Source organism: Balaenoptera ricei, chromosome 8, assembly GCF_028023285.1.
Source record: "Balaenoptera ricei isolate mBalRic1 chromosome 8, mBalRic1.hap2, whole genome shotgun sequence".
Lineage (NCBI taxonomy): Eukaryota > Metazoa > Chordata > Mammalia > Artiodactyla > Balaenopteridae > Balaenoptera > Balaenoptera ricei.
In genome coordinates, this window is record NC_082646.1 from 59,972,823 (window position 1) to 60,088,702 (window position 115,880).

The 115,880-nt window shown below is 50.6% G+C and overlaps 2 protein-coding genes across 6 annotated transcripts in view; one reads left to right on the forward strand and one right to left on the reverse strand.

Moving 5' to 3' along the window:
* The first annotated feature begins 26,804 nt into the window (after nt 1-26,804).
* On the forward strand, nt 26,805-100,823 carry ARRB1 (arrestin beta 1). Of its 5 annotated transcripts, none has more exons than XM_059930795.1 (16): nt 26,805-26,950; nt 79,396-79,426; nt 81,170-81,230; nt 84,283-84,327; nt 85,078-85,274; nt 86,636-86,695; nt 87,489-87,556; nt 89,742-89,877; nt 90,744-90,828; nt 91,257-91,329; nt 92,346-92,483; nt 93,686-93,769; nt 94,999-95,022; nt 97,733-97,803; nt 98,600-98,651; nt 100,006-100,823. In XM_059930795.1, the coding sequence occupies exons 1-16, from the start codon at nt 26,931-26,933 to the stop codon at nt 100,115-100,117; spliced, it is 1,257 nt and encodes a 418-aa protein (XP_059786778.1). In that variant the 5' UTR covers nt 26,805-26,930; the 3' UTR covers nt 100,118-100,823. The 5 variants fall into 5 exon arrangements, with proteins under 5 accessions (XP_059786778.1, XP_059786774.1, XP_059786776.1 ...); XM_059930791.1 differs by lacking the exon at nt 26,805-26,950 and adding an exon at nt 47,710-47,987; XM_059930796.1 differs by lacking the exon at nt 26,805-26,950 and adding an exon at nt 64,227-64,366.
* A 14,933-nt stretch (nt 100,824-115,756) lies between these two features.
* Nucleotides 115,757-115,880, reverse strand: part of TPBGL (trophoblast glycoprotein like) — a 2,948-nt gene continuing 2,824 nt past the window's right edge. Inside the window, exon 1 of the mRNA XM_059929458.1 lies at nt 115,757-115,880. This exon is cut by the window's right edge and continues 2,824 nt beyond it. The gene's annotated coding sequence lies outside the window, so the exon portion shown is untranslated.

Consider the following 115,880-nt stretch of genomic DNA (forward strand, 5'->3'; position numbering starts at 1 on the left):
TATGGGGATATATGTATAAGTATAGCTGATTCACTTTGTTATACAGCAGAAACTAACACACCATTGTAAAGCAATTATACTCCAATAAAGATGTTTAAAAAATAAATAAACTACTATATATAAATATAGATACTATATCTATTATCTAAAATAGATAATAAGGTCCTACTGCATAGCATAGGAACTATATTCAATGTCTTGTAATAAACTAGAATGGAAAAGAATATGAAAAAGAATATAGATAGATAAAACTAAACACTTTGCTGTACACTAGAAACTAATACAACACTGTAAGTTATCTATACTTCAATTTAAAAAAGCACTTTTGTTTGTTTAAATGATAAACCATGTGATATAGCAAATAATGTCTTGAACTAGGAATTAGAAAACTTGAATAAATTCTCTCGTCTCATCAGTTTTGTGATATTAGGCAAAACGTGTAATTTTTTAGATGTCAGTTTCCTCACCTGTAAAAGTGGAAGAAAAACTGTCCTTACATGAATGTGAGGTAAAGCAAACAAGCTAATACATGAAAGTCTTCAGTAAAAAATATATATATATATTTTGGGAATTCCCCGGCGGTCCAGTGGTTGGGACTCCACGCTTTCACTGCCAAGGGCGCAGGTTCAATCCCTGGTTGGGGAATCCCACCAGCTGTACGGCATGGCCAGAAATAAAAGGTAAAAAATATGTTACAAACATGTTCTCAGGAAACATGGAGGAAAAGAAAAATGAAACAGAGAGGAAGAAACATCTCGATTGCCTAAGATAACCACTTTGACATTTTAGCCATTTTCCCTCCATTGTATTTTTTTCCTCATCGTTTACCCTTGAGCTATGTTGAGAAGGTACACAATTTTGTATTCTATTTTTCCCATAACTTTATAACTTGGCATCGGTTAACATCTGTGGCAGGTCCATGAGTCTCTCTCCACATCTCTTAATGGCCTGAGGGAAGGAAAGCATGTGGGCAGGGGGTGGAGAGTTCTGTCTGCTCTGGGTACCAGAGGGCCAGTTTCTCAGCCTTGGCACTTCTGACATTTTGGTGTGGATAATTCTGGGTTGTGAGGGACTGTCCTGTGCACTGTGGGATATTGAGCAGCACGCCAGGTCACTGCCCACTAAACGCTGGTAGGACCCTTCTCCCTGCAGCTGTGACAACCCACAATGTCTCCTGACATTACCAACTGTCACCTGGGAGTAGGGTTGCCAGGTTCAACTAAGAAGAATAGAGGACAGCCTGTTAAATTTGAATCTGCATTTCAGATAAACAACAAATAATTTTTTAGTATAAGTGTGTCCTAGAGGACATAATGAATAGGGACACACTGAAAAATTATTATCTATCCGAACCTCAAATTTACCTGGGCAGCATGTATATTATCTGGCAACCTAGGGGTGGGGTGAAGGGATGGCCTTCTGTTGAGCTCCTGCTATAGGGTATCAGACATAAAGGAACAGGCAGAGGAAATCCTTGCTCGTGAGGCTTACGATCTCATCTCAGATCTCACAGCAGGATGTGGCGTTCATATGTGCCACTAAAGCTCCTCAGGTGCTGGCTGGGCCCTTCATCTCCTGGTTCTGCTTCTCCCTCCTCCTCAGGCTCAAACCGCTCCCCCCAAGAGTCTCCATGGCCTATTCACACTCTGTCCCCCAGAAAGCAGAAGTCACTGAAACCCAAAGAACAACACTGAGTCTCCAGCTGCCAAGTGTAAAGGGCTGGTGACCTCTTGGGGTTCGAAACTGCCAATGAGGCACACCTGGGCTCTGGGATTGCTTTGAGGGCAGGCTCACGGGGACTCCCTAACTCCCAGTTTGGGGACCCTGGGAGTGGGCCCACTGGGCCTGGCAGGGGTCAGTGGGAGAGGGAGCAGGTTCAGAACCTAGAGGCAGTGGGTGAGACTGGCCGGTCATTTGATAAAGTTCATTTATTGAGTGCTCACTGTGTGCCAGGCGCTGTACTAGGTGCTGGGGAGGTGTCAGCCATCAGGTCGAGCTGGTCCCTGCCCAGGTGGGCAGGTGTGGAAGGTGCAGGCAGGGAGCATGGTCAGCATTGTCAGGAGAGGGCATCCAGAGGGCCAGCCTGACTGGTCTGGGGACAGCGAGGTGATCAGCGGGTGGTGAGTCTAGCTCTGGACATATGCAGAGTCCAAGACTCTGGAGACATTTGGGACAGATGTCCAAGGAGAAGAAGAACCATGGCTCTGGGCTTGGGAGAGAAATGTGGGCAGAAACCCTGGTGGGGTGTGGGGTAGCCAGAGTTGTAAGAGAGAGAGTCGGGTGAGGACAGAGCCTGGGAGCCTCCCTGTTTAGGGGCAGTGAGGGAGACTTAGAAGAGATGGTCAGAGAGGTAGGTAGGGGTTGACATCCTCGGGAGGGCCGGGGGAGAAGAGAGTTCCCAAGAAGGAGTGGTCGAGAGCAAGCAGCACAGCTGAGAGGGCAGGTGAGCTGGAGACATGGATGGAGGGCATTGAGCCCACTTGCCAGCACAGTTCTGGGCATCACACTTTAGGACGAACATTCACCAGCAGAGAAGATCCAGGGGTGACCAGGTGTCTTTCAGGGAAATGTTTGAATGAACTGGGGATGCCAGCATGGGAAAGGAGTCTCCCAGGCCCGAGAGTCCCCCATAGACGCAGCCCCTCAGACTCCGAGCACCTGGCGTGGCAATGCTGATTCACCCTCTGCCCCTGGCTCACTCTGCTCCAACCCAGCTGGCCTCCTTGCTGTTCCTTGGATGCCAGACCGGCTCACACCTCAGGGCCTTTGCACCTGCTGTTGCCTTTGCCTGGAACACTTCCTCAATACATCCTCATCTCCTTTAGGTTTTTTTGTTTAAATATTTATTTATTTTAATTATTTATTTGGCTGCATTGGGTCTTAGTTGCAGCATGTGGGGTTTTTTTGTTGCAGCATGTGGGCTTCTCTCTGGCTGTGGCACGTGGGCTTAGTTGCCCTGCGGCATGTGGGATCTTAGTTCCCCGACCAGGGATCGAACAGACGTCTGCTGCATTAGAAGGCAGATTCTTAACCACTGGACCACCAGGGAAGTCCCTCCTTTAGGTTTTTACTCAAATGTTATCTTCTCTGTTAGGCCTTTCCTGACAATCAATTTAAAATAGCAGCACCCCCTCCCAACATTACCTAGTCCCTTCCCTACTTAATTTTTCTCCATAACACATCTATCATCATCTCATAATACCTATATTGAAGTTTTAAAATGTTTATTTTGACTTGAGTGGATAATATATTCACATGGTTCAAGAGTCAAAGTTGTATCCAGTCTTTTGCTATTACAAATATCTCTGCCATGAATAAACTTGTGCCTGCATCATTTTATTGTATAGATGAAGCTCTAGGCTAAAGTCCCAAAAATGGGATTACTGGGTTAAGGGGTAAATGCATTTATAGCTCACTTATTATTTTTTTTTTTTTTCTGCTCTCATGGCTAGAATAAGCTCCATGACAGGACAGGAATTTTTAAACTTTTGTTCATTGCTGTATCCCCAGTGCTTCAAACAAGGCTCAGCACATAGTAGGTGCTCAATAAATACGTGTTGAGTGAGTGAATGAACCCATTCCTGGAAGCCTGAAGATACACTCCTGACAGCCGTTCTAGAGTCGGCCTCCTTCCCGACCTCAGGGCTGTGGATTCTTGGAAACGCTTGGACACGGTACAATGTCCTCGCCAGTCCCACACCCGCTCCAGAAAGTGAAAGCCTTTCCTCAGCAGATACAGCAATGCTGTACTAACGCTGGTTGTTCTCTCCTCTGCTTCCCCTGCTTTACCCAGGAAGGCTTTTAAAAATATGTCTACTAATATTTGCAAATGAATCAACGGACAAAGGATTAACCTCCAAAATATACAAACAGCACATGCAGCTCAATGTCAAAAAAACAAACAACCCAATCAAAAAATGGGCAGAAGACCTAAACAGACATTTCTCCAAAGAAGATATACAGATGGCCAAGAAGCACATGAAAAGATGCTCAATATCACTAATTATTAGTGAAATGTAAATCAAAACTACAATGAGGTATGACCTCACACCAGTCAGAATGGCCATCATCAAAAAATCTACAAACAATAAATGCTGGAGAGGGTGTGGAGAAAAGAGAACCCTCCTACACTGTTGGTGGGAATGTAAATTGATACAGCCACTATGGAGAACAGTATGGAGGTTCCTTAAAAAACTAAAAATACGATTACCATGTGACCTAGCAATCCCACTCCTGGGCATATACCCAGAGAAAACCATAATTCAAAAAGACACACGCACCCCAATGTTCATTGCAGCACTATTTATAATAGCCAGGTCATGGAAGCAACCTAAATGCCCATCGACAGATGAATGGATAAAGATGTGATACATATATACAATGGAATATTACTCATCCATAAAAAGGAAAGAAATTGGGTCATTTGTAGAGACATGGATGGACCTGGAGACTGTCATACAGAGTGAAGTAAGTCAGAAGGAGTAAAACAAATATTGTATATTAATGTATATATATGGAATCTAGAAAAATGGTACAGATGAACCAGTTTGCAAGGCAAATTAGAGACACAGACGTAGAGAACAAACATATGGACACCAACGGGGGAAAGGGGGGGGTGGGATGAACTGGGAGATTGGGATTGACATATATACAGTACCTTATATAAAATGGATAACTAATGAGAACTTGCTGTACAGTAGAAACTAACACAATGTTGTAAAACAACTATACCTCAATTAAAGAAAAATGTCGGGCTTCCCTGGTGGTGCAGTGGTTAAGAATCCGCCTGCCAATGCAGGGGACACAGGTTTGAGCCCTTGTCCGGGAAGGTCCCACATGCTGTGGAGCAACAAAGCCCATTCACCACAACTACTGAGCCCGCGTGCTACAACTACTGAGCCCGCACACCACAACTACTGAAGCCTGCTCGCCTAGAGCTGGTGCTCTGCAACAAGAGAAGCCACCGCAATGAAGAGTAGCCCCCATTCACCGCAACTAGAGAAAGCCCGTGCGCAGCAATGAACACCCAATGCAACCAAAAACAATAAATTAAAAAAAAAAAAAGAACATGGTGAAAATTGTGGCTGCCGGCAGGTCTCATCATTCCTGGGGAGAGAGCACCCAGCAAATCTCCTTGTGGGCAGGGACTCAGGTTCTGGCATGTTCAAGACATTCACTACCCCTGCCCTCCAAATTAGCAGGTTAATGTTTGAGTTCCCCAGACTTCTAGGGCAACGGTGAAGAAGTTGACTGTAATAATTCCCCGATTTCTCTCACCTGTCAAAAGGACCACTTTTGTTAGTTGGCTTCACGTTTCCAGGAGTGTCTGTTGATATTTGTCTGAGTCAACTGTTTAACTGCAGGAAACTTGGCCATTCTGATTCCCTCTGGGCCCCTTGAGGACGCCCCAGGTCCCATGAGGACATCTCCTGTTGGCTTCCAGTTTCCACGGGAGTGGGGAGAAAGAAGAGGTTAAAATATGCAGCCAGACTGACCTGGGTTCACACTCTGGCCTGGCAACTGAGTAGCTGTGAGGTCTTGGGAAACTAAGGTCAAAGCTCCCTTCATCTTGTGTTCCAGCCCTGCCTATTTTTCTTGCCCCTCCTATAACCAACCACCCTGATAAAGAGGAGGGAAAGGGTAAAGTCCAGAACCTACGACCCAGGTTTGGGCCAGAGACAGAAGATCCCATAATGGCAGTCTGTGTGCCCCAGGACAGGCCCCTCCTTCATCTTCATGGTCAAGTGGGCTGTTTATAACAAAACCTGGGATCCATGGCAGCAGCTCCAAACACCTTTTGGCTCCAAACCTGAACTTTCTGGATTTTCTGAGAAGTTCACTTATAAATTAGAGCATTGTTTGGATATCTTTAATCACATCTGGCACTCAAGTATTCACAGTGTGTGTAACCAGGGGTGCTCCTAATAAACTTTGGTAAACACAAAAGTCCAGACGATTTCTAGGCTAGACACCTGCCTCAGTGTTTATGCTGGAATGGGGGATCTCAAATTTCTATAGGGACGGGACCACCAAGAAAAGGTCCTTTAAGGCTGAAAGAAATGGGAGATTCTTTTGACTCTAAAGAAACTGAAGATTTGAGAGAGCTTGAAGTAGCCTGAACTTGAAAACTGCCCAGGAAACAATAGTGATTAAAACAAAGGATTTGGCCTTTAAAGCGGGGGCAAAACAATCCCTGCAGGTTTGAGCTGGTGACTGGATCAGTAGAGAAGAAAGTGTCAAGTCCCTAGATTGTTTCTGTCCAAAGTGGAGCATTCCCCTGCAGCCTGGGAGAGATTTAGGAGACATGGAAACTAAATGTAATAAAGAGACCTTGTCTGGATCCTGATTCAAACAAGCGAACTGTCAAAAAGGAAAAACTATGAGACATTTAGGGAAATTTGAAAACTGACTGGATATTTGAGATGAAGCCAAGCTTGATAGTTGTTGAAGGTGAGTGATGGGTACATGGTTCCTTTTGCTATTTTTTTCCACTTTTGCCTATGTTTGAATTTTTCCATAATAAAAGTAACATAAGGCCTCCAAATAGACTGTTTCATATGTTAAGCTCAAATACTTCCCTTTCCTTACATATCATCAATTGCTTAAAATCATGCCACATTTTTATTTCCTTCACATGTGAATCACAATTTTCTGATGCAGTTATGTGTTTTTCCTGGAGTTTCTTGGCACTTTTCCTGTTCGTTTGGGAGAGAAGAAACTTGTGCCTTCTTTACCATATGACTAAGAGCTTCTAGCTTCTTTTTTTTTTTATGATATTTTTATATCTTTTTTTTTTTGGCTGTGTTGAGTTTTCATTGTTGTGCGTGGGCTTTCTCTGGTTGTGTTGAGCAGGGGCTACTCTTCATTGCAGTGCATGGGCTTCTCATTGCTGTGGCTTCTCTTGTTGCAGAGCACGGGCTCTAGGTGTGTGGGCTTCAGTAGCTGTGGCTTGTGGTCTCTAAAGCACAGGCTCAGTAGTTGTGGCACACCGGCTTAGTTGCTCTGCGGCATGGGGGATCTTCCCAGACCAGGGATCGAACCCATGTCCCCTGCATTGGCAGGTGGATTCTTAACCACTGTGCCACCAGGGAAGTCCCAAGAGCTCTAGCTCCTTAACTGTATTATCTATTGACTGGAACTCAATTCTTGAAGACCTTTTTAAGACGTTGTTATCAGAACCTTCTGTTTTCCTGTTCTAATTTAAAGCAAATACTTCTAGGCAAACAGTTATCACTCTAGGATTTCCTTTCAACGTGTGTCTGGATTAGTTCTATTTTTATTGATACTAAGTGTGTTAGCTCAGGCTCCCCAGAAGCAGAGCCCGAGACAAGGATTCTGGTGAAAGGGAGACCACTCTCTCGGTTAACCATTGTCACCAGGATAAAGCAGGGGAAGAAAGCTAAGCAGGGAAGTATTCTTGGCTGGAGATGCTGGAGTTCATTCCCCCTTGAGATAAGGAGGCATTTTGTGCAGCAACTCACAGCAGGGGCAATGGGTACGCTAGGTCGGGGGGGGTGGGATTTGAGAGCACCATCCACCACTCTAGTGATTCTCAAACTTGAGTGTGCACCAGAATCACCCAGAGGACTTTTTAAAACACAGATCACTAGGCCCCACCTCCAGAATTTCTGATTCAATAGGTCAGGGGCAGGTCCTGAGAATTTGCATATTTAACAAGTTGCCAGATGCTGCTTCTGGAGCTATACTTTGAGAATCCAAAGCAGCACATGACATCTTACTTTTTTGTTTTCCTGGACTACAAGCTCAAGTAATTTTTTTCAGCATGAATGCATTGGAGGTACAAGTCTATTTTGCCCCTACACTTGTCTTTTCATTAGGCCAGTTCAAAAACATTTCCCTCAGAACTTTGCAGGCCGTTTCATAGTTTCTAGCTTCAGAGAAGCCCAATGCCAGGTTTAGCTTTATTCTCTCCCCTTACAGATAACCTGTTTGTTTTTAAGTTCCAGAAGCTGTTAGGCTTTCTGAAACCTTGTGAGCCCTTAGTTATGCATTTTCCCCCCTTTTGGCTCTGCTCAGCATTCAATGGGCACTTTTATTTATTTATTTTTTGGCTTGAGGGATCTTAGTTCCCTGATCAAGGATTGAGAACCCGGGCCCTGGCAGTGAAAGCACCTAACCAGAGTCTTAACCACTGGACCATCAGGGAATTCCCATCAGTAGGCATTTTTAATCTAAGGGTAGTTAGGAGGGTTTTTGATTTCTTTTTTGTTTGTTTGTTTTGGTTGCTCTGAGAATTTCCCTTCTATTATTTCTCTGATTATTTTCTTGCTTCTTTTTTCTGTTTTCTGTTATTCTCATTAGAAAGATATCAGGCCTCTTGAAATGATCTTTTATGATTCAATTTTCCCCCCTTATTTAAAAAGAAAATCTTTTCTGTCTCTACATTCTTTTTTTTTTTTTTTAATTTATTTTTATTTTTGGCTGTGTTGAGTCTTCGTTTCTGTGCGCAGGCTTTCTCTAGTTGCGGCGAGCGGGGGCTACTCTTTGTTGTGGTGCCCAGGCTTCTCATTGTGGTGGCTTCTGTTGTGGAGCACAGGCTTTAGGTGCACAGGCTCTAGGCGCGCAGGCTTCAGTAGTTGTGGCTTGTGGGCTTCAGTAGTTGTGGCTCGCGGACTCTAGAGCACAGGCTCAGTAGTTGTGGCGCGCGGGCTTAGTTGCTCCGTGACATGTGGGATCCTCCCGGACCAGGGCTCGAAGAGACTTTAGTTTTTTTTTTTTGTTTTTTTTTTTTTTTTTTAATTTATTTATTTATTTTTGGCTGTGTTGGGTCTTCGTTTCTGTGTGAGGGCTTTCTCTAGTTGCCGCGAGCGGGGGCCACTCTTCATCGCGGTGCGCGGGCCTCTCATTATCGTGGCCTCTCTTGTTGCGGAGCACAGGCTCCAGCCGCGCAGGCTCAGTAATTGTGGCTCACGGGCCTAGTCGCTCCGCGGCATGTGGGATCTTCCCAGACCAGGGCTCGAACCCGTGTCCCGGGCATTGGCAGACAGATTCTCAACCACTGCGCCACCAGGGAAGCCCGAGACTTTAGTTTTTTAAAGAATATATCAAGGGACTTCCCTGGTGGCACAGTGGTTAAGAATCTGCCTGCCAATGCAGGGGACACGGGTTCGAGCCCTGGTCCGGGAGGATCCCACATGCTGCGGAGCAACTAAGCACGCGCGCCACAACTACTGAGCCTGTGCTCTAGAGTCTGCGAGCCACAACTACTGAAACCCATGCGCCTAGAGCCCATGCTCCGCAACGAGAAAGGCACTGCAATAAGAAGCCTGGGCACCGCAACAAAGAGTAGCCCCTGCTCGCCGCAACTAGAGAAAGCCCATGCGCAGCAATGAAGACCCAACGCAGCTGAAAATAAATAAATTAATTAATTTAAAAAATAAAGAATATATCAAAATTAATTTATTTTCATTAACTGAAATAAAATACAATTCCAATTGCAAATCAAGTTTCTGACACCACAAATGTGTCATTGGATTAATTTACACAGGATGAAAAGTCTCAAATAATGATTAAAAACAAGAACATTCCAAGATTTCCAGGTAGGGGGAAAAGCAGCATCTTTTGCGCTTTAATAATCTAGGATACGATGTACTTAATAGTTGGAAGAAGCCTGACAAAAGACAAAATAATCCTTAGTAAAATAGAAATGTAAAACTTATGACCATGGTATTATCCTTTGCTTTAAAAAATTGTTTTCCTTCCAGTTTTATTGAAATAGAATTGACATGCAGCACTGCATAAGTTTAAGGTGTACAGCATAATGATTCGACTTACATACATCATGAAGTGATTACTGCAATGAGTTTAGTGAACACCCATCATCTCATACAGATACAAAATTAAAGAAGTGGAAAATAATTTTTTTCCTTGTGATAAGAACTCTTAGGATTTACCCTCTTAACTTTCATATAAAACATACAGCAGTGTTAACTATATTTATCGTGTTGTACATTACGTCCCTAGTTCTTATTTATCTTATAACCGAAGGTTTGTACCTTTTGACTACCTTCATCTAATTCTCCCTCCCTCAACCCTCCGCCTGTGGTAACCACAAATCTGATCTCTTTTTCTATGAGTTTGTTTGTTTGTTTTTGAAGTATAATTGGCCTACACCACTATGTTAGTTCCTGTTACACAACATAGTGATTCAGTGTTTCTATACATTTTGAAATGATCAGCATGATAAGTCTAGTTACTGTCTGGCACCATACAAAGACATTACAAAATTCTTGACTATATTCACCACACCGTACATTTGGTACCCTTGACTCATTTATTTTGCAACTGGAAGTTTGTACCCCTTAGTCTCCCTCACCTGTTTCTCTTCTCCCGTCCCCTCTGGCAACAATGTGTTTGTTTTCTGTATCTATGACTCTGTTTCTGTTTAGTTCTGTTTGTTCATTTGTTTTGCTTTTTAGATTCTGCATACAAGTGAAATCATACAGTATTTGTCTTTGTCTGTCTGACTTATTTCACTTAGCATAATACCCTCTAGGTCCATCCATGTTGTCCCAGATGGCAAGATTTCATTCATTTTTATGGCTGAGTGATATTCCATTGTGTGTGTGTGTGTGTGTGTGTGTGTGTGTGTGTGTGTGTGTGTATGACATCTTCTTTATCCATTCATCTACTGATGGACACTTGGATTGCTGCCATATCTTGGCTATTGTAAATAAAGCTGCAATGAACGTAGGGGTGTGTATATCTTTTCAAATTAGTATTGTCATTTTCTTTGGATAAATACCTAGGAGTGGAATTGCTGGATTATATGGTAATTCTATTTTTAATTTTGGGGGTAATCTCCATACTGTTTTCCATAGTGGCTGCACCAATTTACATTCCCACCAACAGTGCACGGAAGATTCCCTTTTCTCCACATCCTCACCAAGACTTGTTATCTGTGTCTTTTGGTAATAGCCATTCTGACACGTGTGAGGTGATATCTCGTTGTGGTTTTGATTTGCATTTCCCTGATGATTAGTGATGTTGAACATCCTTTCATGTGTCTGCCTGTTGGCCATCTGTGTGTCTTCTTTGGAAAAATATCTTTTCAGATCCTCTACTCATTTCTCAATTGGGTTTTTTTTTTTTTTTGATTTTGAGTTCTATGCATTCTTTGTGTATTTTGGATATTAACTCCTTATTAAGTATGTCATTTGCAGATGTCTCCTCCCATTTGGTAGGCTGGCTTTTGGCTTTGTTGATAGTTTCCTTCACTGTGCAAAACCTTTTTAGTTTAATGTAGTTCCATTTGTTTATTTTTGCCCTTGTTTCCCAAAATTTTTATTAGCTCTTATTAGAATTTCAACAGTTTTTCCACTAATATCCTTTTTCTGTTCCAGGACCCAATCCAGCATACCACATTGTATTTAGTTATCCTGTCTCCTGAGTCTCCTCTGGGGCAGTTTCTCAGTCTTTCCTTGTTTCTGTCTTTTTTCTTTTGAAAGTGGTGAAGAGTATTTGTCAGATATTTTGTAGAATGTCCCTCAATTTGGATTTTTTTCTCATGATTAGACAGGGATGAGGTGCTTGGGGGAGAATATCACAAAGGTGAGGTGCCCCTTTCATCACATGACATGAGCTGGTGATGGTACCCTTGATCACTTGATTAAAGCAGTTTGTCAGATTTGTCCAGTGTGAAATTACTATTTTTTCCCTTTCCATACTTTCTTCTTCCGCAGTGAGTCACTAAGTCCAGCACACATTTATGGGTGGAGAGCCAATTAAGCTCCATCTGGAGGGGAGAGTATCTACATATGACATTTGGAATTCTTCTGTTAGTAAGATTTGTCCCTTCTCCCCATGTATTTATTTATTCAATCACTTATTTAGATCAGCATGGACTCCTGTATATTTATGTTATACTTTGGGTTATACTCTAATACTCCATTATTTTGTTGCTAAAATTGTCCCAGCTTTGGCTATTGAGATCTCTTTCAGGTTGGCGTCTATGTCCCTTTGACACACCCCCATCCTATATATTTAAGCACTTCCTTACTTTCTGGCACTAGCTTCTAGACTTTCAAATCATATTTTTTATTTTGGCAATCATATTTTTCATTTCCCAGAACTCTTTCCCGTTTTCTTTCTTTCTTTTTTTTTTTTGTAATTTGAATTTTTGAATTTTATTTTATTTATTTTTTATACAGCAGGTTCTTATTAGTCAACCATTTTATACACATCAGTGTATATATGTCAATCCCAATAGCCCAATTCATCACACCACCACCCCCACCCCCACTTTCCCCCCTTGGTGTCCATACGTTTTTTCTCTACATCTGTGTCTCAATTTCTGCCCTGCAAACTGGTTCATCTGTACCATTTTTCTAGGTTCCACCTAGATACATTAATATACAATATTTGTTTTTCTCTTTCTGACTTACTTCACTCTGTATGACAGTCTCTAGATTCATCCACGTCTCAAAAAATGACCCAGTTTCATTCCTTTTTATGGCTGAGTAATATTCCATTGTATATATGTATCACAACTTCTTTATCCATTCGTCTGTTGTTGGGCATTTAGGTTGCTTCCATGACCTGGCTATTGTAAATAGTGCTGCAATGAACATTGGGGTGCATGTGTCTTTTTGAATTATGGTTTTTTCTGGGTATATGTCCAGTAGTCGGATTGCTGAATCATATGGTAATTCTATTTTCAGGTTTTTAAGGAACCTCCATACTGTTCTCCATAGTGGCTGTATCAATTTACATTCCCACCAACAGTGCAGGAGGGTTCCCTTTTCTCCATACCCTCTCCAGCATTTGTTGTTTGTAGATTTTCTGATGATGCCCATTCTAACTGGTGTGAGGTGATACCTCATTGTAGTTTTGATTTGCATTTCTCTAATAACTAGTGATGTTGAGCAGCTTTTCATGTGCTTCTTGGCCATCTGTATGTCTTCTTTGGAGAAATGTCTATTCAGGTCTTCTGCCCATTTTTGGATTGGGTTGCTTGTTTTTGTAATATTGAGCTGCATGAGCTGTTTATATATTTTGGAGATTAATCCTTTGTCCGTTGATTCATTTGCAAATATTTTCTCCCATTCTGAGGGTTGTCTTTTCGTCTTGTTTATGGTTTCCTTTGCTGTGCAAAAGCTTTTAAGTTTCATTAGGTCCCATTTGTTTATTTTTGTTTTTATTTCCATTACTCTAGGAGGTGGATCAAAAAAGATCTTGCTGTGATTTATGTCAAAGAGTGTTCTTCCTATGTTTTCCTCTAAGAGTTTTATAGGGTCCAGTCTTACATTTAGGTCTTTGATCCATTTTGAGTTTATTTTTGTGTATGGTGTTAGGGAGTGTTCTAATTTCATTCTTTTACATGTAGCTGTCCAATTTTCCCAGCACCACTTATTGAAGAGACTGTCTTTTCTCCATTGTATATCCTTGCCTCCCTTGTCATAGATTAGTTGACCATAGGTGCGTGGGTTTATCTCTGGGCTTTCTGTCTTGTTCCATTGATCTATATTTCTGTTTTTGTGCCAGTACCATATTGTCTTGATTACTGTAGCTTTGTAGTGTGGTCTGAAGTCAGGGAGTCTGATTCCTCCAGCTCTGCTTTTTTCCCTCAAGACTGCTTTGGCTATTCAGGGTCTTTTGTATCTCCATACAAATTTTAAGATTTTTTGTTCTAGTTCTGTAAAAAATGCCATTGGTAATTTGATAAGGATTGTATTGAATCTGTGGATTGCTTTGGGTAGTATAGTCATTTTCACAATATTGATTCTTCCGATCCAAGAACATGGTATATCTCTCCATCTGTTTGTATCATCTTTAATTACTTTCATCAGTGTCTTATAGTTTTCCTGCATACAGGTCTTTTGTCTCCCTAGGTAGGTTTATTCCTAGGTATTTTAATCTTTTTGTTGCAGTGGTAAATGGGAGTGTTTCCTTAATTTCTCTTTCAGATTTTTCCTCATTAGTGTATAGGAATGCAAGAGATTTCTGTGCATTAATTTTGTATCCTGCAACTTTACCAAATTCATTAATTAGCTCTAGTAGTTTTCTGGTGGCATCTTTAGGATTCTCTATGTATAGTATCATGTCATCTGCAAACAGTGACAGTTTTACTTCTTCTTTTCCAATTTATATTCCTTTTATTTCTTTTTCTTCTCTGATTGTCGTGGCTAGGACTTTCAAAACTATGTTGAATAATAGTGGTGAGAGTGGACATCCTTGTCTTGTTCCTGATCTTAGAGGAAATGCTTTCAGTTTTTCACCATTGAGAATGATGTTTGCTGTGGGTTTGTCATATACGGCCTTTATTATGTTAAGGTAGGTTCCCTCTATGCCCACTTTCTGGAGGGTTTTTATCATAAATAGGTGTTGAATTTTGTCAAAAGCTTTTTCTGCATCTATTGAGATGATCATATGGTTTTTATTCTTCAATTTGTTAATATGGTGTATCACATTGATTGATTTTTGTATATTGAAGAATCCCTGGGATAAATCCCACTTGATCATGGTGTATGATCCTTTTAATGTGTTGTTGGATTCTGTTTGCTCATATTTTGTTGAGGATTTTTGCATCTATATTCATCAGTGATATTGGTCTGTAATTTTCTTTTTTTCTAGTATCTTTGTCTGGTTTTGGAATCAGGGTGCTGGTGGCCTCATAGAATGAGTTTGGCAGTGTTCCTTCTGCCACAATTTTTTGGAAGAGTTTAAGAAGGATGGGTGTTAGCTCTTCTCTAAATGTTTGATAGAATTCACCTGTGAAGGCCTCTGATCCTGGACTTTTGTTTGTTGACAGATTTTTAATCACAGTTTCAATTTCATTACTCGTGATTGGTCTGTTCATATTTTCTATTTCTTCCTGGTTCAGTCTTGGAAGGTTATACCTTTCTAAGAATTTGTCCATTTCTTCCAGGTTGTCCATTTGATTGGCATAGAGTTGCTTGTAGTAGTCTCTTAGGATGCTCTGTATTTCTGCGGTGTCTGTTGTAACTTCTCCTTTTTCATTTCTAATTTTATTGATTTGAGTCCTCTCCCTCTTTTTCTTGATGAGTCTGGCTAATGGTTTATCAATTTTGTTTATCTTCTCAAAGAACCAGCTTTTAGTTTTATTGATCTTTGCTATTGTTTTCTTTGTTTCTATTTCATTTATTTCTGCTCTGATCTTTATGATTTCTTTCCTTCTGCTAACTTTGGGTTTTGTTTGTTCTTCTTTCTCTAGTTCCTTTAGGTGTAAGTTTAGATTGTTTATTTGAGATTTTTCTTGTTTCTTGAGGTAGGCTTGTATAGCTATAAACTTCCCTCTTAGAACTGCTTTTGCTGCACCCCATAGGTTTAGGATCATCCTGTTTTCATCATCATTTGTCTCTATGTATTTTTTTATTTACTCTTTGATTTCTTCAGTGATCTCTTGGTTATTTAGTAACGTATTGTTTAGCCTCCATGTGTTTGTGTATTTTACATTTTTTTCCCTGTAATTGATTTCTAATCTCATAGCGTTGTGGTCAGAAAAGATGCTTGATATGATTTCAATTTTCTTAAATTTACTGAGGCTTGATTTGTGACCTAGGATGTGATCTATCCTGGAGAATGTTCCATGCACACTTGAGAAGAAAGTGTAATCTGCTGTTTTTGGATGGAATGTCCTATAAATATCAATTAAATCTATCTGGTCTATTGTGCCATTTAAAGCTTGTGTTTCCTTATTAATTTTCTGTTTGGATGATCTGTCCATTGGTGTAAGTGAGATGTTAAAGTCCCCCACTATTATTGTGTTACTGTCGGTTTCCTCTTTTATAGCTGTTAGCAGTTACCTTATGTATTGAGGTGCTCCTATGTTGGGTGCATATATATTTTAACTGTTATCTTCTTCTTGGATTGATCCCTTGATCATTATGTAGTGTCCTTCCTTGTCTCTTGTAACATTCTTTATTTTAAAGTCTATTTTCTCTGATATGAGTATTGCTACTCCAGCTTTCTTTTGATTTCCATTTGCATGGAATATCTTTTTCCATCCCCTCACTTTCAGTCTGTATGTGGCCCTACGTCTGAAGCGGGTCTCTTGTAGACAGCATATATATGGGTCTTGTTTTTGTATCCATTCAGCAAGCCTGTGCCTTTTGGTTGGAGCATTTAATCCATTCACATTTAAGGTAATTATTGATATATATGTTCCTATGACCATTTTCTTAATTGTTCTGGGTTTGTTTTTGTAGGTCCTTTTCTTCTCTTGTGTTTCCCACTTAGAGAAGTTCCTTTAGCATTTGTTGTAGAGCTGGTTTGGTGGTGCTGAATTCTCTTAGCTTTTGCTTGTCTGTAAGCTTTTGATTTCTCCATCGAATCTGAATGAGATCCTTGCTGAGTAGAGTAATCTTGGTTGTAGGTTCTTCCCTTTCATCACTTTAAGTATATCATGCCACTCCCTTCTGGCTTGTAGAATTTCTGCTGAGAAAGCAGCTGTTAATCTTATGGGAGTTCCCCTGTATGTTATTTGTCTTTTTTCCCTTGCTGCTTTCAATAATTTTTCTTTGTCTTTAATTTTTGCCAATTTGATTACTATGTGTCTCGATGTGTTTCTCCTTGGGTTTATCCTGTATGAGACTCTCTGTGCTTCCTGGACTTGGGTGGCTATTTCCTTTCCCATACTAGGGAAGTTTTCAACTATAATCTCTTCAAATATTTTCTCTGGTCCTCTTTTTCTCTCTTCTCCTTCTGGGACCCTTATAATGTGAATGTTGTTGCATATAATGTTGTTCCAGAGGTCTCTTAGGCTGTCTTCATTTCTTTTCATTCTTTTTTCTTTATTCTGTTCCACAACAGTGAATTCCACCATTCTGTCTTCCAGGTTACTTATCCGTTCTTCTGTCTCAGTTATTCTGCTATTGATTCCTTCTAGTGTAGTTTTCATTTCAGTTATTGTACTGTTCATCTCTGTTTGTTTGTTCTGTAATTCTTCTAGGTCTTTGTTAAACATTCCTTACATCTTCTCGATCTTTGCCTCCATTCTTTTTCCGAGGTCCTGGATCATCTTCACTATCATTATTCTGAATTCTTTTTCTGGAAAGTTGCCTATCTCCACTTCATTTAGTTGTTTTTCTGGGGTTTTATCTTGTTTCTCATCTGGTACATAGTAGCCCTCTGCCTTTTCATCTTGTCTATCTTTCTGTGAATGTGGTTTTTGTTCCACAGGCTGCAGGATTGTAGTTCTCTTGCTTCTGCTGTCTGCTCTCTGGTGGATGAGGTTATCTAAGAGGCTTGTGCAAGTTTCCTGATGGGAGGGACTGGTGGTGGGTAGAGCTGGCTGTTGCTCTGGTGGGCAGAGCTCAGTAAAACTTTAATCTGCTTGACTGCTGATGGGTAGGGCTGGGTTCCCTCCCTGTTGGTTGTTTGGCCTGAGGCAACCCAACACTGGAGCCTACCGGGGCTCTTTGGTGGGGCTAATGGCAGACTCTGGGAGGACTCACGCCAAGGAGTACTTCCCAGAACTTCTGCTGCCAGTGTCCTTGTCCTCACAGTGAGACAGAGCCACCCCCCACCTCTTCAGGAGACCCTCCAACACTAGCAGGTAGGTCTGGTTCAGTCTCCCTAGGGTCACTGCTCTTTCCCCTGGGTCCCGATGCACACACTACTTTGTGTGTGCCCTCCAAGAGTGGAGTCTCTGTTTCCCCCAGTCCTGTTGAAGTCCTACAATCAAATCCCACTAGCCTTCAAAGTATGATTATCTAGCAATTCTTCCTCCCATTGCTGGACCCTCAGGTTGGGAAGCCTGAGGTGGGGCTCAGAACCTTCACTCCACTGGGTGGACTTCTGTGGTATAAGTGTTATCCAGTTTGTGAGTCACCCACCCAGCAGTTATGGGATTTGATTTTATTGTGATTGCGCTCCTCCTACCTTCTCATTGAGGCTTCTCCTTTGTCTTTGGATGTGGGGTATTTGTTTTGGTGAGTTCCAGTGTCTTCCTGTTGATGATTGTTCAGCAGTTAGTTGTGATTCTGGTGTTCTCGCAAGAGGGAGTGAGAGCACGTCCTTCTACTCCACCATCTTTGTCTTTTTCTTTCCTGTTTTCTGATTGATTCTTTTTACCAGGAGTCCTTTCTTGTTGTATGGATCCAATATAATGTCAAATTAGAATTTATTTCTAATCATAAGGTTGTAAATGCTGTTTATTGGATTTAAATGATCAGAATTACTCTCTAAATAAAGCACAAAAGACTTAATTACGGTTACAGAGTATATGTAAATATTAGAACTCTTGGCAATGTAAAAGTAACAGTATAGCTGTCAGAGTCAGAAGGTTGGGGTGGAGGAGAGATGGAACAGAGTACAGGGGCTAATTTCTTCATTTTATACAGTAGAAGTCACAAGATATTGCTAAAGCGGATGAAAGTGGAAATAAAGGTTCATTGAGCTTGAAGTAGTAATGAACAGAATAAACTAACACTATAACTACCACAATGTGGAAGAAATTGGAAGATGAGCAGTAGTGTAAGTGAGCAGATGTCTTCATTTTTTTCATGAGGGGAGTCACTAAATATTAATCCAGTTGATAAATCAAGAAATGGAGGTATATGCATATTCGCCAGATTTGATCAATCTGATGATGGTAAAAGGCATCACATCTCAAATCAGAAAAGCTTACTGGTTTCCTTTAAAGAGGGGGCCTAGAGCAGGGTGGGATGGGGTGGAGTAAGACTGACTTTTTCCTTAGTAACATTCTGTATTAAAGCATTTAAAAATATATATTATGTCTTTAAAGTAATATTTTATAAAAATAATTTAAATGTATGTAAATGTTGAACACTGGTTCAAAAGCTAGTGCTTGATAGAATGCGCAAGGTGGGAATGGCAATGACAGGGCTGGATGAGGCTGAGGGTGTGTAAGCTTGTGGCTGCAGAACACAGCCCTGCTTGGGTTAGAGGTGTTCCCAGAGGCAGGGCCCCTTCCCTCTGCTCCTTTAGCATGTTCATTCATCCAACAGCTTACCTAGCACTTGCTGAGCTTCAGATCCTGTTTTGGAGCTGGGGATAGGGAGCCATCTTTGCCCTTGAAATTGAAATCAATCCCTTACAAAAGACTGCTCACCTTAGAGCTGGCACTCCCCACCATGGGAAGGGTCTAGTCCATTTGACTTTCCTTTTCAGGACAAGGGAGGTGGAGGTAGGATTCCTGGGAGGTATGGTGATCAACCCTCCTGGTTTGCCCGCCATTATACTGGTTTTATAACTGAAAGTCCTTTATCTCAGGAAACCCCTCTGTCCTGGGCAAACCTGGGCACTTGGTCACCCTTTCCGAGGGGACAATTGCTAGCTCCATCTGTCACTTATCCTCAGTCTTTGTTCTGCTGGAGGAGATCAAGGAACCCACGGCTCGTGGGAGTCATCTCTAGAGTTGACAGCATGCTCTGCTTTCTGAATTTTGGAGGGTCTGCAGTAGTAGGGTAGTCAGGGTGAAGATCAGGGAGCTGGTGATTCTGATTTCTGGATGGCTAAGGTGAAGGGAGAGAGGACTCCAAGGAATGGAGCTAGGAGAGGTGGCGTGGGGTAGATTAAGGTAGGGTGGTTTCTTTGCCTCTAAAATTGCGTATCTGAGGGGCATACAGTTTCTTGTTTTGTTTTTTTCTTGAATTTTTGAATTTTATTTTATTTATTTTTTATACAGCAGGTTCTTATTATTTATCTATTCTATACATATTAGTGTATATATGTCAATCCCAATCTCCCAATTCATCCCATCACCTCCCACCCCCCACCCCCCCGCCACTTTCCACCCTTGGTGTCCATACGTTTGTTCTCTACATCTATGTCTCTATTTCTGCTGAGGGGCATACAGTTTGACCTTGGGAGGAGACCAGATTGTTAGGCCCACTTCATTCCTTAAAATGCACTTATTTAATAAGTATTTATTGGGCACCTACTATGTACTGCACACTTGATTATTGTTACATTACACTTCTTCATTAATTCAGCCCTGTTTAGACTCTGGGGATGCAGCAAGGGACCAAACAGATTCACATACAAAAATGGAGTTTACAATATAGAAGGGAATGTTGACAATTGACCTGTGGGCCTCTTTCCCTTCCATTAATCTATTTGTCTATTCTTAGACCAGTACTGTTCTGTCTTCTTCTTTTTTAAAAAAAAATATTTATTTATTTATTTATTTTGGGTGCCAGGTCTTAGTTGCAGCACGCAGGATCTCCGTTGAGGCATGAGGGATCTTTTAGCTGCAGCGTAAGGACTTCTTAGTTGCAGCATGCATGCGGGATCTAGTTTCCCGACCAGGGATCGAACCCGGCACCCCTGCATTGGGAATGTGGAGACTTACCCACTGGACCACCAGGGAAGTCCCTGTCTTCATTATTATAGCTTGATTTTATGTTTTTAAATCATGTAGTGTGGGTTCTCCAACTTTGTCTCTTTTTTTCCCCAAGATTGATTTAGCTTTTTCCACATAAATTTCTCATATAAAGGTCTACTAAAGAAAAAGCTTATTGGGATTTTGATTGGGATTGTATTGAATTTACAGATTGATTTTTTAAAAGTAATTAATTAATTTATTTTTGGCTGTGTTAGGTCTTTGTTGCTGTGCGAGGGCTTTCTCTAGTTGTGGTGAGCGGGGGCTACTCTTCGTTGCTGTGCACGGGCTTCTCATTGTGGTGGCTTCTCTTGTTGCGGAGCCCAGGCTCTAGGCATGCGAGCTTCAGTAGTTGTGGCACATGGGCTCAGCAGTTGTGGCTCGTGGGCTCTAGAGAGCAGGCTCTGTAGTTATGGTGCACGGGCTTAGTTGCTCCACAGCATGTGGGATCTTCCTGGACCAGGGCTCGAACCCATGTCCCCTGCATTGGCAGGCGGATTCTTAACCACTGAGCCACCAGGGAAGCCCTATAGAATGATTTTTTTGGAAAATAACAGCCTAATACTGAGTCTTCTAAACCATAAATTTGGTATATGTCTTCATTTATTTAGATCTCCTTTGATTTCTCTCAACATTTTGTAATTTTCAGTGTGTAAAGCAAAGGTCTTGCATGTCTTTCGTTAAATTTATTCCTAAGGATTTTATGTTTTTTGATGCTCTTGTAAACAGAATTTTAAATTTCATTTTCAGTTCTTTTCTGCGAGTATTATATATGGAAACGCAACTGGATTTTTATATATTGACTTCATTTATTAATTCTAGTAGTTGTTTGTACATTCCTTAGTATTTTCTGTGTTAACAATCATGTCATCTGCAAATATAGACAGCTCCACTTATTTCTTTCCAATCTTTGTGCCTTTTATTTCTTTTTATTTCTTATTGCAATGGCTAGGATCTCTTGTATCAAATTAAATATAAGTGGTGGGGCTTCCCTGGTGGCACAGTGGTTAAGAATCCACCTGCCATTGCAGGGGACATGGGTTCAAGCCCTGGTCTGGGAAGATCCCACATGCCATGGAGCAACTAAGCCCATGTGCCACAACTACTGAGCCTGCGCTCAAGAGCCCACAAGCCACAACTACTGAGCCCACGTGCCACAGCTACTGAAGCCTGCGTGCCTACAGCCCGTGCTCCGCAACAAGAGAAGCCACTGCAATGAGAAGCCCGCGCACCGCAATGAAGAGTAGCCCCCACTCACCGCAACTAGAGAAAGCCTGCACACAGCAATGATGACCCAACACAGCCAAAAAACAAAAAACAAAACAAACAAATAAATAAATTTATTTAAAAAAAAATATATAAGTGGTGAGGACTGAAAGCCTGGCCTTATTCCTGATCTTACGGGGAAATCATTCAGTACTTCAACTTTAAGTGTCATGTTAGCTGTAGGCTTTTTATAGTTTCTCTTTATTAAGTTGAGGAAGTTCCCTTCTACTGCATTTCACAGTAAAGGGGATATTTGTCTTTTTTTTTTTTGCTACTCAGCCTTTAAACTCCTTACTCATGTTTGGGGAATCCTCCACCCTTTGAGTCTTGGAGTAAGTTAAAGCCTGCCTTGCAGTATGGTAATCACAAATGCCAACCACACAGATTCTCAGTGTCCTTGCAGCACATGGACACTGAGAATCTGTGTGGTTGGCATTTGTGATTCCATACTGCAAGGGTAGGATCACATGACCTAGGGCAAGGGCACATGACTAGGCTCAGCCAATCAGATGCATAGGGGACTTTGACTCAAAGATGTAGAGCCAGCAAAGAATCCATTCTGGTGACAGAGGTGACAGTGGCCATATCTTGTTTCTGGGGTAGCAATAGGGCTAGGTTTGGTTCTGGCAATAGTGGGGGTATGAGTTGTGGTATCCATCGTTCAGCAGTAGTAGCTACATGACTATCTTGCCAATACGTTCTTTGTATGATTAAGTCAGCCAGAACTGGTTTCTGTTGATTACAAATAAGAACCTTGAATTGTCCACCTAGTTAAATACCAGTAAGCCCACCATAAAGAAATCTTGTTAGACAAACTGGAGATCTTGTTAGACAAATGTAAAGCAGCCCCTGCCATACTGGGGAGCTGACCCATCTGTGAGCCTTCTTCCTCAGGATATGGCTCTCATCCTCCTTTCCAGCTCCTCCCCTCCCCTCTCTGTGCTTTGGCCACAGATCCATCTGAATCCTTCCAAAGTGTCATGCCCTTTCCTTCCTCCCTGGCTTTGCAGCTGTTGAGTATCTTCTCCCTGGAATGCAGTTACCATCCCTCCCTAAACTGCTGACACTGCTTCCTAATTGGTCTCCCCCTCCACACCCCCTCAGGCCCATGTCCAGTCCACATTTCATACAACGGCCAGAGCTGTCTTCCCAAAATATATGTCTGAGCATGTCACCACTCTGTTTAAAATCTTTCAAAGCTTCTTTATTGATCTTTGGATAAAGACTAAATTCCTTAACACGACCCTCCAGGCTCAGCATGGTCTGGTTCCTACCTACCTCTCCAGCTTACTGGAAGACACTTAGAGGTAGAAGCAGGGGACTGGATTGAGATGGAATGAGGGGGGCAAAGGAGGAGTCAAGGATGACACCCAGATTTCTGGTTGGGGCAGAGGCAGGGAAGCTCCTTAGTTTATTCACCTTTAAGATCTCAAAGGTGTGTACTAGTCAGCCTCACATCTTTTGCTGAACAAGGAGCTGAAAACTCATCCACCCACCCACCCACTCACTCACACTTCAGTCTGACAGTCAACTACCTGAGCAGCCAAGCAGAGGCTTTAGGAGTGAGCTGCAGCTCTTTTATTTTTATGTCTTTGGCTTAGGCACTTTCCCTCCCAGTGTCTTCCTTTTCTCATCTATAAAGCAGGAATAATATCAGTACTTTCTCTCTTCCCTTCCCTTCCCTTTCCTTCTCTCTCCTTCCCTCCCTCTCTCCTTGATAAAAAATTACTGTAAGTGGTAAATTTCAGGCATGTGACTGGCCCAAGTTGGGACATAGCTGGAGATGACCATCTCCTATGGGCCTCAGTAATAGAATCTATTTGTCTTTTAGAAAAATCACTCTGGTTTTCAGGTGGAGGATGTATTGCAAATAAGTTGAGACAGGAAAGAAGGGGTCTCCAGTCTTCTCAACCCTTGGAGAAATGTGTGGGGAGGTGGGCTGCATGGAGGGTGGAACAAAGAGACCTGCCCCAAAACTCAGGGTAATCCTGGATCCTCCACTGTCCACAGTCCGTCCCTCAGCACGTGCTGTCGGCTCTACCTCCAAATATAGATGAACCCCTTTACTTCTCTTATTTTTTTTGACCATGCTACATGGCTTGTGGGATCTTAGTTCCCTGACCAGGGTTCGAACCTGGGCCTCCTGCAGTGGAAGTGTGGAATCCTAACCACTGGACCACCAGGGAAGTCCCACACCTTTACTTCTCTTCATTTCTGCTGCCATCACCTTAGTCCAACCACCATCCGTTCTCTCTGACCTACTCCAATAATGGGATGCCCCGCCTCTGCTCCTGTCTCGCTCCAAAACAACTCCATCCAACAGCCAGTGACCTTTAAAAATGTAAAGTAGGTACTGTTACTCATTTCCTAAGTCCTCCGCCGGCTCCCCAAACTCCTCAGCCTTAGCCACAAGCCTGCACGGTCCGCACCACTCCTTCCCTGTTCACCCAAACCCAGGCACCCTGTCCTTCCTTGCTCCTGTGCTTCAGGAAGGCCCAGCTTCTGTCCTCGCCGTCCCCTCTGCCTGGGTGGCCCTTCCCCTGGCTCTCCCCGCACACCGCACATCGCTGAGTCCTCCCCTGCAGGTCTCTGCCCAGAGGTCGTCTCCTTGAAGAGCCTCTTTCTAAGTACACTTGCCCCCATCACTCTTTGTTCCATCACTCTTATTTCCTTCATAACACTTATCACTGCCTGAAATTAGACTTTTTATATTTATAGAGGTCTCCTCAACATTACTACTTTTACATTTTTATTAATTTTAATTCTACTAGGAATACATAATTATGCTGCCCAAAGAGCCTGACAGGTAAACTCCTCTCCTCCCAGTGAGATCCCTCACTGAAGTGACAGCTCCATTTGTCCTATTGACCATGATTTGTAAGTTCCTAGAACCATGCATGCATGGCACATTCCACAAACAGTTAATGAATGAAGAGTGAATCAAGGGCCACACTCTCGCTCTACCACATATTAGCTTCCCTTTGGGGAGGGCTGGAGGAGGAGGAATCAGAGGCCAAAGTCCAGAGGAGGCAACGGATTTGGGCAAACTACTTAGTTTCTCCAACTATCAGTTTGCTCATTTATTTTTTAAAAAAAAGGGAAAAGAGCATTTATCTCATAGAATTGTGAGCATCAAGTAGTGCCAGGCACACCATAAACCCCCTCATGAAGTTTATAGTCTAGTGGGGGGGGGGCAGTGGGGACGTACTTGAAATGCTGCATGTTGATTCCATAGTTTACCAATCTGTTCAGTGGCCCTAGAATGTTAGAGCCTCGCTTTCCGAACTGGGCTGGAAAGAGCTATGTGGGAACAGGGGTTACCCTGAAACCATCCGATGCATCTTCCTGGACTGTTTGTTTTACTTGAAAGTAATTTACAGCATTATGTTTTATAGTAAACTAAACACAAAGACTTATTGAGTCAAATGCAGAATTTGCCTGAATTTTAAAATCCAGGTGCTTTGGGCATCATCATGAGGAGAGGCACTGGAGATCATGTGGGAGGGTTGAACCCCTGTTTTCTAGGTGGGGAAATGGATGCAGAGAGTGGCCAGATCCGGCCTCTCCATCCTGGTTAGCGTCCTCTCCATCCTGGTTAGCGTCCTCTCCATCCTGGTTAGCGTCCTCTCCGGCTCACTCGGTAAGCCTCCTGTCATCATGCAGGACGCTGGTGTGCTCCTCTCAAGTCCCTGACCTCAGCAGAAACAGCAGGTAGCTTCCTCTCCTTCCCCTGTGGGAGTGAGGGTGAAGCCCAGAGGCCAAGGCCAGGAGGAAGGTTCTGGGCCCTAATCCAACTCTCCTAATTCCTAACATTGTCCAGACCCTGGACCACCCTGCCTGCCCATCAACACTTCCTCTTCTCAACCATCCACCGATCTGGACATAATTATAGTAATTATACTGGGATATCCTTTCCCAATTATGTAAAACCAGCGTAGGTAACTGCTTCTGAGCATAATTACAGGAGATGTTTACAGACTCACAATCACATCAGAGTAAATGATAGCTTCCTTTCCTCCCATTAATACACCAATATTAGGGCCCTATCAGGGCCAATTAGTCAAATCCCAGCAGTGAGGGGGTGGGAAAGACCTCACACTCTCCCACCACCTGCAAAGCAGGAAGGGATCTCAGGGTCCCAGCCAGGATTTTACAGGACACCCAGAAGCCTGCAGAAGTATGGGCTAACATTCACTGGACACCTACTGTGTGTCAGGCACTCAGGGTAGGCCAGCAAACACCTAGGAACAATTCTGCACGCTGGTGTTAATATCCCACTTTACATGTTTGTAGACTGGTTCTGAGAGGGCTGGTGTCCAGGGTCACCCTCAACAGACCATGAAGCTAGGAGGGGGCTTTTCCATTATGCAACTCAACCGGCCAGACTCCCAGGCCACAGCGCCGCCAGCTCTATGCCCCCTTCCTTATCTCCTCTTTTCAATGCTTCCTCTTCCGTGGCAGTCATCAAAGCTACCCCTGCTCGCCTCCGGTCCCCCTCCCACCCTCATCAGTTCCCCAGCGTTGACACTGCCTTCTCTGGCCCCCTCCGCCCCTTCTTCCTGTCCCTGTGGGGTTGTAATCTCTCCAGAAGGGCGGGGAGGTGGGGTGGGGATAGGGTGGGGCATAGGGCGAAGGCCACAGCTGGCACCCAAAGTTTCCCACCGACCCCCACCAGGGGCTCCGCCCGGAGCTCTGCCCTGGGGTCGCGGGCACACCTTCGGCGTCCACGCTCCCGCACACGCAAAGGCCGCCCCCCCGGCGTGCGCAGGGGAGCGCGCCTGCCCATACGCACACCGCACAAAGACGTGCACCCCGCTCCAGCCAGGCAAACGCACCCCCAATCGGTAGAGCACGGAGCGGTGCACACGCACCCTCGCGTGCACACACGCGCACGTATACCCACCCCAGCGTGCGCCCTCACGTACACACACACGCACGCACACACAAGCCGGACAGCATCCTTGTGGACCCCTAATGCCGACCTCAGGGCCCTGACGCGTCCGGGCCCTGCCCAGCGGCTGGCTCGGCGGCGCGCACACACGCGCACACGGGCCCACGCGCGCCCTCCCAGCTCGGCTGCTCGGCTCCCCAGCTTCCCGGCTCCCCGCCCCGGCCGCGGCGGGCGCTGTGCGGCGGGCGCTGTGCGGCGGGCGCTGTGCGGCGGGCGCTGTGCGGCGGGCGCTGTGCGGCGCGGCGGGACCGGGCGGGGGCGGCGGCCGGGAGCGCGGAGGAGGCGGAGCAGGAGCCGGGAACCGGCTGGCTCGCGCCCCTCCTGCCGGCCGGGGATTTTCCAGCCTGGGCGCTGACGCCGCGGACCTCCCTGCGGCCGCCGCGGACCATGGGCGACAAAGGGACGCGGTGAGTGCGGGCGGCGGCCGGTCCGCGGCGCGTGGGGCGACCCGGGCGAGGGCGCGGGCAGGGGTTCTAGTCCGTGTCCCGGCTGTGCGTGAGCAGCCACCCCGGCACCGCCGGCGCCTGCTCCGCCGCGGCTCTCGGCTCTCCTCCACCCGAGGTCTCCCGTGTGGTCGCCAGCAGGGCCAGGGGCGCGGGGACGGAGCGATGAGGACCTGGCCGCGGAGACACACTCACACGCACTCACTCGCTGACACCCAGCACTGGCCAGCCGGCACAGGGACGCAGGGGGCACGTTGACACACAAAGGCACACGCTTATGTGGACACACGGGCACACTCATGCATGGGCGCGCTCATGCTGGCACACACACTGACATTCACTGCCACATGTCAGCACATCCAGTGACACACTGTCACACACTCACTGGTACACATTCATCAACACGTTCTTGCTGACATTCATGTTGGCATACACAGGTCACACTTCAACACATACCAGTGCTAACGCACCTTCATGCTGGCGCACACATGTTGGCCGACCCTGATACATACACTGTCACTTGCACTGACCTTAACAAACACTCTCACTGAGACACACACGTTCTTACCCTTACCAATAGGAATGCTTATGTTGGCATGTCTCTCACCAACACAGTGTTCAACAGGCTACACCAACGCTGACCCCCACAGACACACATCAGACTAATGCCCACACCGACACCCCAGGTCACATGCCAACAGCCCCTGGCCGCTGATAGACTCCAGGTCCCTGCAGGTGGAGAAGTGGAAACACACGCACCACACAGGGTGGGAGGCCCCCTGGAGCCTGGGAAAATGCCTCCCATCCACATTTCCTTTCCCTCTGACCTCCCCAAGGCCTGCGGTGGTGGCCGGGATCTGCTTGAGCTGGGGGTGGGGAGGGCCCTCCTGTCTCCTTAGGAGCCTGCCCTGCTCAGAAAGAGAGAGGGATGCCTCTGAAATGGGAAACTGGGACAGAAAGGGGAGGGGGCTGGGGCCCAAGACAAGCCCCGGTCAGGCACTCAGCTTTGTCACCCTAGTTCTACCCCGTCCCTCAGCCAACTCCCTTAAGTTCTGATACAAGCTTCTCCCTTAGCTCCTCTTACCCCTTCTGCAACCCCCTTATTCATTCTTTTCTTTCTTTACCCTCTTCTGTCCTTGTGCCCCACTTCTCCCTCCTCTCTTCCCTCTCTCCACCCTCCCTTACTCTCTCCTTGCTTCCAGTAATTATTTATTGAGTGCCTGGGGTGTACAGGGTATAGTGTGGGGATCAAAGATGTCCAAAACCTGTTCCTTCCCCAAAGGAGCTAATAGACTAGAGAGAAACGGCCCCCGTGGTCATCATGTTTCGGGACCACTGACAAAGCAACGTACCACTCACTGCCATCTGACACTGTCTCTCAACAACCTGAGAAAAGTCTTTTTTTTTTTTTTTTTAACACATTTAAAAATTTTATTTATTTATTTTTGGCTGTGTTGGGCTTTGTTGCTGCGTGCGGGCTTCCTCTAGCTGTGGCGAGCAGGGGCTACTCTTCGTTGCGGTGCGTGGGCTTCTCATGGCGGTGGCTTCTTTTGTTGCAGAGCAAGGGCTCTAGGCGCATGGCCTTCAGTAGTCGTGGCACATGGGCTCAGCAGTTGTGGCTCGCGGGCTCTAGAGCGCAGGCTCAGTAGTTGTGACGCATGGGCTTAGTTGCTCCGCGGCATGCGAGATCTTCCCGGACCAGGGCTCGAACCCGTGTCCCCTGCATTGGCAGTGGATTCTTAGCCACTGTGCCACCGGGGAAGCCCCAACCTGAGAAAAGTCTTTCAGAGATTATTTCCATTTTCCAGAAGAAGAAACTGAGGCTCAGAGATAACTTGTGCTCCTAAGTTTTAGAAACTGCTTCCCAGCCATCCTCCTGACGGCTCTGCAAGGAGGTTAGCTTTCCTCTTCCTGTTTTCCAGAGGAGGAACCAGAGCTTAGAGAGGTTACCTGACTTGCTTAAGGTCAAGAGGGGTCAGAGACAGGACAGAGGCTGGAGTTTACTTGGTCCACTTCTCTGTGGCTCACCCTTGGGCACTGTCACGCCCCTCGTGGGCCCTGGTTTGAGGCCCAAGAGGGATGGCCTGCTCTGTGTGTGGAGGCCCAGCTGGTGGTGGAGGCTGCAGAAGATCGTGAGGCATCTGCATTCACCTTGATGGCTAGTCCCCATTGCTGAACTGGTGACTCATGTCTCTGTCCTCAGCAGGAGCATGTGTGACCCTCTCCTCCACCACATCCATGTCCCCCATTGCCAAGATCCTCCTGACAGCTGAGGTCAGACTCTTCTCCCTGCAGGGAGTCAGGAGCCCTTCTTCCTCTCTCATTCCTCACGTGCTACTTCACCATCAGGGTGACTCAGCCCCTCTTGGGCCTTGGTTAGCCTCACTGTGACTTGGGGGAAAGTGTCATTGTTCTCCTGCTGGCATAGGTTGTCAGCAGGATGGGACACCATGAGCAGCCAGGCACCTGTTGGAGACCCAATCTTTGGGGCCAAGCATTTTCCAAGACTCCCCCTTCTCTCCCTCTGACTCACTGGGGCAGCTTGAGGACCTTGGACAATGGTCCTCACCTCTCTGGACCTTAGTGTTCCTGTCTGTAAACTGTAGCTATCAATACCTACCATTTTCAGGGCTCTCCCTGTGTTTTCTGAATATACTGGGCAGGGGAGGAAGCGCTGCCAGAAGGCTGGTGCCCAGGCCTGGCTATGGTCCATGTGACGGTGGCCCTGCTCTCTCTTCCGGTCTCCCCTGTAGTCCCAGGAGGCCTCCCTCTCCCTTCCAGACAGGTTTCCTGAGGAATTTGGAAGAGAAAGACAAAATCAGTAATGGGCTGTACCTTGCCTTGTTCTGTAAACCATGGGATTCTACTTTATCTCTGACTTAAAAGAAGAGGCTTGCAAGTATCCAATACTCTAAGGATCAGGAGTCGTTGCATCCATCCTGCACCTGGATTTTCAACCCCCACGTGAAAGTGACAATGAGAATTAATCAGAAACTGTCACTGCCCTCTAGGGAGTCCCAGGGTCAAGGGGGAAAGAGGGCATGAGACGAATACCTGGATAGGACTAATTACAGGTAGTGTGATGACTGCTCTAACAAGTGCTCTAGGAGCAATCATACAGCCATTCAACAAACGTTGACTGAGTGCCGGGGCTGGCGGTTCAGAGGTGAATGGCTCTACTCTGTTTCCAAAAGACTGAGAGCAGAGCAGATGATTATAATGCAGGGTGACATGTGCTGTGGGAGGCTGAAGGAGGAGTCCCCCGCCCAGTCTTGGCAGGGGGCATGGTGAGGGAAGCTTTCCTGGGAAGGAGGTGGCATTGGAGCAAGGGGGTGGGACTGGGGACGTCATTCCTGGCCAGGGGTGCAGAATGTGACAAGGCTTGGAGGCATGAAGCAGCCTGCGGGTTGGGCTGGGGTGATGGGTGCGAGTGAACACGGGCCAGTTATCAACAGGCTGGGATGTCAAGCTAAGGAGAGAAGATTTTCTCCCTAAGTCCCTGGTGACTCAGAGAGGACTGCGGGGAGGGGAGGGATGGGAGCAGATTTTTGTTTTAGAGGGATGCCTTTGGCAGTGGCAAGGAGGGGCAGGCCTGGATGCAGGGAGACCAGTGAGGAGGCTGAGGAGGAGCCTGAGAGAAGGCGAGATCCGGGCTAAGGCTTTGGCAAGGATGGAACCGAGAAAGATGAACAAGGAGCTGGAGTCCCTTAGCCTTACTGCCTGGATGCTTGGTATGTGTCAGGTTTACGTGCATGATCTCACTTGGTTCTCCCTACGATCCTATTAGCATAAGGATTGTTGTTCCCATTTTACAGACCAGGAAACAGACTAGGAGAGATTCAGTAATTTGTCCACTGCCGTTCAGCCAACGAGCTTCTGAACCCAGGCCCATCTGTCCTGCTGCTCCTTGCTTTCACTCAGAGGGACGGGGTTGTCTGGCTCATAGGTGGCCTCCCCCATCCCCCTGGCGGCCTCATTCTCAAGTTTTGCGTCCCTTCTGGTTCTTGCTGTTCCCACTAATTCAACTGGCAATATACAGGATCAAAGTTAAACAACAGGAGGGACTTCCTGAGAGGTGATGGGATGGAGTGGCATTTCGTTTCCTACAGATGTTTATGAACTCTTCTTTTTTGGCAGAGAAGGAAGATGGGTGTGATGGGGACACGTAATCACCAGCTCTCTATGAACCTTGGCTGTTGTCTCTCTTGGTGGTTAAGCTCTGTGTGATCCATCTTGGCTGGAACATGGGGGAAGTCCTGTGGCTTTGGCCAGGGGCGCTTATGGGGCTGCTGGGAGTGGAAGCATTGAGCTTGACCCATCTTCTCTGATCCTTGACTCCGGGCTGGCCTCTGGGCTTCACACGTCTCCCCAGCTCTCTTCCTTCCGAGTTTGGGCCTCCTTGCCCAGGGTTGAAACCTCCCACTGGCATGGGTTCAGGGGTCCTGAGTCATGTGTGTGCCATACCTCGGGGCTGTGGCAATGGAAGAACAATAGCCTGGGAGTCAGCACGCCCCAAGTGGCCTCCTGGCCTCTGCCAGGCCATCCTCCACAGCGACCATGCTGACCATATCTTGAGGCCTGCAGGGCGTGGCAGCTTCACAGGGAGTCAGGCTGGAAGTTGAGGAAGATGTAGGGAGGCTTCTGCATAGATAGGTCCGGATCCTGGGGCAGGGATGGACGTGGGAGGCAGGGATTTGAAAGTCTTCCGGTTAGAGATGGTGTTTGACTTGGGGATTATGGATGACATGGTACAGGGAGAGGGAGAAGATAGAGCGTATGAAGAGAGGATGGCTGGGGGCATTTGAGGCTTTGGAGAGCACCCATGCCTGGGGGTGGAGAGAGGAGGAGGGAGAGAATAGGGGAGGCTGTGTCTTGGGAGCCAAAGGTCAGGGAAGGACCAACAGAGAATGAGCTTGGGAAAGACCCCTGGGATTTAGGCAGAAGGCAGTGGCTGGTGACTTGGTGAGAGGGGTTTTGATGGAGCCATGAGGGCAAAGCTGGGCTACAGCGGGCAGAGGAGAGAAGAGAAGGACCTTGCTTTTCTCCGTGCCTGGAGCTGGGGGGGAGCCTCTCGGAAGAAGGGTATGAGGCCCTGGGCTGGGGGTGGTGGGGTTTCCGGTTGTGGGGACCTGGGGGGTGAGGCTCAGCTGGGGACTGGGGGGAACATTGCAGAGGCGTCAGCTGGTCACAGGGGGGCATGTCTGTGCTGGCTCCTGAAAGAGGGGCCGCTGACTCAGGCAGGGGGTCTTGAGAAAGGCTTCCTGGAGAAGGTGCCCCCTGAGCTGGGTCCTGGGGCACAAGGAAGGCTTAGGTGTCCTAGACAGAAGGAAGAGCCTAGGCCAACGTGCAGGTGCGCGAGTGTGAGGGGTGAGGCTGCCGAGGGAGGTGGCAGCCCTGGCGAGCAGGCTTTGGGTGCTGGGGTGGGTGGGTTTCAAGGTACTTTCTACTCAGGTATTCACACCTCAGGTGTCTTTGTTCCCCAGGTGGTGAGCTCCTTGTGATTTGGGGCTACCTCTGTTTCCTGTTTGCTGGTCCATTATCCAGCTCTGGGTCTGGTTCACAGGAGATGCCTGGCAGGGATTTGTTGACAGGACTGAACTCCTTCGTCCCTTCTTGCCTCTGCTGTCAGCCCAGGGGCTCCCTGAGTGCTGAAATTAGCTCTTTCCCATTAGGGAATCCTAAGGATGGAAGCCATGCTGCCCACATTAGACTGGCTGTTGGGGGGGGTCTCCTCCATCAGACTGGGAAGTCGTGAGGGAGAAGGTTACCACCCCTATCAGAATGGACTTCCTGCAAGTGAAGCCTGTTTCTCCCCCATCAGATAGGCTTCTGCAGGTGGGAGCCATGTCTCCTACATCAGGCGGGGGGCTCCTGGGGGTGGAGCATGTCTCCAGGACAAGCCCGGGAATTAGAACAGGGCACCCTTATGGTTCCTGGGCACCCTCCTTCCCTCCTGTGTGCAGGATGGGTCCTGCCCCAGGGGTGGCTTGAGCCCTAGTAGGGGGATATAGATCAGAGGGGGTGGGACAGGGCAGGGTGGCTGCTTTTGAGAGGGAAACAAAGGACACTGTTGTCCCAGCCCCCTCCCTCCCTCCCTCCCAAGGGGCCCTGGCAGGGTCATCACTCTGGAGACGCACCTCCTCCTTCCTGGGCCTGGCCCCATCTTTAGTCCCACTTGAGAGGAACTGCTTGTTCCTTCCCAAGAGACCCGGTGCCAGATGAGGCCCCCAGGGGGCCAGACCCCAGGGACCGGACCAGACAGGTCCCTGGAGTTCTGTGTGATTGAAGTCACCGCAACCACTGAGCTGCTTTCCCTCTGCCTGGGGCTGGGCCTGTCCTGGCTGAGACCATAGCCAGTGGGTCCTTCTGTAACTGGAGAGGGATCTGGAGCAGGTAGGGTGTTGTGGTCCATGTCAGGCCAGCGGGAGGCAGGACTCCTCACTCAAGGTCTGAGGGGTTCAGTGTCCGTGCAGGGTGCAGCCTCTCTCCAGGGTGTACTCAGAAGCCCAGAAGCTGAATGAGTATGGACCCACACAAGGCAGGGGCTCCCTCGCATCCTGGCCGTGGGCCTCTGGCCCCACAACTGGTCCTCCTGGTCCTTTTGCAGCCTCACCCCCTTCCCCCAGCCTGTGCAGTCAGTGGGCATGGATGCATTTTGGCAGAGGACCAGGGAGGGGGCGGGGAGTGGACTGCTGGGATGTGCCATCCCCGGAGGGTCCCAGAGATACGCTCTAATGCTTGCTCAGTGCTGGAGGGGAGAAATGGGGGATTGGGCAGCTCAGGCCTCTGCCCCACACTGGTGGGACTGAGACTGCTGGGTGGCTGAGGGTTGTGTTCTTTCCTGTGAGACCAGGTCCTCGCCTGGGCAGCCTTCTGCCTCCCAAAGCACCTGCAGGAACCGGCAGGCAGGCAGGTCCTGGAAAGTTTCATTTTCTCTGCCCAGGCTGTGCCCTCCTTTAGGTGCTCCCAGTGCCCTCTGTGATCTGATTAGCATGTATTAGAGGCTGATTAGTATAGTGGTTAGGCTCTAGGAAGAACCAGGTTTCCTGGTTTCAAATGCCAGCTCTGCCACTTACCAGCCTGGCAACCTCTGCTGATTATTTAACCCATTCTCTGCTGCAGCTCCCTCATCTGTAAAATGGGTTAGCAATAGTGCCTGCATGATACGTTGTTTTGAGGATTAAATGAGTTAAAATAGGTACAGCTCGGGGACAAGTCCATGGAACAAGTGCCGTGTTACATGCGGTTAGTTCACGACACCCTTCCTGTCCTTCAAGACCTGGATCACACATGGCCTCCTTCTCTGGGAAGCCCTCACTGATCTCCAAGTGCCTTGTGACTTTTTTTTTTTTTTCGCCATATATTCATTCTCTCTCTCTTCTCTTTCTGTTGGCACTCATCCCTCTGTCTCTTCGTGGGTCCTGGTTATTTGCACACTGGTGATGTCCTCTGTGTGAGGCCAAGGGCACCTGTCCTGGGTCTGTTGTCCCTTTGCACCTGTGCAGACCTGGCATGGCACTGAGCTCCATAAATATTTGTTCAGTGAAGGAAGCTAATGTAGGTGTTTCACTGGGAAACAATATACTTGGGGATGGGCAGTGTGGTGGGTGAGGACAATGGGACACCATTGCTGATTCTGAGACGTCTAAAAGTCACCCTGAGCCACAGGCATTAGATTATTCTCTGTGATCCAAAGGGCGGAGGTCACAGGATGACTTGCTTTACCTTTGTTAGGAGAATGTGTTTTCAGGCAACCAGAGCTACCTGGCGAGGGGCTTGGTGGCTCATTCCAGCCTCTGTGCCTTTGTTCTTCCTGCTCCCACCATCCAGAATGCCATCCTTTCTTCTCTCTGCTGGTCCAAATTCTACGTCCTAAATACGTGCCCAGCCATGGTGCCATCACTTCCTGGCCCCCAGAGGGTGGGCTCCATTCATCACACCCATCCTCAGACATTTACTGAGCCTTTCCTGGGTCTGGGCGGTGACATGGGAAAGTAGGGAGTTCCCCTTTGGGTTGGACATCTGGATCTGGCTATAGTATATCCAGTGTGGTTTGACCTGACCCGAGGAGGGGACCATGGCTTCCGATGATCCACCGGTGATCAGGGAGCTCTTTATGCAGCTGGAGAGCCCTCCCTTGGCCTGCTGGCAGAGCACAGAACTCCCCAGTGGCTTCCCACTGGGCAAGTACTCAGAACCCACCTAATTACTGGGGACAGAGTTCTGGGCGCTGGATCCAGCAGGCTGCGGTCCAGTAATAATCAGCTAATTAAACCACCCAAGAATTGCTCCTTGGCCCAGAGGAGTGGAGGGAAGGGGGTGGTGAGGCTCAGAAGAGTCGTGGGAAGGAGAGGGCTGCTATATGCAGGGAGGGTTCAGACGCTGGGCCTGCTGAGCAGAGCTGGGAAAGGGAAGCAGGAAATGGGGAGGGGGGGTGCAGGGCAGGGAGAGAGACAGCTGGATGAGAGAGGGTGTTATCTGGGGACAGCACTCAAGTGAGATGAATCAGGGCAAGGATCTGGTCTGGGAGGCAGGGACCCCGTTTGTTCACTGTCCCTGTGACATCATGGATGAACTGCTTTTCCTCTGTGGACCTCAGTTTCTGCACATGTCAAGCAGCACAGGGGAAAGGGGTTGGCCTGGGAGGTCCCTAGGACCCTTTGCTTTGGTTCAGCAGCTAGCAGGGGAGGGGGGCATGAACAGCAGGCTGTGTTTCCGCCCGATAGCTTGGCCTCTAGCAGCCCTGTCTTCTGGAAGCGGCAGACGGTGCTTGGGTCTGATCCAGCCTGAGATTGAGTTGCCGTAGGTTAATCAGAAGTGAAGACTGTAGGTGGCAGCAGGCACACCCTCGGCCTCTGGTGTGCCCTTAGCCCTGCCCTGTCCTCGTGACTGTCCTGTGGTTCCCAAACCAAGTGTCCTCAGCGAGTGACCGCTTAAGGCTCTGCAGTGTCTTTTCCACCAGTCTAGAAATTTCCCAAGTAGCATCCCCAGGTGTGTGGGGATGCGGTTCCCCGAAGGTAAAGCCACAAGGTTTGGAGTTTGGATTTCAGAATCACACAGACTCGGCTTTGCTGTCCAGCAATATTGCGCATTAGCTCCATTCCCTTGGCTGAGGGTCTTAAACTCTCTGGGCATCAGTTTTTGCATTTATGAACTAAGGATAATAATATCCCCTATTGCGTGTGGTTGCTATGGGCACAGAGGGTAGGGATTTGATAACAGTCATTGTTACTCTTCGGGACTGGCAGTGGACCTCAGCTTTTCTCTCCGCCCCCTCTCTCCTGCATCCCCTCCCTCCTCCCGTCCTGCCCAGGACCGTGTGCCCCGCTGGGTGTGTTGGGGTGGGAGCTGTGCTGGGCTGGAGGAGAAGGTCAGATGGTGGCTGGAAAGGGAAGTGAGATTGCCCGGGGAGGGGTGGGGCAGTTGGGGCTGGAGCAGCCGTGGCCCCTTCCCTTTGGGCCCCGCACTTATGGTGGGTTCTCTAGGAGGAAGTGAGGAGAGCGTGGGGGCAGGAAGCTGGGGACAGGGGTGGGCTTTGTGGAGGTCCCAGGCCTCTCTCCTTTAGCCCCCGCCCCCAGGTGCCGGGTGCGGAGCCCAGAGCCTGGTTTTCTGCCAGGGAAGCCAGCAGGCCGCTGTTTCACACACTCAGACAACAAACAGCCCTTCCTGGTTCTCAACCCCTAGTGGGAGGTGCCTGCTTGAAGCTGGGGCACTTGGAAGGCAGCGCCTGCCTGCCACGGAGGTCGGCCGAGGTCTGGAGGAGAGGCCGCAAAGGAGGGGACAAGAGCCGCCTCCCCCTCCCTCAGCCTCTCCCCGCAGTGCTGGGCTGTGGCATGCCAGGGTCTCTGACTCCAAGGAAGCTGATTACATAACGCAGCCGGACTCCCTGCTGGCTTCTTCCATTCCTCCCCAGAGCGGCCTCAAAGGAGGTGCTGCTGTGCTTTGATTCCCGGGCCCAAGAGGTCATTGTGACCATCCCCCTGCTTAGGGCGCTGGTATGTGCTGCCCACACCATCTCGGGAGGAGAGCTGCATGCCCTGCGCTGCCTTCGTGCAGGCACTGGGGTTGCCTCTGCGCACTGACCCCCTTCCCACGCTCCTGGGAGCAGGGCTCCAAAGGGGAGAAGCCTCATTAGAGGAAACAGGCTATGTCCTGAGATAATTTGCCTGCAAAGTGCCCCAGAGGGAAGCTGGCCTCTCTGCAGCCAGAGGGACGGATAACCAGCATCTTCCAGTTTGTTCAACTCAGTTCCACAAACGTTTCTCGAGCACCTGCTGAGTGCCAGGCCCAGACCTCCACTCAAGGCACATCGCCGAAGCCGGCTGGCTCACCCCCGTGGCGTCTCTCTCCTGGTGGGAAGCTGACTTAAGGAGCAGTTCTGCCCCCTGTCTCCCACCTAAGGCAATAGCCTTTCTCACAGGCCGGGGCCTGGCTGTTCTGTGTTCTGGGGTGGCAGGGACATCACAACAAGGAAGCATGGGGGTTCCTCTGGGCTAGGCTTTTTCAGGCTTGGCTTATACCCTTTCTATTCAGCCACCCCTGCCCTCCCAAGGAGGTTCCCGTGAACAAACCCGTGAGTGTCTGCAACATCGCAGGCCCTGGGCTGGGCACTTGAGGTATGAAGAGGAAACAGGCAAGTCTCGGCCCTCGTGCTGCTTGTATCTTCTGGGGGAGAGGAAACAGATCATCCCAACATGGCGGGTAATGGGAATTCATTTATACGGGGCACAGAGCAATCCCAGTGGATAAGTGTCACAGGCACACCCTCAGAAGCGGGGGGCAGGGGGGTCATTGCAGCAAGCTTTGGAAGGTGAGTTTGACATGAACCAGAGGTGACGCTTGTCTTGGCGGTGCCTGTGACCGATGTTCTCAGCGGGGACTGACTTCCTTCATCAGATACTTGAGAACCCACTATGTGCCAGGCACAGAGTCAGACACTCACTTCATCTGCTGTGAGTCAGGTGTGTCCTGGGACTGTTGGAGGACATAAAATCTAGGGTGAAAAGTGAAGGTTCTGCCACGTGGCATCACAGTGAGTGTTTGGGCCTGAACAGAAGTAATGGGGCAGGTGTAAGAGGAGACACCGGGCTCAGCAACCACTCCGTGGAAACCAGGGGCTGCCTGGGTCTCCCCTGGTGGAGGGCAGCGGGAGCAAAGGCTTCCCTCCAGCCAGGAAGACCTTGCGGAGGTCTGATGACTGTTCCCAGAAAAGTGATGGACATGAAAGAGCTGGGAAACCACGTCTTACGAGAAACAGCTCTAGGCTTGGGGCCGTGGGGCGGGGGTGGGATGAGGGCACACGTCTGCGGCTCCGAGGGCTGGGAACACCGAGGCCAGGCAGTGGCGTGGTAGAAAGAGGGAGCTCATCTGGGGTTCTCACCTCCCCTCTATCAGTAGTTTTGTGTCTGTGGGCTGAGTTTTTCAGCCTCTGGGCATAAAGTTTCCATCCTTTCTGTGTTGTATCTGTGCTAATGAAAGCACTCAGCACATTAGCAGGTTGATTTTATTATAGGTCTCTATAGCTCCAGGGCAGTGGAAGAAACCTGGAAGCATTTTTATACTCAGTAAGGAGAACTTCCTTTTTTCGCAACAGATTTTAATATCCTAAAAAGGACAAAGATGATCACACAGCATAATGGAGTGGTTAATATGCACATATTCATTTCTCGTATTATTTAGAGCGATCACTTCAGCAGCAGCGACTCCCTATGCATACTTGAAACAATCCAGCCATCTCTGATGTTCGCAACTTTGCAGAGTCGACTTTGCCAAAAAAATAAAAAGAAAGAAAGAAAGAAAAATTTTTTAGTAGAACTTTCAAACAAAAAACCACGACCCAGTCTTAGACTGAGCCCTGACCCCAATCAGCTTCCGTCGGATTGTAGAGCTGGGATGGGGGTGGGAGAGGTCCCAAACTCCAGGGAGAAAAGAAACCCTCACCTAACCCTCGGGGGGGCATTTAACCTGATGCTGATGGATACATGTCCCCATCACCAAAGTGCTTTTCTTCTCCCTATTCCACAGCCACCAGCTCAGTCCAGGCCCCACTTCTGGCCTGGACTTATTGCAGTAGTCTTCTGGCTGCTCAGTCTAAACCCCCCAAATCCTCCTCTTACTCTGAAATTCACATCTGACCCTGTCCTTCCGCAGCTTAAAAACTGATCAGTTTCCCCTGTTTCCTATGAGACAGTTCACATTCTTCTGGTGGCACTGGAGGCCCTTCCCTCCCACGCTCCTTTCCCAGTTCTCCCCACCACACAGCCAACATTCTGGCTCCACTGACTTTTTTGTATGTTCCTCCACAGTCTTCATACTTTCCACACATCTGTGTCTGTTCAAGCCAGTCTCTTTGTCCGGAATGCCTTCCTCCTCTGCCTGGTGAAATCTCCCTTGTATTTTAAGGTTGAACCTAAGCTCAGTGCAGTTCAATCGAACGCCATGCGGTTGAACTGCATTAGACACGTACTATGTGCTTGGGCATGACGCCTTCCCTTGACTCTGTGTTCCCTGCCCAGGCAGAGTCGATGCCCTCCTCCATGCTCCCTTGGCGCCTTGCAGGCTTCCGCGATGGCACGTTGTATCAGAATTGGCTGCTGTCATGTCAGTTTCCTGTGCTAGAGGGCAGGCGTGTGTATGGTACCTCTTGGATCCCCAGTTCCTGATAGGGGCTGGCCGAGCTGGGCGAGGTCCAGGTTTGCAGAAGTGCACTGAAGCAGGAGTACAAGCAGCGTGCACACACACACACACAGCTGTTGTACTCAAATAAGCGGGGGCCAGAATTGGGTATTGTGTTGGGGAGTAAGTCAGGGAAGGTTCTCTGGAGGAAGTGAGGCCTGAGCTGCTGACCCAAAGGAGAAGCACTCTTTCCTTCTTCTCACTTGCTTCCTGGCCCTGGCTGAAAGAAAACAGCTGAAACTGACTGTGAAAAGGGAAATGTATACGTTTTGAACTGGGGGTTGGGATCTTCTAGCCTGGAGATGATTAAATAAGGCGTATACCTCCTCCCTCCCTTCCTTCCACACACATTTTCTGGACCTCTAGGACATGCCAAACACTGGGGCTACAAAAATTGATTAAATAAAACAGGTCTTAACATATTTTTCTGTCTTAATGTTCATGCTGGAACCTGCCCTTTCCTTTATTTGTCTCATTGGAGTCTAAGTCTTGGCATGTCACTTACAGCTCTGTGACTCGGGACGGGTCATGTATACCATGGAGGTGATAATATGCTCCTCATAAGGTTGTGCTTGATAATGTGTGTGAGGTGCTGCACAGGTGCCTTTGACAGTGGGTCCCTCATGGAGTGAGAGCTCCTCTCAGACTGCAAGCTTCCTGAGGGGGGGCGGGGACCGTGTCCAATGTGTCCTCAGTGCCCAGTGCAGGGCCAGGCACACAGTACACTAGGGTGGTCAAGCGTCCCAGTTTTCCTGGTCTGTCTCAGTCCCACATTTTGGGAGAACCCTCCGTCCTGGGTGAATGGGGACAGTTAATTGGTCACCCTACACTATGTTCTCCATAAGGGTTTGTAGAATGGATATATGGATGAATGAATCATGAGGGACAGACAGCAGTGGGACTTGGACGAGCAAGAGCCAGCGCTGGGCGGCTGGCTTGTGGGGTGAGAAGTGATCTTGTGAAGGGTCTGGAAGGCCCAGCAGGTAGAAGGCGGGAGGCAGGCATGGGGCACTCTGCTCCTCGGCAGGGAAGACACGAGGCCCTGAGTCTTTAAGACTGTTGCTTTCAAGCAGGTTTCAGGCTTCCAAGGCCTATGTGCTCTTCCTCGGACTCATCCAGAGAGAAGGCAGTCATTGAGGTCCACTTTCGCTGGGAGGGCCTGTAATGAGCCCCCAGTTGCTCCTCTGCCTCGGAGGTTGGAGGCCTCTGGCCCCTCCACCTGCTATGTTCCGGCAAGCCTGCCCACTGCCTTCTGAGCTGTCCACTCCAGACGTGGTGGAGGCCTGGGCCGCGAGGTGGGAGAGCAGGGCTGCAGGCCACGCTCAGAGACTGAGTGGAGCCTCTGTTTCCCCACCTGTTCAGTGGGGATACAGCCCCTCCTGCCAGGGCGTCTGTGAGATGCCACTGGTGGAAGTCTCCTTGGCATGTCTCGCACTAGTATGTGCATAACTAGTGTCATTTGTTGTCTGCTTCTGTAAATGGGGACAATAAAACTTGCTCTGCATACCTCCAGGGGCTGTTGTGTGGGCCCAATGGGATGTGGGATGTGGGAACACATGGTCAGCCACGTCATAGCCTTCAAATATTTGGGGAGGGGGGCCTCAGAAGAGCTGCTCAGGCCGGCCCAAGGTTCCAGGCGCAGGTAGGGGTGGACCCTGCCCACCAGGCGTGAAGGATCCTGTGGGGTGGGCTCCAGCACTGCTGTCCGTGAGAGCACGCAGACCCTATGAGCAGGCCCTGTGCTCAGGTGAGCTCTGCTGCTTCTGAAACCATGGCAAGAGAGAGACGTGGGAGGGTTTAGTAGCAGCAGGACACGTGACAAGAAGAAGGAATGTTCCAGAGCCTCGTCTGTCTGTTGGGCCGGAGGCAGGGCCTTTGTGAAGGCGGGTTGTGCTCAGATCGCCTCTGGGCCCTTCCTCCAGCCCAGAGGCGGATTCACCGGGAGGCTGGTGCCGCTTCAGCTTCAGGCCTTCACACTCCAGGGCCGTTTCCAAGGCCTAGCAGTGTGTCCACGGGCTCAGGGGGATTGTGAAACGTGTAAAAGGAAGAAGATATTTTTGTACTCTTTTTTTCTTTCTTTTTTTTTTTAAAAGAGGGTTTCCAAACTACATGAGTTTCAGGCCCATCCAAGCCTGGATCTGCCCCTGCTCTAATCAGGAGTCCTTTGTGCCAGGAGGTTGGTGCCATGTCGCTGCATGTCCTCAGGGAGTTCTCATCCCATCGTGGACCTGGTCATCAGTTAGAACCCTCCCTGCTGAGGCAGGAGCTGAAAGGCATCTAGGGGAGCGAGTTCTGGGCCAGGCCAAGCCCACAGTTCCTGCTTGCTGTGTCAGTAAGAGACTGGAAAGGCCTCTTTGCCCTCAATCTTACTCATCCGTGAAAGGGACATAAAACCTACCTTAAAGGCTGTGGAAAGGTTTAAAAAATGTACCACTGCCTGGTGCTGCAGGTACCCAGTACCTGATGAAACTGCCTGGGAGAGCCCAAGGCTTGTCATGGGAGCTCAGTAAACGGTGGTGGAAGCTGGATGGACGTGGCGCAGGGACCCCACCCCTTCTTTTTTTTAAAATTAATTAATTTATTTATTTTTGGCTGTGTTGGGTCTTTGTTGCTGCGCGCGGGCTTTCTCTAGTTGCGGCGAGCGGGGGCTACTCTTCGTTGTGGTGCGCGGGCTTTTTATTGCGGTGGCTTCTCTTGTTGCGGAGCACAGGCTCTAGGCGTGCGGGCTTCAGTAGTTGTGCACGTGAGCTCAGTAGTTGTGGCTCGCGGGCTCTAGAGCGCAGGCTCAGTAGTTGTGGCGCACGGGCTTAGCTGCTCCGCGGCATGTGGGATCTTCCCAGACCAGGGCTCGAACCCGTGTCCCCTGCATTGGCAGGCGGATTCTTAACCACTGCGCCACCAGGGAAGTCCAGGGCGCACCCCTTCTGTTAGGATGGAGCCAGTTCTGCTGACTCTGATTCACCTGCACTGTGCTCTGCCTGATGCTGGGCGCTAGGGATGCGGGCTGCTGGGGTGGGGTGGTGGCAGTCAGATGAGCTAAGAGGGTGAAAGTGTTTATCAGCTGTGAAGTACAGCTCCCCGGGAAGGAGGGGCCGTTGTCAACGGAGTAGCCCTTTTGTGGGGAGGGGCAGGGTGGAAGTCTGGACTGTCCTTTCCTGCTCGTGGAGGGGAGGTGGTGGTGGTGGTGGTGAGGAGCCTGGCCGGGTTTGTGTCTGAGAAGAGCTGCCTGTGCGGGCTGGGCTGACCTTTCCTGCTCAGAAAGGAAGCCAGGCCGGCAGGGTGCGCTGCTTCCTCCTGCACCTTCGGGGAAGGGTGGCTTAGTGGTGGTTGCCTCCTGTGGCTCCCAACTTCAAACCACAGTGCCCTCTTCAGGGAGGGGAGGGAGGAGGAGACTAGGGCGGGGGCTATGAGGAAAGAACATGGGCTTTGGTGTCAGGCCACGTTTCAGATCCCACCTCTATTGCTTGCTAATGTCTATGACCTTGAGACAGTTATACATAATCTATCTTTTTTTTTTTTTGGCCTCGGCAGTGAAAGCGCGGAGTCCTAACCACTGGACCTCCAGGGAATTCCTTTTTTATATATATATACATATGCATTATATATATGTGTATATATAGTCTTTCTGAACCTCAGTTTTCTCATCTTCAAAGTGGGGGTTTATCCAGGGAATTCCCTGGAGGTCCAGTGGTTGGGACTCTGCACTTTCACTGCTGGGGGCCGGGTTCGATCCCTGATTGGCGAGCTAAGATCCCGCAAGTGGCGTGGTGCGGCCAAAAAATGAAAATGGGGGTGATAATATCTTCCCCCAACACCCCAGTGTTGTGGTAAGCTTAAATGAGATAATGTAGGGCTTAGCATAGTTCCTGGCACACAGTAGGTGCTCAGTAAATGCTGATTGTCCCTCTCTCCTGCCCCATGACCCTCATCAACCTGTCTTCCACTCCATCCTTTACCCATTTGTGAGTGCCCTCAGTTGGACTGCAAGCTCCCTGGCGGCAGGGGTTGTGTTTTGTTTGTCCATCATTATACTCCAGCCCTGGCACAGTACTTTCAATACACCTTGAATTGGTTGGCGAGAAGTTGCACTGGCCCAAAGAAAAGAGCACTAAGTTTTAGCCAGCAACTCACTGCGAACCTACTATGTGCTCCTGCCCGAGGCCTACTGTGTGGTCTCTGCCCTACAGAGCTTGAGTAGCCACTTATAACTTGCTGGGACCCTCTGCACCAGCGGCTTTGTTTTCTTTTCTTCCAAGCACTTAGCACTCATGTAATCAAATCACTCTTTGCTCAGCCTTTAAGATCTGCCTCTCCCCACTGGAACGCAAGGGCCACAGGAGCTGTGTCCCCAGGTCCCAGTGCCTGGCACAGGGCACACGCATACATTTTTGTTGGCTGTCCTTTTTTTTCCCTTCTCTGAGGTCAGGCCTGGTGTCTCTCCCAGCTCAGCCCCTTTCTAGCTGGGACGAATCACCCTGCCTCTGTCAGGTTCAGTTTCCTCATCTTTAAAGTGGGCATAATGTTGGTCCCAAATAATCAAGTGCTCAGCTGTGCCTGGAACAAGGTAAGCAGCCCATCATGTCAGCTCCTATTTTTTAAATGATCTTCAAGGGTCCTTCTGGTTCTGACCTTCAGTGACCTCACTGCCTCTGGCTGGGAGGAGACTGGGGAGAACATTCCATTCCTCGCAGACCCTCTCTGCTGGTCTCACAATGGATTTGGAGCTCTGTGCAAATTGTTTATGTTTCCCGGCAGAGTTTATTACCCAACTGGGCCTTCTGCAATTAATTACAAGCAGAGCAAATAACTTGTCCCTGGGAGGCTGGGCTTGGCATAAACATTTACATCCAGCCAGGGGCCGGCCCAGGGGCTAGGCTCTTTCCTCCAGACTTTGGAACAGAGAAGGATTAGAGGATTAGGGCTGGGAGGGGTGGGATGGGGTGGGGGCCCAAAGAGAGAACTTTGCTTCAACATCTTTTCCTGGACCCCTCCTTAGCCCCTGAGATGCTGGGCGTATCCTTTCTCTTTTACTCCTCCTCTGTACCCTGCCAGTAGAGTCCCTGTTTGCAGATGAGGAAATTGAGGCTCATCTAAATTAAGGAATTTGCCCAAGGACACACAGCTTGCAGGAGTGGCAGGATCTTAGGGTTCACATGGCAGCTGTGTAGAGCAATAGACTAGAAAAGAGAGGACAGACGTTAGGAAATCACCGAGGGAGTGTTTGTTTGATCGTTCATTCATTCATCACGTATGTGTCAGGCCCCTGTTGTGTGAAGGGATCGCGAGGAGACAGTGCTGACTGTTAGTGACTGAGCTGAGACTGTGTGTCTCCACACTGAATGCTGGGAACTCCCTCAGGATAGTCCTGTTTACAGGCTAACGTTGGCAGAAAGAGGTTTCCTGGAGGGCTAGGAAGGGGGCGGCTTTCTCTGGGTCTCTAGTGGTCATAACCATCTCATCTTACACAAAGAGGTGCCTCCAATGGAAGTAGTCTTCAACAGGAAGGGGCCTCTAAGGTCAGCCTACTCATCCCAACCTAGAATCTGGAATTCTAGGTCCTCGGGCCCCTGCCTTTGCGCTGAGAAGCCTCAGAGAAGGTTTGGCTCCAGGCTATGCAGCCGGAGGGCATAGTGGGGCCCCTGGCAAAGTGCTTCTTCTAATGCATGTATGTCTGAGAGGGAGATGACTGGCAGGGGGAACCCTCACTGCTGTCCGGATGCCCCGCCCCTGCCCCGCTGCGGGGCTGTGAGTTTTCTGAAGGCCCTTCCAGCCCAGCAGTTCCTGCTCCCCTCCACAGTCCCGCTGTGCAGATCTCTGGAGCCTCCTGCTGGGGGCCATCTTCCGTCTTTGCAGAGAGAAAAGCTGAGACCAGGGAGGAAAGGGTACATGTTTTGGACATGGTGTGCCTGGATCCTGGAACACCTGGGCGAGGCAGGAGCTCAGGCCTGAGGCTTCAGGCCTTCTGGCTTCAGGCCCCAGGAGACTGGGGCTCAGCCTGAGCTCTCCACTCTGTGTTGCCAGCTCCCAGCCCAGAGCCTGGAGTGTGATAACTGACGCCCGAGAAAAGTGTGACCTGGGGGGAGGAGTGACTGGCTGATGGGACACATAGGAAGGACACGCTAGCCTGGGAGGCAGGGGGCTTCAGTCCAAGTCACTGTCTCTACCATGAATGGACCTTAGTGTTGCCTTCTGGGAACTGAGACAGAACAATAGTCCTCACCCACAGGGTCATGGTGAGGATCAAAAGGCAGCAAGTGACTATTCACAGTGGACAAAAAGTGGAAACAAATGGCCCAAATGTCTATCAATGGATGCATGGGTAAACAAATTGTGGTCTATCTATACGGTGGAGTATTATTCAATCATAAAAAGGAATGAAGTACTAACGCATGCTATGACATGGATGAACCTTAGGAACATTGTGTTAACTGAAAGAAGCCAGACACACAGGTCATGTATTGTATGATTCCATTTATATGAAATGTCCAGAATAGATATGTCCATAGACCCAGAAAGCTGACACTGGTGGTTGCTGGGGGCTGGAAGGGAGGGGAGGGTGGGAGAAGAAACTGCTTAGGAGGAATGGATTTTATTTTATTTTATTATTTTTTTAATTTTAATTTTATTTATTTATTTATTTATTTGGTTGCGTTGGGTCTTCATTGCTACACGCGGGCTGTCTCTAGTTGCATCCAGCGGGGGCTACTCTTCGTTGTGGTGCACAGGCTTCTCATTGCAGTGGTTTCTCTTGTCGCGGAGCTCGGGCTTTAGGCACACGGGCTCAGTAGTTGTGGCTCACGGGCTCTAGAGTGCAGGCTCAGTAGTTGTGGTGCACAGGCTTAGTTGCTCCGTGGCATGTGGGATCTTCCCGGACCAGGGCTCGAACCCGTGTTCCCTGCATTGGCAGACGGATCCTTAACCACTGTGCCGCCAGGGAAGTCCCGAGGGATGGATTTTACTGTGGAGTGATGGAACTGTTTTGGATCTAGATAGATGTGGTGGTTTTGCACAACATTGTGAATGTAATAAATGCTAATTGTTCACTTTAAACTGGTAAATTTTATGTTATGTGAATTTCACCTCAATAAATTATTTTTTTAATTGCTAATAAAAGAAGGCAGCATCGTGAGGAGGAGGTACTGGAAATGAGATACAGGTGCTGGGGTGAGGCTACTGGAGAAAGAACGAGCAGAGCGAGCAGCTCTGACAGGGTAAAGGTGTCCAGTGGGTGGCACTTTGGGAGCCTGGTTAAGACCAGGGGTTCTAGAACAATAATGCCTAGGGGGCAAAGCTGTGTGGCCTTGGGTAGATTATTCAACCCCTCTTTGTTTCAGTTTCCCCATCTGTAAAATGGGAATAGTAAAGTTTTTTATTATGGGAACCTAAATCTTTTGTGATGGAAATCTTAAAAGTTTTCTTGAGGATTAAGCGAGTTAATATTTGTAAAGGGCTTAGAATAGTGCTTGGCACAAAGTAAGTACTGCGTAAGTGTTAGCTACTGTTATTATCGCTCGTTCACACCGTTATTTATTTGTTCATTTACTGAGCACCTCCTCTGAGCCAGGCCACGGGCTGCCTTCTGGGGACACAGCTGTGAGCGTGACTCAGGGCCGGCTCTCAGGAGCTCCCTCACATCCTGGTACCCCCCTCCCCTTGCCGCCCCTGCGGCTTCAGCTGTTAATGAAAATTGTTCATCGCCTTCTGCTTCTCCAGAGCTGCCTGAGCAGGCACCTTCTCCCCTGGGATCAGACAGGCCTCCTTTTGAAAACTCCCTGGGTTTGTGGGCTGGTGCCTTGGGCTTGGAGGGAGGGCATGCCTGGGTCTCAGTTTCCCTACCTGTCAAGGGAGAGGGCAGGCTGGCTGTTCCCTGGGGTCCTTCTCAGCCTTTTCTGGCCTCCAGACCTCTGAGCCACATAGTTCACTAGCCTATGTTTGGGATGGGCCTGAGGAGTCACATCTGCTGATATTTAATTTATAAAGAGCAGGCAGTTGGGCTTCCCTGGTGGCTCAGTGGTTAAGAATCGGCCTGCCAATGCAGGGGACACGGGTTCGATCCCTGGCCCGGGAAGATCCCACATGCCACGGATCAACGAAGCCTGTGCACCACAACTACTGAGCCTGCGCTCTAGAGCCCACGAGCCACAGCTACTGAGCCTGCGTGCCACAACTACTGAAGCCCGCATGCCTAGAGCCTGTGCTCCGCAACAAGAGAAGCCACCACAATGAGAAGCCTGCGCCCGGCAACGAAGAGTAGCCCCCGCTCACCTCAACTAGAGAAAGCCCGCGTGCAGCAACGAAGACCCAACACAGTGGGGGGAAAAAAAAAGTAAGCAGTCTTTTGGGGGCTGGCATTTGGGACAGTAGGGGTTGGGGGGATCCTGCCTGAGCTCCAGCCTTCAAGGACTGGGCTTCTCCCCTCTTTCGAGTACGGCCAGCCCCTGTCAGTCTCCCCGCCAACCAATAATCATTCAGGCTGAGTCTGACTGCAGCTCTCCTAGACTGAAACAATCGGATTCTAGCTGCTGCCCCTGCCCACTCTGTAACCCCCTCCATGTGAGCACCTCTTCCACTGCCATCCTCAGTCTGTCACCTCTGCAAGGTCATATGCCCCACCCTCTCACTGTGACAACCAACACACACACACATTATCACCTGGCCACTTTCACTCCTATTCACACCCCAGCGAAGTCTTGCTGAGTTCTTGTACCCTCCTCCCACCCTCCAACACCTGCATTCCCCACCTCACACTCCAGCCACCTGCCCATCTCCCTGCCCTGCTCCCCTCCCTGACCCCCGCCCTGATCCCAGCTCAGTCTCCACCTGCTGGCTTCCCTCCCAGATGCTTGTCACAGAGGTTGTCCCAGGGTGAAAGGGCAGAAAAGTCTTTCCAGGAAGGAGCTTGCTGTCTCTCGTCTCCTTTTAAAAACAAGCTTACGTCTTGAGTAGCTTGAGTCAGGCCTTCCAGACGTCCTCCCCAGTGGTGGTGGAAGGAGAGACCAAAGGGGCAGCTGAACAGGGAGGGCCTGAGGAGGCAGGGAGGGGCAGAGTCAGGCCAGGCCAGGCTCTCTGGGTTCTCAGAAAGCCCCGATATATTCACATCCCCCTTCTTTCTCGCAGACACAGGCACCTCGCTCTCACAGACACGGATCTTGGCCCTGGAGAGCTCGGCACACTGTGATCAGGGAGGCTTTCTTTGCCAGATATTCATTTATTCAGCCCTTCATTCATTCATCGGTCTTGGCTCTGTGCCAGGCCTTGTGCTGAACCCTGGGGACACAGAGTGGGGCGGGACCTGGTCCCTTCGCGAGGGCTGATGAGGGAGGTTGCCGTGTATTCATAGAGACGCAGTACATCTGATATGCGCCATTCATTCATTCCCTCGTTCAGCACATGCTGGCTGAGCACCTGCCTTGTCCCAGACACCATTCTAGCATCGGGGCACCAGCTGTGACCAAAGCAGGTGACAGACCTTACCCTCGCCAGGCTGAATTCTAGTGCTGTCATCCTAGAGACAGGAGTGACCAAAGTTCTGAGGGGACATTTGAAAGAACCGACATTTATCGTTCAATAATTATTTTAAAAACACAAAACCCTTCACATCTGGACAAGGAGAAGATAGCTATCATCCATAATCTTATCACTTAGAAAGAACATTAAAAAAATTTTTTGGGGGGGTCTTTGCGCTCCTTGCTATTGTGTGTGTATGTGGATGTGTGTGCATGCATGTGCCTGTGTATTCAAACACAACTGTGCTTAAACTGTTCGTGACATTTGGTTAACTGCTTTTTTCCTTCAGCATTTCCCATGTCATTAACTTATCCTAGTATCCGTGTTTGTTAATGACACATAAGAGTTCCTCGTGTGACTGCTCGGCAGTTTATTGAACCCACTTGTTTGGCATTTACATTATTTCCAGTTTTTTGCTATTGTAAATAATGCTGGAATGATTAGCTTTGAAGCCATCTGATCACTTCTGGAGGGCAGCATCCTAGAGGTCGCAGAGGTCCCAGGCTCGCACACCCCCCCGCCCCTTCCTTGCCCCTCAGGGGCACCTTCTTCCCTGTGGAGGAGAGGAGCTTCCCTCCAGGTGACTCTCAATATGAGCTGTTCAGTTACCTTTTGGGGCATAACCAATCACCCGATAACTTAGTAGCTCAAAACAACAAACATTCATCTCCTTATCTCCTGGTTTCCATGGGTCAGGAATGTGGGAAGAGGTCAGCTGGGCAGTTCTGGCTCAGGGCCTCTCCTGTGGTTGCAGCTGGCATGGGGCTGCAGCAGCTGGGTGCTTCCAACAAGCCCTGGTGATATTATCCCTGGCATCTGGACTCGTCCCTCTCTTTCTCTCTCATGGCTACCTCTCTAATCTGGGCCACCTTCATTTCTCACCGGGGTGAGTAATATCAGCTAAGCGCACCGCACTCTCCACGGGCCAGGTATCGTCCCAGGCTCTTGACACACAAGAAGTTGCTCATTTAATCCTCACAGCAACCCAAGATGGCAGGTGCCGTCATGATCTCTCTTCTAGCAAATAAATGGCACATCCTGGATCTGAACCCCAGGCAGCCTTGTTGTTAATCCTGCCCCTAACTGGTCTCCCTGTGTCCGCTGTAGCCTCTGCCCACCCATTCTCCAGCCAGCGGCCCAAGTGAGCGTATTAAAGTACAGCTACGTCTCATCCATTCCCCACTGTAACCCTGCCACCATCTCATCACAGTGACAGTAAAATCCGACTCCTGACCAAGGCTGCCTGGTGACCAGGGCCTGCTGCCTTGACCCTGCTGGCCTCGCCTACCCATCTCCCTCAGCGCCTTCCTCCCCAAGAGCCTTCCCACTGCAGGTTTTGTTTCCTTTTTGCTTCAACGCAGCATCCCCATCCCAGCCCCCTTCAGAGTCACATTACTACCTCTTCTTCAGCTCCTAGCTCAGATGTCACTTCCTGGGGAAGCCTTGACTTTCTCAGGCTGGTCAGTCACCCATCGTGTGCTCGTGGAGCACTGCCCTTGACAGCCTGTAGCCTGAGAGTCACTGTGTAATGTTTGCTCACTTGTTTGCTGTCTGTCTTGCAGGGCTGTTGTGTTGCACACGTGCAGGGGACATGGTGGTGCCAGTGGGCACTGTGGTCTGTGCCATGCACCCGCCAGAGTTGGGCAACGCAAGGCCCTGCTGTCTTCCCCGCCGGAAGGGAAACTTCAGACAGGCAGGGGCCATCGCATGGATCTGCTCTGGTCGCCGTGTGTCCCTGGTGGCCAACAGCATGTGACACACGATAGGCACTTGATAAATATTTGTTGACTATTATAGAGCTAATATGTGTTCCTGGGTGGCCAGCACCACGCACGTTTATCCCTCAGAACAACCCTTTGCGGTAGGCTCTATTGTAGTCCCCTCTTTTTAGAAGAGGAAACAGGCTGAGGGAGGGGAGAGTCCCTTGACTGGTGTCCTCTAGCGAGTGGAGGTTTCATCTGAGGCAGACTGGTTCGCTGTGATAAAAAAAAAAAATGAATGAAAGAAGGACCCCTGTATTGCAGCAGCTTAGAGCCAATCATATGAGGGGAAGCTCAGACACAGGTCATCGCAGTGCTGGCAAGGATGTGTGTGGGGAGGGGGTTTTTCCTCCAGTCGGGAGAGAGGAAGGAGAGAAAAGGCCCCCAGACAGGAAGTGGATCTGCTCTGGGGCCACTCTCCCCCTTGGGTGCCAGGACTGGCTGCCTTCTCTCCTGACTGCAGCTTCTGTCTCCCAGGCTCTGTACCGTGATGGAGGCCTGAGGAACGAGGGTGCCCGCGGGGCAGGGATGGGGTGGGCATGGGAGTGGCGGTGAGATTCTCTCCCGTTTGTGGAAGTCATACCAGAGGACTTCGTTCTCACCTACTTGGAGGTCTGTCCTTCCTGTCATGCCTCCCCTGGGAGGAAGGTGGGCACAGGAGAGCCCCCACTGTACAGGTGAGGGAGTGGAGAAACCAGGAGACATCAAGGGATTTGTCCAAGTCCCAGAGCCCAGGTCCCTGGAAGCCCCTCAGCCCCCGGCGCTGAGTGTGTGTGTGTGTGTGTGTGTGTGTGTGTGTGTGTGTGTAATGGGGGTGGGGGAATGCCCCCAGGAGAAGATGCCTCCCTCTTCCTCAATCCTGACTCCTGTCCCAGCAGCGTGTCCTGTTGAAACTGTGCACCTCAGATTGGGACTCGAACCCACGTCCCGGGACTCGAACCCGGCCAAAACCCTCATTGGGACTCGAACCCATGCTGCCGGGATTCGAACCCGGCCAAAAACCTCACTGGGACTCGAACCCACGTGCCGGGACTCGAACCCGGCCAAAACCCTGCTTGGGACTTGAACCCACATGGCCAGGACTCAAACCCGGCCAGAACCCTGATTGGGACTCAAACCCACGCTGCCAGGACTCAAACCTGGCCAAAATCCAGTCTTCCAACTGAGATCACACACCTGGTTTCAGGACTTAATGAAGCTCAGGTTCTTGATGTCTCACCGCAGAAAGAATTCAGTGAGAGACAAAGTGATAGGTAAGAAGTGGAGTTATTTAGAGACAAACACTCCACAGACAGAGCGTGGGCCATCTCAGAAGGTAGGAAAGGCACCAGGGTATGGGGTTGTCAGTTTTTATAGGGGTGGGTAATTCCATAGGCTAATGAGTGGGAGGAGTATTCCAGCTATTTTGGGGAGGGGTGGGGATTTCCAGGAATTGGGCCACTGCCCACTTTTTGATCCTTATGGTTGGTCTTGGAACTGTCATGGCGCCTGTGGGTGTGTCATTTAGCTTGCTGATGCGTTACAGTGAGCATATACTGAGGCTCAAGGTCTAGTGGAAGTTGACTTGTCTGCCATCTTGGACCCATTTGGTTCTAATCAGTTTCTGTCGTGTCCTTGGGCTATGTCATTCTTTCAGAGATTGTGACCTGCCGCCTTCCCTCCTGTTCCACTATCAGAGGAAAATGCCTCCCGTAGGCTTTGTGGACTGGCCCCAAGTGCCTGCCAGTCCCTGGTTGTCGGGGAGTCCAGAGCCACCTCAGTGCCCGCGCTGCCTCCTTTGAATTCCTTGGGTTTCCCACCAGCCTGTGGGCTTTCTAAGGGCTGGGCCTGGACTCCCCCATCAGATCAGTTTTGCTGCACAGTATTTTCTGAGTTTGTGCTAACTCTGGTGTTGGAGCCCAGCCCAGCCCAGAGGTTGGGCCCAGGGGCTTGGGGAAGAGCTGGTACCTGAGTGGGTCTTGAAGGAGCTGTAGGAGTGACCATATGGAGTCCACATCCCCTGCCTCCCTGAGCCTCGGCCCCCGTGGGACAGAGCTGGGCGGGCCCCGGTGATGGATGGGGCCTCCCCACCACCCCCATGCCTGGCAGGGCTACCCAGCTTCCAGAGGCTCCAGCCCTGGGCTCCTTCCCAGCCACCCGCCCCTCTGAGGCCCCGGCTTCATTCCCTGTCTCCTTCCCCACAGGTCTCAGTCTGCTGGGGATTCTGTTTTGGTTGGAAAGAGGAGGCGGAGGTGTTTGCGTGTCTGGCTGTTTCCTCCTTTCTCATTCCTCCTCCCTCCTCCTCCCTGCCTCCCTCCTGCCTCTCAAGATGTTTCCTCTGCCAGCCTGGCTCCACTCCAGCCTCTCCCCTCCCAGGGCAGACAGCAGCCATCCTCTCCTGCCTGGGGCTTCTACGGGCTGTGGCTTTCCAGAGTGGGCTGTGGCTTTCCAGATTGCGCTCTTTTTTTTTTTTTTTTTTTAGAATTCCCTGGAAATTTTTCCAACCGCACAGCCCCTTCATGCATTCTTTTTTTTTTTTTTAACTAATTTATTTATTTATTTTTGGCTGTGTTGGGTCTTCGTTTCTGTGCGAGGGCTTTCTCTAGTTGTGGCAAGTGGGGGCCACTCTTCATTGTGGTGCGCGGGCCTCTCACTATCGCGGCCTTTCTTGTTGCGGAGCACAGGCTACAGACGCGCAGGCTCAGTAATTGTGGCTCACGGGCCTAGTTGCTCCGCGGCATGTGGGGTCTTCCCAGACCAGGGCTCGAACCCATGTCCCCTGCATTGGCAGGCAGATTCTCAACCACTGCGCCACCAGGGAAGCCCCAGAGTGCGCTCTTAATGCCTTCCACCCCCAGGAGGGGTCCACAGGGCATGTACTTCAGGGTAGGGGCACACTGCCTCCTCCTTCCTCCACTGTTTAAATCTCCTGGGAGAGGAGGCCAAGGGCCCACTCCAGGGCTGCCTCCTGCTTGGGGTTCGTCCCTTTCCCCCTCTGGGCCTCGGTTTCCTGGGGAGCCTACAGCCAACACGGCCCCTTGGCACAGAGACACATAGCGTGTCTTGTGTTCATTTGGTAGTAGTTTTGTGTTACTTTTCCAAAGGCATTGGGGGGCTGCTCCCCACAACTTGGCAGGGCCCTGGAATGTAGAATTTGTACTACTACTCCTCACATCCCCACCTTTTCAAATATCCAGCCGAGGTCTCATCACTTCCTGGGGACCCTCCCTGGCCCCCCTCTCTGTCTGCCCTCCTGGCAGAGGCTCATAGGGTGAAGCAGACCCATACCCTGGCCTGATGGAGCTCGGTCTGGGCTTTGCCTCCCCATCACCTGCACTGTGCCTGCAGCAGGGCAGATGCTCAGTAAGTATTTGTAGAATGAATGGTTGGAGAGCAGCTAGGGAAGCAGAGGTTGGCATGATGGAGCAATGAGGACAGACAAGGTGCTGAGGGAGGACTTCTCAGAGCAGGTAGAGCTGACCTGGGGTTTTGAAGGATGGAAAAGAGTTGGACAAATAGGCAGGGTAGGAAGGGCATTCCAGGAAGGAGGAACAGCCTGTGCAAACCCTGAAACAGATGGTGTGTGATCTGGGGCTTAGGGTATGTGTGAGTAAGTGGCTGGAGGGGAGGCTGTAGAGAAGGACCAGGATATGGGAGGAACCTCCAGTCTGGGGGTGGGCACCCTGGCCTGCTGGAATGATGCCAGCAATTAGCCCCTTCAGTTGGGTCCCAGGTCTTTGGGCTGCAGGCCTGGCCTTGGAGGGCAGGCAGGCCGGTGTGGGGAGGGCCCTGGAGGTTTGCCAAGGCTTGTCAGAGCTTGTCAGGGTTTGGGACTATGTGAATCCAACCCAAGGCTATGGCTCTGCTCCCCTGGGCCGAGCAGGTCGTGGGATTAGAACCTATCAGGGCCAGCTGGTTGAAGCAGGCTTTGTGACGACACGTAAGATAGAACCAGGTTCAGTTGTGGTCTCCGTAATTTCCTGGCTGTGATCCTGGGCAAATCATTGATTTATGCTGCGTTTTCCTCTACAGTAAAGATAATAGAAGCTACCTCTCAAGATTGTTCCAAAAATTAACAAGGTAACTTGTTGTACAGTTGTCCTTTTTCCTCCTTGCTTCCTCTCCCTGTCCTCCCCCACCCTCCTTTCCTTCTTAGCAGAGCTGGCCTTTTGCACTGAGGCCTGAGTATGATCTGAAGGATGCTGGGCAACCTCAGCCCTGATAGCCCACCTGCAATCTCTCCTTCCTGGAGGCCCTGGATTCAGAATGACCTGCTAAATATGCATTCCTTAGGGCAGTGGTTGTGTGTCTCAGCCCACAGCACCAGTATCAGCATCACCTCTAGAAATGCAGCAGTTAGAAATGCAAATTCCCACTCGGTAGGTGAGAGGCCCACCTCTCACCTACCGAGTGGGAAATCTGGGGGCGGGTGCGCAGCAAGCTGGGTTTCAACAGGCCTCCTGGTGATTCTGACCTAGGCTTAAGTGTGAAAACCACTGCCTGAGGGGACCCGATGCTCAAGGGCCTCTCAGTGGGAGAAGCCTGGCTTTGGGCCTGGAGTCAGAGCACATGGGTGCCCAGGGGGCCGGCTTCAGGGGTGTGTAACCTGTGAAGTCACTCAGGGCCCCAAGTTCAGAAGGATCTGGTTTAATGCGCGTCTGTCTCTGTCTTGAATCCTGAACAAGGGGCCCCACGCTTTCATTTTGCACTTGGGCGCACAGATTATTATAGCTGGTCCTGGGTGCTGGTCCCAGCGTGTTCCCGGTTAGCTGGGTATCCTTGGGGAAGTCGCTTTCTCCTTGAGTCTCACTGTCCTCATCTGTGCAGGGGGGTGATAATCCCCACCTCCTGGAGGGATCGTGAAGATTAAATGTGATGAGTGGGTTCAGCAGCTGGAGTGGGGCCTGGCCCAGGCGAGTGTATAGTGGCTTCCAGAGGCCATGTGCCAGCACTGGGCACACCTCTGGGGATGCCATGGCAGCAGACAGACACTGTCCTTGGCTTAATGGGGCTTCTGGTCTGGAACAGGGACACAGATGGCAAGAGATGCACACTGTGAGAAGTGCTCTGAGGGCGCCTAATGGAGGGATCTGCCCTAGTTGGGGGTCACCAAAGGCTTTCTGAGAAAGTGCCAAATGAGCAAAAATCTGAGCTGGAGTAAATGTGAACTTGGTGTGGGGCTGGACAGCATTGTCCAGATGGAGGCGACAGCATTACGGGTGGTATTTTCATAGTTATTTATTTTTTTATTTATTAATAAATTTATTTATTTTATTTATTTTATTTTTGGCTGTGTTGGGTCTTTGTTGTTGCGTGCGGGCTTTCTCTAGTTGCGGCAAGCAGGGGCTACTCTTCGTTGCAGTGCGCAGGGTTCTCATTGTGGTGGCTTCTCTTGTTGCGGAGCATGGGCTCTAGGCATGTGGGCTCAGTAGTTGTGGCGTGCAGGCTCAGTAGTTGTGGCGCACGGGCTTAGTTGCTTCGTGGCATGTGGGATCTTCCCAGACCAGGGTTCGAACCTGTGACCCCTGCATTGGCAGGCGGATTCTTAACCACTGCGCCACCAGGGAAGTCCCTTCATAGTTATTAATAACAGATCTCTGGGAAGGCTGAGGTGAGGTGAGGTGCGAGGGCCTGGAGGGAGGAGATGGGCCACAGGGGCCGCAGGTGGGTCAGGAGGCTGCGTTGGGGCCTCAGCGTCCAGTCTGGGTTCCTTCCCTTCAAAAAGGCCTTAGACCGCAATAATTTGGAATAGAAACGGACCCTTGCCCAGAGGCCTCCTGGAGCAGGATAGGAACATGGCTTTGCCAGCTGGTGCCACAGGCAAGTTCTTCACCCTCTGGAAAACTTGGACTTCTCTTCAGCACATGGGCCTCCTAATCCCCTCTGGGTGGGCGGTGGTGACGGTCAAGTGAGATGAGTGCACGGAAGCCCCAGCACAGCGCCACCTGCAGGAAGTGCTCGGTACGAAGAGTCGATTCCTGTTTCCCTCTGTTGAAGTGGGAGTGGGAGCCCAGGTTTTGATCAGGAGTCCCTCTAGCCCAGGCTAGCTCCCTTGGGGGAATCCTTTCTTTAACTGTAAGGCAAATGAGGCTGACAAGCCCTTTCCTAGAGATGATCAAGGACTGACCAGCATTGGGGGCCCAGAAGCAGTGGCTTTGGAGACAGCTGAGTGCCCACCTCTCCAGGTGCTTCCCCAGGTTAAATTAAACCCACCAGCTATGTCACAGAGAGGGGGTGAACTCCCCCATGGGCGTCCTGAGTCCAGCCCCTGCTCTCTCAATGGTGAGAACAACTTTCATTTATCGCAGGCCTCACTGTACCGGGTGCTTCTCATGCATTCATGGAGAAAGGCACTATTATTCCTATTTTAGAGGTGAGGATCAGAACAACTCTCTCCTTGCCCAAGGTCACCCAGCGAGTGAGTGGCAGACCCCAAAGCCTTACCTACTGCCCCAAATTGGCTCCCATAGTGACACACCGTGGAGCCGGGGGCAAGTCCAGACCTTGCTGGGCCTCAGTATCACCATGTGTGCCCTGAGAGGCGGGACTCGACATTCTTCAAGGCCCCTTCAGCTCCAGTGTCGTAGGGTCTGTGTATCTGGGAGGGCCCGTCCCCTGGGGAGTTCCGCCACCACACCTCCAGGCTGCTATTGTCTTTACTGTGTAGAAAATGACCAGCTTACCCAGGCCCTCTCAGCTCCAGCCTCCCAGGCCTGCCATCTAGGGCTGACCCCTGGCCCTGCTCCCTCTCTCTTAACCCCCAAGTAGGAGCAGGAATGGCCAGGACCCATGGTTTCTGCACCACAAGTGGTCTGGGGCTGGGGTGGGGGGCAGTGAGGGCAGAACCCTGTGGGAGATTCCAAAGTGGGAAAGAGTTTGATGGCTCCAGGGAACTGACCAAGGTCAGTGTGGCTGGAAGATATGGAGGTGGAGGAGACTGTGGTGGAGGGGAGGTTGGAGGGGTGAGTAGGAGCCAGATTGCGAAGGGCTTGTGGGCAGCAGTTAAAGAGCTTGAGGCAGAGAAAGGACTTGATCAGGTCTGTCTAGAATGACTGAGAAAATGCCAGCGACAGTTAACACAGTGTCAGGCACGGAGCATTCAAAGCCGTTCATTATGGTTTGATGCTTTTCATTATATCGATCATTATGAATACCCAGATTCCACTCTTACCAGCTGTGAGAACTTGGGCCAGTCACTAACCCCTGGGACCTCGTTTTTCACACCAGTAATGCAGGAAGAAGGGTAAGGAGCCTTCCTCCCAGGGATTTTATCAGGATCAAAGAGAGAGAATGGGGGGATTTCATCTCATCTCCGTTAATCCTGAAAACACTCAGCCCCCTGAGCCCAGCTGTACAGCCAGGGCCCTTCCTCTGTGTCACATGCATCCCTGCTTCCCAGTTTGGGGCAGAGTAGGACTCAGCCACTGGCTCCAGAAGCCCCCAGCCACAATACAGCCCCTTTCAGGCAGGACTTCACCTTCCCCAGATCCCTTCTCTGTCCTCAACCTCGGTCCTACAAGCAGCAGACCTCTTCCTCCTCCTCAGACTCTCCCCTAGCCTTGAAGCCCTGGCCAAGGGGCTCCCAGCCTTAAGAACTCGTGGAGATTCCCAGTAAGCCAGTGTGGTGTGGAGGGGAGTGTGCAGAACCTGAGAACATCACGTGCCTTCTCTGAGCCTCACTTTCCTCATCTGCAAAATGGGAATGGAAATACCTACTTTATTAGTCTCCTATTGCTCCTGTAACAAATTACCACAAATTTAGTGGCCAAATACAACACACAATACATTCTCTTATAGTTCTGGATGTCAGAGTCCTAACATAGGTTGGCAGGGCTGCGTTCCTTCTGGAGGCTCTAAGGGAGAATCCATTCCTTTACCTTTTCTAGCTTCTGGAAGTTGCCTGCATTTCTTGGCTCCTGGCCCCATCCTCCATCTCAAAGCCGTCAGCACAACATCTTCCAATTTCTCTCTCAGTGCTTCCGTCGTCCTCACATCGCCTTTTCTCTCTCTGGCCCTCCTGCCTCCTGCTTATCAGGACCTTCGTGATTGCACTGGGTCCGCCCAGATAATGCAGGGTTATCTCCCCATCTCCAGATCCTTAACTAACATCGCATCTGCAAAGTTCCTTTTACCACATAAGGTAACAGATTCACCGTTCCAAGGATTAGGATGTGAGCATCTCAGGGGGTCATGATTCAGCCTGTCACACACTCCTTGCAGGGTGGTTGTGAGGATTAAATAAGACAAGAAATGTGAAAGCCTCAAACAGTACCTGGGACGTGGCAGTCAGTCCCTCGGCACATTTTCTTTTTGTCCTCTCTCTGGCCCTTTGTCTCCCCATCCATAAAAAGAGGCCCATTCTAGCTCTAGCAGTTGGATCCCACCTTATCTGGAGCGTGTCATATGGTCAGGCAGACCATGCCCTTAGCACGGGATTCATAGGAAGCAGCAGAATTGAGCCCAGGATGCCCCCAGCGGCCCTCGGAAAAGCCCCCCTTCTCCTCCTCCCTCTTGGGGGTAGGCCTGCTGTTAGTTCCTGGCCAGCCGAGCATTTCCCATCATTCCCAGGGATGGCTGATGGGAAAGGCTGAGCTCACTGCTCCCTGGGGAGGGCGAGGGGTGGAGGGAGGAGAGGGAGAGGCTGGCGGCAGCTGCTTCAAGAGGCAGGGAGAGGAGAGGCCAGGAGAGGAGATTTACAGTGGGAGAGGTGGAGGTTATCAGCGCTCAGGGTGAGTGGGAGGGGGTGAGGCAGGGCCTCTAAGCTGGGCCTTGGAGAATGGTCAGCTCTTCCTTGGCATTCTCAGCCCAGCCCTGGCCATGCTGCTCTGTCCCTCTGTCCCTTCTGAGAGGCCCAGGGGTCTGGAAGAGTGTGTATGTGCGCTGGGGATGGGAGGGGGGTGTCACAGGCCAGCAGGGGCTGGAAGTGAGAGATTGCTGCCAGAGAGGAGTACCGTCCCATCTCAGCCAGCATACATGGCCCGCCCAGGAACCAGTCACCATGTGCCCTTTGGCTCATCATCTGCCTTCACTGTACCCTACTTTTCTTATTTGCATGTGTGTGGGGGGAGGGAGGGGGGAGGTAATAACACCATTACCGGATTTGAGAGAATCAAGTGAGATAGTGACTTTGCAGCGTATACTCTGCTATATAAGGATGTGTGAGTCCACGCTTATGCACGTCACTTTGATGTTCTCTCTTCTGCACCTTGACTACCTGGCAAACTTAATCACCCTTCAAGTCCCAGCTCAGATGTCGCCTGCTCTGTGTAACTCCCTCAGGAGCCCGTTGTCCATCTGGGAAGAATGGAGCTGCTCCCGCCCCCGAGTTGTCCTCTTTATAACCCTCTCTCGGTGCCTTTTGCAGGATAGCTGTTGGTTTGTGCATCTGCCTCCCCAGCCATATGTGGGCAGTGCATTCACCTCAGATCCCTCTGCTTCTCAAGGTCCCAGTGGTTGTGGTAGAACAGAGGCAGGATGATAAAGGCCTGGGGGAGCTGGCCTCCTGGCCTGGGCAAGGTCCCCACTTGGCAGTCCAGCCCTTAGAATTGAGCAGATCCCAATGATGGACTCAGTCAGATTCAGAGACCCCACTCAAAGCAGGTGGGCAGTCATCCAGGTACAAGAACCCTTCACTTTCTGTGATGCAAATGCTCATGCCCGCTGCCCAGGACCTCCTGCGCATGATCAGGACACCAAGGGGGACATGTTGGTAATGAGGTTTCCTGATGAGGGTGAAACCTGAGCCAAGGGATGGGGAGAGTGTTTCGGGAGGGGCTGTCTAGGCCCTAAAGAGTGTATTCCATAAGCTCATCCACCACACTCCAGGGACCCCCAGGAGGCCCATATCCCAGTGCCTCAGGCCCACTAGGTACACAGAGAGGGCCAAATAAATGTTGGGGGATTTGGCCTCCCACTCCTTGCTATGTGTTCTCACCTGTGATTATTTGTCTCCCCCGCATCTCTCCAGGGTCCTGTATAGCCTTGTTCATCCTGGCACTTCCGGTGCCTCTCAGTGCCCTAATCCTACCGTATATTGAACTTGGATTATGTTCCAGGCCTAGGCAGACATCAGCCCATTCATTCCCCTCCACACCCTGGAGGTGGTCATATGATCCCACAAACCAGGTGAGGACAGGTGAGGTGAGGAGCCATTAAGTGCCAGGGTAGAGATCTGGACCCTGTTCCCAGTTGCTCTTTTCCATTTCCTTCACCGTTTGCATGGTCTCTCTGAGGTTCGAGGAAAGATGGCCTGAGCGTCTCGGTTGGGGCAGGTGGAGCTGGTACTGAGTTGTCACTTCAGACAGTTTGGTAGCTAAGGCCCAGCGCTGTTCCTCCCGGCAGTTTTCTCACACCCCGCCCCCGCCCCCAAATCCGTGTGAGGAGCAGGTGGAAGGTAGATTGCCAAGCCCCAGGGTGTGCTTTGGCGAGAGGTTCAGAGATGCCCTGGAACGCCCTTCCCTGCTCGCTGTCTCACTGAAGGCGGCTGCTCTTGGCTGGCTTCACTGTGCTCACCTCATCTGCAAGGCTGTATGTTTCTGGAAGTAATGGAAATGTATTTCTTAAAAATGCTCGATAATTCAGCCTTGTCAGCCTTGGTCTCTGCCCAGCACTCTGGCCTCCCAGGAACTCCTCATACCCATCACCTCCTCTCAGCGGCCCAGGCCCATACGAGGTGACTTGACCCTCACGGAGAGCTGGTGAACCCGCTGAACCCTGTCCAGCAGGGACCTGCCCAGGGCCACCCAGCGAGTCTGTCTCTTGGGGGATGGTGGTGACGGTTAGTATTTTCACCACTTACAGAGTTCTAACTGTGTGCCAGGGCCTCACTGAACACTGTAGATGGCTGAAGTGCAGGCCGATGCAGCAGCAGGCCTGCCTCACCCCAGCCCTTAACTCCTTTGTGTTGCACCTTGTCTGAGCCGAGCACAGTCCCTGCAGCTCCCATCCTGGGGGGCAAACCCCCGCTGGATTACGCCCACCAAGGAGGTGTATGAGATAGGTACCCTCAGCCTGGAGGCTCAGTGAAGCCCCCTGAGGGAATAATGCCTCTTTTTTCCCCTTCAGTTGTCCTCAAGATTAAACAGGAGGAATAGGTCAAATACTTAGCATATGACAAATAAATGATAAATCTTAAAATAATAGTTATTGTGGTTTTGTGGGTTTGTTTTCTAAAGTTTAATAAAACTACTCAAAGTTTCAGAAGAAAACTATGATTTTGAGATGACTGACAAGCACATATTGTACATTTGTAATATTCCTCTTTCAGAGAACCTTTTACATCGGAACTATACCACAGGATGTCCAATAATGAAAGTATTTGGTTTGGAACACACTTAGGATAAATTGTATCTTTCAACAGTATCTCATTCTTGTAAAACCCAGAAGCGTCGTTACTATATTTTTACTTCCTAATTTATCAGGCATTTGGTTTGAACTGCTTACATTTCTTATTTCTACTCTGTGACTTTGAGCAAGTTACTTAATTTCGCTTTGTTTCCTCATATATAGAGTGGCGATAATAAGAGTATCTACCTTACAGGGTTCTTGTGAGGATAAATGAGTTAAATACAGTGTTTAGAATAGTGCCTGACACTTAATAAACATCATTTATAATAATAATTATTATTACTATTTCTTAATAAGAAAATACACCCAGATTAGTTACCAAATCTGGTCAGGTTGCCTTTCAGTGACTAAGCCCAGGCCCCTGGGCTTCCTGCTCGGTTTCTGCCTCGTGCGACTAGCCCCCAGGGCCCCGGGTGAGGCTGAGCTCATAAAAAGTGTCGGCAAAGCACTTTGTGGATCAATGCTAACTAATAGCAGCTCCCTGGAGCTGGCGCATGTAGGGAAGACTCTCGTGGAGGCAGCTTGAACCAGGCTCAGGGGCGGCCCCTGGGGAAGGCCAGTGATGTCCTCAAGGCGGGACCTGGGAAGGGCCCTGCCTTCCCTCCTCCCTGTCGCCTCCTGCCACTTTAACCAGCAGTGGGTGCTGACAAAGTTTGGAGATGGGTGGGGGGTGTTAGTGGCCACACGGGGAAGAGGTTTGCCCATTTAGTGACAGAGTCAGGAGCAGAGACCCATCTAGCCCACACACCCGGTCACTTCCAGGCCAGAGCTGGGTGCACGGCCTGTCCTGGGCATCCTCTTGTCAGGGATCTCCCAGTCATCCCTATTGCTGTCTCTCAAGAGGTCAACATTCCTGGCTGACAAAGACAGCTGCTGGCCTTTGCCCAGACACATGCCTGTCTTAAGAATGGTAAAGCAGCTTCTGTTCAGTTGCGGGCATGAATGGGAAGTTGGCATGGGACCTTGTGCAAGGGAGGTTGTGGGCAAGACTTCCCCTAGTTCTGCCCCAGGGGGAAGTCCTTCTTTGAGCCTCAGACAGAACTGAAGTCTGTTTTGGGAACTGCTGAGGAGGCAGCAGACAGGAATGTGCCCTCTGGGAGCTCATGGTCTGATGGAGGGGGCATGGTCCTATTCTCCAGGAGAGAGACTCCGGTCTGCTGGTGGGGGCAGGGAGGGGGGATGTGGCTCCTGTTTCCTGGGACTTCCGATCCAGTGGAGGGGACATAGCCCTCTTGTCCTCTAGTAGCTCCTTGTCTGAGGAAGGAAGCATGAACTTTGTCTGCAGCAGCCTACTATCTGATGGAGAAGTCATGGCCACTTCGCTCAGGGAATTCTTATCTGATAGAGGAGATATGACCTCTGCCCTCAGGAAGGCCCCCTGTCTCCCTGTTTGATGGGGGAGGCTCATCTCCTTCTCTCACTTAAGAAGCCCCATTTGATGGCCTCTGCCTTTGCTCCCTGCCTCCCTGGCCTGATTCATGGGGAGCTCTGGTCTACAGGCAATAGCCACAGAGAGCTGGGCAGAGTAAGGGGCTAGGCTGCCGTGGGGCAGGGCGGAAGGGAAGAAGGGGGCGCTTTAGAGGGGCTCCCGTAGCGAGTAAGGGTGACAGGAATGGCTTCCCAGTCGAGGTGCCTTTATGGAACAGTCTGATGGAAGGAGGCGCCTGGCTGTGATGAGTACCCACTGGGGATCAGGGGGTGCTCCTCCAGGCTGGGAAGGGTAACGTGAGCCTGTCTCCACGCAGGCCAAACTGCTGGAGTGGAAAGGGTCCCTGGAGACTCTCACCTTCTGCCTGTCCGTGCACAGGCCGAGTACTGCCAGCCCAGAGACATCCGCCCTCCAAGGCCTGAGAAGCCCAGAGGAGGAGAGGAAACAGGACGCGTATCAGGAACGCCTTTTCCTTTTGTTTGTAACTAACCCCCTCACTCGGGGCTGGGGAGAGCTGATTCTGCAGGGCCTGCCCTGGCCTGACTGCTGCTGCCCGCAGCCCCCAGCACTGGGTCTTCCACGGCCTCCCTCCTTCCCACACAGCCCCCCACCCCGCCTCAGCTACTGCTCCTGGGCTGGTCCCTTAATTTCACCGAGACTCAGGGCTCTCATCTGTAAAATGGGGTAAGACTTCCTATCTGCCTCATAAGGAAGTTTGTTTTTTCCTTTCTTTATAGGATTTACATAATTTATTCCTTTATCCATGAGATGTGCCTGGAGCACTTCCTGTGTGCTGACCTCTGGGGTGGGCAGGGGCAGAGAGTGTAGGCGAGGAACAGGTGCGGGCAGACAGGAAGTCTGTTTGGGACTTGTGTGAGGAGTCTGGGGACATCCGAGTACACATGTCCCAAGGCTAGTGGGTATGGGGTCAGAGAGGGTCTGGCTGGAGATGGAGGTTTGGCTTACCAGCATCTGGTGGCAGCTAAAGGGGCCAGGTGGGTGGGGTCACCAAGGAAGCTGCCTGTCATGGGTCCTGGGAAGGGGTGGAGGCCAGGCCCTGGAGGCCACAGGGAGCCGGGCTCTGCTCTGGAGCCTACAGACAGCTGGGCACAGGGCAGGGATGGGGGACCACTGAGTCAGGGCTCCAGTGGCTAAGAGGAACGGGCCTGGGATGGGGTCACAGGATGGTGCTCCTGGGGGGGTGTCGAGACCTTCGCTTTGGCAAGCTGGGTGCGGGGGTGTGTGGGAAGGATGGTCCTTGGGTTGAGGAGACAGTAAATTATGGCAGAGGTGCTCAGACATCAAAAGAAGGTGGTCAGGCAGATTGGCATTCTCTTTTTGTTTTGGCCGCACCGTGTGGCATGCAGGATCTTAGTTCCCCGACCAGAGATCGAACCCGTGTCCCCTGCAGTGGAAGCGCGGAGTCTTAACCACTGGACCGCCAGGGAAGTCCCGGATTGGCATTCTCTTATTCTCATGATTTCAGTTAGTCTTCTGCTGGCTAGAGGGCTGCTGTGGGAGCACGTGTGTTTACGTGGTGTGTGTATGGTGTACGTCGGGGGAGCTGTAGGTGAGATGTGTGTGGGGTGTGTGATGCAGGTGTGCGCATGGAGTGTGCTTAGTATTTGTGTGTGTGGTCTGTGTATGTGGTGTGTATAAGTGTAAGTGGTATATATGTGGTGTGAGATGTGAAGCATACGTGGTATGTGTGTGGTGCAAGTGTGCACGATGTGTGTGGTGTGGTATGTGGTGTGTTTTGTACATGTGTGGTGTGTGTTGTGCCTATAGGTACATGTGTAGGGCGTGTAGGGTATGTGTGGTGTGTGTTGTGTGTGTGTGGTGTTTGTGGGTATGTGTCAGGTGTGTGTGTCTCTGTGTGTGTGCATGGTGTGTGTGTGTGTGTGAGGTGTGTAGAGTTTGTGACTGCATACAGCAGGCTGGTGCTGAGCCATTTGCCTGGGCTGGAAACTTAGAAGCATCCACCAGGCTTCCGAATTTCCCTTCTCTATTTAGGGTCACATCCAATCGTCCACTGGTAACAGCTGGCTATCCAGAAAAAAAAGGGGGGGTGGGGTTGTAGTATTTGCCGATTTCTGTGGTGTAAATTCTTCCACCGAGGATTTCACCCTACTAACGTCATGTCATTGAACATGGAGTTGGGAAGAGATGCACAGTAGGGCACCATCTTTATAGTGAAATTTAGTAAAAAAATAGTAAGTGATAAGTTTTGAGTATGTATTCCCTTTGTTTTTCTTAAATGAGTGTTGATAGTTTTTTTTAAATAAATTTATTTATTTATTTTATTTTTGACTGCGTTGGGTCTTCGTTGCTGCGCATGGGCTTTCTCTAGTTGTGGCGAGCGGGGGCTACTCTTCGCTGCGGTGCATGGGCTTCTCATTGCGGTGGCTTCTCTTGTTGCGGAGCATGGGCTGTAGGCACATGGGCTTCAGTAGTTGTGGCGCAGGGTTCAGTAGTTGTGGCTTGCGGGCTCTAGAGTGAGGGCTCAGTAGTTGTGGCGCATGGGCTTAGTTGCTCCGCAGTATGTGGGATCTTCCCGGACCAGGGCTTGAACCCATGTCCCCTGCATTGGCAGGCGGATTCTTAACCACTGCACCACCAGGGAAGCCCTCCCTTTGTTTTTATTTTTTTACTTTAAAAAAAATTTTATTTATTTATTTATTTATTTTTGGCTGCATTGGGTCTTTTTTGCTGCATGAGGGTTTTCTCTAGTTGCGGCGAGTGGTGGCTACTCTTCATTGCGGTGGCCTCTTTTTGCAGAGCACGGGCTAGATCTAGGCATGTGGGCTTCAGTAGCTGTGGCACTAGGGCTCAGTAGTTGTGGCTCGCAGGCTCTAGAGCACAGGCTCAGTAGTTGTGGCGCATGGGCTTAGTTGCTCCGCAGTATGTGGGATCTTCCCGGACCAGGGCTCAAACCCGTGTCCCCTGCATTGGCAGGCGGATTCTTAACCACTGCACTACCAGGGAAGTCCCTCTCCCTTTGTTTTTAATATAATTTATTTAATTGTGATTTTGGATCAGGATTTCTCACCATCAGCACTGTTAACATTTGGGCTCGAGGTTTTTTGTTGGGAGCAGGGAGGGGGCTGGCCTACACATTGTGCAGGCAGCACCCGTGACCTCCGCCCACTAGATGCCAGTAGCAGCCCTCCCCCAAGTCGTGATCACCCAAATGTCTCTAGACATTGCCAAATGTCCCCCAGGGGGCTGATTTACCCCAGTAGACAGCCATTTCACCCCCAGTAGAGAGCCATTGGCAATGGCTGTGTTTAACAACTAGCTCACAAAATTCCTACAAGTGTGACAGTCGGCTCTATGAGCCTGTACAAGCCAGCTCCAGCACAACATGGGCACTGTATCTAGCTAAATTTAAGACATGGGTTTTTCTCCCCAAAATTCTTTCTCAAGAAAGAGCCACTACCCTAGGCCATACCTTTCAATCTGGACAGAGCTCCTGACCACAGAGGGCTCTCAGCCCCTGACTGGTCCCCAGAGTGGTTGAAGCAAAGTTGGAGATGCACTGCCCTACTGATCTGTTCTGATATTTTATGAAATGTGACAATGGAGAAAAAAGTAACACTTCTGAATTAATATCTTATTTTATTATATGTTCTTCTGTATCCCTAAAAGTTTATACGTGCAAATTGGCAAAAACAAAAACAAAAAAACCATACACACAGACACACACACACACACACACACACACACACACCCCCAAGCAAGTAAAACTTTAAATAAAGTCTTCCCACTGGGAAAACCATGGCTGCCGCGTGTCTGGGGCTGCCCTGTGTGTAACGTGCTCCTGCTGAGGCTGCACACACCCGTGTCTTATCCCGGCGGCCAGGCGGCCCGCCTCTGATTCGCCTCTTGGCCCAGGTCCTATTTTTTCCCATCTTCAAGCTCAGGGTTTGGCCCTTGTTTATTCATTTATTCATTCATTTGAAATATTTACTAAGCACCCACTATATACCAAGGAAGATGACTGAAGGAAGACAGGGTTCCTGCTCTCTGGAGCTTGTCAGTATTTCACTCCACGCCATCCACTGGGGAGCAGAGATGTGCAGGCTCGTGTGGATGCTGAGGGGACATGGGGCAGGATAGAGGCGAGGAAGGGAGAAGTGTATGTGTGGGTGGCTATTGTGTGCCTGAAGCTGAGCTGGGCACATAATACATCGTATCATCCCACCCTCCTGCTGTGCTTCTGAGGGAGGGTTTTGTTTATTTGTGGAGTATCTCTCTCTCTCTCCCTGCTCCAGAGTGCAGGTGTCCTGGTGACAGGGCACAGGGGTCTCTATCTTCTGGAGGTAAGAACAGTGTCAAGCCCAGAGATTGGAAAAAAAGGAAGAAAAGCAAGGAGGGGAGTAGCAAAGATGGATGGAGAGAGGGAAGGAGGAAGGGGTCAGGGCAAGGACACTTTAAGCTGAAGCAGTCAGGGAAGGCTTCTTGGATGAGGTGACATTGGGAAGGAAGGATGGGAGGGATTGCAGTGGGAGAACCGATAGAAAGGCTATTACAGAAAGAGGGAATAACAGGGCATGTCCCTGGAGATTTCTGGAATGTGAGGGTCTAAACTAGGAAGAGAATATCATAAACTGCTGTTTTCTACCCAAGACTGAGAGAGAGACAGACAGCTAAAAAAACTTTTTTGTCTCCAATGGAGTTAATATAACCATCCCCTCCCACCTGAGGGACAGCTGGGCAAGAACTCTCCCCTGGGCGCTGGAGGGAAGGCAGAGTGTTGGCTCAGGGAATGAGGATAATAGCAATAATAATTACAGTACCAATGACGTCTGCTTCCCTCTATCATTCCCTACTAGGTACCAAGCCTTTATATATGCCTTCACCTATGGGGTAGATACCAACCCCACTTTCCAGATGATGGAAAGTATGCCTCAGAGAGGAAGCAAAACTCAAGGTCACACAGGACTCAGGCGGGGTCTGCTTGCTTCAGCGTCTGCACTGTTTCCTCTGCCAGCACCCTTCCCTTCCTGCCTCTCAACCCTCGAGAAGGCTGGAGAGCATTCAGGTGCAGTCTGTGGGCTCTTTGGGATCCAGCTGCCAGCCTGCTTGGTGAAATTATTAGCTTTCGATTTCAGATGTCCAGTTTCGTGGGTTACTAGAAAATGGGCCAGGCTCCTTTAAGAAACTCTCCCCTCTGTCCGCGGCCACCTGGTGGCTCCCCTCCTCCCTCACTCTGCACCCCCTGGAAATCTTCACATATATGGATCATGGCTAGAAAAGTGAACACATGAATGTGGACAAGAGGCTGGAGCAATTGCTGTCTGCCTAGACGCCTGTGAGGAGTCCGGAGCCCTGGAGCTTGACTTGGCCAGACCCCCGTCCACCACCCCTCACCCCTCAGGCCTGTGCCCAAGGAAGCCGTGCAGGATTCTGAGCAGGGGTGTGACAGGAGCACCAGAAGCCTGGGGCTCTCCTCCCAGTCTGTGACTGGACACACCCCAGAGTCTCTCTGGGCCTTAGTTTCCTGGCCCGGGTGCAAGATTCTTCTCTCCCTTGGGTGTTGATTTCTCTGTCTGGGAAATAAAGCAGGCTGCACTGTGATCCCTCATGCCCCCCAAATCTGTGAAACAGGGGTGACATCTCCTGTCTTCTTGCCTCCTCCCCCTGTCCTGGGCTGTCCCGAGAAGCAGGTGCACTAATGGTGGGTAAACAGGCAGGCAATGTTCTGACACAGGGAGGGCTGTTCAGTTCTGGCAGAGCAGACAAGCCTGCACACAAATAACTCTGCTACCAGGGAGAGTGTCATAAGGGCTCTAGAAACCTCTTTGCTGCCACAGCTACCTGCTCCTCACACCTCCCGGCTCCCTGATGGCTGTTCTCACACCCAGGAAAGTGGGTCAGAATGTAGGGCGGGTGTACCTGAGGGTGAATGCCCCCTTGCAGGTCCCCACCCTACCCAGCTGAGCTATGACTGCTATCAGAGGCAGGGATGGGGGAAAGGTATGGGGTGACAGCATCTCTGCGTCCAAGGTACAGTCCTGGCCATTCTCCTTCCCTCTAAGTACCTATGGCTCCCCATTACCTTCTGGATATGGTCTGAGGTCCTTAGTCTGGCATTCGAGACCCTTTATACCTAGCCCAGGGCCTGGGGCATGGAGGTGCTCCGTGACTATCAGGGAAGTGAGTGGACCTTCTCTGGCCCATCCTCCTCCCTGGTGCTCCTCCCAGGCACTTGGGACATACTGCAGATTGCCGACTGTCTCCCAAACGCACAGTGGACTCAGTTGTGAGGCCCCCACCTGCAGTGCTGTCACCCCTTCCACACCTCTGTGTGTTCTTCAAGATCCCCCTCGTTGCTACTTCCTCCCTTGAAGCCTTTCCTGACCCCCTCAGACAGAACCACACAATCCTACCTGTAAGGTAGTATTGTGAGTGGTGAAAAGTGTCATCCCTGCAGCTAGACTGCCTGGGTTCCAATATCAAGCTGTGCACCTTACTAGCTGTGTGACCTTGGGCAAATGACTTAGACTCTCTGTGCCTCAGTTTCCTCATCTGAGAAAGTGGGATAGTAGTACCTCCTCATATGTTGTTGGAGGAACAAATGACACAATATTTATCAAAAACAAATATTTATGGCACACTTAGAGCAGTAACTGGCACCTGGTTTCTCTCCTGGATGAGTTTTCTGTTGTTGATTGAGCTTAACATCTGAAGGTCTCCCTACATTCACTGTATTCATAGCATTTTTATCTAACATGAATTTTCTGATGCTCACAAAGGATTGAATTGTTGCCAGTGCTCTCTCAATTCACTGGTAGTGAATCTGCATTTGTGGATAAGCTCTACAAGATGAGTTTTCTGATGCTGAGTAAGACATGTTTGGCTAAATGATTTCCCATAGGCGGCCCATTCATGGGCTTCCTCTCCTGTATGAGTTTTCTGATGCTGGCTTTGAGACTTTGACTACGTTATTCAGGGTCTCTGAATCTCAGGTTCCTCCTTTGAAAAATGGGAATGTTTAGATGGCATAATATACTATCTTAATGTGTGTGAAGTTCTTAGCACAGCACCTGGATTATAGGGAAAGCTTAATGCACGGTGACCGACGTGGTTGGTGGGTTTATCTCACTTGGCTATACCGTGATTTTGTCAGCAGGAACTATGAATTATTCATCTTAGTGCCTGCAGAGCCTGGCAGTGGTAGGAGTGTGTGAATGTTTACTCGGTAAGTGAATGATAAATGGGAGAGTCATTGGTCAAAGCTGAGCAGAGGCCCGTGTGGGTGTATCAGTTGTATACCTGGCTCAGCCTGATGGTGGCTGGGACCCCGCCCCTATGAAGTATTTTCTAAGCCCAGTGCCTATTGATCCTGACAGCTGAAGAGAAGCATAGATAGAAGAAATCCCTGGAGTCCACTCACCCAGAGTAAAGGACCATCCCCACCATCTTTTTAAACTTCATCCATCCTCACTATTGACTAATTCTCTCTTAGGGCATTCATTCAACAGCATTCCACCTGTTTTTATTTACTGAGCACCTACTGTGGCCCAGGCACCGTGCTGTGCCCCAGGGATCCAGTGTCAAAAATACAAATAAGATCTCTACTCTCATATAAGTTATGAAAGAGAAGCAGAGGGTGAGTAAACAGACTTTTACAAAGTGTGGGAAATGTTGTGACGGAGACACACTGGGTGTGGGAGTTGGGGGGCACCTAATCCAGACTTGGGGGGAGTCAGGGAAAGCTTCCTGGAGAAAGAGTGCTGAGCAGAAGACCCAGCACGCAGTTCTAGCAGGTGACACAGCAGGCTTGGGGAAGGGTCTGAGGAATCACAGAGACGTGGACGCTGGATTGTGAAATTGCAGTATCAGGGATTCTAGCATCAAAGGATCCGAATGACAGGATCCATATTTTCTCTACTGTGCTTACAATATTTTTTTCACTAAGACTTGAGACATACCTTGTTAGGGAAGCCCTGGCGTCTTTATGAAGTAATTTGTGCTCATTGTACAACATGGAAAAATAAGGGATATAAAGGAATGAGTGGGTGGGTGGACGGAGTTTCCTTCAACCCCTGTTAACATTTAGGCACATTTCCTTTCCTTTCATTCATTTTTTGGGGTTGTTTTTAGTTTTAGTTTTTAAAACTGAGATATCATTTACATACCGTAATATTAGCAGTTTTAGTGTTTTTTAGTATTTTCACAAGGTTGTATAACCATCACCACTATCTAATTCCAGAATATTTTCATCACCCCATTAGCAATCACTTCCCATTTCCCCCTCCCACCAGCCCCTGGCAACCACTGATCTGCTTTCTGTTTCTATGTAGTTGCCTATTCTGGACATTTCATATAAATGGAATCACACAATATATGGCTTTTTGTGTCCGGCGTCTTTCACTTAATATAATACTTTCAAGGTTCATCCATGTTGTAGCATGAATCAGTGCTTCATCCCATTTTATGGTTGAATAATATTCCATTGAATGTATATGCCACATTTAAAAAAATACATTCATCAATTGATGGACATTTTTTTTCACTTTTTGTGGCTGTTATGAATAATGCCACTATGAACATTTATGTACAAGTTTTTGTGTGGACATCGTTTTCAGTTCTCTTGGGTATCTACCTAGGAATGGAATTGCTGGGTCATATGTTAACTCTATGTTTGATGTTTAGAGGGACTGCCAGACTGTTTGCCAAAGTGACTGCACTGCTTTACATTACCACCAGCGATGTATGAGGGTTCCTGTTTCTCCACATCCTTGATAACACTTGTTATTGTTCTTCTTTTTCTTTTTTAATTTTATTTACTTATTTGTTTATTTTTGGCTGCGTGGGATCTTCGTTGCTGTGCACGGGCTTTCTCTAGTTGGGGCCAAGGGGGGCTACTCTTCATTGCGGCGCGCGGGCTTCTCATTGCGGTGGCTTTTCTTGTTGCGGAGCACGGGCTCTAGGTGCGCGGGCTTCAGTAGTTGTGGCACACGGGCTCTAGTTGTGGCTCGCGGGCTCGCGCAGTAGTTGTGGCGCACGGGCTTATTTGCTCAGCGGCATGTGTGATCTTCCTGGATGAGGGCTCGAACCCGTGTCCCCTGCATTGGCAGGCAGATTCTTAACCACTGCGCCACCAGGGAAGTCCCTGTCCTTCTTTTTCACTGTAGCTATCCTAGTGGGTGTGAAATATCTCACTGTGGCTCCCCCTGCCCTGCCACACCAATCGGCTTGTGGGATCTTAGTTCCCAGACCAGGGATTGAACCCAGGCCCTTGGCAGTGAAAGCAGAGTCCTAAACCACTGGACGGCCAGGGAATTCCCCTCATTGTGGCTTTAATTTGCATTTCCCCCATGACTAGTGATCTTTTCATGTGCTTATTGGCCAGTTGTATATCTTCTTTGAAGAAATGGCTATTCAAATTCATTGCTTGTTTTTAATTGAATTATTTGCCTGTTTGTTGTTGAATCGTAATAGGGTCTTTATATATCCTGGATACTAGGCTCTTATTAGATACATGATTTGAAAATATTTGCTCCATTTTGTGGATTGTCTTTTTACTTTCTTGATAGTGACTTTTTATTTATTTATTTATTTATTTATTTATTTATTTATTTATTTATTTTTGGCTCTGTTGGGTCTTCGTTTCTGTGCGAGGGCTTTCTCTAATTGTGACAAGCGGGGGCCACTCTTCATCGCGGTGTGCGGGCCTCTCACTATCGCGGCCTCTCTTGTTGCGGAGCACAGGCTCCAGATGCGCAGGCTCAGTAATTGTGGCTCACGGGCCCAGCTGCTCCGCAGCATGTGGGATCTTCCCAGACCAGGGCTCGAACCCGTGTCCCCTGCATTGGCAGGCAGATTCTCAACCACTGCGCCACCAGGGAAGCCTGATAGTGACTTTTGAAGCTCCAAAGTTTTTAATTTTGATAAAGTACAATTTATCTACTTTTTCCTTTAGTTGCCTGTGCTCTTGGTGTCATATCTAAGAAACCATTGCCTTATCCAAGGTCATGTAGATTCACACTTATGTTTTCTTCTAAGAGTTTTATAGTTGTAGCTCTTACATTTAGATCTTTGGTACATTTTGAGTTAATTTTTGTATATGGTGTGAGGTGGAGGGGGTCTGACTTAATTCTTTTGCATATGGATATCCAGTTGTCCAAGATTCATTTGCTGAAAAGACTATTTCCAAAGACTTGTCTTGGTTCCCTTGTTAAAAATCAATTGACCGTAAATATATGGGTTTATTTCTGGACTCTCAATTTTGTTCCATTGATCTCTATGTCTGTCTTTATGCCAGGATCACACATTCTTGATTACTGTAGCTTTGTAGTAAGTTTTGAATTTGGGAAGTCTGAGTCCTCCAACTTCGTTCTTTTTTTTTTTTTTTCAAGATTGTTTTGGCTATTACACTTCCATATGAATTTTATGATCAGCCTGTCAATTAATGCAAAAAATCCAGCTGGGGTTTTTGATAGGGATTGCATTGAATTCATAGATCAGTTTGAGGAGTATTGGCATATTAACAACCTTGTCTTCTCCTTCTTTCTTTTGGGTATTTATTGAGTATAAAGTTGAGCTTATGCCAAACATACTGTTTTGATTCCTGATTTATTCTGCTTAATATTCTATCATAGGCATTTCCCTGTGTTATGAAAGATGCAAACATAATTTCAATGCTATGTAGTATTATTCCATTGTTTGGCTGTACTATACAAAATTATAAACTCTTGGTTGTTGGATAATCTATCTAGGAAGGTACTTTGTTCTGGGTCCCTCATGATATAGGCCTCTCCCTATAGGCACAAAGGGACATTGGGAGGACTGGTGGCACACAGAAAAGCAGCAGAATCAGAAAATAGGATCCAACAGGCTGCACAGACACTGATACAGCATGTTTGTTTTAGGCATGTTCTCTAGAACAGTGGACTTGAAACAGTTAAAAATTTGCAGCATGATATTCATTTTACATTGTAACTCAGTTCATCTGAAATGAAATTTTACTAAATAATATTTACTTTTCCTGTTAGCCAGGAGAAGCTGGTCTGCTGCAGTTACAAACAACCCCCAAATCTCAGTGGCTCAAGAGCTTTCTTTCTCTCTCATGCTACATGTCTATCATCTAGCAGGAGAGCCCTGGGATTTTGGTCTCTGAAGGCTTTCCCATCCAGATCATTGCTGATTTCAGTGATAGAGGAAAGAGGGTGTGGTAGGCAGAAGAATGCCCCCCCCCAACAATGTCTACATCTTAATCCGTGGAACCTTTGAATATGTTATATCACATGGCAAAGGGGAATTATAGTTGCAGATGGAATTAAGTTTCCTAAAATCAGTTGATCTTAAAATAGGGAGCTACATGTATTCATAAAGGTCTTTAAAAGTGGAAGAGGGAGGCAGAAGAGGCGGTCAGAGCGATGCAATGTGATAAGAACCCAACCTGCTGTTGCTGGCTTTGAAGATGGAGGAAGAGGCCTTGAGACATGGAATGTGGGTGGAAAGGGCAAGGAAACAGATTTACCCCTAGAGCCTCTGGAAAGGAACGCAACCCTGCTAACATCTTGATTTTAACCTACTGAGGTACATTTTGAACTTCTGAACTACAGAACTGCCAGATAATACATTTATGTTGTTTTAAGCCACTAAGTTTGTGACCCTTTGTTATAGCCTCCATAGAAGACTAATATAAACAGCATGGGGAATCATGCACCAGCCCTTAAATGCTTCTGCCCGGAAGTGACATATGGCACTTCTACTCATGTTTCCTTGGCCAGAGCAAGCTGCATGAGCATGACTAACTTCATAGGACTGGAGAAATTTGATCCACCCATATGCCCAGACTTAGAGGGCAACAGAATATTGGTAAATATAGTAGTATCTACTATACCTTTGCCATCTGCACCTAATGCTTGTATCTTTCATTCTATTCCATTAAAAAACAACAACAACAAAGTGCTGGTGGCAACTCTGTAAGTTGATTTCATTGTCAACTAATGGGTTGTGACCCCTGGGTTGAAAAACACTGCTCTACAGACCCTCCTCTGCCCATGCCTGATGGACCACATGACACACCCTAAGCCTAGCTGATTGGCCCAGGCATCGGACACCTGACCAAAACTGACCAATGAAATTCCTCTCCTGGGGATTTGGAATTGGGCCATTCAGCCAGTTAACCGTGGGAAGCTGAGCAGAGGCTGAGTAGAAATAGGGTCGGAGTGAGAGCCACATGCAAGCCAAAATGATGGAGGGGCAGAAAAGCCCTGAGTAAGCAGAGAGTTGGTCCACAGAGACAATGTAGCAGCCGCACAGAGAGCAGTGCAGCCGGGAGAACATGCAGCCCCAGGGAGAGAGGTGGAGAGAGAGAGCAGCCGCCTGAGAGGCTGATGGCTTCCCCGTTCCTGGCTCCAGCCCCCGTGCGTCCTGCCTGCATATCCTTCCCGTGAGATTTTTGCCTCCTTATCATACCCTCTCTTTTTCTTGAGCTCTGCTAGGTGGGTTTCTATTCCTCATCTCCAGAGGGTCTTAATCAGCTAGAACACCAGCGGTATTTCTTGCATGGGACCCAGCTTTGGCTCTGAGGATCAGGCTTATGGGGTACAAACAGGACTTGGGGATGAACTAAACCCAGCCATCCCACAGTCTGGAAGTTTGGCTTTTACCTCAGTTTTGTGTGTTTGTGCTTGCTCTTCAAAGTGGACAGGCAGAAGCCATCTCTGAGGTCCTGCACAAGTGGGGGTCCCGGTGAACTGGAAGCGCCCCTACAGGGGCCTTTTTTCTGATAGCATTGTGGTCAGGAAGCCAGTGGAGTTGTTTCAAGGACCGTTTGGCTGTGGGACAGAGTGGAAAGGACATGGACTCTGGAGACAGGCAGCCATAATTCACCTCTTTGAGCCTCAGTTTTCTCATCTCTGAAATGGGATTGTGGAAGGATCAACAACAGTGTTCTGGGAAAAATACTGAGACATGCTGAGGGCATACAAGCCTGGAGGGCGCCGGCAGCTGTTGTTGTTGTCTGAGGAAGCCATCAGCGTCCAGCTTCCTGAGGAGGTGGCCCGGCGGCTGGTTGAGTTAGCAGCGGGCCATCTCCCACTGCTGGGCTGGCCGTGCTTCCTGCCCCTCGTCACGCTTACTCTCCTTCTCGCTCCTTCCTCACCCTTTCATTTCTTCCCCCAACTCCTGTCCTCATTTCCCCTCTTTTCTGTTATTCCTGACGTTGATGAAAACACCTGCTTTAGGAAAGCAGCAGGGTTGGACAGAAAATAACCAGCCTCTGGAGGCAGACGGACAGAACTGGGTCTGAATTCTGACTTATTAGCCCCTTGCTTGCTGTATGTTTCTGGGAACATTACTACATCTCTTTGAACCTCGAGTTCATTATCTGTAAAATGAGGGTTATAATGCTCATTTCACGGTGCTGTTATGAGAAATAATTATTTGGGCACTCAACAAATGCTAGTTCCTACTTTTTAAAAATGTTAGTTGCTTCTTACTTCCTTCCCTCCCTCCCTCTCTCTCTGACTATCACTACTCCCAGCTGGCCCCCCGCACCAGCTTCCTGTGGCCAGGGTGCCACTAGTCCCTCTCAGGGGTCACTGGGATGGCCTCAGGCATTTGTGGCCTCTCCTTTCCATCAGACCCGGGGCTCCTGAGGGGTGGATTGAGGTTTCTGGAAGCAGCTGGGATCTCTGTGGCCTGTCACTTCTCTGGTCTCCTCTGCAGGTCCAGCCTTAGCTTGGGAGCTGCTAGTTCAAATTGTGTGATCTGCATTTTTTTCTCACTTTAGCAATTATTATACCCCAGCTGACTGTGGCATCTTCACACTCTAAACACTGATAAATATTTATGAGGAGGAGAAAAACCCAGAACTCCTAGGGGAGGTGGGGGAGGGATGTGCTAGGCTATTATTTGCTAGCTAAGCTCAGACCCATCAGTGGTCCCTTGGGCCCCAAAAGTAAGGGGTGGGAGTGATGGGGTGTGCTACGGAGGCAGCACAGAACCACCACCCCACTCCCCTCCTGGGAGGACCTGCTGTCGCTGGGACACTGTGGGCCTCACCCCGCTTTGCCCTGGATGCCTGCTGGACCTCCTGCCCCTCCAGGATTTGGGCTGCCTGTATCGCTCTCCGCGCATGCAGGTCTGCTCTGTTGCTCTGTGTCTGCTCCATCTCTCTCTGTTTGTGACTGTCTCTCTCTCCCTCTCTTGTTTGTTTGTTTTATCATCTCTCATTCCATCCTTTATTGTCACATCTCCAGGGCCAGCATCCCTCTCCTCTCCCTCCCTCCCTACCCTCCCTCCTCCAATACCTTCTCTGCCTCTGGGTCTCCGTCTCTACCTTTCTTCTGTCCCTCCCAACATTGCTCTGAGCAGTTCTGGGGCTGGATGATGGGGGATAGGTGAGGGGCCTCAGGCTCCCAGACCAGCTGCAGGGAGACAGCAGGAGGAGCTGCTGGGGACCAGGGTGTGCTCTGGAAGGCAGAGGGAGCATTTTACGGGAGTCAGGGACCATGCCTCTGCCTGACCCCGCATCCGTGCTCTGCTGTGTGGCCATGGACACATCCCCTCCCTTCCCTCCCCTCAGTTCCTCAGTTGATTCCTTCACTTATTCATTCATTCACCCTCTCAACTAATTTTTTTTTTTTTTTTAAAGAAATTCACGGTCTTTTATTTATTTATTTATTTATTTATGACTGTGTTGAGTCTTCGTTTCTGTGCGAGGGCTTTCTCTAGTTGCGGCAAGTGGGGACCACTCTTCATCGCGGTGCGCGGGCCTCTCACCATCGCGGCCTCTCTTGTTGCGGAGCACAGGCTCCAGACGCGCAGGCTCAGTAATTGTGGCTCACGGGCCCAGTTGCTCCGTGGCATGTGGAATCTTCCCAGACCAGGGCTCGAACCCGTGTCCCCTGCATTGGCAGGCAGATTCTCAACCACTGCGCCACCAGGGAAGCCCTCAACTAATATTTATTAAGTGCTGGCTGCCTACCATTCATTAACACAGATTTGTTAAACACCTGCTAGATGTGCCGTCCTAGGTGCTTGGGACGCATCAGTGGACGAGAGAGACAAAGATCCCTGCCCTCGTGGAGATGACGTTAGCAGAGTAGACAGGCATAAATGTAATCCGAGAGTCAGTTATGTAGTGGGTTAGGAAGTGGTGAGTGCTGTGGAAAAAGGGAGAGTACAGTGAGAAGACTGGGAACGCTGGGTAGGCACAGGGTGAAGCTTCATCGTATAAAGCGGGCAAGCGGATCTGTGCGGGGAGAACGTCCCAGGGAAGGGACTGTTGAGGCAGGGACCACCCTGGTGTGTTGGAGGAAAGGCAAGCAGGCTTGCGGCTGGAGGATGGGGGAGAGTAGGGGGAGGTGAAGCTGGGAGGTAAAGGGGGAGGGCAAACCACACACACAAGGCCGTGCCTCTGCGTGAGCTGGGAGGACTTTGAGCAAATGAGTGGCAAGGTCTGACCTATCTTGGAAGACTCCCTCCGCCTGCTGGGTGAGGAACAGACTGAGGGGGCTGTCAAGGGAGCCCAGGGGAGCTATAAAGGCAAGCATGGCGTCTCAGGTGGGGGTGGCAGTGGAAGACAGTGAGATCTGATCATACCAGGCACTGTTCCGGCTCCCAGCGCTTGGATGGTGCCTGCAAATCACTCCAGGCCCCTTGTTCTGGTCCTGCCGAGGGATGGCCTGCAGGAGCCTACCCCTGGGCGGGATATGCTAACCTGGACTTCCCGCTCTTTCTCTCCCCAGGGTGTTCAAGAAGGCGAGCCCCAATGGAAAGGTGAGTCTGTAGCAGCCGCACCCCGGCTCCTCTCTGTCCTCAAACTCTCATCCTCTCTTCGGGCATCTTTACTGCCGCGAAGGACCTGCACACCCTGTCTGAGGGAGAGACACAGCCCTGTCCTTCGGAGCTCTCGACTACAAGGAGAGGGGCCCTGTCAGCAAACTTTCTGTCTCAGGGGGGCAATACAACTCTCCTGGACTTTAGGGAGCCCCTGCCCGGGTGTGGGGAGGCACGGCCTATGACGGAGAGGCTGCACTGTGAGTGCAATAATTAGAGCAAGTGCCAAGGGCCTCAGGGGAGCTGAGTCCTCCGGCATGAGCGGCCCCTGGAGCCTCTCTACTGAACCCTGTTATCCGGGGCAGCTCCCAGTGCCTGCCCTGTTCTCTTTCTTAATACGGCCCCAGGCTCCATCCTGCTTTCCTCTCAGTTCAGCACAAATTACTGACATCACTCTATGTCAGGTATAGGCTGAGCCAGTGGGAATCGGGGTAGGGTGTACTGAGACAAATAAGGCACCGCCTATGCCCCTCACAGCCAGATGCGGGAGGTAGACACAAAAACTGGTAATTTCAATATAAAGTGGCAAGTATAGCTGCAGACCCAGCCTGGGTGGTCAGGGATGGCTTCCGTGAGGAAAGATGCATTCCCAGGCAAGGCAGGGTGGAAAAGGGCATGCAAGGCATGAACATAAGTTGTAGGGAGTCTGGGTGCCAAGAGGGAGGCAGAGGGAGCGGGAGCTGAGAGGGGGAGGTGGCCGGGCTTAGGAGCTTGGACTCCTGGCCTGGGCTGGCAGACGTGCACCCACGTCTCCCTTCTGAGCCCACAGCAGACATCACCAATCACTGTTCACCCTTTCCTGCTGAGCCCATATTCCATCTTGGATTCTTCTCAACCCAGGGCCCCAGGCAGCCCCTACCAATCAATCAGAGTTGGCATTTGGAATGAAACTCATTTGTCATTTTACCTCTGGGCACTGAGGAACCATTAGAGGGTTTCAGACCAGACTACCATGGTTAGATTTGCATTTTAAGATGACCAGTGTGGCTAAGGAGGGGAGAAAGGTCCGAAGAATGGGAGGCTCCAGGCAGCAGACCATCGAGGGGCTGGTGTGTAGTCCAGCCAAGGGTGGCTGTGAGGATGGAGAAATCTGATGGAGGGGGACTCGTCAGGATTTAGGGATTGTGGAGGAGTAGGAAGCAGCCAGGATGACACTCTGGATTCTAGCTCTGGGGTTCTTCCCTGAAGACTGGTTACCGAGTGGGGCACTCAGTGCCTCGGAAAACAAGTCCTCCTTCGAGTGGATCTCTGCAGGCTGCACAGAGGCCGGGAGCAGTGGAGGGCACTGAGCTCGGTGTTCAGAGCGCCCTCTCGGCGCCGCTGGCCCTGCTCTGGGTCCCCCCGTCCTCTCAGAGATGCGCCCAGCACCCCCTCTCAGCAGACTCCTTTGCTGCTGCCACTCCACCCTCAGTGGTGCTTGGCATGAAGATCCCTGCAGGCCTCAGTGTCCTCATCTGCAAAATGGGAACAATAACAACTTCTTCACAGGGTTTTGGGATTGAACGGGTGCTTTAAAAATTATACAAGGGCTTGTTAGTATTAAGACTGGGGCTCAGGTCCAAGTCCAGTTAGGATTTTGATGAGGGCTAGGGTTGGGTCCAGGGGTTTCAGGGGCAGCTCCCAGGGTTTCCTCCAGGGTGGGGGCCCACAGCTGCTAACACCCTCTGTGCCTCTCCTCCCCAGCTCACCGTCTATCTGGGAAAGCGGGACTTTGTGGACCACATCGACCTCGTGGACCCCGTGGGTGAGTCCCTGGAGGCCAGAGAGGGAGGGGAGGGGGGAGGCAGGGCTGGCCTGGCTCCTTCCAGAGAAGAGCGTGTTGAAGCTGCCCAGGAATAGCCTTCAGGTCTCCAGAGGGGCCTGGTGCCAAGAAGAGGACGTGTGTTCAGTCAGCAGACGCGTACCAAGCAGCTACTTTCCTCTTCTACTGAGGGGCCTGTGAGAGGAAATTGTGGGAAGGATGGAGGTAAGAAGCAGGGCAGGTGTCCTGATGAGGAGGAGGAGGAGGAGGATGACAACAGCCACCACTTATCGTGAGCCGCCTTATGCACCCAACACTGAGGGTAACTACTGTTATTACCATCCCTGCTTTACCGAGGAGAACAGGGCACCGGGAGGTTACGTGACTTCCTCCAGGTCACAGAGCTAGTAGATCGAGGAGCCTGGATTCAAACCCAGGCAGTCTGGCTTCGCAGAACCTTTGTTCTGCTCCCTCCTAATGGCAAAGGGTGGGAGGTGGAAGGAAAACCTAGGGGCTTGTGAAATGGAGGCTGTCCTCGCTGACATGGGGTTCTTACCGGAGGTTGGGCTGTGGCTGAAGGCACCTTCCAAGGACTTTTTCTTGTTCAGGGTTTCTCAACCTCCGCACTCTTGACATTTTGGATTGGATAATTCTTTGCTGGCGGGGGCCATCCTCTCTGCTGAAGGATGCTTATCAGCCTTCCTGGCCTCTACCCTTTAGACACCAGCAGTCCCCCCATCCCAGTATGACAATCAAAAATGTTGTTAGACCTTGCCAATATCCCCTCGTGGGGCAGAATCACCCCCAGTTAGGATTCTAAGAACCAAAGCTCTCCTTAAGGAACCTCAATCTCATTGCCTCTTCCCACAGCTGTTTGAGGGAGGGAGGCCCAGGATGACCCCTATTTTACAAATGTGCACAGTGAGGCCCAGAGAGGTTAAATGATTAAAGAGGGACTTGAACAAACCCGAGTGAGGCCAAAGAAGGTGACAGGTTGGGAGGATGGGCCCTGGAAACTGCATGAGGCCAAGTCCAGGTGAAGAAAGTAGGATGTGTTGCTTGGGGAAAAATTCACAGAGAACGTGGCCTGTCATCACATCCTTGCGGGCTTTGCTGGGGCCAAGAGGGCAGGAGTGACTTGTGGTTCCAGAGCCCAGGTGGGAGCAGAGAGAGCAGAGTGGCAGGTTTCAGCTCGCTGAGAGGAAGGCCTTTGCGACGTTAGGGAAGGACACCTGGGGAGTGCCTGGGGTCCCTGAGCAGGCTGTGGGCTGCAGAGTCCAGCTCTACTCCAGGCCCCTCCCTTCCTGGCCTGGAGCACCACGATCCCACCCCACTTCTTCTCCCCAGCCCTGTCTGGTGTCCTCTGAAGCTCACTGCCCCCTCTGCCATTTCCATCTCCTCCCTGAACTTGGAGGCAGGGAGCAAGCATCCCTGTGTTCGCCTGTGGCCTGCTCCAAGGCAAAGTTTCCTACGGGCTGTCTGAGGCCAGGGCTGTTCACGCCCCTTGGCCTTTAAGGATAGCAGCGGGGTCACGGGGACTGGGGAGAGGGGCAGGAGGGATCTGGCTCCCGTAACACACACAGGCACCCTGAGAACTGTTTGACAAGTGTTCCTAGAGCACCTGCTTCATGCCAAGCCCTGTGCTGGGCCCTGCAGATCCCAGAGAGTGCTGGGGCATCGTCCAGAGTTGCTCAAATGACCCACAGTGAAAAAATCTTGTTCCCTCACAACGTTGAGCTGATTATGTCTTCCCGATGTTTAACTATACCCCTGGTTACCCTGCAAACTCAGGGGCAAGTCCGAGCCCCCTGACCTCACAGACAGGACGTTTAAAGTCAAGCCCGGCCCTCCTTCCTCCTATGCCTCCGGGATCTGCTCTCCCAAGTCTCAGAGCCATGCTCTTCCCACTGCCCACCTTGGGCTGCCCCTTGGTCACCTAAATGATGACCTTTACTTGCCCTTAAGACCTGGCTCCCGCTCCGCCTCCCCCAGGGAGCCTTTCCTGACACCCCTGGTTCGGGGAGTGCCCTTGCTGGGATGCCCTCTGCATTGAATTTCCACTCAGCCCCTGGTGCCCAGGCCCAGAGGAAACCCCACGGTAAAAGGAGAGAAGATGCACGTCAGGCTCTGGGCACGGGGTGGGCACCCCCTGACCAGCTGTTCCTTGGACCTGCCCAGCACCGGGAGAGGACCAGGAGCCCTCCGGGCACTCACTTTCTAATGTGGCCTCTGAGGGGTCAGCTCTGGGGGTCAGTGTGGGGTGGGGTGGGGGGGCTGTGGGTTAGATTGGGGAGGTCAGGTGACAGGGTGATCCCTGAGCCGATCGTTTTGGCCTCCTGGGGTCTGGGCAGAGAAAACATCCTTTGTCTTCAGCTGGACTCTGTACTCCCAAGGCCAGGCCTTGGGACATTCTCCATGGTGTCACATGTGCCAGGCACTGTCTAACACTTTACACATACTGACTCATTTCGTCCTCACAGGAGCCCTATGAGGTACGTACTACAGGATCTGTTAATCCCAAATCCAAAAGCTCTGCAAGCCCCAAACTGTTCATGAGTTTGACACAAAATTCAATTAGTGGCAAACCTGACCTGAACTGATGAGAGGCCACTGATACCTTAGTGAGCCTCTTGGTGAAAATATTCGTGTTTCCCTGCAGAGGTATTAATGAGTTTGACAAGGGGTGCTGCCCCAGAGCTGGCAGAAGACGTTAGAGAATATATGGAAGATGGACCATATGGCCTTTCTACAATTCAAAACTTCTGAATTCCAGAGTATACCTGATATTGGGGTTTTGGACCCATCTTATTATTCTGACTAACAGATGAAGAAACAGAAGTTAAATAACCTGCCCAAAGTCATGAGCTGGGTCTGTCAGGCCAGCCTGGGTGGGTGCGTAAGGGGGGACGTGGTGGTACCATCCACTGGGCGCTGGCCTCCTCATTTCGCTCATGATGCTTTTGGACAGACAAATGGTTGAGTTTAAATTTAACTTGGTGTTTGGGGCTCAGAAGTTGGAGCGGTCAAGTCTACTCACCCTCTGTCCTTCCTCCAGATGGTGTGGTCCTGGTGGATCCTGAGTATCTCAAGGAGAGGAGAGGTGAGCTGTGGCCCTTACCCCCAGCCTGTTAGGGGCCTCCTTTTCCTCCATGACCTCCAGCCGAGGGCCTTCCTGACTCGCAGGCAGAACGTCAGCAGTAAGAGAGGCAACAAGCCTGTCCCTGCCCCTCCCCGCTGGTACTTCCCTCGACAGCTGCAGTCAACGTCAGAGCAGGTGCCTTGGCCTCCCCTGGCCTGGGGCGGCCCTGCCTGTGCCCATTTTGGGAGAACCTTTTAATGCCCTGAGCCCTTTTACATCAATCCATCATGACTGTTGCAAGGCTGGGGATGCAAACAGAGCAGGAGTCAGGGTCTCATTGTACAGAAGAGAAGATTGATTCCTGGGGAGGTCAAGGGATTGTCTAAGGTCAGCAGGAGGACAGGAGGCGGAGGGTGAGTGGGACAAGACTCTGAGCCTTCCGGACACCACCCAGCACTTGTTTCTCCTCCCACTACTCTTTCCCACTGTGCTCCTTCCCAGCCCCTATCAACCCTGTCAGACCCTCTCCACACATACCCTGGGCTGCAGTGGGGGGTGGAGAAGAACAGAACCGATCCAGCAGTCAGCCCCGCTTCCTCCCAGGGGCCAGGCACCTGACACCCCATCCCAAGGGCAGCGCAGCCCTCCCCGCAGGAGCTCTGGGACAGACCCGTGCCTCCAGTGGGGCCAGTCCCAGGGCTGCGGCTCACGCTCTGGGGGGCGTGTTTGCTGCCCTCCCAGGCCCCTCCTTAGTGCCCCCTGCTCCCACAGTCTATGTGACACTGACCTGCGCCTTCCGCTACGGCCGGGAGGACCTGGATGTCCTGGGCCTGACCTTTCGCAAGGACCTGTTTGTGGCCAACGTGCAGTCCTTCCCGCCAGCCCCTGAGGACAAGAAGCCCCTGACTCGGCTGCAGGAGCGCCTCATCAAGAAGCTGGGCGAGCACGCCTACCCTTTCACCTTTGAGGTCAGGGACTGCCAGCCCCTGGGGCCCCATTCCAGAAGCATCCCTCTAGCAAGCCCTCTGGGCAGGCATATGGGGGCAGCTGGGGCAGCAGCTCCATGCCACCCAGTTTCCCAGTGTACGCTGGGACCAGGGCATTGGCACTTACGTTGCCTGGTAAGTGTCTCTGGCCACTGCCAGGGGCATCACCCTTACCTCTGCGCTACTCCCCAGACCCTCCTGAGTCCGGGTCATTGGTGGGAGAAAGGGGGGTCGAGGGGGCTGCTGCAGAGAAAGAAGGAGCCCTTTCTGGCCCCTGGGTCACCACAAGGCTGTCTCCTCCCTCAGACCGGCTGCCCACTAGCACTGCTTCAACCCAGCTCACAAACGAGGATGGCAAGTAGTGGATTTCCCTGCTCGGCCATCTTTTCACTCCAAGACCCCAAGATTCTGGATTTTCAAATTAACTGTTTCTCAGACTCTGATTCTGTGATTCAGTGAAATTCCCTGGCTTTCTGTGAGGGTCAGAGAAAGGGAGAGGATACAGAGCCATCCTCTCTGTTATAGATGTATTAGCTTCTTGTGGCTGCTATAACGAACCATTGCAAACCCGGTAGTAATTAAACCTGCTAATTAAAACACGAATGTGTTATCTTACAGTTCTGGAGGTCAGAAATCAAAATCAGGTCTCACGGGGCTAAAATCAAGTGTCAGCAGGGCTGCATTCTTTCTGGAGGCTCTAGGAGGGAAACTGTTTCCTTCCCTTTTCCTGCTTCTGGAAACCACTCACACTCTTTGGTCCCTAGCCTACCTCTGCTCCATCTTCAAAGCCAGCAATGGCTGGTCCATTCTTTCTCAAACCCCATCACTCTGACGCTGTCTTTTCTGCTTCCTGCTTTCACTGTTAAGGACTCTGTGATAAGGCCCATCTGGATAATCCAGGATAATCTCCCCATCTCAGGATCCTTAACTGAATCACACTGTAAAGTTCCTTTTGCCACTTAAGGTAACATTATCACAGGTTTTGGAGATTAGGATGTGGACATCTTTGGGGGGCCATTATTCTGCCTACCACAGTGGGAACATCATGGAAAGACCTTTTCAACTCTTGTTCTGTGGGGACTGTGCTGGGTTAAACCCTTAGATAAAGAAAAACACTGAAATCCTTGGCTTTACTGAAGGGGCCTCTGGTCTAACATGGGGCGTGGCTTGGCATGGTCTGATGGGGGAAACGTGGTCTGTCCCCTGAATTCCCTAGTCTGATGGCAGGGACATGGCCTGTCCTCAGGGTCCCCTGGTCTGATGAATGTGTGTATGGGTGCCTGGGGTGGGAGACACAGAGGGGTCAGTGGTGAATGTGACAGGTCTGTCCGTCCTCTTAACAGATCCCTCCGAACCTCCCATGCTCTGTGACGTTGCAGCCGGGGCCTGAAGACACAGGGAAGGTGGGTCACCCCCAAGGGAGCATCTCTCTGGGTCCAGGACACTGTGTCTCCAGTTCCCTGGCTTTCTCTCTGGGAGGGCGCTGGAACCCTCCCTGTAGAAGCCTCCTTGCTGCTAGGCCAGGCTGATCCCACCTCAGATAAGCAGTCTTTTCAGACAGGGCAGCAGATATGGGATCACTCAGTTATGTGCCCAGGGTCACTCTCACTGGCCTCGGTGTTGTCTGCAGAATGTTCTCTGGAAAACCAGCTGGCTTCACAACCCTGTGTGGAGGTGCAGTCATCACTGTTTCACAGGTGGGGAAACTGAGGCTCAGAGAGGAGTGACACCATGAGTGGCCCAGGCCTCAGATCTCTGAGCCTGTTTCCTCATCTGTGAAATGGAGGTGGTAGGATGTGCCTCGTCGTGTGGTCGAGAGGGTGGAGTGAGACGCTGCAGGGGCACGCCCAGTGCAGGGTCTGTGCACCGGAGGTCGGGGGGAGCTCTCTAAACAGGGCTGCTGAGGTGCCTGTTGTTGTTTCTGGGTGGCTGCCTCACTGAGTGATGAGGACAGCCCCCCAGACAGGCAGGAGTCTGGACCGGAGCCCGGTCAGGGAGCAGCTCTGCGGGAAGGTCGGATGGGGGAGGCAGCCCCGCCGCTGGCTGAGCGCAGGGCTCCGAGTCACACGAGGGGGGTCAGGCCGTGGGAACGTGGTGTTCCCATCCAGCGGCCTCATTAAATGAGAGGGTGGGCAGGCTGTGCTCACGGGAGCCGGTCCTCTCCAAGGCTCTGCGGTCAGTGACCCTTCCCCACAGGCCTGCGGTGTGGACTATGAAGTGAAAGCCTTCTGCGCCGAGAACCTGGAGGAGAAGATCCACAAGCGGTGAGAAGGGTGCAGCTTCCGCCTGCCTGGGCGTGGGCTGCCTGCTGGCAGAGGGAGGGAGACAGGATGGGCCGAAGTCCGAAGAAGACAGAAGTCACAATGCCTGGAAGTGTGCGAGGAGGGGCCTCACGTTCCAGCCTTGGGAGCTCTGCAAAGGGCACTCGGGAAGGCTGGCAGGTTGTGAGGGCTTCCTGGGGGAGGTGGCTCAGTTGCCTTGGCTCAGGCCTCAGCGCTTTTCCCTTTGCACCACTGTACCCGCTTCCCTTATCTCCCTGCCTCTAATCTCTTCCTCTCCAGACGGCGTGTCCTTTAATTTTGTTTTGGAAAAAAAACGAAAAACGAAAATCAGATTGTTTTAAACAGTGAGCAAGATGTTTCCCACCAGCTTGGACCCCCATCCCCCAGTTCTCCTGGGAGGCCATCAGCAGGAGGTTGTGGCGGCGGGTTAGGGGGGTGTCAATGGAGGCTTCTAAACAAGGCAGGGAAGGGGAGAACGTGAACCCACCCAGGGCAGAGGGAGGAGGTCAGCCATATGTCAGAGAGGGGAAGCATTTTCCTGGAGAGACACAGCCCTGGGCAGACAGAGAGCCCAAGCTAGCAGCCAGAAATAGCTGGCCCTGACTTCTGGGGTGAGCTGCCCAGCCCCGCGCTCACACCTGCCCCTGCTGGGGTCGGGCTCTGCTCTGGCTCCTGGCGAGGCTGGCCTCAGCCCCCAGCTCTGATGCACCCTGCTTCCTGAGGGCGCTGCAGCCTCTTAGGGAGCGGGCTGAGTTTGCCACCTGGTGGTCACAGGATGCATTGCACATCTCCAGCTCCAGCCTGGCAGCTTATGTGTGTGGGGAGATGGGATCCTTCTCCCTTGCTTCTCTGTCCCCCTTTTCTTCTTAAGCCCTGAGATCAGGAGAAAGGAAGGGGGTTGTAGGTTGTGGTAGGTGGCCTAACCAGAGCAGGGAAGAGGAGGCAGCATTGAGAGCCATCACTCTCAACCTAACCACCAATAGGACATTTTAAGTCCACGCCGGAGTTACTAATAATGATATAGCAACTATCACTTATCAAGAGCTTATTAGACACCAGACACAGTTCAAAGTGATGGACATGTATGAACTAATTCGATCCTCACAGCAACCCTAAGAAGTGGGTCCTGCTGTTGTCACCATTTTACAGATGAGGAGACTGAGGCACGGAGGTTAATTTACTCAAGGTCATATAGTTAGTATGGGGAGAGCTAGGACTTTAACCCTGGCTATCCAGCTCAGGGAATGGAGGTGGCTTATCTGAGAAAGAGGGATGCCGGGATACCTAGCGCACCTGACAGTCAGGAGACTGCCTGACTGAGTCCCCATCCCCTCACCAAATCTTCGTGTCCTTGTTTCCTCCCTGAGTCCATCACCTTCATTGAGCCCCATCCCATCTCTGGGCCTCCATCCTCTCACTGAGTCTTTATCCTCTTTACTCCCCCTGACTGAATCCACACCTCCTCACTGAACTCCATCACCTCTCTGAGCCCTGTTTCTTCATGGGGCCCTTGTCCCCTGTGTATATTTTTATTTAATAGATATTTAGCAGGTATTTATTATATGGCAGCAGGCACTGTCACAAATACTGAGAATACAGTAGTGAACAATTTAGCCAAAAACTTCTGTCCTTAAAGAGCTCACACTCTTAGGTGACATCGGGGATGCAGGAAGTGAAACACTAGTCCCTTTCTTAGCCTCCCGCTGGCTACCAACACACAGATCCGCATAAAGTGCTGCCATGGGATGGTTTGGCCTCTGATGTGGTGGGAGTTCAGACCAGGAGAAGATCAGAGTGGGCGGATCTAGGGAGTTTCCTGGTAGAGCAGGTGTTTGGCTGGGCCTTGAGGAAGGAAGCAAATGAGGGCAGAAGCTGGAAGAGAGTGTTATAGGCTGGGACCCAGTATAAGCAGAGCTTCAGAAATAGGACTAGATAGACCATCGAGAATGATAGTGAGGAAGTGGAGGAGGCTGGGGACAGGATGGAGGAGGTTGGAGTGGGACCAGATGGTGACAAGGCCCTATGCCAAACTCTGCAGTCTGGACTGGAGTCCAAGGTCATGGAAACCATGGCAGTCTCTTGAGCAAGAGAAGGATGTGAGGGTCGCAAGGAAAGAGGATGGAGGCAGGTGACTCTGGTCATCTTTTGCTCTACCCATCTCCACTAGGAATTCTGTGCGCCTGGTCATCAGGAAGGTGCAATACGCCCCGGAGAGGCCCGGCCCCCAGCCCACAGCCGAGACCACCAGGCAGTTCCTCATGTCGGATAAGCCCTTGCATCTGGAGGCCTCCCTGGATAAGGAGGTAGGAGGCTTGGGCTTGGCAGGGGGTGGGGGCCACTCCCCCAGGGCTGGAGCCTCAGATCCCAGCTCTCTCATGCCCTCCAGTCCTCCTCAGCTGGGAGCTTCTGCCTCCAGCCCAAGGATCACAGGGCTCAGGGAATCTGAGACCTCTGTTGGAGGATTTGGAGAAGCTTCTTGGGGACTAAAGGCGTGGCAGAGGTGGGGCATGAGCTCAAAGGGTGCGATTGACTTCAGAAGTCAGCGTACCTCCTGAAGGGTCCTGGGTCCTGGCCATCTCCCTGCACCCCCGTGCCCCTTTGAAGTGTGAGCACCTCCTCTCCCTCTTGGGGGGCAGCTGAAGGCAAGTGCTTGGGCCAAGATGCAAGTTGAGGCCCTTCAATGAGGATTCAGAGCAGGTTCCCTCAGTGAGTGCATCAGCCCTTCCCCACCTTTCTCCTGCTTCTTCCAGACCCTCCTGGGTCTAAATTCCAGGCAGCCAGAGCCACCAGGGACTTGATATATCACCTACTCCAGTCCCTCCATTGTACAGAGGGGGAAACTGAGGCTTAGATAACCTGTTCAAGGTCACACCGCTCTCACCGTCATTACCATTATTATTACTGTTATCGTTACTTCTGGTGACCAACCCCGGAGTGGAACACAGGAGTATCACCTTCTAACTTAATTATCTTTCAAGGTCCCACAAGGAACTTAAGTTTAACGTGCCCAGTGGCATCAGTGGGAAGTGGCTGATGAACTTGGGGCCAATGTCAGAGTGGCCAAGGCCTGGGGAACCCCAGGAGATGTGTGTGGGGCCTCTTCTCCCTCCCCGTCATCTAAAGCTTTGGAGTCTTCCCATCCATCCCTCTCCCTTCTTACACCTCCCAGATCTACTACCATGGAGAACCCATCAGTGTCAACGTCCACGTCACCAACAACACCAACAAGACAGTGAAGAAGATCAAGATCTCGGGTACTCGGGCAGAGGGCCGGCCCAGGGGGCGGCAAGGGGACTCCTCCCAGGGGTTGGGGTAGCTGAAGGCTCTCCCCTCACTAACAGCCTTGTAAATCACTACTGGCCCACAGAGAAGCCCAAGGCCTGCTAAGCCAAAGGGTAAGGCTTTTGAGGCTGGTAACACAGGCTGCTTATTGGCGGGGTGATGAGTTTACTATTGAAGCCCCCTCTTCTCTTAGGTTCCCTGGGTTCTGGCCAGGGCTGTCCTTCAGGGGAAGATTTTTGTTTATGGAAGGAGTGGGCATGTTTGAGCTGCCATGTAGAGGATGGGTCCATCTCCTGCAGAAGCTTCTGGTGGACTGGCTGTTGCCTGGGGCTGAACATCCCCAACTCGGGGAGCCTGGGACCCCTGGCTCACCCCACCTTGTTTCCCTCTTCCTCCCCAGTGCGCCAGTATGCAGACATCTGCCTTTTCAACACAGCGCAGTACAAGTGCCCCGTGGCCATGGAAGAGGCTGAGTAAGTGAGCACAAGGCCAGCTTTGGACGTGTGGGGTCCGGTGGGGAAAAGAGAAGCCCTAGGTCTGGTCACAGGTCCAGATGGCTCTTCTCCACCTGGCAGAGGGCCTGGCCTCAGATTTCCCTGCAGCTCAGTGTAAATGACCCTGAACAGCCTTTTAGAAACCATCCACTTGGTTTAGCTATAAGGAAATGCATGCTACAGTCAGGGAAAAGACCCACTAAAACTAGAATGACAAAATAAGAGCTAGTGAATCTAAGAGGACTGGGGTTATGGAGGGAAGAGAATAATTACACTGTACTGGAAACCTAGATTGCACAAAGCCCTCTGAGTTCGGGTTGCTGCTGACCCCAGTACGTAGGGAAGGAAATGGGGCCAGAGAGATGTGACTTGCTCAGCCTCACGGGGCTGGCCAGCGGCAGAGCTGGGGCTCCTCTGACTCCGAGGGTTGCTGCACCCCAGCTCGCTCACTGTTGAGAAGGGGGATGGCGGATGGAGCAAAAGCAGGCCAAAACTGAACAATCCAAACACCTTACACATGATGGATGGAGATGAGATAAAGCAAATAAGGTCTTCACTGTAGAACCTAGGGGGTGGGTATATGGGTGTTCACTGCACAATTCTTTCAGTTTTCCCGTATGTTTGAAATTCTTTCATAATAATATGTTAGGGAAAGAAAAAGTCCATGCTGTCTCCACTAAAAAATTATCCTAGCCAAACAGCACAGGGCCAAGCAGTACATTGAATTTTTAAAACCTTGCAGCTGCTTACAAACCAAGAATGAAGTTGTTGGATCACCCCAGGGTCACTGCTGTTTGCACGTGGAGCAGAGATGTGCCCCTTTTGGGTGGCAGTGGCCTCCCTGCCAGAGCTGGGCCTGGCCCATGTGGCCCCTTCGTGGGGGAGGGGGACTTGGAGCGGGGGAGGGGGACTTGGAGCAGGGCCGGGCTCTGTGACCTGGCTGGGCTGGGGTTGGCTCTGGGGGCCATCTCCACATCGGTCCCCCTTCTTCCCAGTGACACAGTGGCACCCAGCTCGACATTCTGCAAGGTCTACACGCTGACCCCCTTCCTGGCCAACAACCGAGAGAAGCGGGGCCTCGCCCTGGACGGGAAGCTCAAACATGAGGACACGAACCTGGCCTCCAGCACCCTGTGAGGACCCACCCTCCCCAGTCCCAGCTCTTGGATGTGCCCCCTCCCCCGGCTCCCCTGCCCTTCCCCCAGACAAGTCCACACCCACCTTGGTCCCACCAGTGCCAGCGTGGGCTCAGGCTACCCTCTCCCCAGGCGTTGTCCAGGGCCTGTCCTCATGAGCTTGAACTGCCAGGGAAGCTGTCCCCCAATCCCACCCCTCTCCAGGGGTGCCCCAGAGAGCAAGATGGACCACTCGACCAGCCTCTCATAGTCAGTGCTGGGCTCTGCTGGCTTGCCTAGGGGAGGGCAACCTGGAAAGGCTTCGTGCAAGAGGCAGGAGCTTCTGACGTCATGTCTTCTGTTGGATGGAGTGTGACCCTGAGGCAGAGCAAGGCTGGAAGGAAGGAAGGAAGGAAGGAAGGAAGGAAGGAAGGGAGTGGCTTCTGGAAGGGTCCTAGCAGGAGAGGATGAATCAGGACAGGCCTGGGGAGTCTGGAGGGATGAGGGTGGTGAGCGGGGCTAAACCACACGTGGGGGTGTCCCTGGAGGGCAGAGATCCCAGGGCCATAACATAGGCTCACTCCTGTCCCATGGTCACCACTGACTCTCTGAGGCCACCCTCCTCTAGTGGAGACCTGGGGGTGTGGGGACCTGTCTTGCCCTGCCCGCTGAGGTCTGGCCGTTCCGGGGGTTTGACCCACCTCTGCAGCACCGCTGCCCGCCACTCCAGCCCAAACGCTGTCTCACCCGCCCCTTCGTATGCTACCATCTCCCCTCGGAGTGTTTGCTCTCTTCTTCCCTGGCTCAAATCCTACCTGCTTTCAAGACCTAATTAAAGCATCACTTCCTGCAGGGTCTTCCCTGGTACCCACTCCCCTCCTCTCCTCTGCCAACTGCCCTCTCCTCTCCGGCCCAGCAGTGAGAGAAAGGGAATCCACCTGAGAGCAGGAAGAGCCACTCCGCACAGCACTGCTGGGACTCAGGCCCCTGGAGGGAAGCAGGGGTCCCCAGGGCCGCAAAGCCAGACTCGGAAGCCAGGGCTCTGAGTTCCCGCTCCCTGAGAGCAGACCTCGCCTTTCTCACACACTGGGCTCTGCCCGTACCTGGCGGCTGAGTGGCCAGGAAAGGGACCGATGGCCGCTGCCCACACCGCACCCCACCCTGCCGGGTCTTGCGCACCAGCAAGCCCTGTGAACCGGCTTCCCTGTGTCGCCTCACAGGTTGAGGGAAGGAGCCAACCGGGAGATCCTGGGCATCATTGTTTCCTACAAAGTGAAGGTGAAGCTGGTGGTGTCTCGGGGCGGGTAAGTGCTCCAGCCCAGCCCAGACCCAGACCCCGAAGTGCAGCGGGGAGGTCCCTGATGGCCACACCGGCTGCCGCATTCTGCCTGTTTGCTGGACCTTTTAGCTGCATCTTGTTCCTTCTCTTTCTCCTCCTCCACCCCTTTCCCTCTTCTACTTCAGAGGCCTTCGGCCCCTCTCTTGCCCCTCCCCTCTTTCTCTCCTCCCCCCTTCTCTTCTTCCTCTTTTTCCTCCTCCTCTTCCCCATCGCTAGTCTGGGCACATGGGAGGTGGGGTAAGCTTCCTCAGAGTCTGTGCTGTGGGGTCTACAAGGGGTGCCGTGTCCATCATCACATCTCAGGGCACAGCACCCACCCCGACTCATGCCCAGGCTGATCTGCTGGGGAAATGGCTCAAGGAGCTCAGAATTCCAGAGTTGGATTGGGGATGTTCCGACTCTCCCATTTTACAGATGGGGAAACAGAGGCCCAGACAATTCCCCACACATTTCCTGAAATCTCCTCCCTTAATCTCAGGTCACGGGCTGGGTGCTGGGGTCATGGCAGTAGACCAAACGTATTCCCTGACCTGGAGCATAGTCTGGTGGAAGCTCAGAAAGAATTCCCACTTTTCTCCATATGTTGGGCCTACATGTTGCTATAAACCTAGAATTAGGATTTCTAATTTGTCAGAGGGATTTTTTTTAATTCATAAATTTCTATGAAAAGATTGGAAAGCTAATAGCATTAGACATCAAGTCTCCTTTATTTTTAGAATAATGCCTCGTGCAGGTGACAGTGTGTAATACGGACCATATATTATAGGACATCTCAGAATCACAAATCTCAAATCCCGTGTCCTGTGACTCTTGCAGGACCCACAGTCTGCCTCAGGCTCCTTCTTGAGGAACCCTTGGGGAATCCTAAAGTGCTTCCTTCTGCCATTGGATAGTCCCAGCCTCCCCAGGGCAGGCAGCACAGGGCTTAACTTTTATGTCTCCTTTACAGATAATGACCCTGGGGCTCCCCTCGCAGGGAGTTTGGTTTAGCCAGGCCTGGGTTTCAGTTCCCCATGCAGGGCTCACATCTCTGTATGTCCCTGAATGAGCAGTTACAACTGGGGTGGGTAGAGTGTGTCCCAGGATCTAATCTACCCCAAAGGGGAACAGAGGTGGTAAATGAATGTGCTTTCTGTTTTCTTCCTCTCTGAACTCTCTCCTGACCACTTCTCCCGCCTCCTCTGACCCACCCAGCCTGCTGGGAGATCTTGCATCCAGGTAAAGTCCCTTCCTTTGACCCGATCAACTCACCTTCCTGGAGGGCCCAGAGACCATTGTCCTGATTGTTCAGAATCACGGGCACTAGGTTGGAAGGAATCTTAGCAGTCCCTTTTGATTGCCAGGCTCAGGCCTGTGCCGGGACTAGGACCCTCTCCAGAGGGACTGGGGAGGTGCAGTTTCTCCTTTCAAACCCATCCCTGCTCTTCCATCCTACCCAAGTGACAAGGACCTTTGCAGACAGCAAAGTTGGCTCCATTTACCTGGGGAGTGGCCCCCAATCAGTCTGTTTTACAGGATGTTTTGGAGAAATGCAGGCTTTGTGGCTTTCAAACTTCTACACTAATGAGAACTAACTGCTGGCTGAGTGTTGTTAAGGAGAGGTCCTGAGATCTGCCTTTGTAGACAAGGCTTCTTGGAGCCAACTGGATCCACGTGCATTCCAAAAATACGTGTGTCCCAAACGCAGTGCTTTTGCTTCCTCCTGTCACAAGGTGCCACTATTGCTCATCCCAAGAAAACTTAGTCCATTTGGCGAGGTGAAATTCAATTCAGTGTAATTCAGTAAGAATTTCCTGAACCCATACTTGAGCCCAGCCTTGTGAGGGAGACTGAGGTCTCAGAGAGGAATCAGATACACCCCCTGCCCTTGATTGCTCATAGCCTGGTGGAAGGTTAAGGTCCAGAATCTTCCATCTGTATTCTGGATGGCTTTAGTGAAGGTTGGCAGTCTTAGTCTTCCACCAGCTTCCATTTTGATAGCTCACTTTTCCAAGTGAACCTGGAGAAGCAATCCCCTTTGGAAGCAAAAAGCAAAAAAAAAAAAAAAAAAAAAAGCCAAATTGTTTCAATAGCCTTATGAAACCCCCATGTTCCTATTGAGGGGAAGTAATAATTCTAGCAGGCACAAGCTTCACAGTTTAACCAAGCCTTTTACCTACATCACCTCCTGGAAGTGGCTCTAGAAGGTAGGTACAGTTAGCTCCGTTTTCCAGATGAGCTCAGTGAGACTTAAAGATGTGAAGTGCTCCTCAGTGAGTGGTGGGGCTGGCGGAACAGCCCTTTCTGGTTGCGTAGTTTATACCCCTGACCTCTCCATCCCCTGCCCCATCCTCCTCTCAACTGGCCCCTGGCAGCAAAGTCAATAAGATGATGTGCCTTTAGGCGTTCACAGTTGACAGGGCCTTGTAGGGTGATACCACCTAAGTGGAGTGGAGGAGCTTTCAGGGCTGCGTTTGTCTGGAGTGGAGAAAGAGGGTGGGTGGAATCACCTTCTCAATTCTGAGATGTTATCACACAGGGTTAAGGGTGTGAATTAGGGAGTCAGAATCCTCAGTCTGTAACTTTTTTTTTTTTAATTTCTTTATTTAATTAATTAAATTTTTGGCTGCGTTGGGTCTTTGTTGCTGCGCGCGGGCTTTTCTCTAGTTGCGGCAAGCTCGGGCCACTCTTTGTTGCGGTGCGCGGGCTTCTCATTGGGTGGCTTCTCTTGTTGCGGAGCACGGGCTCTAGGCGCGCGGGCTTCAGTAGTTGTGGCACACGGGCTCAGTAGTTGTGGCACACGGGCTCAGTAGTTGTGGCTCACGGGCTCTAGAGCACAGGCTCAGTAGTGGTGGCGCATGGGCTTAGTTGCTCTGCGGCACGTGGGATCTTCCCAGACCAGGGCTTGAACCGTGTCCCCTGCATTGGCAGGTGGATTCTTAACCAATGTGCCACCAGGGAAGCCCTGTCACTTTCTTTTAATAGCCGTACGGCCTTGGATAAGCTGCGTTTTCTCCTTGGTCTCAATTTCCCAGCCTGTACATCGGGTTGTTGTGAAGGTTAAATGAGTGACTCTAGACCACTCCTTGGCGGAATGCCCTGGCGGTCCAGTGGTTAGGACTCTGCGCTTCCACTGCAGGGAGCACAGGTTCGATCCCTGGTCAAGGAACTAAGATCCCGCAAGCTGAGCAGCAAGGCCGAAAAAAACTCTGTGCCTCCTTGGCACAGAGTCAGTACCATGTGAGTGTCTGCTCTTGTTATTATTCTGTCCATCAGGGCTAAGGGGAGAGAAGGCCCAGTCAGAAGCATTAGCCAGTAGCAGCACCGCTCCCATCCTTCCGTCCCCACACGGCTTCAAGGCTCTGTGCACCATGTAGACAGTGCTGGAGCCTGGGTCCCATCTAGCTTGAATTTGATTAAGCCAACCTCAGCAGTGCATCGTCTAGATTGCAGGGGGCTAGGGCCACCTGAGCACTTTCACAGGAGCCCCCTGGAGATATTGGGAGATAGGACAGAGTGAGGGTGGGAGGAGTTCCAACCAGGAAGTTGGGAAGGGCAGTGTCAGGGGAGGCTGGGCTGGCTGTGGCCATTTGAGGCCAGCAGGGACTCAGGGCACCTTTGGAGCCACTCAGTGAGCAAGATGCACACTCACTGCCCTGGTCAATCCTTTTCCCACCCCTATGCCTCCTCCCAGCTCGTGGGAATCCAGGGATCCTTCTCAGGAAAGGGGAAGTTTCCATGTTTTTTGGAGCCGGGAGAAGAAGTCTCCCAGTTCAACTCCCAGATAGACTGATGCTCAGGGAGTGCTGGAACTGGGTCTTGGGGCCAGATTTCCTGCCTCTTGGCCCAGAGCTACCATAAAACCCTCCCCAATGCTCAAAGTGACAGGGCATTGAGACTCACAGCCTGGGACTGGATTCAAGGCTCAACTGGTCTGGGTCTGTTTCAGTGACGTGGCTGTGGAGCTGCCCTTCACCCTAATGCACCCCAAGCCCAAAGAGGAACCCCCGCATCGGGAAGGTGAGCAGAATCTGTGGGTCACTGGGATGGGGTTTCCCTATCACCCCACCTACCTCTGGGTCAGCCTTCAGCCCAGGGTCACCCCTCTTCCCCAGCTCACAGGATCTTTTGTGAGGCCCACCCATGCTCCTATTTGCATCTGACTCCTCAGGAGACAGAGAGGTCTGGCTCTGTTCTCTCTGGGCTGGGGGTGGTGGTGGGAGCGGCACGGGCCATGCTTGGAGCCCTTGTCTGGCATCCAGGCATAGCGGAAGGGGCTGCATGGATAAGATGATCCCTGGACACTCCACCCCCATAATTTTTCCATGTGATACCGGATTGGTCATATTTCATTAAACCTAAGACTGTTTCAGTTGAAAGAAACATTGTAGTAGGTACCACAAAGAAAGAAGAGTGTTCCCACAATTAAACTTTGAAATGCCATTGATTGTAAACATACCCCAAGTTCAGAGATGTGAAAATGTGAATAAATGGTTGTATTAGAGTTAGTGACAGTCATGCATGCAACAAATGAATCTAAGTCGTGTTGGAGACATGCCAAAAGAAGCAGGGTCCAGAGATTTTTCTGTTCCCCTGGGCCTGCTGTGGGCCTCCCTGGCCCTCCCTGGACCCTCCTCCCTGCATTTAAGGTGATTCGAGGTGTTTCCAAGACCAAGGACCAGCTCCCCCTTCTCCACTCCCCTCCCTTCTTTCCCTCCCCATCTTAGCTTAGTTGTCCCGGGGTGGGGACCTGTGCCCACCTGCCCGCTTGCCCACTCACCAATAACCCATGGGCGCTCGTCTGCCCTGTGTTTAGTTCCAGAGAATGAGGCTCCAGTGGATACCAATCTCATAGAACTTGACACCACGTAAGCCGAACCCTGCCTGCAGACATATTGGGGGGGGGGGGGGCGGGGCGGGCCTTGGGAGGTGGGTGGGGCTACCTGTTTATTTGCATTTATGCTAATTAACCCCCTGAGGAGCAGCTGGTCTAACCCGTCTGCTGAGAGCCGCCTCTGCTCGCCTCTTCAGCAACCCGCTTGCCTGCATGTGACTTGAAGGACCCTCGGTGCCTGTTCCTCTTCCTCCTGCCTTGGTGGGGTCTGTCTTCCTCCCTCGTCCTTGCACGTCCGTCAGTCCGTCAGTCCGTTCGTCCATCCACAGCACCTGCTCGGCTGTCACAGGGCTGGTTTGTGGCCCTGAGCTGGGGCTCTCTTGCCTGGCCTTCTCCCAACCAGTGGAATCAGGCCTTAGGGTGGGGAAGTTTCTGGGGATCTTGTTGCTTCTGACTCCCAAGAGGACCAATGTGGATCCCCCTGCGGTCGAAGGCTGTCGTGTCACCGGACAGTGGCCAGAGGGGGAGGACCTGGGCGAACATCACGGACCACCTCCAGGGCCAAGCAGCTTTCTCACTCCAGCTCCAAATCCACACTTCCTTTGTCCCCCAGGAGATATTTGGGATATGGGGTTTTAAGTCACCCCATGAGGACACCCCATGCAGCTGGCTGAATTCTATGGGGCTGGGGCCTTGGGTGGGCCTATGTGGACATGTTTTATAGTAGAAGGGAACTTGCTGTCCTTAGAAGCAGCCCTTAGCCCTGAAACCCCCTCAGACACCCTCTTTTCCCACCCACATTTTCTCTGCCCCCCTATTTAGATTGGCCTACCCCCCTCCCTGCCCCCCACAGACACTGTCTTATCCAAGGTCCCTCAGTGTAGAATGTGAGCTCACACTTCCCTGGAGAAAAGGGGTTTTCTCTTCCAAGCCAAGCCCACCACTTCCTGTGCAGAAAACAGGAATGCTTTCTTTGGGTGGTTGAATGGGGTTTCTTGGGCCTGTTCTTGGGGGATTCAGAATATGCTGTGAGACTACTGGTGGCCTGGCCTCTTTGTGGGAATAAGTTCCTCCTCTGGCCCTAACCCAGCCACACTGACCCCCCCCTCCCCCAATTTTATGTGTCCCTTGACCCCAACTCCTCAAGAACCAGGTCAATTTCCAGCCCTTAGGCAAACTCATGCCTCCCTCTGGTATTTCCACAACTGGCTGGTCCCACTGTCATTGATGGGCATCCAGATGTGCCAGCCTGGCAGGCCTTTCTATCCGAGGCCAGTCCCAGAGGCCAGCCTCTGGGTCCCACCGGGCTGTGCAGGCTCTCCAACCCCTGGATAAGCCTGCTCTCCCTGCCCTGCAAACACACCCGTTTTCCTTGTCTTTCCCACCAGCGATGACGACATTGTGTTTGAGGACTTTGCTCGCCAGAGACTGAAAGGCATGAAGGATGACAAAGAGGAAGAGGAGGATGGTACCGGCTCTCCACAGCTCAACGACAGATAGACTGGGGCCGGCCCTCCCTCCGGGCAGCTCCAGGTCCACTCTCATGCACTAGGATGCTTGTTTGTCTTCTTCCTGCCCTGGTTCCCCCTCCCCTTTGTTCTTCCAGCTTCTACCGGGGGCCCCAGTGGTCTTTCAGGTCACGGTGGTGAACCTCTGGCCTCAGGATTGGCCCCGTCACCATGCCGACAGGGCCACGTGCACCACCTTCACCACTCTCGCTGCAGTCACCTCTCCATCCCCCCCTCTTTTCCTGTTGACCCCCAGAAAGGCCAACATGGCTCTGGTCTTGGAATTTGACTTGGGATGGGAGCAGAAAGGGGAAGATGGGGCACAAGGGCTTGGAGGGGTGGGGAAGGGGGCTCAAGACACGTGAGAGGATGTCCACTGTCCCTGGTGATTAACACAGTTTTGGCAGCTACAACATGACCGAATCGAAGGCCAACCTCTGGCTGGGAGGGGCAGACCGGTGGATAGATTCTCCATGCAGTTCTTTTCGCAGTTTGGACCCACCGAACACCTCTCCCCTTCCTCCCCCATCCCCCCCATGCCCCTCTGTGACTGACAGTGACATTAGTGAAGGTTTGTGGACCCCAGGAATGGAGCAAAGTAGCTGGACTGACTTTCTTACCAGCAGTTACCTAGTCTAAGGCAAGTTGTGTGAAGTAGCCCAAGCCTATTTCAGTATCATCAGGATGTAATATCTTAACTGCCTTGTATCTTGTGTGTGTGTCCTATCTACAAATATGCACAGAGAAAGAGAGAGAGAAGGGAGGGGTCTTCAGAAAGCACCAAGGTCCTGAGGAGGTTTCCTGAAGGGTGACTCTGAGAGATGGGGGCGGGGTGGGAAGATGAGAGTCTGCCCAGCTCCCTTCCTTTGTAGACCTAAGAGGGATCAGTGATCCCATGGGAAGTGAGGGCCACTGGTGTCCTCCTGCCCTGCAGTTCTCCAGGGCCGGGCTGGGCTGCCCCTGCAGGCTAGGAGAGAGCACCTGAGGTCACTGTGCCCACAGTCAAAGAGGATCCTTCCCCAGAAGGTGGCAGGGTCCATCAGGATGCCCTCAGCTAAAAGGAAGGGGGGGACTCCTTTGTTTCCTTGGGGAGTTGATGGACCCCCCCCCCAGTAGTTCCCAGTGTCATGGGTACCCAGTACCCATTGGCTAGTGTTGGTGTGATTGGGACATGGGGCATTTCCAGGGCAACAGGGCAGGCAGACAATGAGGCAGAAAGTGTTAAAAGGTATCTGTTTTTGTCTGACCTTTGCTGCTCACTTACTGTGTGACCTTGGGCAAGTTCCTTTCCATCTCTGGGCCTCAGTTCTTCACCTAGAAAACCAAGGGGTTTGACCAGATGATCACAAAGGGCCCTCCCAGCTCTGCCTCCAAGAATTTGTGAACATTAGAGCTTCTGGTCTGGTGGGTGGAGCCAGAGCCACTGACTCTGATCTGTCTGCCACCAGCGAGGATTCATTGGACCCCAGAGGTGGCAGGGCCATGGAGAGCACCTAGCATCAGCACCCCACACCCACTCCAGGCCTGAGAAAGGCCCTTCTTGGGCTCCTGAGGGGTTGCGTGATGTCAAGCTGTGGCCATAGCTAGCATGAACTGCTTGGCCCTAGGGCCCGAGTGTTACAGAAGGACAGAGCTTGTATTTGCTGAGGTGGATGGGGGAAGAGCTTGTGATAAGCCCTCCAGTACTTCACACCCCCTTTGAATGTCCTGAAGTTTACCTTATACCCAAGCAAATATATTGACTAGCAGGGCAAGGGGATCTCTTGCTCCTTTCTATCCCTGTCCCATACTTGTGAAAAGGGAGACGGCAAAATTTTATTGTACAAGTTGCATCTCAACCCTTTTCAGTCCAGCCCCTCCTGGGGGTGGACTGAGCAACCATTTTCCATGGTGAAATGACCCAGTTCACATGCCTGGCACTGTACCCCAGCCCTTCCCCTCTGAATCTCGTGAAGACTCGACCCTAGGGACCCCTGCTCCGGGTCAGAACCGAGTCAGCTTGGGGCGGTCACACGCCCGTGGCCAGTCCTGGAGCCCCAGCTGCATCCGGCCCCTCCCAGAACCTGCTGGGCACTCTGTACCTCATTTGGGCAGCTGGGGAGCTAATGAATTGTTGGAACAATGCATGGCCAGCATATGCTCTTCAGGGTTGTCTTCTGGAGCCTTTGGGGCTGGCATAAGACCCTTTAGGATTTGGGGTGATCACTTGCCTACAAATAGACCTCTTCCCCCATCCCTAACGCGGTCACACAAAAGCTTTGTCAGGCTGGTTTCTTGACCTCCTTCCACCTCAAAATCACACTCACCATTTTGGGTTTATCCCAGTGTTGAACTGAAATTTCTCCAGCTGCAAGAAACATCATGGGCCCATTTAGCCTTTTATTTACTGTCTGGGCCCAGGGCTGCAGAAGGGCAGTGGTCAAGTTCATTTGAATTTGGCTTAACCATCCTTGGTTGACAACTTCTCCGCTTGGTGCTGAGCACTGGAGACACAGAGTTGGGTCAGTCCCAGCCCCTGTCCTCAGGAAGCTCATGGTCAAGGGAAAGTGTTACGGGAAGTAATGAGGGGGCCATTGCATTCAGGGCTCCATGATTGCTGCTAGTCTGTATAGTGCCTTGATGTGAATTAGAAACGGTGTCCCTTCCAGGTGGATTCAACCCACATTGGAATGCACAGCTGCTTGAGTGGCCACAGGCTGGAGTTTAGCCCCACTTGCCCCTGGGCTGGGCGCCCTCCTGCACCGTCATGCACTGCAGCCCAGTGGGACACTCAGGCTTCTTCCTGAGAGAAAGAACATCCAGATCATCTTTCCAAGTTTCTGGTTGGCTCCAGACCCCGCTCCTCCTGCAGCCCCCAAGCATGACTGAGTTCTTCTCTGCAGGGCCCCTCTCCATCTGGAGTCAGCCTGTCCAGGGGAACCCTTGGAGTGAAACTGGGGGTGGGGGAGCCCCACTGGGCTCCAGGCACCAGCCCACAGTACTGGCTCTCTCTGTCCACGCGTTTGGAGCCTGTGCTGACCATGCCTCCCCACTCTGAGACTTTGCAGTGGGCCATGCGGGTGGCATGTAGATAGCAGTCTGGGCAGCAAGGAAGAGCATGGCCGGGGGTGAAAGTCTGCAGGCAGAGGGCCAGCTGGACTTCCTCAGCCTTCCAACCGAGAGAAGAGTTCAGTCCCCGTGAAGATAAGGACAGAGTTCTTTGGCTGGACCCCCCCGGGCCTCCTCAGTCTCAGAGCCCAGACAAACCGAGAGTGGGCTCACTTGGGGTCTTGGTTCAGCTGGGGGAGTTGCTGACAAGCTGGCCCCACGTGGTGCAGTGAAGAGCACCCTGGCCTGCAAGTCCACGATGCCTCTCCGTGTTGGCTGTTACCACCCAGCTGAGGAGCTTGAGCAACTCATTCAACCTCTTGGGATTGGTTTCCCTAACTGTAAAATGAGACAGCCATCCCTTTCCCGCCAGACTCAAGGAACTTGTGAGGCCCAGAGGAGATGAAAGTCAGCTCTGTAAGTTGCACATGGCTGCCCAGGCTGTGGCCCTGCCACTGCCGGGGAGTAGCCCAGGGTCACACAGGAAGTTTGCCGCTGGCTGAGCCCTCCCACCCATCTTCATCTCTTGCTCCCGTCTCACTTAGGCAGAGGTCAACCAGGATGAGATGAGGCCAGTTTGAGGGGTGACCCAGCCGAGAGGGAAATTCAGATACTATTCAGGAATGCTGTGTCTCCAGGCGGTGGTCCCAGCAACCAAGACAGAGAGACTGGACATGGGTTGTGTCAGTGATTGGGGGGGCGGGGGCACACCTTGGTGTCAGAGGCCAGGAAGCATTGGATCTGACCCCAGGTTAGGGAGAGCCTCGTCCCCCAGGCCCAGGGGTGCTAACTCCCCCCCCACTACCCCACTAGAGAACCCCAAGGGTGAAGTGGAATAGAAATTGCCTGCCCCTTCCCTTCAAAGTGTAAGACCCCCTCCAGGATCAACCGGAGCTGCCAATTGTCGCTTCTTGGTGACACTTGGGAGGGATTTGGGTCCGGGAAAAACCCAGGCCTCTTACGCTGAGATCTGAGCCCCGGCTGACGCATCCCCCGTGGTTTCAGCAGCCCACAAAGGCAGCTTCCCTCCTGCCAGCGACTGAGGGCGGGACATCGTCCACCCATCCCAGAGGAAGGCATTAGGCCCCAATCTTGAGCTCTTATAGGGTCTCATGGACATAGGCCTATACCTGTTCTGGTTTTTAAAGTCAACAAGGACCAAAAGAGACTCCCCCAGCTCTCGTGCATAAGCCTGCATCGGGCCTGGCATTTTGCTTTCCTGGCCCAGGCAGCTCCATCACTTTTGTTCTTCCAGGACTGGAATGGCCTACCCATGGGGCAGGATCCCCACGTCTACCACTCTCCTGCAGGCTTACTGCACAGTGGCTTCAAAGGGAGGCCCGTTGAAGGGGGAGCGTCCTCGCCCCATCACTCTCTCCCAACTCTTCACCCCGAAAGGGAAGTCAAAGCACAGGTCCCCAGGACCCATGAGCCGTAGACTCTGACACACTGGTTTTCAAACCAGGTGCTGTGGAAACCCCTGGGGTGCCACAGAGCTTCGTCAGGGGCTGCTAAGGTGGGAGAATGGGGGTGGAGGCAAAGGATAGGTCTCCAGCCCTCCCCCCCACTCCCACTTCCACCAGAACAACTCTGCTTTTATCTGTCTTGCCTATTGAGGTTTCACCTGTAAACTTTCTTTTGAAGAAAAACTTCTTCAAACCACCATTCTGAGGTTTGATCTTAGACCAGCAAGCCCAGCTTCTATTCTTGCTTTTCCTGTTGGAATGACTCTAGCATTCCAATACAAAGTATCGTTGTATTGGGACTTGGGTCACAGACCCAGGCCCAAGCATTTGCACACACACACACACACACACAAACACATACTTGATGGTTTTGTAGCCCACCCCCACTGAAGCTCCGGCCTGGGTTTCATTTGGGCGGGGGCCTGGTGCTGTGAGGATGGGTCTTGGCCCTGATATTGGCCCAGGCATTGTGGGGGACCATGGAGGAAGCAAAGAGGCCCAGCCCCACCCCAGGATTTGTGTCTGTGCCCCAGTGTGACACCCCACTTCCCTGGCCCAGGCCCATGAGATGGCAGAGGGACAGCGTGGTGGGAAGAGAAACTAGAGTTAGGTTCCTCTTTATATACAGCCAGCTTTAGTAAAAGAAATGCCAAGGGAGGACTTTATGACAAAAGTCCCTCCTATGAAGGCAGGATTCCTCCAGAGACCCTTTAAGCAGCAAATTTCCCTCGAGCAATTCTAATAGGTTTCCATTCCCACATCTGCGGTCAACCGAATGTGTGGGCAACAGGCGGGTGTCTGAAGAGAGGCTGGTTCCCTACCTCCAGTCCCCCAAATTCTCTTCCTGCTGGTCTGCTCCTCTGCCCAGATCCCTCACCGGGGCTGACTAAGAGGTGGGCACTTTGGGGAGACCTGGACCAGCCCTTGGCACAGCATCCTGCCTGGCCCCCACCCAGGGCATCCAGGTGGAAATGTGAGACTTGGGGCACAACAAGCCATGTGGCATGGGAGAAAGAGTGCCCAATGCTATTCTGTGTTCAGTCCGAGTGTGCCCTTGGGAACCTGACCTCAGTTTCCCCTTGTGTAAGATGGAGATAGTGGCCGGCTCTGCCCACCTCAAAGGGATTACTGCAAGGGTCATGGGAGAGGTGGGTATGAAGGGGGGCTCACAAATTCGGGGTGTGGTCATGGCCTGCCCTGGAGATCCAGGAGCACTCGGGGGATGATTGTTGGATGGACCGTCTTCCTAGGACATCTCTGCTCAGTGTTAGGGTCTAGCCACAGATGTCGGGGGAGGGGGCTGCATCTTCCTTTCCAATGGGAGCCGGCACTTAGCCTGGTACTGTGTGTGGATCCTGGGTGTGAGGAGTGACAGGTGGCGGAGACTGGTCTCCAGGTCTGTGGCCCTTCTGTTAAGTGATTCTTTTGTGACACCCTTATTCCTGGGTCACCTGCCAGGTTTATGTGTTGTACCTGTGGCATTCCTTATTATGTCAGATAAGTTATTATGGTTTATTCAACTCTAACAGGACAAATGAAAAAAATAACCATAAATAGGAGCCCATTAAAGGTCTTTTATGACAGATGCTGGCTGTGCTTTTATTTCTGTCTCCTAAGCCCATGGCAGGACACAGACCAGCAGAAGCTGTCCCTGCTGCCCTGGACCAGCGGGGTCAGGTGTTGGCCCCAACTCCAACCTGGCTGCTCACCCCCTTCTCCTCCCCTCGCTGCCATTTACCAGCCTTTGGGCCTGGGGAAGTTGCCAAACCTCTGATCCCTCTCAGACACCACTGGATCCCATGACCCCTGGTTTGCTCCTGGGGTGAAGCCATCCCATCTTCCCTTTGGCACCACTGACCACTTCAGCTGGAGTCCTGTCCCAGTCCCAGCCCTGGTTCTTACTCAGTTCTCCTCTCCTGCTCTGCTGGGTCTCCCCGAAGTCACTTCAGTTTTCCATGACTTACCCACTGCCTGTTCCAAAAGAACATATGGGAGGAGTGGGGATATAGGTGAGGAAGATTCAGAGTCCTAAATGACAGTGTATCGTATGAACACGAAAAGGAAGATGCTGCTGAATGTAAGATGGCTTTTCCTAGAAAATTGGTCATATATGTGAAACCATTTTTTTTTTTTTACATTCCTGTAGAATAATGTGCAACTTAGATCAGTGCATTGCCCCCCCGGTCGGCCAGAAGGTGGTCTCTTTCCTCTGATGCTCCCAGCCAGAGAAGGGTAATGGGCAGACACTGACATTTGAATCAGGAGACATGAGCTAGAGCTTTGATTCTGCCCTCCCACGTGGACTGTATCAGTCCAAGTCCAGATAAACAGGGCCTATGCCAGTATTTCAGTAGCAGGAATTTAATCAAAGAAACTGGTTATGAAAATGTTGCAAGAGTTGAAAGGGCAAATGGGATGTAAGGCAACCCAGGTACAATAGGACATCACTACCACCTGTAGGGTGGAAGGACAAGGGAGAGGAGGTGGTGTTACGGAGCTGAGGACCAGGGAAGCCCAGTAGGGCTGTTGAGGGAGAGAGTATCTGAAGAATCCAGACCATAGAAGAAAAACCTCTGTTCCTGGGATGCTGCCCAAAGCAAGAGGGTGGGAGAAATACTCTGATTTCTCCTTTCCTTCTGCCCTCCTAATGGCAGACTCGAATTAAAAGTTAATTTTCAAGGAATCTTGGGGAATGTGGTTTGCAATGGTCAATGCCCTGCAATACAGAGCAGGAGAAGGTCAGGGGATTAGATCTGAGACCAAATAGGCAAATCACCAGCTCTTCCTTAATCTTCTCATCCAAAAAACAGAAATAATCCTATTGGCCTGGATACCACAATTTAGAAGGAGTATCCTGACACCTAAACAAGGCTCTAAACATGGAAGAGGTCTTTGCGGTTACCTCTTAGCTTTGAGCTTTTCTCCTGTCACTGTCTTCACGGTGTTCTGAGACTTCATTTGTCTTAGCTTTTAAAAATTTCAGCAAATCAAAATAAATTGTGTAGGAGTTTCAAATTCTGGCCAAAACAGAGTAAGTCCACTACAGCCTATCTCTCCTACTGATTACATAAAAACCCTGGACAAAAATACAAAACACAACTACCTAATGACTCTGAAAATTAAACAAAAGCAGGCAAATGGTCCAGGGAGTAAAAATTTGGAGAAGTAACCTGCATGGGGTAGACTTCCCTTTTATTTCTCTTTTCTCTTGTGGATTTGTGCTGCGATTAGAACCACCCACCACCCAACAGACAACTTTGGGTCTGAAACTAAATCAGTTGATAACCTCTTGAAACAACGACAACAACAACTACAAAATCAACGTTCTATCAAGGATTATAACAGGATCCATAGTCTACACAACATAACATTCACAGTGTCCAGGATACAGTCTGAAATAACTCAACATACAAAGAACCAGAAGAAGAGGATGATCAATGAGGCTGCATGATCAGTATACAAAAATCAATTATACTTCTGTATAGTAACATCAAACAACTGGATCTTGAAATTTAAAAGACAATGCCAAATAAAAAGATAATACCACCTACAATAGCACCAAAATGGAAATATACTTAGGTATAAATAACAAAATATGTGCATAATCTCTATGTACATCTCTAAAGCACAAAATACTGATGAAAGAAATCAAAGAAGACCTAAACAAATTGAGACATGTACTATGTTCATGGATTGGAAGATTCAATATTGAATATGGATTCAATATGGATTAGAAGATGTCAATTCCCTACAAACTAATTATAGATTCAGTGCAGTCCAAATCAAGATCTCTGCAGGATTTTTTCTTTTCTTTTATATGTGTAGACAAGCTGATCCTAAACATTATATGGAAAGGTAAAGGAACTAGAATAGCCAAGCAACTTTTAAAAGGAAGAACAACATTGGAGTTGCCTACTAACTGATCTCAAGACTTACTATGAAGCTACAATAATGAAGATAGTGTGGTAGTGGTGAAAGAATAGACACCTATATCAATGGAATGAACTCCAGAATCCAGAAATAGACCTGTATATATCAACTGATTTTCCAAAAAGGTGCAAAGGCTATCCAATTGTTCTTCCCAAAAAATAGTGCTGGCGAGGGTGTGGAGGAACTGGAACACTCACACACTGCTGGTGGGCATACCAAATGGCACAGACACTTTGGAAAACAGTTTGTCAGTTTCTTATAAGTTTAAAGATACTTACTATAAGGGCTTCCCTGGTGGCGCAGTGGTTGAGAATCTGCCTGCCAATGCAGGAGACACAGGTTTGAGCCCTGGTCTGGGAAGATCCCACATGCCGTGGAGCAACTGGGCCCGTGAGCCACGATTACTGAGCCTGCGCATCTGGAGCCTGTGCTCCGCAACGGGAGAGGCCGCGATAGTGAGAGGCCCGCGCACCGCGATGAAGAGTGGACCCCGCTCGCTGCAACTAGAGAAAGCCCTCGCACAGAAACGAAGACCCAACACAGCCAAAAATAAAGAAATTAATTAATTAAAAAAAAAAAAAGATACTTACTATAAGACTTAGAAGTTCCAGTCCCAAAAGAAATGAAAAGTTATGTCCCCACAAAAACCTGTATGTGAACGTTAATAATGGATGCATTCATAATTCAAAACCTGGAAACAACTCAAATGCTCTTCAGCTAGTGTGAATGGATAAACTATTGTACAGCCATACAATGGAATACTACTCAGCAATAAAAATGAACAAACTAGTGGTACCTACAACAAGGGTGAATCTCAAATGCATCATGCTAAGTGAAAGAAGCTAGACTTAAAAGGATAAATATGTATGCATCTATTTATAGGACATTCTGGAAAAGGCAAAACTATGGGGATGGAAAACAGACCCCTAGTTGCCAGTGGCTGGAGTTGAGGAAGGGTTGGCTACAGAGGGGCAGCAGGAGGTATTTTGGGGGGTGATGGAACTGTTCCATATCTTGATTGTCAAAATAAACCGTATGCCAAAAAAGAGTGGGTTTTTACTCTATGCAAATATGTATCTCAATAAAAAGCAAAAAAAAAAAAAAAGGTAAAAAAGAAACTAAACAATCTATAGCTCACAAACTGCAAACTATTTACTGGGCGTGTACCATTTGCTGAGGCTTACGCTGGACCTTGAAGACACAAAGATTAATAAGACAATCCCTTCCTTCAAGGAGCTCACGAATTCACAGGAATGTAAGGCATGACGAAAAAGATTTGGACTTGATGTTGAGGGATATTGGAGATGGGGGCTGACACATACTCATGGCGTGCCATGGGAGCACTAAAGAGGGGTGGGTGGGATAGGAAATAAGGCAAGCTTCCTAGAAAGGGAATTGCTTCAACTGAGTTTTGAAGGATGAGAAGCAGTTAAGCAGGTGAGGAGAGGCTATGGGCATTCCAGATAGAAGGGGTGGCTCATGGGAAGCCCCAGGTGGTGAGACAACCTGGGACCTTCAAGGAATTGTAAGGACTTCGGTTTGGCTAGAATGAAGGGAACCAGAAGAGCTAACAGGAGATGGGAGCAGACCATAGCCATGGGGAGGAAGGTTAAAGATAATCAGTCCAAAGAGCTTTTTATCCAGAAGACGGTGGGACAGGTTTTAAGCAGGGAAGTGAGATGGATCAGATTCATGCATTTTTAGGATCACTCTGGCTGCATTGCGGAAGATGGACCGGAGGGGAAGGCTGGAGGCAAAGGGATCAAGAAGGAAGCTGGGACAGGGATCCGGCTGAGAGATGTAGAGGCTGGGACCAGGTGGGGAAGCAGAAGAAGGACTGATTGGAGAGGTATTTGGGGGTAGAATGGTCATAACTGGCCTCCCTCTCAGTATTTGAATATTCAGTCTTAGCACCTTTGCACTTGCTGTTTCTTCTGCCTGGATTCATCTTTCCTAGGCGGTTTGCAGAGCTCCTTCCTTCCCATTCTTCAGGGTAAGCCACCTTCTCAGAGGAGCCTGCCTGACTACCCCATTCAAAGGACAACCTTTCCTATCACTCTTACAACACTCTGTTTATTTCCCTCATAAGAGGTATCTTACTTGTTTATTTACTTGTTCTTGGTGCAAGCACATGGGCTCTGAGTTCTAACCCCAACTTGACCCTTTTATTAGCAGTGAGCAAATTATTCATCTTTGTCTTAGTTCATTTGTAAAGTAGGAATAATAACACCTACTTCATAGAATTGTCATCAGGCTAAAATCGGTTAATGTACGTAAAGTGCCTAGAACAACTGCCAGCTTCTTCCTGGCATAGTGCTTGGCGCATAGTAGGCACTTTATAAAATATTTGCTGAACGGATTTGACTAAATGAAAAAAGGAACATTCCCATGTTCACCAGCAGATGGCGCATGTATGGAAAAAAGTTAAAACTGGTTCCACTCCCACAAATTGGCCAATAGATGTCACTATAGCTCCCTGGGTCAAGGAACCAAGGCTGAGGCAGGCTGAGCCAGTGGCAGATGTTGCCCAGATAGGACGCTGGACAAGAATCCCAAATGGAGGGCCAGAAAGCTATAATTGTATTAAAAAGTCAAAGTCTAAAACCAAAGCTAAATTATGTTTTGCACAATTACATATTCTAAAGCTGCATTTTCCTTCTGTTCTCTCACTTTATTGCATAGTAACAAGGAGCTGACCATGCAGGCATCTTCTATAACTGCAGCTTCAGTTCAACAAGGTGAGAGGTTGTGGGACTTAAAGGGAGTGGGCATCAGACGTGCAGCAGAGGGAGGCCACGAGCCCTGCGTGATGCCTCTTCCTCTGCACTTTGGATTTCTGTGGGGCGCAGTGCTCACAAATCTCTGTGCACCAGGATCAGGCACCCAAAAGGGAACTGGGCCCAGCCCCTGCAGGGAGTGTCTGGTCTGGTGCAGACAATGGGCCAGAAAACAAATCAGTCCAAATGAAGGTCTGGGGGTTCCAGCGACAGGAGGAAGAGGGTGAGGTCAGGAAAGCAAAGGGGACCATTGAGCTGTCGTGCTGCTCTCTGTTGGGGGTAAGGCATCCCAGGCAGAGGGTACTGTGTGGGCAAAGGTATGGGGCCTGAAATAGCTAGCTGGGCTCTGGTACTAAAATCTGAGTAGTCTGGTGTGGCTAGAGAATAGCATTCAGGAAGTTGTTTAGCATGGCTGGAGGACAGGGGCAAGGACAGGGAGTGTATTAGTTATCTAGTGCTGGCAGACTAGCTAGTCTAGCAGTCTGGCACTTTTTCTTTTCCCCTCCAAGTCTTGTCAAAAGTCATTGTAGTCCGGGGCCCGACAGCCTGGTACAGTCCTAGTTTATTCTTGTCCCAGTGTAATTATTAATAGAGGTCCCCTTCACTCTCCAAAGTTTCCTAGTTTGGATGGTCACCTTAGTTTGGGGCCCCCATGCCTCCATTATCACAGTGACCCCATCTTTACTGAGCACAGGAGCCGGATGTGGTCCATCTCAGCAGGTGCTCGGCAGAGAGGAGAGGCTCAGGAAGGATGAGCTTCATGCAGGGGGACCTCAGAGCCTGCGGGTCCAGAACAAGCCCCTTTCTCCTCTCAGAGGGGGTAGAGATGCCCTTTCCCTTGAGAAGGAGCCCCCATCAGAGTTTCTGCCTGCAAGAGGCTGGAGCAGGTTTCTGAGGCCTCCTGGAAGCTGCTGATGGAGGCTGAAGAGAGCTTTCCACCCCTTCCTTGCTGGCTTTTTGCTTATCTCCAGGCCTGGCCGCAGGAGGCAATGACCACAGGGCTGGAGATACAGAGTGTGGAGATGGGGCAGCACTGCCAGATACTCAGAACCAGAGCAGGGCAGGGATGGCCCCAGGGGGCACCCTGAGCTCTGGATCTGCTCTGCTCCTGACACCCTGTGTGACCTGGATGGGCTCCTGCACTCGCTGGGCCTCAACTTCCCCAGCAGTACACTGAAGGGTTAGTTGAGGTGGTCTCCATGGGACTGGCCATCCCCGGGCAAATCGCTGTGAGGCAGGGCTGAGGGAAGAGGGTGGAGGCGGAAAGGGAGGGGTAGGGGGCAAAGAGGGGACTCTGAAGACAGCCAAGTTCATTACCACAGGAATATTAACTGCCCCTGTCACTTCTCCCAGTCCGGGAAAGGCCATGCCTGTAAATTAGGGCCATGAGTCTGCCAGGCAGAGACTTAATGAAGAAGGAGATGGACTTCAGTGAGAGCAGGCAGTGCCTCTGGAGGTCACAAGTCCAGCCCTGGCCTGACAGAAGGAACCTGGAGCCAGGGAGAGGCAGGGGCTGTCCACAGTCCGGGTCGGACTGAACCAGAAAGGCACGAGCCGGCTCTGCTGTGTTCACTGCTGAATCCCCAGCACCCAGCACACAGTAGGGCCTAACCAATGTTTCTGACTGACTATGGTCCAGATGACGTGGCAAGTCATGCTGAGCTCAGACTGAAACCCAGTCCTCTGGACTCCAGCTGGGCCCTCACTTATCCCCACCCCAGACCTGAGGGGCCTGGGTAGGAAAGGGGTCGCTGAAGTAAAAGGCTTCTCAAGGAGATGGTGATCGTGACTTCCCTTTGTGTTTGAGAGGAAATTTCAGTTTTTACAGGGTCACAGAACCCCAGGAAGTCTGCCGTGTTTCTCGGTGCAGAGCTGCCTTGATGTGTATCGCATTTCTGACAGTCACACACCTTTTCTCTCCTTCTCTACCTGCTCTCTATCCCACCTGCTCTTTGAGGGCACATCCTGGATGGAGCTTTCCCCCCTGGCACTTGGCCGCTGCAGTCACCTGCCCACCTCAAACTTCCAGCAGCATTCACAGCATCTGATTAGAGGGGGAGGTTAACCATTCAGTGGGTCCCTGGCACTGCTGAGAGAGGGTCTGCAGTGAGTGGGTGACATCAAGGTGTCAGGGGAGGGCCAGCCAGACCTCTCCATCTCACCTTTTCCTGCAAGACCTCTTTGTGGCCCCTTCCCTTACCTCCCTGCCCCTCTGGCTTCCCATGGGCACGGCTTAGCTGACTCCTCTCTCTGTCTCCTGTGCCCAGCATGAGGCCTGGCACAAAAAGGATGGGCAGAAGGAAGGAACAAGTAAGAGAACCACGCAGTTTTCCTGACCCACACAACACACCTCCCCACTTCCCTGACTTCTCCTCTGAGGGTGGAAGTCCCTCTAGCTCCTCCCAGTGGAGAATGAAGGGAACGCAGAACCATCTTACCCACACACATCATCCTAGCTACCCCCAGCCATTAATGGTCTTCTTGAATTATCAGACTAACAGATCTTCCTGCATCTAGGCCTTTGTACAACTGATACTTCTGATCTTTCTCTGTTCTGCAAACTCCTACTCATCCCTCAAAACCCTGCTCAAATATGACTTTAAGAAATTTCCCTAGGCTGGGTACAGGGGCCCTTACTCTGAGTTCTCATGGTTTCCTGGGACTTCTTTTCTCTACAACTTGATTGAATAGAATTTCTCCCCTGGGTCATTAGCTTTCCTAGGACTGGCAAAGTTGTATTTAGTTGAGACTAAGAAAATGGCTGGATTTGCAGAGGAGGCTGGGGCCCTGGGGCCCTGCTGATAGTTCCATAAAGCCAAAGGCCACTGACAGGCTACAAGAAGGGAAGCTGCTCAGAGACAACATTTAATGGGAGTCAGTGAATGGCACTAAGGTTAAATGTCAATTGGCATACATTAGGTACTCAATTAGTTGATTTTTGACAACTATTGACTTGATATTTAGCTTAGCATCAGCTCTCACCTAAAACCCTCAAAGATTTTTGCTGACAGTGTACCACAACTACCAGCATGTTTTATTTGTCAGGACTTACTGTAGTCTTAGGCTACATTACATTACATCTTTGGAACTGGGGGGTGGGGGTGGGGGGTGGGGTGGGGGGGGTTGGGCAGGGTGCCCTGTTAGAGACAACAGTTCTCTAACCTGTGTTAGAGAGAACATCACTATTTTCTCCTGCGGGACTGGCAAAGCACCCTTTGAAGGTCACTGACGGATGGGAATGCTTCAAGAGAATTTAACCCCTTCTCACGAGGAATGACTGGGAGGAGGGGTAGGGAATTTGCTGGGAGAAGATAAGGAGGCTCGTGCACTGCCAACCACTCTGTGAAGAGCTGTCCTGGGGTGAGGTGTGCTCCTGGCCTCAAGGCAAAGCTGGGACTGTCAGGGAGCCCCAGGCAGACTTCTCTGGCACTGAAAGGGATGCTCCCAGGAGGTGGGGGGGGGAGCGAGCTCCTCGAGAGAGGGAGCTCCTTGTTGACACAGTTTATGAGGCTTCCCACGTTACCTCTGAGGTCCCTTTCAATGGTTAGAAGACACAAATTCTAGAATTACACAACCCTAAGATTCTAAAATGCCAGAATTCTAGGCTTCTGCCATGTGGTTCTAGGGCTCTGAGACCCTGAATGTAAAATAATCCAGCTTGAGGTAGGAGACAGCCTCTTATCCTGGCCCTACTGGCCCAGAACCCACCTGTCTCCTTGTTCCACATATCTCAAGGGGCTATTTTATCCACGCCCCCCACTGCTAGGCTACCTCTCCTCTCAGCCTCTCACATATCCAAGGTGCAGGTCTTTACCCTCTAGCCAGGAGAGCGTGGCGTGACACAGGACGTAAGGGAGTACCAGGTAGTTCAACAGAGGGGATGATGCCGAAGCAGCAAATAATGATTCCTCCTCTTTTCCGTCTGAATTAACTGCCTCTGATTCTCTGCAGCTGGATTTTCTCCCTGATAGCCTCGTCTGATGCTAGTGTTTGTCAGTCCAACTACATCTCCCCCGTGACCCTCCACCCCACCGCAGTGATGAGGAACCGAAGGGTAAGAGGTTGTAGAGGAAGTGCAGGATCCCACCCTGGCTGCGGATAACACTATCTCAGCATAAAAAGCGAACTGACTTGGAGAGCAATGCCATCCCAATGGGAAGTCCCTCCATGTGTCTAGCCTCAAGCTTACTATGTACAGTCAGAGCCCTTTTCTTCTCCCACAGTCCAGGAGAAGACATCAAGAGTCACTGCTTCACCTCAGGAAGGTCTAAACTGCTCTAAGTGTCCCCTCCCACCCCCTTTAATGACCCAAGGTCAGCAGGAATGACATGGCACCGTTTACAAGAGCAGAGTATCTGAGATTATTGCAGACTTTATAGAAAACTGCCCAAGGGAGATCCAGATTTCCAGGGTGGGGTGGGAAGGCAGGCCTCAAGGCAATATGTTGAAGGAGGGTGACTTCCTGTGTGCAGAGGCAGCACAGGCCAGCCATTCT

Coding starts and splice junctions, on each gene's coding strand:
- ARRB1 (XM_059930791.1), top strand. CDS start 47,884: ATGAGAAGCCTGCGCCCGGCAACGAAGAGTAGCCCCCGCTCACCTCAA. Junction 84,328..85,077: donor GTATCTCAAGGAGAGGAGAG/GTGAGCTGTGGC, acceptor CTGCTCCCACAG/TCTATGTGACACTGACCTGC. Junction 87,557..89,741: donor GAGGAGAAGATCCACAAGCG/GTGAGAAGGGTG, acceptor CATCTCCACTAG/GAATTCTGTGCGCCTGGTCA.